This window comes from Carassius gibelio, chromosome B14 (assembly GCF_023724105.1).
Source record: "Carassius gibelio isolate Cgi1373 ecotype wild population from Czech Republic chromosome B14, carGib1.2-hapl.c, whole genome shotgun sequence".
Taxonomy (NCBI): domain Eukaryota; kingdom Metazoa; phylum Chordata; class Actinopteri; order Cypriniformes; family Cyprinidae; genus Carassius; species Carassius gibelio.
The window spans coordinates 5930753-6074931 of NC_068409.1; the positions used below are offsets into that span (position 1 = coordinate 5930753).

At 39.5% G+C, this 144179-nt stretch overlaps 4 protein-coding genes across 11 annotated transcripts; 2 read left to right on the forward strand and 2 right to left on the reverse strand.

Annotated features, from left to right (window-relative positions):
- Positions 1 to 5866: 5866 nt before the first annotated feature.
- Positions 5867 to 8750, reverse strand: LOC127970990 (nuclear factor 7, brain). Its single transcript, XM_052573728.1, has 6 exons — positions 8152 to 8750; positions 7725 to 7820; positions 7388 to 7618; positions 7242 to 7264; positions 7052 to 7173; positions 5867 to 6776 (listed from the first exon to the last, which is right to left on the reverse strand). The coding sequence occupies exons 1-6, from the start codon at positions 8545 to 8547 to the stop codon at positions 6232 to 6234; spliced, it is 1413 nt and encodes a 470-aa protein (XP_052429688.1). The 5' UTR covers positions 8548 to 8750; the 3' UTR covers positions 5867 to 6231.
- Position 8751: 1 nt separating this feature from the next.
- LOC127970988 (nuclear pore glycoprotein p62-like) lies at positions 8752 to 18758 on the forward strand. Of its 4 annotated transcripts, none has more exons than XM_052573723.1 (14): positions 8923 to 9068; positions 9160 to 9303; positions 9833 to 10123; positions 10607 to 10839; positions 12731 to 12805; positions 12889 to 12993; positions 16056 to 16160; positions 16288 to 16393; positions 16475 to 16619; positions 17021 to 17070; positions 17988 to 18122; positions 18194 to 18305; positions 18394 to 18460; positions 18574 to 18758. In XM_052573723.1, the coding sequence occupies exons 3-14, from the start codon at positions 9837 to 9839 to the stop codon at positions 18663 to 18665; spliced, it is 1512 nt and encodes a 503-aa protein (XP_052429683.1). In that variant the 5' UTR covers positions 8923 to 9068; positions 9160 to 9303; positions 9833 to 9836; the 3' UTR covers positions 18666 to 18758. The 4 variants fall into 4 exon arrangements, with proteins under 4 accessions (XP_052429685.1, XP_052429686.1, XP_052429683.1 ...); XM_052573724.1 differs by having other exon boundaries at positions 8990 to 9064; XM_052573725.1 differs by lacking the exon at positions 9160 to 9303 and having other exon boundaries at positions 8752 to 9068.
- A 239-nt stretch (positions 18759 to 18997) lies between these two features.
- On the forward strand, positions 18998 to 68189 carry LOC127970976 (transcriptional regulator ATRX-like). 5 transcript variants are annotated; one of them, XM_052573698.1, is made up of 37 exons: positions 19559 to 19775; positions 21076 to 21170; positions 21337 to 21386; positions 21673 to 21823; positions 22102 to 22151; positions 22257 to 22381; positions 22462 to 22578; positions 23266 to 23375; positions 23454 to 23521; positions 24275 to 26130; positions 26490 to 26507; positions 33453 to 33516; positions 33766 to 33911; positions 34219 to 34389; positions 34467 to 34593; positions 38974 to 39073; positions 39161 to 39346; positions 39423 to 39564; positions 40285 to 40394; positions 40467 to 40613; positions 41800 to 41977; positions 42177 to 42314; positions 42446 to 42621; positions 42700 to 42817; positions 44939 to 45069; positions 46099 to 46193; positions 46267 to 46406; positions 47845 to 47995; positions 48090 to 48190; positions 48997 to 49105; positions 51419 to 51596; positions 51698 to 51889; positions 61134 to 61283; positions 62985 to 63104; positions 64231 to 64326; positions 65255 to 65383; positions 67130 to 68189. In XM_052573698.1, exons 5-37 carry the CDS (start codon positions 22120 to 22122, stop codon positions 67352 to 67354), a joined length of 5946 nt encoding a protein of 1981 aa, XP_052429658.1. In that variant the 5' UTR covers positions 19559 to 19775; positions 21076 to 21170; positions 21337 to 21386; positions 21673 to 21823; positions 22102 to 22119; the 3' UTR covers positions 67355 to 68189. The 5 variants fall into 5 exon arrangements, with proteins under 5 accessions (XP_052429653.1, XP_052429654.1, XP_052429658.1 ...); XM_052573693.1 differs by lacking the exons at positions 19559 to 19775; positions 21673 to 21823 and adding an exon at positions 18998 to 19121; XM_052573695.1 differs by lacking the exon at positions 21673 to 21823.
- A 2102-nt stretch (positions 68190 to 70291) lies between these two features.
- fgf16 (fibroblast growth factor 16) lies at positions 70292 to 77473 on the reverse strand. Its single transcript, XM_052573735.1, has 3 exons — positions 76855 to 77473; positions 74106 to 74209; positions 70292 to 71814 (listed from the first exon to the last, which is right to left on the reverse strand). The coding sequence occupies exons 1-3, from the start codon at positions 77114 to 77116 to the stop codon at positions 71569 to 71571; spliced, it is 612 nt and encodes a 203-aa protein (XP_052429695.1). The 5' UTR covers positions 77117 to 77473; the 3' UTR covers positions 70292 to 71568.
- Positions 77474 to 144179: the final 66706 nt, after the last annotated feature.

Here is a 144179-nt window from a genome sequence, read left to right on the forward strand (position 1 = left end):
TTTCCGTAAAGCAAAGCAAAGATGCTTCACGAAATTCATTACAGTACCTTGTGTGTGATCTTATCATGTCCATTTTGTTATTCAGAGAACGCAGATTACTGAAGATGATTGACGGCAGCAGTGGTTTTTTAAATCTCCTTCGCAATCGGCTCCGAATTCCTCCTCTTCTTCCTCTTTCCTTTCGTTTTGTTCTCACCAGCTCACGTGGAACATTTTCAAATAGATTCTTATATTGGCCTGTTATCGATTCTTGAGTTGTCTTAAAGTTTAGCTCCAGCAACATCTCCCGAGTGTAGAGGCATGCACCCATCGTGACACCGCATGTGTTTGGGGTTTCACATGCAGTCAAACATTGCATTGTCAAACATAGTCCATAGCAACTGATCATCCAAAAAATCCAAATCAACAGTACGTTTTTCTTAGCCTTCATCTTTCCCCTACAAGTCCCTACCCGGACTTACTTGACAGTAGACAAACAAACAAACCGAAAACATATTATACTGAAATGCAGTGCAGCCGCTGAGCAGCGCACCGGAAATTTTTATGTAATTTCTAGCGTGAAATGAATATTGCGGTAATTAAATATCCACTTAGTTATCACCAAAGCTGTTTATTTTTTTTTGTTGTAGATCATTAAACCATTACTCCGCCTCAGAAGCCTGTCCGAAATCTGTTTCACGAGGTGCCTTCGGGCAAAAACGCTGCCTGCAAAGTCATTGCCTGATTAGACAGCAAGGCAGAAAGCAGAGCTCTGTGATTTGTCCTTGCAATGTCTTACCATTACATTGTCACATATCAACTTCAAAATAAACTGTTCAAATACTGTACACTAAACCATCTGCCTTCATCTTGGTTTGTGACAATGATCATATTAAAGTGTACACTCACTTTACCAGTCGCTGAAAACCCAGAAACTGTTTCAGCGGTGGACAAAGTGAAAGGACACCACTGCATCATGGCCCTGGTTCACCCCAATAGATGAGGCTTTAGGTCAGGAGCATTCAGTTACTCCTTCAGTGCTGCTTGCCTCAGTGTCCCAGGCTTCCTCCACCTGTGGTGAGCCTCTCAGTGAAGACTGAGAGCCTAACCAAGCAGACACAGGGGTAAGAAGAGGAGCTGTATTGAAATGTTCAGGAAGGAAATGGCCAGTGAAGAGGCCAGACAAAAGGCCGCAGATGAGTGGGTCAACAGACTTCTCAATCTTGAGATTCTTGTTAAGAAAAACTAAATTATAATACATTTACTTAAATTGAGATGGCTTTCTGAGCCTAAGGTCTCAATAGATTTAATTTAACTTAAATTTGTTCTAATTAATTCAATTCTTATGTCAAGTCAATTCACCTTTATTTGGTATAGCCCTTCATAAAGATCGTCAAACCAGCTTTACAGTGACAACAGAGAATAGTTTGTCAATCATGTGAGTGGAACACAACAAGTTAGTTCATTTTAGTATTCCTAAGCTGATGATGCATTTAAAAACATATAATTTATATTCTGGATATAAAATAAATTTCCAGAAACTCTTATCTACACTTTTAGACCCAACTTACTTTTAGGAGTAATGCTTTATACATCATTATACTCCTATTATTACATATATCTGAATAAATATTCTTTCCATGATGTATGTTTATTAGGATCTGACAATATTTGGCCACACATCTATTTCTGGAATCTGAGGGTGCAAAAAACATCTAATTAATGAGAAAATTGCCAAAGTTGTCCAAATGAATTCTTAGCAATGCATGTTACTAATCAAAAGTTAAGCTTTTATATATTCAGAGTAAAAAAACAAACATGCACAGACAAATCCAAATTAAACTATGCAGCTTGTGCAATACATTGATGTGTAAAGACACAAAAGGATAAAATAAAAATCTATCATTTTGACTCATACAATGTTTTTTTTGGCTTTTGCTAAAAATATACAGTATTGTTCAAAATAATAGCAGTACAATGTGACTAACCAGAATAATCAAGGTTTTTCGTATATTTTTTTATTGCTACGTGGCAAACAAGTTACCAGTAGGTTCAGTAGATTCTCAGAAAACAAACGAGACCCAGCATTCATGATATGCACGCTCTTAAGGCTGTGCAATTGGGCAATTAGTTGAATTAGTTGAAAGGGGTGTGTTCAAAAAAATAGCAGTGTGGCATTCAATCACTGAGGTCATCAATTTTGTGAAGAAACAGGTGTGAATCAGGTGGCCCCTATTTAAGGATGAAGCCAACACTTGTTGAACATGCATTTGAAAGCTGAGGAAAATGGGTCGTTCAAGACATTGTTCAGAAGAACAGCGTACTTTGATTAAAAAGTTGATTAGAGAGGGGAAAACCTATAAAGAGGTGCAAAAAATGATAGGCTGTTCAGCTAAAATGATCTCCAATGCCTTAAAATGGAGAGCAAAACCAGAGAGACGTGGAAGATAACGGAAGACAACCATCAAAATGGATAGAAGAATAACCAGAATGGCAAAGGCTCAGCCGATGATCACCTCCAGGATGATCAAAGACAGTCTGGAGTTACCTGTAAGTACTGTGACAGTTAGAAGACGTCTGTGTGAAGCTAATCTATTTTCAAGAATCCCCCGCAAAGTCCCTCTGTTAAAAAAAAGGCATGTGCAGAAGAGGTTACAATTTGCCAAAGAACACATCAACTGGCCTAAAGAGAAATGGAGGAACATTTTGTGGACTGATGAGAGTAAAATTGTTCTTTTTGGGTCCAAGGGCCACAGGCAGTTTGTGAGACGACCCCCAAACTCTGAATTCAAGCCACAGTACACAGTGAAGACAGTGAAGCATGGAGGTGCAAGCATCATGATATGGGCATGTTTCTCCTACTATGGTGTTGGGCCTATTTATCGCATACCAGGGATCATGGATCAGTTTGCATATGTTAAAATACTTGAAGAGGTCATGTTGCCCTATGCTGAAGAGGACATGCCCTTGAAATGGTTGTTTCAACAAGACAATGACCCAAAACACACTAGTAAACGGGCAAAGTCTTGGTTCCAAACCAACAAAATTAATGTTATGGAGTGGCCAGCCCAATCTCCAGACCTTAATCCAATTGAGAACTTGTGGGGTGATATCAAAAATGCTGTTTCTGAAGCAAAACCAAGAAATGTGAATGAATTGTGGAATGTTGTTAAAGAATCATGGAGTGGAATAACAGCTGAGAGGTGCCACAAGTTGGTTGACTCCATGCCACACAGATGTCAAGCAGTTTTAAAAAACTGTGGTCATACAACTAAATATTAGTTTAGTGATTCACAGGATTGCTAAATCCCAGAAAAAAAAAAAAAAATGTTTGTACAAAATAGTTTTGAGTTTGTACAGTCAAAGGTAGACACTGCTATTTTTTTGAACACACCCCTTTCAACTAATTCAACTAACTGCCCAATTGCACAGCCTTAAGAGCGTGCATATCATGAATGCTGGGTCTTGTTTGTTTTCTGACAATCTACTGAACCTACTGTTTGCCACGTAGCAATAAAAAATATACTAAAAACCTTGATTATTCTGGTTAGTCACATTGTACTGCTATTATTTTGAACAATACTGTATACCCCAGCTACTTAAGACTGGTTTTGTGGTCCAGGGTCACATTAAAGATGACAATATAATTTTAATTGGAACTCTCAGTGAATAAAACATTTGGAGATGAACCTAACAAAAGATAAATCAATACTCCTTGAAAGTAGCTATGGCCCCATTAATAAGGAGGTAAAATCTGATATTTCATGCTCCCATTAGACATATCGTCCCCTTGGAATTATAAGGTTCTATCTGCGTTCTGAGTAGTTTTGAGATATTGAGCTTTAAAGTTTTTTTGTTCCATAGACTTCTGTAGATAGAACCTTTTTGTTTTTTCAATAAAAAATCCCAAAATGTACACAACTTAAAATAAATCATCACATAATGTAAATAAATTGTCACAGAATAAGGATATGTGAATAACTCAATTTTGACAAAAATGTCAGATTGAACCTTATAATTCCAAGGGGACGAAATGTAATCGAAAATAAATATAATTAAAATGAACATTTTACCACAGATTCTTTATCGTGTTTTCAACCACTCCCTCTGGAGGTACCGCAAAAAACAATTTAATGAATAGGATGGTTTGGTTTCAAGGTTTGTCTTGAATGGTAGAAGACCTTGGGTAAAGTTTAAAAAATTGCAGTTGACAAAAGAAAAGGGAGGGAGAGCTCTACCATGTCTTCAGGATTATTATTATCCTGCAGAATTGAAACCCTTAGTATGCTGGTGTATACCAAGCTATGAATCAAGTTGGAAAACCCTAGAAGTTCACTTTAAAAGTTTAAAATCATAGTCATTTTAAGAATGAAGTCATTTACCTTTGCAATAATCATGCTGTCTAATCAGCATCTTAATATGCCACACCATCTCAGCAAAGAAGAAGTGCTCACAAACACAGATTTAGACAGATTTGTGAACAATATTTGAGAGAAATAGGCCTTTTGTGTACATAGAAAAAGTCTATAAAGTTCAGCTCCTGAAAAATGGGGGCAGAAACAAAAGTGTTGCGTTTATAATTTTGTTCAGTGTATATACTGTTCGGAAAACATGACAAACATGATGATCTAGAACATGATGCATTGTTGTGTCTTTCATAATTAAATAATTTTGGAGACAGTGGCTGTACGTTTTAATCTATTTTTTACATAAAAAAAGGTTTTTGTTTACAGTCGGTTGCATAAGACAATACTGCAAAAACAGTACTGTCAAGCTGTTACGTATTTATTGACCAACATTCATTATTTCTGTCATTTAATTTCAGAAATAATTTCTGTCATTTTAATTTCATATGTTGGTATCAATTCAGTGTTTATAATGCTAATACTTAACCTTAAAATAATTTCCACCGAAACTGACACGGAGCAAGCGTTTGGTGAAAAAAGGGAAGACTTAAACAAAGTCTGTCAAATAAACTGTTAAAAGGAGTTGATGATTTCTAGTCTAGTGATGGTATGTTATAGTTGTCATCATTCAGGCTGTATTTCAGCTTTAATGTAGGTTTTTTTTTTTTAACAAAGTAGCTGATATTTGTCATAGTGACAGCTAGAAGCTAGTGGACTGCAGAATGCTGGAAGTACAGGGCTGCTGCTGCAGTGGAACATTCTGTTGGCTTTCACTTCTTTTCACTATAAGTTCTTTGTATAATTATTAATAAAGTGTAATTACACAGTGTAGGATTGTGGGATATCAAAAGCAGTGAAGTTTACATCCATGCCTACCTTAAAATATCGATCAGATGAAGGTGTCTCAGTAGACTGGATGTGACAGGATCCCTGGACTCTCATTGGACCTCTGTCTGCTGTCTGTGGAGCCAGCATTCTTCAGCTTGATGCAGTCTAACACCTTCCTCTAAACACTCTTAAACATAAAGGTTTGTGAAGAATATTTTTCGATTATAAAGATCCTTCTGTGCAATGTAAAGGGTTCATGGACCTGAAAGGATCTTTATGGAACCATCAATGCCAACAAACAACCTTTATTGTTAAGAGTGCACTACATGAGCCTGTCCACCAGAGAGAGGTTATAACACACAGAGAGAGCCTTCGCCTGAGATTCTGGAGCCAGCTCTGCTCAGAGTTTAACTCCTGTAATCAAACAGTTATAATAATCTCCTCTAAGATCCTCTACTCAGTCAGTCCTCTACACTACAATCACATTCATATTTGAGTGTAACACCAATCACAATCAATCAAATCCAAAAATCAGTCACGATCCAGTCAACAACAGATAAACAGAACCAAAACCTGCCCTACATTTGTACTTTTTCAATACAATACAAACAATATGAAACCCATGTAAAATTGTTTTTAGAGTATCTTGAACAAACAGTTTGAGTAGATTTTTATTGATGAATGAGAAAACCTTTTCCTTTGATTACAGTGTTGAACCATAAAATGCAAAATTATGAAAACAACAGAACTAACAAATATTTCTACAAGTGTGACTGCATCATATAATAATTATTAATTATTAATAATATTAATAATATTCATCGTCTGGCTGACTATGTCTGTCATACGTGCACAAACTGACAGTCACCACTTATAAGCTATTACTAAATATTGTAGAAAAATAATTTTCTGTAAAGTTGTAAGCTTTGTAATGATTTGTATTGTAAAAAGCGCTATACAAATAAACTTGAATTGAATTGATTATTGTACCTTAATTGATCTAAAAGCAGAATGAGATTTAACTGTGATTTTCTGTTGTTACGATCAGTTTAACTGGTAAGATCCTCAGAGGAGAAGTTGTGCAGCGAGTATATAAGAAAGGAAAGACGGTCTCTGTGAAGGTTGTTGTGAATGAGCAGAGACAGATGTTAGTTTGAGGATCAGAGAAGGACACCTTTCCTCTGTCACAGTCCAGCTGAACTCTCACACGCTGCAGCTTCTCTTTAACTGTGAAGACAGTCGAGGGTTGATCTGGGGATTGTGACCAGTATTCACTGTCTCTGTACCGCACACGCCAGACATTAGACTTAAAGAAAACCGCTCCCTTCCTTTGGTTTGATGCTGTGGTTATTCCAACAGTCCAGTATGTATTGTCTCCAACCTCCACATCCCAGCAGTGTGTCCCTGAGTTAAAGCCCTCAGATCCCAGAACACACGGATACCTCTCAATCCTCTCTGGATTATCAGGAAGATTTTGACTTAAATCACTGTACGATACACTGGTCAAATCAGAAGAGAGAGTGAGGAAATAACCTGCTGTGTTTGGATCTAGAGTCACTGGAGCTGCAAAGAGAATGAAATCAGATTAGATGATGAAATATGATGGGATAAGAAATACAAACCTATTTCCATAAACACCTTGAGGAACAGACTGTGTTTTGTAGTCATTGTGAGTTTGCAGTATGATCCTATGATCTTATGAAATACAGTTCAAATTCATCACAAATTTCATAGTACTTAAAGTGATGATTAGATGTATTTTTATCAAATGTGACTCAGTCTGTCTTTGTTTCTATCTGCAGTATTTAATCGTGTACTGGTGTCAGATAGAGACTCACTGTGTTGGAGAGTTTCCTGCATCTTGCTCCAGACTCTGAAGCGCAGGTTACTCAAGTAATGTGGCACATGAATCAAAGCTCCAGAACTCATCTGTGGATCCGGCTGTGATGGGATCCGGACTCTGGAAGAACATTCAGGATCAGAACTGCACTGGACTCGAGTTCAGATCCACTGAGAGAAGAAACTTACCTTTCCATCGTGATGCTGAAGTTCTGGAAAACACAGAGTTTGAAAGACATTTTAATATCTCATCAAACACTTATAACAGGTTTCCTTTCATACAGAATTTGATCATTGGTTGAGTAAATGATTGTTGTTTTGTGTTCAGTGGTCACCTTCAGAAAGCAGGCATCGCTGTCCTTCATCATCTCCTCCGTGTCTTTGATTGTGTGTGAAAGAGCAGAGATGTGTCTGTTCATCTCCTCCAGCTTCCCCTTCATCATCTGCTGCTTCTGCTCCTCTTCCTCCCTCAGTGCAGTGATTGTAGCTTCTTCTTCATCTCTGAGAAACTGATGAAGCTTCTCAAACTCCTCTTTAATCTGACGCTCGGTGTGCTCAGCTTGAGACTGAAATCACATCACATTCACTTCAGTCAGCTCTGCATTATCACTCACTCCACTAATGTCCATCACAAACTCTGTGAATGTTTGAGTCTTTACTCGATATCCTCACCTTGATGTGTTGAACAGTTTTATCACACTTTGCTTTCATTTCTTCTTCATGTTTGAGCTTGTTTTGTAAAGATGTCAGTTCTGTATTCAGTTCCTCCTACAAGTTAAGAAGCAAATCTGTGAAACTTAAGTAGTTGATGTAAACTGTTTTTGGATTTTTTTTTTCATATGATTTGCTAAATGTATTTATATTTTGTAAAAGTCATACATTCTTGTGTCAAAACAGTATTTGATCAATAAAAATTATCCAAGCTTGGGAATGCTTAGTGAGCTTCTATTTGATCCGTGACTTAATGGATGTCAGAAGGTTAAAATCTTTGCTTTCAAGAAGGAAATGAATGAATGGGGATAAACAGAAGGTGAAGGACTAAAGACAAGTTCTGCAGTTTCTCGGAAATTCTGTGAAATATTTCAGAAATGTGTCTGACCTTGTGAGATGAGATCACTTCACCGATGGGTCTGAATGTGTGACTGACATGTTTCTCTGAGTCTCTGCACACTAAACACACCGGCTGTTTGTCCTCCAGACAGAAGAGTTTGAGTTTCTCACTGTGTAAACCGCAGATCTCCTCAGATCCTGATGAACACCTCTCGTTTCGCTCCTTTCTCAGTGAATCACACAAGTTTTTTAATGCTAGATTACGTGGAGGCAGGTCTTTTGAGGATCTTCTTCTGCAGACGGGACACTCCTGAGTTTTCTTGGTTTTCCAGAACTGTTGAAGACACTCTTTACAGAAACTGTGACTACAGGAGAGAATAACAGGATCCTTGAAGATTTCACAGCACACGGGACAAGAAAGCTCTTCCACAGATTTGGGATCCATTTCCTCTTCTCCTTCTACAATTTACTTTCACTTTCTGAACTTTACTTTGAAAAGTAAATAGGCTAACAATTCAAATCTATTTCGTGCAAAAGCTTCTCAAGAAAATCTCATTTATCGTGTCCTCCTTTGATGCACAGCACTGATTTTAGCTTTCAGTAAAGAAGAAATAATAACTAGTCATTTCCTTGTTAAAGGCTTTGAGAGGGAGGAGTTTCTGATTAGACTTTGCTCGATTTGAACACACACTGGATGCATAATTTTGTTTTAACTTTCTCCTGGACTCAGTGAACTGGAAAAATAATAATGGCTCCTATGTTTTTTTTTTTTTTAAATCTAATTATACATTAACTACATTTTCAAACAAACAAATGTATTTGATGAGGCGATTGGTTTGGACTTTCTATTTTGCTGTAAAGACCAGTTTTGATCAGGCAGTATTTTAGACAGCTGACGCAGAGGTCCTCACAGCGCATGTGACGCACACTCACACTGCGCGCGGGAGCTGCTGTGAAGTAATGTACGTAAGTTTTCATTGTGTGTGTTTGTTTTTCCCCCTCATATATTGAGTGTTTTATTTCACATTATTTATTGTATTCCGTCTGCATGACTTAGTATTATAGTAATAACACGGGCGATGTGATTGAGCAGAAGAGGACATCCAGTGAACTTAATGCGACGAACTGTCAGCTAGCTGAAGATAAACCAGAGCGGTGTTTATGAAATTCATAAGTTTTAAGAAAACCAACAATACTACCGGTAAATATTAATTTCCAAAGAAGCACATAAGCTGCTCTACTGCTTTAGTTTGTTAACAGTTGGTTGTAATCGCGTTTTATGACTGTTTTATGTAAAAGAGGCTAGTTTAGCAGCAAACGTTGGTAACGTCAGTTATTAGCTTAAACATTCAGTATGATTCATCATATTCTCAAAGCCTAGAGACAGTATTTTGTGACGTTGCGTCATGATAGCGGGCTAACTCCGTCACATGGGTTTTAAACTAATGACAGCATTGTTAGGATCAGAGTCAGGAGGAGTTTAGGCTGGACTGCACACATCTACAGTAACCTTACTGTAGTCTAATCTCTAGACACAACCACAATCTCTTTGTTTTTATCTTTAATAGAAATTTCTTTGAAATTAATTTTTTAAGTAATATAAATGTGTGTTTGTGCACTCTTAGCTACTCACTATTCTTGAAATTATGGAAAATAAATTAAACAGATTTGCAATTAAATCATGACAGTTGTTTATGGACATTACGTTGTATTTCTCTCATTGTTTGCAGCACTATGGCGTTTAACTTCGGTCAGACGGGGACGGGAGGCTTCGCCTTCGGAGCCCCTAAAACCACCGCTGCACCCCCCACAGGCTTCGGGTTGCAGAACAGCGCTCCTGCGGGGGGCGGCTTCTCTTTCGGGGCCAGCCAACCCCAGACGCAGACTTCGGGGAACCCACAGACGTCTCAGCTTGCAGGACTCCTCGCACAGCCGACGCAGAACAGTGGAAGCACACAGGGAGGATTCAGCTTCGGGGGCCAGCCTCAAAGCACCGCCCCGAGTGGAGGCTTCTCTTTCGGGTGAGGGTTTATCAGGAGCAGATTTATGGTTATCTTTGTTTTTTAATGTTAGGCTAAAATCTTGGCATGTGAGATCTGCTTAAGTGAATCATTAGGAAGACAAATTAGGAAAAAGTACACAAAACATTTGGGCAGGCACCAATATAATTAATGTTGACCATTTACAGTAGTGAAGCAATGTAGAAAGCTAGTTGAACAATACGAGTTTCAGGAAGGTGCTTTCATTCGTGCATTAGCTGTGTTCCTGATTGATTTCAGTGAACCTTAAAAATTTATAATATTTCTTTCTGTTTGTCTAATGCTCTGTCAGGGCTCTCTCTAATGAGTGCCTTTAATTGTATAAATTATGTGTAAAGATGTTGTTGTAAGGATGACTTGGCTGAGGCTCATCCGGAGTCGTTTAGATCCGTTGTATCACTGAAAGGTGACCGTGGAATAGATGTCTGTAGTATTTGAGAAGTCTGCTCCTGTCTTTGTGTCCAGTGCCTCTCTTCCGAAACTCAGCACACCTGCAGCATCTCAGCCTGCGACCACAAGTGTGACTCTGGGGGCTTCGACTGCCGGGACGGGCTTCAGTTTCGGAGGCCTCTCCACTCAGACCACTGCAGCCCAGCAGCCTCTGGGTGGGTTCAGCTTCGGGACGCCCAAAGTTCAAGCCTCCTCCGCTGCCCCGGCACAGCCCACCCCTTCGCTCTCACTCGGGGCTCAACCCACAGGTAACACTGACCATCAGCTCCTGATCTCTTAATGCACCTGCCATGTGGCCCTGCCAGACAAACTTCCTGTTTCGATTTAATATATCCACACACATTAAAAAATATATATATATTTTCACAGGATCTTTGAAATTAATTTGGAGTTTGATAGTTTGAAGGTGATTAATCACGATTGTCTTGCACATTGAGTCAGTAAAGCCGGTTCTGTGATCAGTAGTAAATCTCCATCACCTGCTTTCAGATGGAGCAGCATTTACTACACAAGCTAAGCAAAATCACTCGTAATCACAGACGATATAATCGCAGGACTATGAAATCGACAAAATCGTTCGCGATAATAACATCAGTTTGTGTATCTTCTCATTGAACTAAGGCTCTGTGTTGTAAATGCTGCTCCATCTGCGAGCATGTGAGAATACCACATTTAATAACATGTATTTACTCCAAAATTACTTCATAACATCAATCTAGTGTTTAAAATAAACCCTTCTGTGAGATGATGTGACTTCTTACACAGAATAATTAAGGCACACAATATTTCATTGTATTCTAAGCAGTGATAATAGCATTTCATTATATGTGCTTTATTATGATGAAAATGAAAATAAGAACTCCGATAAACCACATATTGTTGTAGTCGTGTGTTTATTAGTCACGATGAATCAATGAAATATTCAGGTGCAGCGATAGGGATTTCCTAGGTTTCTTTTTCGGGGTATACTTGGATTTTCTGGTGTTCAGATGGAGATTTACTGCTGATCACAGAACCGTGCTTCACTGAAAGATATGCTTGACAATCACAGCTTCTGTCGAATCGCAATTTATTGCCATTGCGATTCAATTTTGATTAATTGTGAAGCCCTAGAGTTTGATATACACACTGCATCACATTGTGTCACACTGGTCCTTTTAGAAGGAAATATGCAAAAATGCTTTTTTTTTGTTTGTTTATTAATGGGGCTGGAATATCAATATGTATCTCGCAATATATTTTTTTCAGTAACTGTGATATGATTTTTAAACGCATTTCATTAATAAGCCATCTCCAGCGACAATCTTTTGTTGTTGCTCTTTTACTCAGAGCACTACATACTAGGATTCTTTTTTTCTTTCTTTTAAAATAGATTAATGATGTTATTTTATTTAGCACGGATGCTTTAAATTGATAAAGTGATAAGTCATTTATAATGTAACAAAAGATTTCTATTTCAGATAAATGCTATTCTTCTGAACTCTATTCATCAAAGAAACCTGAAAAAAATTATACTCTGCTGTTTTCAACAATGAAGTTTTTTGAGCAGCAAAACTAAATATTAAATGATTTCTGAAGGATTGTGTGACTGGAGTAATGATGCTGAAAATATAGCTTTGAAATCACAGGAATAAATAGTATTTGAAATAGGTTATTTTAAATGGTAAAAATATTTCAGAATGTTACTGTTTTTGCTGTACTTAGGATCAAATAAATGCAGGCTTGGTGAGCAGAAGATAAGTTTATGAACTGTAAGATTTTAATGTTTTTAAATAATTATGACTAGTAGTGGATATCAGCCTATAGTTTGAAGTTAAATATATTAATATTAATTAGGTGAGTCTGAGACTATTCTTTAATTGTTTGTATGAAGGCTTAATACAAATAGAAGGTGAATATTAATTTGTTTGTGCCGTTTTTTAATTATATGGTTTTATATTCACTATTAAAGGTGTCAGACTTGGCAAGTTAATTTTTCATGAGTTTGTATTCTTGGCTGTGTTTACAAGGCTTTTTAAAATAGTGTTCATATCAATATCAGAATTATATTGTATCGATGGAAATTAAGTAATATGTCATGATATTAATTTAGCCCATATCGTCCAGCCTTTTTTATTAATTTTTGTTGTTGGTTTTTAGGGCTGACTCTTGGAGCTCCTACTATTGCCTCCACAGCCTCAACAACTGCAATTAACTTTGGATTTAAAACTTCAGGTACAGTATGTAATCTGTAGTGTGGCTGTTCTAATACTAGACAGACTGGTGAATGTAAAACATCTTCTGTTGTTGTTGTTTAGCCACCCCAGCTCCCATCAGCTCAGCACAGAGTCAGTCCCTGACCGCTCCAGTGTCCTCTCTGTTTGCTGCTCCTATAGCCTCAACACCAGCCACAGGATTCACATGTGAGTTACACTTCTTATAGTTCAGTCACGCTTTTGTCTGGTGCCCAAAACTGTATTAACCCTCGGATGGTGAACCCTGGGGCCTGGTCCAAACACAGATCATGGATCAACTGTGATCAGATGAAGGCCTAATCTGTGTTCTTGCAATCAGTGAATGAAACAGTGAGTGTACCTAACGTGTATGAAGACATCTTCTGGGAGAATATGAGGCTTTGGTTCATGATGTCAAGCTTTAGAGCAGCTAGATGATGTAACAAGACAAGGACCCAAAGCACACAAGTGATACCAGCTAAATAATGAGTCATAAGGCTAACCTAGAAAGGGCTGTGCTATCAAGCCCAGGAATAATGATACAATTAGAGGGATGGTAAATAATTTTATTAGCAGCTACAGAAATCATTCAGTAGAGGTTTTGCTGCTAAAGGATGATCTAAAAATGACAGAATTCACTTACTTCCTATACCTTGGGTTTCAAAGATTGCCCAGTGTATTTGATACAAAATTCAAAAGCTTGTTTGAGTTTTTTGTTAGGTTTTATAAATAAAGATAGATCATACTTTTGAGTATTCAATGCGTACATCCAGATATTTTTGAAGGGTTCACAAACTTATTCTTGCCACTGACTGTGTATGTAATAACAACAAAATTTTTGCCCTCTCTTTACATAATATGTGTCCCTGGAGCACAAAAGCAGTCATCAGTAGCACAGGTATATTTGTAGCAATAGCCAAAGATGCTCTGCATGGGTCAAAATTATTGATTTGACTTTTGTGCCAAAAACATTAGGATATTAAGTAAAGATCATGTCCCATGAAGATATTTTGTAAATTTCCTAACATAAATATATCAAAACTTAATTTTTGATTAGTAATATGCATTGCTAAGAATTGATTTGAACAACTTTAAAGATGATTTTCTCAATATTTAGATTCCTTTTTTTTTTTTTTTTTGTCAAATAGTTGTATCTTGGCCAAATATTGTCCTAACAAACCATACATCAATGGAAAGATTATTCTGCTTTCAGATGATGTATAAAGCACAAACATCTAATTGACCCTTACGACTGGTTCTGTGCTCCAGGGTCATATACAGGTGCTGGTCATATAATTAGAATATCATCAAACAGTTGATTTCAGAAAGTGAAACTTGTATATTATATTTATTCATTACACACAGACTGATATCTCATATGTTTTATTTCTTTTAATTTTGATGGTTATGACTCACAACTAAGGAAAATCCCAAATTCAGTATCAGAAAATTAGAATATTGTGAAAAGGTTCAATATTGAAGACATCTGGTACCAAACTCTAATCAGCTAATTAACTCAAAACACCTGCAAAGCCTTTAAATGGTCTCTCAGTATAGTTTTGTAGGCTACACAATCATGGCGAAGACTGCTGACTTCACAGTTGTCCAAAAGACGACCATTGACACATTGCACAAGGAGGGCAAGACACAAAAGGTCATTGCAAAAGAGGCTGGCTGTATATAAGTGTATAAGCAATAGGGATAACAGCAACCCAGAGAGGATTGTGAAACAAAACCCATTCAAAAATGTGGGGAAGATTCACAAAGAGTGGACTGCAGCTGGAGTCAGTGATTCAAGAACCACTACACACAGACGTATGAAAGACATGAGTTTCAGCTTCACATTCCTTGTGTCAAGACACTCTTGAACAACAGACAGCGTCAGAAGCGTCTCGCTTCAGAAAGGACTGGACTGCTGCTGAGTGGTCCACAGTTATGTTCTCTGATGAAAGTAAATTTAGCATTTCCTTTGGAAACACGGGTCCCAGAGTCTGGAGGAAGAGAGGAGAGGCACACAATCCACGTTGCTTGAAGTCCAGTGTAAAGTTTCCACAGTCAGTGATGGTTTGGGGTGCCATGTCATCTGCTGGTGTTGGTCCACTGTGTTTTCTGAGGTCCAAGGTCAATGCAGCCGTATACCAGGAAGTTTTAGAGCACTTCATGCTTCCTGCTGCTGACCAACTTTATGGAGATGCAGATTTCATTTTCCAACAGGACTTGGCACCTGCACACAGTGCCATAGCTACCAGTACCTGGTTTAAGGACCATGGTATCCCTGTTCTTAATTGGCCAACAAACTCGCCTGACCTTAACCCCATAGAAAATCTATGGGGTATTGTGAAGAGGAAGATGAGATATGCCAGACCCAAGAATGAAGAAGAGCTGAAGGCCACTATCAGAGCAACCTGGTCTCTCATAACACCTGAGCAGTGCCACAGACTGATCGACTCCATGCCACGCCGCATTACTGCAGTAATTCAGGCAAAAGGAGCCCCAACTAAGTATTAAGTGCTGTACATCATCATACTTTTTATTCTAATAGTTTTTAGTTGGCCAAGATTTCTAAAAATACTTTCTTTGTATTGGTCTCAAGTTATATTCTATTTTTCTGAGATACTGAATTTGGGATTTTCTTTAGTTGTTAGTTATAAGCATCAACATTAAAAGTAATAAACATTTGAAATATATCAGTCTGTGTGTAATGAATGAATATTATAAAGTTTCCCTTTTTGGATTTAACTAATGAAATCAACTTTTTGATGATATTCTAATTATATGACCAGCACCTGTAGATATATATAGAAAGTTTGTTCAAAGTTATGTTGTCTAATTTAGGCAAGCTTGATTTCTTTTGGCTGCAGTGCATCACTTTTTCTACTTTGAATGTGAGCATTGTTTTAAAGGTTGCTCACACCAAGCTAAAAGAAAAAAACCTGCTTTTGCTACATCAGAGGTATTTACAGAGATATTTTTATCAGACATTATCACACAATGTCTAATGAAACAAAACACCACAAGAATAAAAAAAATCCATTTTATTCTATTTTTGTACCAATAGTATTATATTTTTTCCAAGTCAAACTTTTTGTAATCCCAACAATACAGAATTTAATGAATGCCCTATCCATAACAAGCAAACAAATGACAAAGCATCAAGTTTTAGGTCAAGGACATTTACTTTAGTAGGTTAATTGGCCAGAAGGTGTAGGACAGTGCTAAAGAGATCCTCATGGGTTTTCTCTTTCTGTCAGTGGGCTCGTCGATGGCCTCGGTGGCTCCTGTGATGAGTTCAGCATCCATCGCTCCCACAAGCCTGTCTCTGAAACCTCTAGGAACCACTCCTGCTATGAGCACAGGTGCCCTCTCTTATTCCCACACACTGCCTTTGCTCATCAATACACACTGAGCAAATAATCAGTGCCACCATATCATCTTCCTCACAATTGTTTGTATGGTTTGAGCCTGTGTTTGTGTATTTTGTAGCCGCTGCTACCACTGCAGCCACTGGCTTTTCTCTGGCACTGAAGACCGCAGCATCCACTGCACCATCCACCATCACATCCACCTCCTCCACCATCCTCACAACCAGGTACAAAGCTGTTGGGAGGTTTGTGTGTGTTGTTTTTCTTCTGGTGAGTTGCATATCCAAATTCTTGTTGTCTTCCATCAGCACTGCTCCAGTGATGTCATACGCTCAGCTGGAGGCTTTGATTAACAAGTGGAGCTCAGAACTAGAAGACCAAGAGCGACACTTTCTTCAGCAGGCCACTCAGGTCAACGCCTGGGACCGCATGCTGGTGGAGAACGGAGAGAAGGTGGAGCAATGCAATCATCTTTTAGCACACTGCTGCCACATACACAGTCTTTGCAACTGGTGCAAAATGTATATACACATCCCATTCTGAATTATAACTTTTCAAATAGAAATTAATAGGTATTAGAAAAGCAGGAATCAGTGATTTGGTGGGACAGCATTCTTGCAATGCACCTGTTTCGGAGAAGAGAATGTATTCAACTTTTTAAACCTCAACTTTAATACTAATGTGTTCACCCACGGACAAGGCTGCTTATAACCTGACACTTTCCCATTTTGAGTTATGATTATACAGCGTGGTTAGATTCACTTAGAAACCTGGATCTAGTGTTGATGGCACACTGACTGAAACCATATTGCAACAGGTTTCCAGTGATGAGTGTTCTCTGTGTTTTCTTTTAGATAACTGCTTTACATAAAGATATGGAAAAAGTGAAACTGGACCAGCGAAGGTAATCAGTGCTTTAATTCATTTAAAAAGTTGTATTATACTGAAAAACATTCAAAGTAATTCACACAACTGTAATTTATCGGTGGAGGAGCATTAAAGGGATAGTTCACCCAAAAACCCCTCCTTGTGTCATTCCAATACAAATGAAGATATTTTTGATGAAATCTGAAGGCTTTCTAACCCTCCATAGACTGCCAATCTTGGTCAAACCTTAGTTTTACGTAGCTGTGAGAATACTTTTTGTGTGGAAAGTAAACAAAAAAGAGGCATGTATTCAATATCACTTCTCTGAGTCAGTCTAGCGCCATTATGGAGAGTATCCTGATGAACGTGCTGCGCCTTGTTTACGAGCAGAGGAATCCATGCGCATGAGTCGTGATGCTCTCCATAATGGCACCAGAGTGATGCTATTTCATATTTGTGACCCTGGAGCAAAATAGACAACAATACATTGTCAAAATGATCAGTTTTTCTTTTGTGCCAAAAATCATTAGGATATTAAGTAAAGATAATGTTCCATGAAGATACTTTGTAAATTTCCTACTGTAAATATATCAAAATGTAATTTCTGATTAGTAACATGCATGTCTAAGAACTTCATTTGGACAACTTTAAAGATGATTTTCTCTATTTCGATTGTTTAATTTTTTTCTCAGATTCCAGATTTTCAAATAGTTATATCTCGGCCAAATATTGTCTGATCCTAACAGATTATTTATTAAACTTCATAAGATGTGTAAAACTCAGTTTCAGAAAAAATGACCCTTATGACCTTATGGCTGACTGTACATTATTCTGCAGTTCACAGCAGCTACTAAATGGTTTAGTGGAGAGTTGACCCAGTCGCAATCACAGATATCACCAAGCATGCTTTATATTAAACCGTGTGCTTCTCATATGTTTGTGCTCGTACCCCAGGTTGGATCAGGAACTGGACTTCATCCTGTCCCAGCAGAAAGAGCTGGAGGACCTTCTGGGTCCATTAGAGGAGTCTGTGAAGGAGCAGAGCGGAACCATTTACATGCAGAACGCAGATGAAGAGCGAGAGAGGACGTAAGAACTCCAGCGACTCCTATTTCCCTCGTATGATGTCATTGAGTATCTGAATGAGCTTGTTTATCCAGGTACAAGTTGGCAGAAAATGTAGATGCCCAGCTCAAGAGAATGTCCCAAGATCTGAAAGAGATTATTGAGCACCTCAACACCTCCAGCGGTCCTGCTGACACCGCTGACCCGGTATGCAAAACATGCTCTCAAAAAAAAAAAAAGCTCTTAATGAATCGTTGTGTGATCTGTAATAAGAATGACTGATTTGTTTTTTTAGCTTCAGCAGATCTGCAGAATCCTCAATGCACATATGGACTCCCTGCAGTGGGTAGAGCAGAACTCTGGTTGGTATATGTTTGGCTTTACATGCTTTTACTCACTAAAAAAATAAACTTTCAATCCCTGAAATGCTTTATGAGTGTTAGCTTGTATTCTTATCATATACTTTTCTGTGCAGTGTTACTCGGGAGGCGAGTGGAGGAGGTCTCAAAGCTGTGTGAAAGCCGCAGCAAGGAACAAGAGAAGGGCTTTCGTCTGAACTTCCAGTGATCATGCATTGTTTTTTCCCCATTTTTCTCTCAGTCAGTTATAAATGAATGCCATTGTATTTGCTTCAAAATAAAATTATTTCCTTCTACTCCATTTCCGTTTAATTTGTAGCACTTTGTTCCCTTTTTTTTTGTTCTCTTGATTGCTATTTATCAAATTATCACCGTTTAGTGATCAAGAAATTCAGGTATAAAACCAGACTTGATTTTTAAAGATGTAAAATGAAGAATACACCTGCAAAAGGGGAGTTTCTCTTCCTGGTTGGTTTACACTTAAGGGGTAAATCGAGCCAATCAGCTGCATGGAGCTCCATCATAGCAACATGGATCCTGGCATTGTTTAATATCAAGCAATCTTAGTCTGCGTCTAAGAGGGAATCTACAGAAATAAAAGTCATACTATTTTAGAGGAGGTCGCAGGTTTAAAGGGGGACGAGATGACCACCGACATCTGCAGGTATGTGCAGCAGTGAGAGTGAACAGACAGCATCCTCCCTCCACATGCATGAAGTCTGTCTGCAGCGTGAACCACGAGTATGTCTGAAGTGCAAAGCCTGTATTGTGATGCGTGGATACCAGAGCAGGGGCGTGGATGCTCGGCTCATTCATAACATTAGAAGTAATAACATGCATGGCGTGATTTTGCACAATAACCATAACACGTGCCGGTACAGCAAGCATGGGTCCGGGATTCATCATTAAACTCATGCCCTAATTTATCCAATGCTGCACATTCTTTGCATTGAATGCATGCATGCATTATTCATGTTTTTTTCCTGTGTGTTTTAAAATGCATTCAATGACCACGCGGAGAGGACGCGGACTGTGGTATTTAAAATGAATTGCGCCCAGTGCATGCATGCATATTCGCGTTCAGTGCATTCAGAGCGCGCGCGCTGACTTGAGTCTCGCGTGCGCCATTTTAGCGCGTCTCCAGCCATCCGGCAAGATGGCGCTCTCGCTTTGTCTGTCCTGATCGGCATAAAACACTACTTACTTGTACTACACACCTGAGAATCCCGCGGATCGAATGAAAAAAAACCTTTCCTCGCACTGCCAAACAGGTGACGTCCCAGAGATCCGCGCGCGACACGAGCTCAGAGATCTTAAGGTAACTGTTAGATGTAGGGATGCAGCCGGGTAATGCGTGCATGCATTTGTGCACTTCACATCTAACACTGTGAATGGTTAGGAGGCGTCATAAAGGTATTTCATGGGGATTGCTATCATAACAAAGTGCCCTGCTTTTGTTTTGCAACTATTTTCATTATTCACGTTATTGTGCATCCCCAGCAGCTAACTGTAATGTTAGGTGCATTGGTCATATGGTAGAACTAGGCCTTTCTCCACCAAATTTTTTTTGCACATCATCGAAATGGGCGTTTTGGCTTAGAATTGTGTAGATTTAGGAGATCTGAGTGCTGTGTTTGCGTCTCTGTGGTGTTTTCCTCTTAAATCAGCCTTAGTATTGAAAGGAAACCAGTGGAGAACAATCTGTGTCAAACATTCACGAACAGCGATCTGTAGTGACATGACTATTTTTCCCTCCTCTTGTCTTATTTATGCAGCGAGTTCGGTTTGTGTCATTTCCTATCTTTTAACAGCAGCACCGGTCTGATCGGTTTGTTTATGTTCACTGTTATCAGTGCGTGTCTTCCGTCTGTTACCGGCGTCGATGACGTCACATGTCAATCAAACAGCGAACGCTGCGCGTGAAATTAATTTACCCCGAAACTCTCACAGGCTGAATCAGACTCTTCACGCTGGATTGTCATTGCATGCATTTATGTGTATTTATTCCTAAATTACGTATTTCTGCACTTACTTCTCTGCGCGTTATTGTTTGCCGTTTTTGTAGCATGACTTTAATTTGGGAAAAAAAAAATTCTCGGTTGACACATTTTATAATTCTTTAGACAGAGTTTAAATCCTGTTGGAGGTGTTGTCATTTTGGTATTTGTCGTATTACGACGTTTCTTTATAAATATTATCGTGGTAAACCGTAACATAGTGTGTCTGCCAAAGTAACGTTAGCTTGTGATAACCTTGTTGTTGTTGTTTTTAATTCAGTTAACTCTTTTTAAGATAATTTTAAGCCAGATACAGTTTGAGTTCTTTATCGAAAATACATTTTAAAAACGTAATAATAATTTGTTATAAAAAAAAAAAATAGCCACAGAAGCTGTCATGAAACAAACAATAGGTTGTGATAACTTGGTATTAGCCTTAATATAGTTTTTTCTTTGTATGTGTGTAATAATAGTAATATTTTGAAAGCTTCTTATTCTGAAAAGCCATATTCAGTTCAGTTTTACAGTAACAGTAAGAGCGCTCTCTGTGGTAAACAGTGTTGAAGGTGGGCCATTGATATCTTACATCTTTACACACACACACACTGCTGTTTGTTTCAGGTCCAGGAAGTTAAATACATTGGTGACTAAACTTCATGAGTTCTTGGGTCATTCTCCGGACGACGAAAGCATCGATTCTCAAGACATCTCCAATGGTGAGGATCCCTACTGTCAGCTTTCACAAAGCTAAATATAATAAAAATATCTATGTATAAATGATGTTAAAATATGTAAATGTTTTCTTAATTCCTAGTAATTAATTGCATGTTTTATTTGCAAAAAAACAGCATCTTGTGAGTTTGTGTGCTTGTTATATTGCAGGTAAAATGGCTGCGAGTGACTCCAGCATCCCAGAAGAGAGAATGAGTGAGGTACGTCTACACCGTCTGTTTCTGCTCATTATCTCTAGTTTACTAAAACACTGTGTTCTCTCCGGCTGTCTACAGCGTAAGGTCATTTCACTCCTCTCACATGCACTCTGAAGTTAAACCAAAGCAATACATGAAGTGACATGTAAACTGAAATGGCTAATTGTACTCAACTGTACAGTTTTTGTAAAGTCGCACACAGATCCTAGATCCATTTCTCTGAGATTAGCACACATGAAGGATGATCTAGTGCATGAATAAAGACTCATGTTCACGCTTTGATTTTCAGTTTGTTGGACTGATGCTTCAAAAGTTTCTTCAGGAAGTTTATAAAAGAAAAAGGAAGTTAAATTGACACCCAGAACATCCATTTTATTCCATACCCTGAAAGCTTATCACAGCCATATTTATGATTTCTATATTTGGGTTAAACTTTTCAGGTAGGTGGACAAGTTTTTTTTGTTTTTGCCAAAGAGATGCTTCTGTGAGCTTTGTGCTTGATTTATACAAAACTACTGTAAGACTAATGATGCAGATTGAGCTGGAAAAATATAAAATTAAATTAAAATGCATGCATTTAGCAGACGCTGTTATCCAAAGTGACTTGCAGTGCATTCAGGCTAACACTTGAACATTTGTTTGAGCTGGAAATATGTGGATTTATCATCACTGGAAATGAGATTAAATGTGTTTTTCTCTCTCTTTCTCTTTTCTCCAGCCGGGTTGCTCCTCAGAAATGACCAAAGCCTCATCTTCACGCTCAAAGAGGTGAGTTGGGCTGCAGATGTTGTAGTTTGACGCTGTGCTCTAAGGATTGTAGGGTGTTGTGGGAAGATCATGTTAACCCCTTTCCCCCTCTGTTGTTAATGGAAGAAAACCATCATTTGTGACCAAGCACACTGCTGTAGATGAGTCTGAATGTGTGAGTGAGAGCGCAGGAGAACCTGTCCCAGATGACGGCATGCAGAGCAGTCTGGATATCAGCACGCTGCCTCAAGGTTAGTGTGTGGAGCTGCTGAAGTCTTCAGAGGCGTCTGGTTTGAGAGGCGCACTGACTCCCCTCCTTCACCATTCACAGGTACAGTGGTGGTCAAGCCAGAACCGGTCGCTGACGAAGCTAAAGATGAGTTCCGCGGTCCAGAGTTTCGTAGCAGAGGAAGTAAAGTGAAAGAGGATGGTACTCGGAAACGTCCCGGTGAGTGGGTTTGAGTATTAAAGACTAGTGAAGTATCTCACATCCATTTATCTGTCACATAACTGCTGCACTGGGTCAAATGGTTCTGTTTTATGTTGTTTTCAATGGTCAAAGGGTTAATGTGCTGAAATTCCATTTGTTTTTTCTTCCCAAAATGGCAAACTAATGCAATTTTACAAACTTAAGTGTAATTTTATTGCAACCTATTTGGCCAGAAGAGATTAAATGCAGTTCCTAAGTTAAAAAATTAAGTTTGGTCACCATAATGAAACGGACCCATTTTCACATTTATCTATTTTATTTTATTTTCAATATTTGCATCAAAATTCCCTTATTTGAATGGCTAAATGTTTGGTCTCAGAAATCACCATTAGGTCTAATACTGTGGATCCAAACTATCAGCCTAATGCAGAATAATATAATATATATATGTTCTCTTCTCTCTGACCTAAAATATGTCTAAAAGTCACATTTTGGAGGCATTTCTTTCATGAGCCCCAGTTTGCGAATGTTATATATTTGATATTTTTATATCAATATGGTGCAAGATTATCATGTTTAAATCAATGCGGTGAACAAGTTAGGTTTGGAGCATGATTGAGAGGAACCGCTCAAATATGAAAGAGTTTTAGAGCTGCAGCATGATTGTTTTATTATTATCATCATCTATTTTTTAATGTCTTGCAGACGAGCAGCTCAAGGAGATTCTTAATTGCACAGCATGTGGACAGCAAGTCAATCACTTTCAGAGAGATTCTGTCTTTCAACATCCCGCATTACACGTCCTTATCTGCAAGGTAGAAACCAGATTAACTTCTTACAGCCAATTACACGCTTGTATCTCTCTCATTAACATGCATGCCTTTTTCTTACAGTCATGTTTCAAATATTATATGAGCGACGATATCAGCAAGGATGAAGATGGAATGGATGAGCAATGCAGGTTGGTTATTTAAACACTCTAGCTGTGACGAAACAAAATATATTAGCAGTCAGTGCCAGAGGTGTTTCATATTTCCCAATACCAGTTTTAATGCCACAGCAAACACCATTATCCTGATGAATGCACTGCAGTATAAAGTTAAATTAAGTGAAAACATTGTTGTGCAACTTTAAGGGTTCTCAGGTTAATCTGTAAATGGGTCAAAGCCAAAAAATAGTTCTTTTATATATTTTAACACGCCCAGGTCCGAGTAAGTATGTTTTTTTTTTTTTTTTTTATCTAAATGTGACCCTGGACCACAAAACAAGTGTCTTAAGTGTCAGTTTTTCTAAATTGAGATTTATACATCATCTGAAAGCTGAATAAATCATCTCTCCATTGATGTGTGGTTTGTTAGGAGGACAATATTTGGTCGAGATACAACTATTTGAAAATATAAGTGTAATAAATACGTAAATATAAGTGACTCTGAATGTCAATGAAGCATTATTTAGCCCAATGTTGACATTTTATTCTCTCAAAACTGATTTGAAATCTTAAATGGAGACTTCCTAAAAATATATCATTAAAAAAAACAATCTCTCCATGTTTTGAATGCTGCTCGGATGTCTTTATTTGGACTGGAGCCATTCTCATATTACATCTTACAACTCTTGCTGGCTACTAATAGTGTCTTTCACAATCAAATGAGCTATTATGTTACCCAAATTCATCCAAAATAAAGATGTAATGGGTGTTTTATGTCTTGTTTAGGTGGTGCGCAGAGGGCGGTAATCTGATGTGCTGTGACTACTGCAGCAATGCCTTCTGCAAAAAGTGCGTTTTGAGGAACCTGGGACGAAAAGAGCTGTCTGAGATCATGAATGAAGAAAGCAAATGGCACTGCTATGTGTGCCGCCCAGAGCCGCTGCAGGACTTTGTTAAAACCTGTGAGAAAGTCTTGCTCAATCTGGAATCGTCTTATAGAAAGCCCAAGGGAGACGGTGACAAGACGAAGCGTGACGATCGTAAACACAAGCACAGCAAGCGAGAAAAAACTGCTGTTAATGGACAGGATTACGCCTCAGACGGAGCGGGACCGTTATCCTTTTCCTGTAAGACCTTAACGGTTCCGAAAGAGCTTGTGAAGAAGACCAAAAAACTAATCGAGACCACAAACGGTTTGAATCGTACTTTTGTACAATTCCTCCAGCACACTTCAAAAGGCAGTGAAGTCAGCGCTGTGAGTTATAGACACTTAAAGGCCTTCAAATCAGTTTTGGCCGATCTGAAAAAGGCCCACTCGGCTTTGGAGGAATCACTCGAAGAAGAATTTGAATCGAAAGGCCTCAAGTTTCAAAACGGAGAGGAACAAAGACCAGCACAGACCGATCATACGGTTGTTAACTCGCACCACGCTGACCCTGCTCCTGTCAGAGAAGATGGATTGGATTGCACCAAGGACCAGAATCCTGTGGTAGAGGAGGATGAAAACCAGCAGGAGAGTAACTCAGCTGATGTTGAAATGAAGGAGAGCCTTCCACCCTCTCCAGAAGAACCTCAGGACCAGTCTGAAGAAAGTGAAGCTCAAGAGCAAGAAATACCAGATAACCCTGACTTTGAGGACCGCTCGGTGCCAGCAGGTGAAGCGTCTCTTGATAAAGACATCGTGTCTGTTCCAACGTCTGTCCCAGAGGAGCTCTTTGAGATGGTCGAGAGTCTCGCAGTGAAGAAAGAAGACCGTGACAATGGCAACTCGAACGCTACCAGTAATTGGAAATCAACGTCCAATGCTGAGGTTGTGGAATCCAATAACAGCCTTACAAAACTGGGAAGAAAGCTCGTTGTCAAACTAACACCTGTTCCTCTTAAAATCACCATAAAACGAGATAAGAGCAAAGAACAGTCACCTTCTGAAGACCTGCCAAAGGAGGCTAAAGATAGCCGACGCTCCTCCAGGATGAAGACCACACCGCTGCGTAAGTCACCAGAGGCGAAGAGCAAACGCAAATCGAGGTCGTCAACAGCTAAAGAAGAGCCCAGCGCCGCAGTGAAGGAGCCGTGTGATTCAGACTCAGATGAAGTCCCTGAAGTCCTGCAGACGGCGGCCTTGAAGGCCAGCTCGGATGAGAGCCAACCCCAGGACGCTTCTGGAAAAGGAACCAAAAAGAAGGTAGCTTCCCGCTCTTCTGAGAGAACGAAGCCAAAGCGTAAACTCGACATGGTCTCCTCGGATTCAGAACAGAGCGGCAAGTCATCAGCGGCGAACAAACGGAGGGCCAAAAAAAAGAAGGACGCAGAATCAGACTCCTCCAACCACAACTCTGATCTTGAGAAACAGATGAAAAACCTGTCCAAGATCGAGACTGGGAAAAAAACATCCAGAGGTGTCAAAAAGGAAGAGAGTGAGTCTAGTAAAGAGGGCAAGAAAGGCCCTAAAAGGTCGTTCGAGAGGAAACGGAGGTCACAGAGAGAAAAGGCTAAAACCAAGGAGGAGTTGTCCTCGAGTGATGAAGAGCAGGAGGAAGAGGAGCAGGCTGCTAACTCAGACGAAGACAGCGATCAGCAGAAGATTAAACCAATTCTTGAGTCCGTGATGGCTAGTATTGATGGTTTCCATCAGTCATCAGGTCAGTCGAAAAAAAGGGTAAAGTGAGATCAGTTTTACGGCAGGAAGTATAAGCTGCCTATTGATCATTGATTGCTTTCAAATTGGGGGAAAGAAAATCTTAGAAGAAAATCTACGAAATTACTTCTTGTCCCCGTAAAATGTTGCCTGTTGGCTGTTTTATTAGCGTCGGTTTCCAAACTGGTGACGCTAGACCACATAAGAATTCTGAATGGAAATTATTAAATACTAGAAATTCTTAAATGTACAAAACTTCTAATATGTTTTTGAAGAGGGTAAATGAGGATCATTATGAAATGTGTGTGTGTTTTACATCGGTGTGTAAGTCACATTTTTTTATTACATTTTTATTACATTCAGAAATAAGGTCAAATACAGGTAAGAATTTATTTTTATTACCCATCACTCCACAATAAATCATCTACATTTTAATGCTATTAAGAACTGAAATGCAAAATAAGTTTAAAACAACCAAACTCTAGTGCCATTTATTAAAAATAAGCAACATTGACGCTACTGGCATTTTGGTAATGCATTGTACAAATCCACTTCCTCACTCATTTGACACCAATCCAGATGTGTTTGTTGCATGCTTGTTGTTATTTCCATTATATATAATGCAAGTTTATGCATGTTTCAGATGATAAAGAAAAGTGACTTACATCAGGAAAATGTGTTATATTTTGGGAAGATTATTTTGGAAATGTAATGGGTTCTAGATTACAAGTTACCCTATTCAAAATGCAATAAGATGTGTAACTATTTCAATCACTTTATTCAAGGATTGTAACTGATTACATTGGATTAATTTCTAGTGAATGTTTTGATACTGATACTGTTATGATACTGTTTTTGAAATCAAATCTTTGCAGAGTTTGACAGGAAACTCAACCCTAATGATGCCAAAAAACAGTTCATCTTAAACAAATAAAGCATATAAACCCAAATAGGAAATAAAACAGTTATTAAATAAGCATGTGTCCTATTCTGTGTCCTAAACTCCTGAAACATTGATGTCTCATATTTTAGAGTAGTCAATGAAATTTGGGAGAGAAATCAGTTAAACCTGTTAGTGTGTATGTGTGTCTGATGTAAAATTTTTGTAATCGATGACATTTTCATAAGTAACTGTAATTTTTCACTTGTTTTTTTTTTCACAATAACTATAACAGTAACAGATTACGGTAACATTTTTGTAATTTAATTATTTAACACCATACATGTTACCAATTATTCCCCAACACTGGTAATATATGAGGATTTTGCAACACAATAGTAAATAATTTACATGAACCACTGACTTGCAGAGTGTTGCCTGCTTCAGTCGTTTTCATTCAGAGCTCAGATATTTTGGATCTGCTTTCCTGTTTTTTTTTTTTTTCTAGTGTCCTGGTGTTTAGTCTCCAGCTGATTTCAGCATCAGCTCTGGGCAGAACTGTGTACTCACTGCCACTTTTGGAGACCGGCACCAAGTGGCTCTACTTTTAAAAAGACTGCCTAAATGAAAATAAACTGCTCGTGCCCTGCTCACGCTATATGTGAAGTGAAACAGACCAAGACACAAAGATCACTGAACTGAGACATTAGTCCATATATTGCTCCACACACAAAAAATTGTAATGTAGAGTAGACTATCTTGAGAGGGAGAAAAAAAAAGTGATTTAAAAGGTGGAATATAATGTAACTTGTATAACACACTGAACATAAGGGCTACCCTTGAGCAAAGAGTGGCCTAGTCTACTACAGTTGTGTCTAAAATTTTTGGCAGTGACATCAATTTTGTGTTTTGCAAAGTTTGCTGATTTAGAATTTGTAGAGTATTTTTTCATGTTTCAGTGGTATACTGAAAGTGTTTAAAAATAATATATACATATACAGGTGCTGGTCATATAATCAGAATATCATCCAAAAGATGATTAATTTCAGTAATTCTATTCAAAAAGTTAAACTTGTATATTATATTCATTCTTTACACACAGACTGATATATTTCACATTTTTATTTGTTTTAATTTTGATGATTATTACTGACAACTAAGGAAAATCCCAAATTCAGTATCTCAGAAAATTAGAATATAACTTGAGACCAATACAAAGAAAGTTTTTTTTTTTTTAATCTTGGCCAACTGAAAATTATAAAAATGAAGTATGATCATGTACAGCATTTAATACTTAGTTGTGGCTCCCTTTGCCTGAATTACTGCAGTAGTGTGGCGTGGCATGGAGTGGATCAGTCTGTGGCACTGCTCAGGTGTTATGAGAGACCAGGTTGCTCTGATAGTGGCCTTCAGCTTTTCTGCTTTTGCACCGTTTCCACCGCAGGAACGTTACCCAGGAACTAGGGACTTTGGCCTGGTACTCGGTGTGTTTCCACCGCAGGATAAATAAAGTTCCGGGTAAAAAACAAATGCCCCTCAGAAAGTCCCTGCTGGTGAGGTGGTACTTTTTCAAAGTTCCGGAACTTTCGGGGGCGGGACTTGGGCACTAAACATCCTGATTGGTTGAGTTCACGCAGCATTGGTTGAGTTCAACCACCATTTATTCGGATCATTTTCAAAATATTACTGTTATTGTCTCATGAAATGTCATTTTAAAAGTATTTCAGGGGAGAATGTAGTTGTTTAAAAATCAAATCTGTAGTTTATTTAAAAAGACAGCGGGTCTCATTCATGAAACATTCGTAAATATACGAGTAAATATCTGAGTGATTTGCGCGTAAAGAGAACTTCCCGAAAACTCTTCTCCTGATTCACAAAAACTTCGTAAACGTCAGATGTGATAGTGAAATGTGTGTGTGTGTTAATGAATTCCAATCAGTCGTAAATGGGACGCGCGTGCACGCTCACTCTCAATTACCATGAATCACACCCATTAAATCCGACTGACAACTATATATGAGCATCATATTATGACACCAAACGAAGGATTTCAACATGTCTTCTCAAAAGCGACTGAAAAAGAAACATTTCTCAGCTGCAAAAATTGAAGTTTTATTATCAGAAGTTCATTCAAAACGCCACATTTAATTTTCAAGCGTACTAGTGACGTATGAGGTCCTAAAAAGAAGTTTGGAAGCATATTACAGATCCTATTACTGGCTCTCATAATAAAAGTTAAAAGAAAAACCTTATGTAATTAATATATATAATATTTTTTCAAAATGCTGTGTAAATATGTACCCGATTAAGGTGAATTAAAATGCAGCCGTATTAATGAGCAAAACGTTCAGACGTTAAAAGCACTATTTACGCGTGGCTGGGAGCAGGTGTAGATTTCTTTCGTTTTAATGAATCCGAAAATTTACGCCAAAACCACTTTACACGCGATTTACACAAAAATTCGTTCTGCTCGTGTTTCATGAATGAGACCCAGAGCCTTTAAAATGCATTTTAAAATGTGTTTCGCCGATCTCGGAGACGGTGAGCTCCACGCTATCAGCAGGAGCTCAGTCCTCATGTATCTGCTTAGAGCACTCTCAACTCGGCTAGACCTTCTGATATGTGCTGCTGGCTCTGACGTCTCTTTAGTGGTTAAACATAAGATATAATTCATTTTGGGTAAATCTAACAGGTTGTCTTTGGTCTGTATTCAATTTATCTATATGTTAAAATTAAAATAAAAAAGGCAAATTTATATAATATTTAGTTTCATTGTAATGGCTGCATATACACATTTCCCTGAACTAAGTACATTTCTGCAGCTGTTATTATGTTTAAATGAAAACGAAAGGAGGCAGTGGTATTTGATATCCTATTTCGTTTTTATTGTAAATGAACAGTGAGAAAAATAGCCGAGGCGAGCTGACTGAAGTACAAATGTTCCTGGTACAAATGTTCCGGGTAATTTCGGTGGAAACATGGCAATTGTTGGGTCTGACATATCGCATCTTCCTCTTCATAATAACCCATCGATTTTCTATGGGGTTAAGGTCAGGCGAGTTTGCTGGCCAATTAAGAACAGGGATACCATGGTCCTTAAACCAGGTACTGGTAGCGTTGGCACTGTGTGCAGGTGCCAAGTCCTGTTGGAAAATGAAATCTGCATCTCCATAAAGTTGGTTAGCAGCAGGAAGCATGAAGTGCTCTAAAACTTCCTGGTATACGGCTGCATTGACCTTGGTCCTCAGAAAACACAGTGGACCAACACCAGCAGATGACATGGCACCCCAAACCATCACTGACTGTGGAAACTTTACACTGCACCTCAAGCAACGTGGATTGTGTGCCTCTCCTCTCTTTCTCCAGACTCTGGGACCCTGATATCCAAAGGAAATGCAAAATTTGCAAAACATAACTTTGGACCACTCAGCAGCAGTCCAGTCCTTTCTGAAGCAAGAAGCTTCTGACGCTGTCTGTTGTTCAAGAGTGGCTTGACACAAGGAATGCGAAGCTGAAACCCATGTCTTGCATACGTCTGTGTGTAGTGGTTCTTGAAGCACTGACTCCAGCTGCAGTCCACTCTTTGTGAATCTCCCCCACATTTCTGAATGGGTTTTGTTTCACAATCCTCTCCAGGGTGTGGTTATCTCTATTGCTTGTACACTTTTTTTCTACCACATCTTTTCCTTCCCTTCACCTCTCTTTTAATGTTCTTGGACACAGAGCTCTGTGAACAGCCAGCCTCTTTTGCAATGATCTTTTGTGTCTTACCCTCTTTGTGCAAGGTGTCAAAGGTCATCTTTTGGACAACTGTCAAGTCAACAGTCTTCCCCATGATTGTGTAGTCTACAGAACTAGACTGAGAGACCATTCGCTAGTTAGAGTTTGGCACCAGGTGTCTTCAATATTGAACCATTTCACAATATTTAAATTTTCTGAGATACTGAATTTGGGATATTCATTAGTTGTCAGTAATATACATAAAAATATATCAGTCTGTCTGTAATGAATAAATATAATATGCAAGTTTCACTTTTTGAATGGAATTTTTTGATGATATTCTAATATGACCAGCACCTGTATATGAGTCCGTATTTACAGTGTTGACTCTTTTTCTTCATAATCTGTGCAATTCGCTCTGGTGTATGTTGTATATTCACTTCTGGACCAAATCCTGACTGATGGCGATCCATTCTTGCCTTATTAGTTCTTGGAGTTGATCACAATTTGTGGGCTTCTGCTTGTCCAAGCACCTTCTTGGGACTGACCACAAGTTCTCTATGGGACTGAGATCCGGGGAGTTGCATGGCCACAGATCCAAAGTTTCATGTAATGATATTCGAGCCAATTCTTTGACATGGTGCTCGATCATGCTGGAAAATGCACAGATCATCACCAAATTGCTCATGGATTATTGTAAGAAGTCGCTCTTGGAGGACGTTTCTTTATTCATGGCAGTGTTTTTGGGCAGAATTATGAGAGGGCCCACTCCCTTAGTTGAAAAGCAACCCTATGCATGGATGGTCCCAGGATGCTTCACTGTTGGCACAACACAGGACTAAGGACAAAGGTAGCATTCACCTTTTCTTCTCCAAACAATCGAATTTCCTGATGTCCCAAGCAGTCGGAAGGGAGCTTCTTCAGAGAAAATAACTTTGCACCAGTCTTCAGCTGTCCAAGCCTTGTATGTCCTGCAGAATTTCAGTCTGTCCTTGATGTTTTCTTGGAGAGATATGGCTTCTTTGGTGCCCTTCTTGACACTAGGCTGTTGTCCAGAAGTCTTGGCCTCACTGTGTGTGTAGATGCTCTCACACCAACCTGCTGCCGATCCTGAGCAAGCTCTGTACTGCTGGAGACACGACTACAGCTGACTCCTCAGGAGGAGATTTTCCTGGTGCTTGCTGGACACTCTGGGACGTCCTGAAGACTTCTTCACTGCAGTCAAACCTCTCCTTAAAGTTCTTGATGATCCGGTAAATGGTCCTTTCAGATGCAATATTCTTTGTAGCAATTTCTTTGCATATGAAGCCATTTTGATGCAGTGATGGGGGCTGCACATGTTTCTTTGGAGGTTACCATTGCTAACAAGAACACAGTGATTGGAAGCACCTTTTCCAACCTTTTAACACAGTCTGCTCTTACAGTCTACAGTCTACTCTGACTAGTACTCATTCACACTTTCACATGTGCTGCTGATATGATTAGTCAATTAATGTTTGCTGGTCATTTTGTCTCAGGATTAATAGTTAATTTTTTGGTCAATGCAGAAACTTTTAGCAATTATTTCAAATGCATCTGATCACTACACAATAATCTTGAATGGACACAACAGCTTGAGGTGCAAACTTTGCAAAACAAGATTTATGTCAATGGCAAAACTTTTGGCCTGTATTAGTCGTTCATTATTATATCAGTTTAATCATATTGGCATCATGTCTGCTGCTCCGCGCTTTCAGAAGAGCACATTTATCTTCTGCATTAACTGAAAGCTATATTTGATATTACATTTCCAGAAAAATTATTGGCAAGCGTTAAACGCGCTATACAATGTGATGTGCCTTACCGAAGTCTAATGAGCAGAAACTTTTTAAAATCGAATTTGTTAAATAAACATAATTCGACATGTGTTAAGTAGAATTTGGAATGCATGTAAAAAAAAAATATTATATTAAAGTTAAAAGTATCTGTCCAACAACGTTTTTATTCTTTACTACTGCAAAGGATGCAACTATAGTATTTAAAAGTGAACGAAAGGGAGGAAATGTTTATAATCTCGTGCAACGATGAGAGGGATGTGAGTGAAGGTTTGGCAAAAGAAAAGCGATTCCATGTGCAGTGAAATAACTCATGGGATAAATTTGCGGAAAAAGACCAGATCGTCATTTATATGGCTTACATTTACTCTCATTTGACATGAATCTAGATGTTTCCATGCTTGTTATTTAACACTTAATTACTAAACTATTGTTTCTTTTGTAAACAAAACAGTACTAATTCTGTGTCATACTATTCACCTAAAACAGAATTTGCCAAAAAATAAAAATAATAATAATAATACAGCTCAATCAGGAGGCCAGCTGTCAGGATGAATGGACACAGCCCTTCCATTGGCTACATTATAGAAAAAACTAATAGTTAACTGTGTAGCATCAGTGTTAAGGATGTGTCAGATACAGACTGCAGGACTTCTCTATATCCTATAGAGTGGTTTTGTCTGTATTTATTTTTTCTCTGCAACAAACCGACTAATTAAATTTTGGTCGACTGAGTCTTTTCTTTATAATTCTTGAGAGGTGTGAAGATTTGGGAAAAGAAAGAAGATGATTACTGAGTGTCTTAGATCATTAGGTTCATCATCAGTGTTGTATAAACTAGCGTTTTGGGTAAAACTGATTGAATTTCACAGCTTATACGTTTTTGTTTTCTTCTTCTTCTTGTTTATGAAGGTGATGAAATTGAATTGAAGGCTGAGTCGTCTCAGGTGGATGATGACGATGATCCAGAGAATAGGTATGATTCACATACTGTGAATTGTTTTTCTGTCTCTTTAATCTCAGCAAGATTTTCCCTTTCTGTGGGTCTTCCAAACATTTGAATCTCATAAAGCCTCGTAGCTTCACCCTCATACGTCTTGTTTCTGATTCTGAAAATCAAAGTAGTTCCCTTCATGAAAATGTCTTTGGATGGACGTCGTTCACAAGGTAAAGAGGATTTCATTCTGGACGTTTGGCCTAATCTTGTTCCTGTTTCTTCTAAAAGAATTGCCAAGAGGATGCTTCTGGCGCAGATCAAAGCCAACTATTCGTCTGGAGCTGACAGCTCATCTGATGATGAAAACGCAGACAAAGAGGACGGCAATTCACCAAAGAAAGGAAAAGATGATGCTAAGAAGCAAGACGAAAGTGGTGAGAGTTGGTTTAGACAGGGCTGGCCGATGTCAAACCTAATTTTTTGGCTGAATTTCACTAGTTAGATGTTTAATTACTCATTGGTGCATTGCTAGACGAGAGCTTTAATGAACAATTTTTGTGAAAACTTGAAATTCAACCAAAATCAAATTTTTTTACATTTTGTTGTTGTTATCCCGTGTGCACTCCGACTCATTCTGACAGCACGGGTCACATAACTTACCAGCCGGCCCACAGTTCAGCTGTAATCCAGGTTAATGCAGATGTGTTCTTGTCACGTGTAATGCATTGATGTTTCCCGCAGAAAACGAGGAAGAGGATGAGACTTCTGACTCGGGCTCAGATGTTGAGGTGAAGAAAGGTGGACGCAGACACCGTTTGCTGAGTAAGAAGTTGACTCTAAGCGAGGGAGACTCTGATGACGAGACTACAGTCAAAAACAAGAAAGACACCAAAAAGAGAAGCAGGCAGAAAGGTCAGTGTCCAGTCCGAATGAAGCCTGCGTGCGTGACTCTCCTGAATGAGCTGAAGGGTTGATGTGTGTTTGTGCAGTGGGCAGCGATGACTCTGGAGACTCGGACTTTGAGCAGTCGCGCTCGAGCTCCAGCGATGCATCAGCGCTCAGTGAGGATGTGAGTGAAGACGGCGATGAAGACAAGGGCAACAAACGCAAAACACGGTAAGGACAGCAGCAGTTTGAGTTCTCCAATGCTGAAAGCATAGTGGCCTGCAAAACTGGCTGGCATGATTACACTTAGAGCATGCACAGCTTTTATCAGCTGGACAGATTTTAACAATTAATTGCAACTGTTTTTATATACATTTATGTATATGCATAGTTGTATATCTACACAATGCTTTTTATGTGCAGTTATGTCTGGTTTAGACTGTAAGCACCAGATCCAATTTTAATCAGATTTTTGCAAATCTGTTCAAATCGAATTCCCTTCAAACCGTTTCAGCTCTGATCGTATTTCGTGTAGCTTTTTTACATTTTCACAGCACTTAAACACGTCAGACGTTTTTGTAGAAAGTTTTGTGTTGTTGCGAAGTGCAGGTAAATAAAAACACAATATACTGCTAGTATAAACTCTTTGAGTTTTGAAACCAGCAAGGAATAAACTCGCACATTTCTGTTGCTGCTTCATAAGACGAAATATAATCCAGCGCGACGGTATAATGTTGTGATGTCGTAAGACAACATCTATGCAGTTTCTATTGCTGTTATTGTAGTATTAGTGTAGGGATAGCACAACAAAACTGCCCCTGTCACTTAGGACAGTAAATTCAGATTTCATCAGTTGTGATACACAGTTTAGACAGTCAGTAATCTAGATCGGCTTATAATTGGATATGATTTGGGCTTAGTCTGACTTTAGACAGGCCAACAATACAGCAACGAAGAGCGTTCAGAGAAACCACTGATTCTAGCACCTGATGAGTCCTACACATCTGTTCATACAGAATGTGCTTCTGCATTGAAAAACATGAGATATGGCAGTGGAATGGGGAAAACACAAAGTTATGAGATGCCAGTTGAACAGTTAAAGGGAAGTTCACCCAAAAATTTAAATTCTGTCATTACTCACCCTTAAGGTGCTGCAAACCTGTAAGACCTTTGTTCGTCTTCAGAAGACAAATTAAGATATTTCACCTATATTTGCTTGAAATACCCTATATATATATATATATATATATATATATATATATATATACACACACAGTGGGGATCGAAGGTTTGGGCACCCTTTGCAGAATCTGTGAAAATATGAGTAATTTTCAAAAAATAAGAGAGATCATACTAAATGGATGTTATTTTTTATTTAGTACTGTCCTGAGTAAGATATTGTTCATAAAAGATATTAACATTTAGTCCACGAGACAAAAAAATGCTGAAATTATTAAAATAACCCCATTCAAAAGTTTGTGAACCCTTGGTTCTTAGTACTGTGTTCTGTTACCTGATGATCCTCGACTGTCTTTCTGTTTTGTGATGGTTGTGCATGAGTCCCTTGTTTGTTCTGAACAGTTAAACTGAGCAGCGTTCTTCAGAAAAATCTTTAAAAAGATTCAAACATTCACTGATGCTCCAGAAGGAAACAAGATGCATTAAGAGCTGGGGGTGAAAACTTTTGAACATGATGAAGATGGCAAAATTTGTCTTATTTTGTTGAAATATAATTTTTTTCCATTTAGTTCTGCCCTTCGTAAGCAACAGAAGATACTTGTATGTTTCCCGGTACACAAATTAAGTACAATTTACCTTGATCTCCAAAAGTTTTCACCCCCAAGCTCTTAATGCATCTTGTTTCCTTCTGGAGCATCAGTGAATGTTTGAATCTTTTTAAATAGTTGTGTTTGAGTCCCTCAAATGTCCTCAGTCTGATAAGATGCGTCTCAAAATCATAAAGTCACTGCTGGAAAGTGTTCAAATCTGCAAAGATGCTGGAAAACTGAAGAATCTGCAGGAGCTTAAAGATTTTTCTGAAGAACGCTGCTCAGTTTAACTGTTCAGAACAAACAAGGGACTCATGCACAACCATCACAAAACAGAAAGACAGTCCTGGATCACCAGGTAACAGAACACAGTACTAAGAACCAAGGGTTCCCAAACTTTTGAGTAGGGTTATTTTAATAATTTCAGCATTTTTTTTGTCTTGTGGACTAAATGTTAATATCTTTTATGTACAATATCTTACTCAGGACAGTACTAAATAAAAAATAACATGCATTTAGTATGATCTCTCTTATTTTTTGAAAATTACTCATATTTTCACTGATTCTGCAAGGGGTGCCCAAACTTTCGAGCCCCACTGTATATATATATATATATATGTATTTAAATAATCATCACATTTGCATGTTCATTGGTTCTCTGATGTGATTACATGACATGCAGGTACACAATTTTCTTTTAGTTAGTTCTTTATTTTGATTGACTTTTAAATGATTAATTAAAAGGGGTCATGTAATGTGATTTCCATTTTTCCTTTCTCTTTGGAGTGTTACAAGCTCTTGGTGCATAAAGAAGATTTGTAAAGTCGCAAATCCAAAGAGATATTCTTTATAAATGTTTAGACTGGTCCATGCTCCTAAACTTATCAGAACAATGAGCTTTGTAAAAATGAATGCGTTTCAGTTCATATTTGACTTTAGCTGCTTTGCTCAGCTCTTGTTGCACTGCTGCAGGTCAACACACTGGTACAGTATGTTCACATCAGTCACCTGACTCTAATTCAGCTGCAACAACGAGGAGCTCAGTATTTCTGCAGAGCATCACGAGGGAAATCTGTTACAATCACTAGACAGTTAATCAGTGAATGGATATGACTCCCAACCCTGACCTTGATACAGTCTCTGTGTGTTCACAGCGATCTACGCTTGCTTTTCTCTTTAGGAGCACTTGTGCTCATAACTTCTTGTGCTTCTTAACTTCATGAGCACAGTCAAAAATTTAGGAGCAGCTTCTAATCAGTAATCAGATTTAAAAAGAAGCAAGAAGCTAAAGAAAAAAAAAATTGCACACAATAGCCTAATCCACTTTGAAGCTTTGAAGAGGTCAGAATGCTCTCAATAGTGCAGCGGTAGAAGTTTGACATGATGTTAGAGGAGATGCCAAACCTCTTCAGTCTCCGCAGGAAGTAGAGACGCTGACGGGCTGTTCTCACTATGGTCTCTGAGTGAAGGCTCCAGGAAAGATCCTCAGAGATGTGAATGCCAAGGAACTTGTAGCTCTGAACTGTCTCTGCTATCTCTCCATTGATGTGAATGGGAACGTGAGCCTCTCTCTGTTACTTCCTGTAGTCCACAGTCATCTCCTTGGTCTTTCTGACGTTTAGAGAGAGATTGTTATCAGCACACCATGCTGTGAGTGCATTAACCTCATCTCTGAAGGATGTCTCATCCCCATTAGTGATGAGTCCTAGGATAATAGTATCGGTGAAATGTGGCTGCTGTCGCATCATCCAGGTGGATGCTGTACACTGGTGGTGGATGAGGAGATACCCCCTGACTATGTAAAGCCCTTTGAGTGCCTAGAAAAGCACTATATAAATGTAAGGAATTATTATTATGAAATTATTACATTACTCAACACTGCAAAAACACTTAAGAAGCTCTGAGTGCGATCACAAGTATGATGATGATCGAGTCAGTCACACTGGTGCTCCCAAATATTGTTTCATATTCGCACACAGTAGTTTTCAGTCGCAAATGCATTTTCAGTATTGATAATAATCATAAATGTGAAGCATATGCACATGAAAATATTGCAGTTAGCACCTATAAACACCATATAAATGGAAACTGCCTAATGTCACCGAGTGAAATCTCGATCCAGGAAGTGCTGTGCATGCTTCAGGAAGCTGATGGAGGCCATATACTGCATCTTTGCTTTAATAATATCACTGAATATGATCCAGATAAAAATAAGAATTTTCTCAGCTTTTTTTATCAAAATGTAGCTTTTTTTATGAAACCTACTTACATTTAAGTATTTATGTATATATATATATATTAAAAAGAATCACTGAATACAAAATATAATTGATGTATATAATTATATATATAAAGAGGAGGGTCTGATCTTTATTTGGATGCATTGCATGTTCAGATATTCATACAACATGGGGGCATGACATTTTAGTGAAAATGGACTAAAAATCCTTAAAAATGCTGGCGGTGGCTGGCAACTGTTTTCAAAACCGCTGATGGGGAAAGAGTTAAAGTGTCATTTTTAGCAGTTTGTAAAGCCCACCGACCAGTTCATTTTAATCTTTAATATTATAATAATGTAGTACCAACTGACTCTCATGTATGTTGATAGATCTGTTTTGCTCAAAAATATTTGGCATGTACTGTACCTGATATATTCCCAAAATAATCAAAGTTGATCGTGTAATCAAAATTGAATCACAAGCTTGTGAAGGACAATCGAAGTGTGATATTTGTATCAAAACACAGCCCTAATTATTACTGCTCATGGTTTATTAATGTACTTTTACACTGACTCAATCACTCCTCAATGGGGAAATGAAAGAAGTTGTGTCGACACTTGCAGGTCGTCCAATAAAGCTGCCAAGGACCGAGAGAGAAGTTACAAGAAAGAGAAGAAGAAGCGCCGTCGCATTAAGGTTCAAGACTCCTCGTCCAGTGGCAAGGTACAGTAACGCACTCATCTGTTTCGGCTCAGAGAAGACATAAACCAGCGATGCCTCATGAGAAGGGTTTGTTCTTCTGCTCCACAGAGCGGAGGAGAAGAGGATGGAGAAGATGAAGGAGATGAGAAAGGAACGCCCAAAAATCGCAAGAAGATCCGCAAGATCATCAAAGATGACAAACTGCGGACGGAGACCCGTGATGCTCTGAAGGAGGAAGAGGAGAGGAGGAAGCGCATTGCTGAGAGAGAGCGGCTGAGGGAGAAACTACGAGAGGTACAGACCCAGGATCCAGATGTTTTGGGCTCAAACTCTTCTGCTGTATCAGGGAAACTCACGTCTTTGTTTTCAGACTATCGTGGTGGAGGAGTCATCGCAGGTCACGTGTCCCATCACCACGAAGCTGGTGCTGGACGAGGACGAGGAGACCAAGGAACCGTTAGTGCAGGTTCACAGGAACCTGGTGACCAAACTCAAACCCCATCAGGTGGACGGTGAGTCTACTCACTATCAGAAAAACTATTATGCATGACATTTTGTATTATTATTATTATTATTTATAGTGTCCCTATTATTGGTAACGAAAGGTTTCATATATTGGTTTTGGTAATACCCGTCAACAGACTGACATGCATGCAAGGTCAAAAACCAAAATTTATCCAAAATGATTTGTTTAACGATAATTTTTTCTAGATCTCTCCTTTGCGTGATGCTAATCTTTGGTGATTGGTCATTGGATAATGCATGTAAAGCCTGATAAAGCAGTGTTTGTGAGCACAGTGCTGCTTTGTGTAAGGTGTTAATGGGAAACAGCTATTTTTACCACAAAGCAGCACCTAGTGGCTAAGAATGAATTTGCATTGACCAATCTGAAAAGACCAACAAGTGGGCGGGTAATATGCTAATGGTTCATGTCGAGGTCAATAGAGAAATTTGTGTTTCACAGACGTACCTTCAATTGTTTTCCAAATTGCTATTTTAATCCTGTCCGAATCTGCCTTGTCTGTGTTTCTCGGCAGACTCTGTGATCCTCTGAGAAAACGATACGAACCCATCCGAATGCAAATGTCTGTGATTGTCGACAATATTTTTCACGTCTTTCTAATTTTTCATGCATTTATTTAGGTGATCATAGCGATGTCCTTTTATGAATGGAGGACAGATGGGTAAAGGCCCACTAAGTGATGGTTTTGTGTGTTTTTGTCTGTGTGCAGGAGTGCAGTTCATGTGGGACTGCTGCTGTGAGTCTGTGAAGAAGGTGGAGAAGTCTTCTGGCTCCGGCTGTATTCTGGCCCACTGCATGGGGCTGGGAAAAACCCTCCAGGTAACTCAAACTAACATGACAATTATATACAGGAGGATAGTGTTTGACTGCTGTTCTCCTGTGGTCCTGCAGGTGGTGACGTTTCTCCACACTTTGCTGCTGTGTGAGAAGCTGAACTTCAGCACTGCTCTGGTGGTGTGTCCTCTCAACACGGTGCTCAACTGGCTCAACGAGTTTGAGAAGTGGCAAGAGGGCCTGAAGGACGAGGAGAGTTTAGAGGTACAGTGACACCTAGAGCTCCCCATTATTATCCACAAAGGTGCATTCGAAAACGTTTTTATTACAAATAAAGACATTCATTTTGAAGTGATCATTATTGCAGGTAATATGTGTATTTTAGAGGAGTAAAATGAGGGGGGGGGGGGTGTCATACTTGCATACTGTGCCATTATCATTCATTATTGCATCATGTGCACTTTTCTAATTTAATTATAAATTAAACCTTTTTAATAAATGCAAGTTTTGGTACTTTTACTCTTAAACATATGTAACCATAAAACCATAAGGCTCAATAAAAAAATACAAAAAATCAATTTAAACTTAAAATAAGCTTCCCATTGATGTATGCTAGCAACATGCTAGTCGCATGCTAATCATGCTAGAAACATGCTAACAACATGCTAATCATGCTTAAATCATGCTAGCAACATGCTAATCATGCTAGCAAAATGCTAGTTGCATGCTAGTCATTCTAGAAACGCGTTAACAACATGCTAGCAACATGCTAATCATGCTAGAAACATGTTAGCGACATGCTAGCAACATGCTAATCATGCTAGAAACATGCTAATCATGCTAGAAACATGCTAGCAACATGCTAATCGCATGCTAATCATGCTAGAAACATCTTAACAACATGCTAGCAACATGCTAATCATGCTAGAAACATGCTAGCAACATGCTAGTCGCATGCTAATCATGCTAGATACATGTGTGACCCTGTACCACAAAACCAAAAGGCTCAATTAAAAAAAAATGAATTTAAACTTAAAATAATCTTTCTATTGATGTATGTTTTGTTAGGATAGAACAATACTTGGCTGAGATACAACTATTTGAAAATCTGTAATCTGAGGGTGCAAAACAAAAGTTTTCTAAAAACTTTTAGAAAATCACCTTTAAAGTTGTCCAAATTAAGTTCTTAGCAATACATATTACTAATCAAAAATGAAGTTTTGATATATTTACAGTAGGAAAATACTTTACTTAATATCCTAATGATTTTTGGGCAATTTTGACCCATACAATATATTGTTGGCTATTGCTACAAATACACCTGTGCTACTTATGACTGCTTTTGTGCTCCAGGGACACAGATATGTAAAAGAAAACCAAGGAGCACATTTCTTCTGAGTTGTGGACATTAATCTGACTGTGTGTGTGTGTGTGTGTGTGTGTGTTTCAGGTGCAGGAGCTGGCCACGGTGAAGAGGCCTCAGGAGAGAGCATACGCTTTACAGCGCTGGCAGGAGGATGGCGGCGTCATGATCATAGGCTACGAGATGTACCGCAACCTCACGCAAGGACGAAACATCAAGAGCAAGAAGCTGAAGGAAATCTTTCAGAAAACTCTAGTCGATCCAGGTGAAGTTTCTGCAGTAGGAAAGCGCTTGGTGAACATGAGCATCAGCTGGTCAAAAGACTGTGATTCCTGTCAAATCTGTCACGTCATTTTTGTCTGTACAGTTTAAAGTGTAATTTTCTAGATGAGGAAATCTGTTGTGTGTGAGAGCACTGCACACATTCAGATGATGGACTGAATGGATGATGTTTTGATGCACAGGTCCAGATTTTGTCATCTGTGACGAGGGTCACGTGCTGAAGAACGAAGCGTCTGCTGTCTCCAAAGCCATGAACTCCATCCAGACTCGTCGGAGAGTGGTGCTGACAGGAACGCCTCTGCAGAACAACCTGATCGAGTGTACATCACATCATTACTGCTGCTGCTTTCATTCATTTGTGTATTTATATCTGTAGTGGCTGGCAATCTAAGAGTTTAGTATGTGGAAAGCATCACGACGAGGGAGTGAAAGTGCCATCTTCTCCCCTCAGATCACTGTATGGTGAACTTCATCAAGGAGAACCTGCTGGGATCAGTGAAGGAGTTCAGAAACCGCTTCATCAACCCCATCCAGAACGGCCAGTGCGCCGACTCCACGCTCACTGACGTCCGAGTCATGAAGAAGCGCGCGCACATCCTCTACGAGATGCTGGCGGGCTGCGTCCAGGTAAGCCAGAAGACCACAGCCAGTGTGTTCAGTGCTAGCTCATAATGAACAGACCTGTAAAAGTGTTGTCTTCCGCAGAGAAGAGACTACACCGCGCTCACCAAATTCCTGCCACCGAAACACGAGTATGTGTTAGCGATACGGTTAACACCCATTCAGTGCAAGCTTTACCGCTACTACCTGGATCACTTCACAGGTACATTATACTCACTTCAGTGTGTTTAGCATTGCTCTGTTAAAGAGAACTTGATTATTTTCGTTATATACAGTGGTGGCCAAAATGATTATAAGATTAGTATTCTCAACCGGCTGAAAAAATGCTTTCAACTCCGTTATTTCTCTCTTTTGCTTTAGTGATCAGACAAAACAAAATTCTGCTTTCAGACAAAAATCACACTGGATTATTTTCAATTAATGGCTAAATGAGTGTTTGGAAATGTAAACTGATAATTCCTACTGAAATACTACAGCAAAAGAGAGAAATAACTGACTTAAAACCATTTTTTAGCTGCTGGAAATGCTACCGTTCTAATAATTTTGGCCACCTATGAATACAGACATTAAATGTATTAAAATACATCTATTTTCTGCCTGATGTGAACTATTCCTGAGTGAAGCTGAACATGAAGTGAAATGCTCTGTCATGTTGAGTTTTAATGGTGAAACATGCAGTCTCTCAGCTGAGGGTTTGAGTCTCCGGAGGTGAAAGCAGACTCTCGTTCTGTCACAGAAGTGGTTAGGGGTGTTGTAGCTCGGGTCGGGGTCGGAGAGGATGAGTGGCAGCTGGCTCCAGGCCGATCTCAAACTCTTCCCACGTCCTCATCTAATGAAGAGCTTTGGGAGAGTTTCCCAGCCCGAGGCTCATTACAACGGCTTTCCTCTGAGCTCGCTGCTGTTGTGTCTGTGGGTGCAGACCCCCAGAGACCACCAACCAGACACTGTCTCTGCCTTAATGCCTGCGCTTTTGTCCTGGTGGCCTGCTTTACCCAAACCCTGATCCAATTTCATGCTGCATTGAGGTGAACTCGCATTCAGCATTTTAGACCGTGTTGAAGCTGCTGTTTTTATTCATATACCATCCCAGCTTTGTATGCAGCGATGACTATACCCTGGCCCTGTTTATAACTGCTTTTAGGATGTGTAAATATGTTTAGAAAAAATGTATAAATAGCATACCATTGATAGTTTTGAAAAAGAAGCTTTTCAAAGGAATGTGGTTCCTACAAACACTACAGTATTAGTCCCTAATGATGTGCATTGCTAGAATTAATTTATGTGCAACATGTGATGCATCCAAAAACATGCATTCTGACTCCACTTAAGTTTGCATTAGTTTAATTTAAGAGGTCACACCAGCATCTATTAGTCACATGTCTTCACATGACTTCGCAGGTCAGAGCTGAATTGGATTTTGGGAAAGCAGCAATATTCATATGAGCTTGCATTTCCTGTCGCACACATTTAAATGAATGGAAGTCAGTGTGTAACGATCGGCCTTTTAATAAAACAGGGTCAGATTATACTGTGTGAGAGCTTGGAGTGTTTAAAAAGATGAGACGGACAACAATTTAGAAGTGAAAATCAGATATGTATCTACAATATTCACAACTATAACACCTAGGCTGTTTAAAGCACAGGCTTTCAGTTCCATACCATAAAACTGTCATATAAATACATACACATATAAATGCAAATGTTGTCTTTATCTTGAAACACTAGCTTATAGATAAAGTAAAGACTAGCATAATCATACTAGCAGCAAAAAACAGACACAACATTACAGTACAGTATTACAGTAGCATTCAGCATTCAGATTGGGATTGTATATCTTGCACTGTGTTTTCATTCTGGGTGCCATGATGCTCAAATGGTGACCAATCAGAGCTCAAGATAACACACTTACTGTTTAGAGTTAATAGATTTCACACTATCATCGCTTTCAGGATGGATTATCACTGTTGCTCAGGAACGATCTCTTCAGGCGCTGTGCAGTATTCAGTCCTAGTGTTTCTTTATGAACATAGCCAGTCGTTTGTCTTGAAAATCTGCTCGGTGTACTGCGAGAATGACACACAGTGGTTTTGAGATGTTTGTAGCAAAGCCTTCCTCGTAGTTGTTTTTCAGAGGAGGATTTAGTTGCTTTGCTTCTCTAAGCATCAGTGTGTATCCCGGCAGTGCTGAGAGCGTGTTTACCTGCTCACCTAATCCTCGGGGCTAATCTCAGTTCAGGATTTGGGGCGCTGCGGTGCGCTGTGTTCTGGCACGCTGGGGTAGAAACCGTGCCAGCGGCGGGCGCTAAACGTCTCTCTCTGAACAGGTGTGGGATCTGCTTTGGAGAGTGGACGAGGCCGCGCCGGGACCAAACTCTTCCAGGATTTCCAGATGCTCAGCAGAATCTGGACCCATCCGTGGTGCCTCCAGCTGGACTATATCAGTAAAGAAAACAAGGTGAGGGATTCAAGACCTCTCTGAAAACACAATTTACATGAGGGGGAAGTTTCCCTGAAGTCATCGCTTTCTGTGCACATACGGGACACCAGACCCCAAAAAAAGACTAGGGAGCCAAATGATGTTCTTTACTTGCCAAAGAAGCACTTTTGTACACGCTCAGGTTCACATTATCTATCCCAAGTTTATTATGTTAAGCTCTAGAAAACCAGACAATCCGTTAGATTTACAGCATTTAAAACGATTGTTCACCCAAACATGAAAATACTGTCCAGAAGACTTTGGTTAACCTCAGAAATACAGACGAATCCTCCGTCCCTCTATTCAAATGCCAGGTAACTAAACTGGTCATAAATCTGCCCTAAACGAATCCATCTGAAAAGAAAAACCTAATCTTGTTCATCTAAATAATGATTGACAAACACACACATTACAGGAGCTCAAGTGTGCATGTGTGATGCACCAGAACTATTGAGGTTTGTTCTAGCTTATGTGATTTGCTAAATGTACGGGTGTTTAAAAACATAATTAAACCTGTTTATCATATTAAGCTCTTCGCAAGACTTTTTTGACCCTTTTATCTGATGTTCTAAACTTTGGTTATATAGACTTTCAGTGGAGGTTTCATTAAAAGTATCGGTGACACTATTTATTTAGTGTCACCTATTGAGTTATTTAGACCTATTCTCACTATTAACCAATTGCTTATTAGAATGTATATTACTAGCAATATTGGCTGTTTATTAACACATGCCTTATTTGCATGTCCGTATTCTAGATCCTTTAATCCACCCCATACCTAAACGTGACCGCTACCTTACAAACTCTTAATTAACAGCCATTTGGAAGTTTACTGATGCAGAAGTCATAGTTATTGGTGAATATCTGTTCCCTAATCTAAAGTGTTGCCAAAATATCTTGTGTTTTGAGAATGAACTAAAGTCCTACAGGTTTGGAAGAGATCAGGTTGATTAATTTGGCTGAACAATTGCTGTAACTTGCTGTTTTTGTCTCTCTCTCTCTCCACAGGGATACTTCGACGAGGACAGTATGGAGGAGTTCATAGCCTCAGAGACAGAGGAGTCCTCCATGAGTTTGACCTCTGAAGATGAGAAGCCCAAAAGGTTTGAGATAACTCTTTTTTGGTAGGCGTCCTGTTTGCTGCCTGTATAATGAGCGATCTGGTTCCCCGTACAGAAAGAAGAAGCGAGGCAAAGGGAAAGAGCAGAGCTCAGACAAGTCCGACAGCGATGACCTGGAAGTGATTAAGGAGTGGAACACCAGTTCTCGTGGAGGAAACCCTGAGGGGCGCAACAGAGCAGAGCCTGTGGAGGAGGGTATGACCAAATCATCTCCTCAGATAGCAGTTCAGCAGTGCTGTTGGTACTAATAATGGTTAAAGGGATAGTTAAAGGGACAGTTCACCTGAAAATACAATCATCTTTCTGGACACTCAAGTTGTTCCAAACCTGTGTGGAAGCAGATATTTTGAAGAATATTGGGAATCAAAAAAATTGACAGAAGTCGGCCGATATATTTTATTTGACAGCTGATGCTGACATCATGAAAATTAAGGTGGCCGATATAATTGTATTTTTTTTAATTCATATTAAATTTGAAAATGGATAAAAAAAAATAATGTGTTAAACATACTTATACTGTAGATGACAACTTATTTTTTTACATACAAATAAATATTTGATACAAATATAATTAAAAAGGAAGTAAACACTGTAACCAACAGGGCATTCAGTATTTTTAAATAAAAAGCCAAGGTAACACTCATTTCACATGAATATGACAGTAGACAAATGCATAACGCTTGAAATCACGAGTTTAAAGCTGAACAACGATCGTGATCATGCTGGATACATATACACACTTCACAAGATCTCACAGCTGGATTCCACTAAGTTTGCAAGGTTTGTGAAATTAAATGTTCATTAGTCATTCAAAAATTTGCTTAAATTATATAAATGCGTATTAGCTGAATGCTGACGGCAAACGAGTACGTATTATAATATTTGCCTTTCTATTGCTAATAATATAAAAGCAATCGTTATAATACTTTTTGTATACATTAATTCCTATGATTCACAGTTCTTTCTGATTATTGGACAGACTTCTATCTGTATTAGACAGAACTGTTAACGACTAACAGTGAACAAGAGAGGCATTCTCAGCGCCGTCAAAATAAAAGTCCTGCCTCGAACACATCGCTCAAACAGGACATATCAGCCGATGCCGATTTTTAAAAAAGACCAAATATTGTCCAATATATCGGTCGACCACTAGTTGACAATAGCCATTGACTTCTATAATATTTTTTAATACTTTGGAAGCCAGCAACTGTTCTTCAAAATATCTTCTTTTGTGTTCGGCACAAGAAAGAATGTCTGAATTTGAGTAAATTATGACATTGTTGTGTGGACTTTCCTTTACACAGAAAAACATTTGCATAAAAAAAGATTTGTTTTATTGACCAATACTGATGACCAAGGTTAGCTTTTTACAGTTGGTTTTATAACAGTTCACATATTCTACAAATTAACTTACTTTACACACTATTTACACGATTTAATATTTCACATTAAAATTTTTTTTTTTTTTAATTATTATTCATTAGAATGGTGTTGGTGGATTTTGGACTTGACGCTAGATGCAATAAAACAACTTTTTTTGTTGAACATTTGGATCTGAGATCCCTGCATTGCACGTCTTCTGCAGAAATGGCCACAGTGTATATCAGTGTATATCTGTGATGTTTTCCCTTAGTTCGGGCGTCGAACTCAGGTCCTGGCAGCCCATCACCTGACTGGTACAAAGAGTTTGTGGCCGAGGCAGATTCTGAAATACTGGAGCATTCTGGGAAAATGGTGCTTCTTTTTGAGATCCTCCGCATGGCTGAAGAATTGGAAGAAAAAGTGTGAGTTGAGTTTTGTCAGAGTAGCATCTCCTAATCGAGGGTCTTCCATGTCATACGGTCATGTGTGTGACGGTCAGGTGTGCTGTGTGCTCAGGTTGGTGTTCAGCCAGTCTCTCATTTCTCTGGACCTCATTGAAGATTTCCTGGAGTTGGCAGGCAAAGCCAAAGAGGAAGGGAAGCTTTCGCCGTACAAAGGTCAGGCACTTTCAGCAAAGTTTTTCCTCAGCCTTAATCACGGTGCTTTGTTTGATTTTCTGTGCTAGAGATTTCTGCCTCTCAAAGTATGTACTTAATATATTCTCTTTCAAATAATTACTGGATATTGTATTCCTTGTATTGTGCAGTGCATCATTTTAAATTCTTACTATGTTAGCATGACTTGTTCCGCATCTTATACGACTTTCTCTTTTGTCTGTCTTGACTTCATGTGGTTTGTATGGTGGCCCATGTTGTGAGTGTTTTGTTGAATGTTTACGGCCAGTCTTGTAGTTTTTATTTGAATTATATTTGCTGTAAATGTAACATTAATTTCATCAAATAAGCGAGCACTGATCCACTGAGTGCACGCTGTGGTTACATGCAGAAACTCATCTGATATTTGTGCGCACATCTGACACAGATCTGGGTTAAGTGCCCGCAGAAACACATAAATATGTGCATGTAAACATAAAGCCTCTGGAATAAGGTCACGGTCCTAATTAAACCCTCGCAGCTGTTTTTACTTTCATTTTGAAAATGATTAGGCCTTTTTTATTTTGCAAAAGAAATGTTAGCTTAAGGCCTTGCAATTTGTAATGAAAAGATCACAGAGGAATAATTGGAAACATATTGAAATGTTAGTTATGAACACGAGTGTGGGAGGCCACAATATTAATTGCTGAACATGAGTTCTTTGGGCTTTGCCACCTATGTAGGGTACATGCTTTCCCCTGAGCTCTCCATGTACAGCAAACCCGACCAGGACTGACAGCTGCATTAAATATTTGATTGTTTTTCTCAAGGTGAGGGCAAGTGGTTCAGAAACATTGACTACTATCGTCTAGATGGTTCAACGAATGCCATGACCAGGAAGAAATGGGCAGAGGAGTTCAATGACACCAGTAATGTTCGGTAAAGACACTTTTCCCTTTAGAGTGCAGGCTCCAGACTCATTCTTCTCACCAGTCACTCGTTTGTGACTAACTTTCTCAGTTGGTCGCAGGAGCACGTCATTTGTGACCCTGGAGCAAATGTCTTAAAGGGGTAGTTCACCTAAAAAAGAAAATTAGGCTGTGTTTTACTCACCCCCAAGTCATCCTAGGTGTTTATGACTTTCTTCTTTCAGACAAATCCAGTCTGAGTTATATTAAAAATTGTCTGTGATCTTTCAAGCTCTATCATTGCACTCAGCAGGTGTTGCACTGCATCTAGTGTTGTCAAAAGACCCGGTACTTCGGTACCAAGTCGGTACTAAAAAAATAAAAATGTGACGGTAGCAGGTTTCTTTAAGTACCGGTGGCACCGAGGACCCGGTCAACCCGGTTCTTGATGCACACAGCACTATGATTTCCGCGAAGCAGAAAACGCAGATGGAATCTCAAAATCCAGTCTTGATAATGAAACTTACATTTTAATATGAACAGTCACGGAATTTGTCAAAGTTTGCATAAATTAGTCAAATCAAATCTCCATATGGACCATTATCTGTAAATGTTAAGCCGCAAAAGTTGGTTGAAGTCTGAATCCGGCATGTTCTTCACGTCTCTGAGTGAATGAATGAATGGTTTGTTTACTACATAGACTGAACCGTGTGACGCTTGCAATAATTTCAGCATCTGCCGTCTAAATGAGGACATAAATACATAAACAACATCACCAGAACTGTTCTGAGTCACTTCACAAGCATTTTACCATTTCATTTGAGTAAAACCAGTGTCAATTTAAAGGTATTCACGGCAACCCGTCAACATAAAAGTTCATTTTTACATAAAGGCAATGTGCTAGAAATATTACTATTATTTAGTAGAATGTATGTGATACTGCTACTACTGCTGAAAAAATTTATAAAACTTAATTTTTTTTAAAGAAATAAATCACACAATATTTCTTCTATGTTTTAATTTTCATAGCAAATCCCCCTTTATTTACCAAAAAATAAAATGTGTTTAAATTTCATAAATTAAAAGACAAATTAAATTTGGGTGAAACTTGTTTACTCTTTTTCATAATTATATAACTTGTAGAAAAACCTTTAACACAATTGTAAATAATATAAAGAATGTGAAAATGTTTTTTTTTTTTTTTTAATTTTTATTTTTGTGCGTATTTTTGTGTTTTGCTTTGGTACCGAAATTGTTACGAGAACCGTGGATTTTCACTGGTATCGGCACCGAATACTGAAATTTTGGTACCGTGACCACACTAACTGCATCAGTCCAAAAGAAGTTTATTAAAAAGCACCCATCCATAAAAAATGTGTCTCACACGGCTCTTTGGGTGAACAAAGGCCTCCAGTAGCTATTCGATGCCTTTTTCTTCGAAAAAATATCCATATTTAAAACGTAGTAATCACTTTAATGTAGCTTGCGGCAACAGTACACAGAAGTAGTTCTGGGGGAATGACGTATGGAGGTCAGCACTGTGCATGCTTAAATTGATTATTACGTTTTGAATGTAGTTATTTTTCTTACAAAAATGCATATAAGTAGCTACAGGAGGTCTTTGTTCACCCCCCGGAGCCTTGTGAGAGACTTTTTTTTTAATGGAAGTGCAATTCTTATTTCATTTTTTTGGGACTGAAGCAGTGCAACACCCGCTGACTGCAATGATTGTGCTTGAAAGATCAAAGATGATTTTTAATATAACTCTGACTGGATTTGTCTGAAAGAAGAAAGTCATAAACACCTAGGATGACTTCGGGTGAGTAAAACATAGCCTAATTTTAATTTATGTGTAAACTAACCCTTTAAGTCGCTGAGGTATATTTGTTGTAATAGCCAAAAATACATTGTATGGGTCAAAATTATAGATTTTTCCTTTTTTTTTTTTTTTTTTTTTTTTTTTTTAAATCAGTATATTATTTGTGATTTGAATTTAGTAAACGGGAGTTCCTCTGTTGATATGTTTTAAGCCTCTGGCTTCAGATACTTTTGATTTTGATTTCACAATCTTGTTTTAAAAGAAAAGATAATTGTCTGTTTTGCTTACATCTATACACCTTTAATGTTTTACGGCTAAAACAAAATATGGATTCATGTTATTCTTAATTAAAAAGCACAACAACAATAAAATGGTAAGATAGCCAACAGAATTGGCAGCACTTATGAGCTGAACTACGCCAGTGTGACCACACACAAAATTTAGTTGCACAGGCAGAAAAAAATGGTCTCAAAATATGACCATTTGGTTTTCCATGAAAGCACTTGTGTTCTTGTTCTTCTCAAGGGGTCGATTGTTCCTCATCTCAACCAGAGCTGGTTCTCTTGGGATCAACTTGGTAGCTGCAAACAGGGTCATTATTTTCGACGCCTCATGGAACCCATCCTACGACATTCAGAGTATTTTCAGAGTCTATCGCTTTGGCCAAGTCAGGACTGTGTTTGTCTACAGGTTTTTGGCTCAGGTGAGAAATGTAGTTTTATTTGTTGTGTATGTAATACAGGTTTATTAATAGATCGGGCAGATCAGATCTGTAATGTTTTTTGACATGATTCTTTCCTATAGGGAACCATGGAGGAGAAGATCTATGACCGGCAGGTCGCCAAACAGTCGCTGTCCTTCAGAGTTGTGGACCAGCAGCAGATTGAACGCCACTTTACCATGAACGAACTGACGGAGCTCTACGCGTTTGAGCCTGACCAGCTGGACGACCCCTCTGAGAAGAAGAGCAAGCGGGCCACTCCCATGCTGCCCAAGGTGAAAACACCTGCTTTTCTCCGTTTGGTCTGTCAGCAGATATCATATTAGTGTTCTGTTTCAATTTGTCAAACGAAATCAAATTTATTTGTGTAGCACTGTTCACAATTCACGTTCTTTTAAAACCAGCTTTACAGATAAAACAAAGTTCATTTTGACAAGATTTAAATCTTCGTATGTCTTATATTTGCATTAAGCAGATTAGATCTGGGCGAGAATATAGTCATAGAGTCTGGATGTGCTATGTAGTGCATCGATTACCTGCGTTCATGAAGAATATTCGATCACACTTTATTTTAAGGTCCGATTCTCACTATTAACAAACAATTAACTATGATTTTTGCCTCAAACTCCCAGTTTGCTTCTTTTTAATCAATAGTTAATAAGGTAGTTGTTAAATTTAGGCATTGGTTAGGATTAGGGATGTGAATATGCTCATGAAGAATATGTGCTTTATAAGTACTAATAAACAGCCAATATGTTAATTATAGGCATGCTAATAAACAACTAGTTAATAATTATGAATTGGTCCGTATACTTAAGTGCTATCTTGGGCCCTATAATACACCCGGTGCAATGCAACACAAGATGAAGCGCAAGTGTGTTTGCTAGTTTCAGTCTGGCGCCATTCGCATTTTCCCATCCAGCACCACATCGTTTAATTAACAAATGCATTTGAGCTCATTTGTGCGCCCATTGGCGTGCTGGTCTAAAAAAGAGGTGTGTTCAGGTGCATTGCTATTTTAAGGAGCTGAAAATAGACTGCGCTATAGACCAACTCAAACCTGGTCTAAAGTCAGGCGCAATGTTTTTAGTTTTTTAATGTTTTTTAAACACAGGGACGCACAGCAGCACAAAAACATGCCAAATATAAAAAAATGTAAGGATTGCAATGCATAAAATTTTTTTTGTAGGCTAATTAAATATAAAAATGCCTACATGTCATAATGGATAGTCATCGCATGTATCAGAATATCTATTTGCTCGCACACGAGCAGCTCTGTCTCATCTCGGAGACGGGTTCAGTCTTTGCACTTGCCAAATTCCGCCGTGTAAATAGCCAATTCATCATGGCACGAGCTCATCTGGCTCTTAAAGGGAATGGAAGATTAGACTCTGATTGGTTTGTTGCACATTACACCCAAATAACACCCATTACTCATTAAGAGAATAGGGACAACCCATTTTGGCCATTCGCCCGGGTGCGCCAACCGTTTTTCCATTGTTAAAATAGCAAAAGTGGATTTGGGCAACTGCGCTGTGCACTTTACACTTTGCGTTTAGATCGTTAAAATAGGGCCCCTTATATTTATATTAAAGACCCTGGAGCACAAAAGCAGTAGTCAGTATCACAGGTATATTTGTAGCAATAGCCATCAATACATTCTATGGGTCAAAATTATAGATTTTTCTTTTATGCCAAAAATCATTAGGATATTAAGTAAAGATCAAAATATTAAAAAGTCCAAAGATCAAAAGACCAAATATTGTGCTATTCTAACAAACCATAGATCAATGGAAAGCTTATTTATTCAGATTTCAGATGATGCAAAAATCCTAATTTAGAAAAATTGATCCTTATGACTGGTTTTGTGGTCCAGGGTCACATATAGTACATCAGTACAGTACAGTTTGTTTACAAATCACTGGGTGATAATATAATTTAAGTCTGTTACTGTCTTTTACCGTTATTGTAACACCAAAAATGCTTAAAGAAATCATTACAAGAATGATTTTTATCTGAACATCTCTCTCCAAAACACCTTTGTGTTTCAATTACTGTGCTTCTATTGGGTCTTAATTAGTCTGCTGTAGAAGCATCACACTGTGGTCCAGTTACCTTATATTTAATTGCATTGGTGATTGATCAGGCATTGTCACCTTAAGCACTTAAGTGATCCAAGACTGCCCGTAATGAAAGAAATCTTAAAAATCAAGACTGCAGAAACCCTGCTAAAGTTAGCTGCTCCTGGCCTGTGTTCTGTGCACGTTAACTTTTGATGTGCACCAGGATTGACACACTGTTATTTACTCATGCGCCTGGTTTCCAAAGCATTCAGTCTTCCTGGAGGGATTGGAGGAACAGTGCTCAACTCTCATCTTAATAGTTCTGTCCCCTTCATCTCCGAGTCTATCTAAGCACAGGTGTGCAGTCACAGGAGAGAACCCCTGAAGATTTTACAAGACCACATTGGCCTTCAAGTGTGTGTCCAATCTTTCTCAACAGCACGCAGCTGCACACTGCGACCTCCGTGACCCTTGTTTACTGATGAGTTTTATTCTGCAGAACCAATGATGCCGGGATCCTTTAATTTGAAGGCAGAGCATCCAGTACACATCCAACAAACGTGTCCAAAGTGCACAGCTGTGCAGATATTTGTCTTGTGTACCACAGAAGGTTTATATTGGGGAAGACAGAGCCCCCCACATCTCTATGCTTAAAAATCCTCAATGTTTTATCATGAGCTGCTTATATGAAGTTTGAGAAACTTGTTCTTGATCAAGCTTTTATTCGGAGATGTCGCCCTACCTTTGTATGCAGCAGATGACCACATTTGGCCATATGTGCACCAGAATGTAGCAAGTCAGCTGTTATGGATGGAATCTGCTGCCTGTAATCGTCTGAAGATGAGTCAGTCATCCCTCGAAGCCTGCAGTCATATCTCTATCTCTCACAGTACCCTCGCCAAGTTTATGATACACAGGAAATATTTCTCAACCTGGCAGAGCTCTGCCTATCGCTCTTTTCCTCACTTTGTATAATCTGTCGGCATCTTGATATTTTCTTTTTCCTTATAAAACCAAATGAATATGACAATTGCACTTGTTTTGTAAACACAAAAGTTTTTTGGACAGATTACTTAGATTTGTTGAACTATTAGCTAACATAAATAACATAGCTAGTCTTCAATACCCCCCACCCCCCCAAAAAAAAAAATATACACCCCTAAATGTTTCCAGTTGAAGTTGTGCAACAAAGTCGTCATACGTTTGAAAATATCCAATGTATTGTAGGAAAGATATTAGTGGTGTCAAATTATATGTTTTATATGCAGTGCCAGTTTGATCATCAAACAAATTTTAATAATACACAAAGATAATGCAAGTAAATACAAAATGCAGTTTTTGAATGACCATTTTATTTATTAAGAGGGAAAAGCTGTCCAAACTTACCTGGCCCTATTTGAAAAATGAATTGCCCACTGTTAAATCATGATAAAACTGTGATTAACCACATTATTTTAGATAGCGGAGTTAAAATACAATATTCAAACACAGGCCTGATGACCTCCAGACCTGTTGAATCAAGAAATCACTTAAATAAAACCTGTCTGACAAAGTGAAGCATGCTTAAAAAGCAACACATCATGCCACAATCTAAAGAAATACAAGACCAGATGAGGAACAATATAGTTGACATGTATCAGTCTGACTGGGGTTATAAAGCCATTTTTTAAGACTTTGGTTCTCCAGCAAACCACGGTCCGAGCCATTATCCACAAATGGAGAAAACTTGGAACAATGGTGAACCTTCCCAGGAGTGATCGCCCTACCAAAATTACTCCAATAGCACAACAACGACTCATCCAGGAGGTCATAAAAGAACACAGAACAACATCTAATGAACTGTAAAAATGGCATGCATGGGAGAGTTCCAAGGAAAAAGCCATTGCTGACCAAAAAAAAGACAAAGGCTTGTCTCACATTTGCCAAAAAAATTAATTGATTATCTCCAACATTTTAGGGCAAATATTCTGTGGACTGATTTTACAAAAGTTTAACTTTTTGGAAGGTGCGTGTCCTGTTAAATCTGGCGTAAAACCAACACAGCATTTCATAAAGAGAGCATCATACCAACAGTCAAACATGGTTGTAGTGTGATGGTCTGGGGCTGCTTTTTTATTTTATTTCATTTTATCTCTTAAATATATACTTGTTTGATTTAAATTATCCATGCATTTATATTGATGTATTATTTAAATCAAATATTCACATGTCTGTGTGTGTATTTATGTACAGTATACATATACACAGTAGATCAAGACTTGTACTGTACTGTATGGTAAGACCTATTTTGTTCCCCATTTTTGCAAAGTGTGCACTGTTTATGTGATCTTGTTCATGTGCTTAAATATTATATGTAAAAATTAAAATGAAACCTGATAGTTAAGTAAAAATTTACTTAAAAGCCTCCAAGATATAGGCTATAAGCGATTCTCGTTGTAACCGTACGCTATTAACTTTCTGATCTGGCAATAGCAGCTATTCCCACCAGTCCTCCTGATTCTTTCCCTGGTGTTTCTGGGAAGACTCAGCCCCTCTCAGTCTAAAGCACATCCTGCTTCTCAACCTGTGTGCCGCTGCAGCTCACCCAAACATCATGCCATCGTGAAGGCCATCTGTTACGCTGATTCACTGCTTTGTCTCTGAAGTTTTCAAAGGAACACTGTAAACCTCCCCTGACCTGATGAACAGTCATTATTCCAAAACCCTTTTAGGGTGTTCTTGTGCTTTTCAGAGAAACTAATTGGAGACAAAGGAAGCTAGCGGACTTCCACTCTAATGACAAAGAAGAGTGGTGTAGCTCAGACATGAGAGCCACCCAGCTTGGGTTCTGGCCCTGCCTGGGGCTCTTCAGAGGCCCATTATAGAGCTGAGACCTGGGCAGGCTTGAGTGACACGGTCGGGTCGGTGTGTACACTTCCTGACAGTGGTCCATCGGTGGGAAAGTGGTAATTTGCTTTCGCTCCGGCTCCCCTGCCGACTGGGCCTCGCTGAGCAAAGGAACAGATTTTAGTTGCTGTAATTAGGTGCAGGAACTGGTCTTAATAATCCCCCAGATGTTCTTTAAATGAGTGATTGCCTTCAACCCTCCATTTTCAGATATTTGCCCCAACTTGGATGAAAGAGCTGAGGGTGTGAACTGAAGTTCGTCGAAGGAGTTCTCACCTAACGTAGTCTGTTTAGTAAATGGTAGAAAAGATGATAGTTGAGGCAGGCCTGATGGGACACCTGACATCCAGCCCTGTGCCAAACATCAAGAGCTGTGCAGACACAGACTTTTTATATCAGGGCACTGAGGTTATGCATATAATTTGCTTGCAGCTGTAGAGTACGTTTTGCCTGGCTAAGGTTAGGTATTACAAATATCTCAATCCTTCACATTCCTTGAGTCTCTTGCCCCGGCCCGGACCCCTTGGTTTCCTTGGTTTGTGCACCTGCATGTCAAACGTAGTGTCTTGTGTAATCTGAGGGAAGCATTAAGCTCTTCATTTTGTAGCAGATTTTTGTTTACCGGGATGGTTATGAAGGCGCAGTTGCATTTTTATTATCAAAACAAGACTTCTAAAGTCAGTCTTTTGAAAAAACAAATTCTTCCACACTTTTCCGAAGCTCATGTATCTTTAGCTTTTTTATGGCTTTAGTCTGTCACACTTCCATTTTCCCACTCTTCACACCCTGAGCACACGGCAGATGTTTATGGCCGTGGTAATGAGTGAAATAAAGTTAAGTTTGCAAATATGGATTGCATTTAATATGAGGTGGTGGGATCAGAAACCTTAAGATGCAATTGAGCGGAAATAGCTGTAAATGTGCTGAAAATGATTCAGTAGGAAGCCAAATGCCAAGAAAAAAGACCTTGTACCTTTGAAATGGATTGTGTTTTTCACACCATTGGAGTTCATCTGGGAACGTGTCTTAAGTAAATTGGCTTTGTTTGCCAAGTCGTAAATGTATGTAGTTGAGCAGAGCTCTTAAAGTTTATTTTGATGCAATGATGTTTGTCACTGTTTTAGCTTTTTAATTTAGGATAACTTGCAATAATTCTTATTGCTATCCGATTTTAATTGATAGCTTTTTAAGGTCTTTAAAAAATATATAATGCAGAGAGATTGAGCAGTAAATAATGTGTTAAGTGCCACTGTTCAGGCGAAACTTGAAGTCCAAAAAAATAAATAAAATTGGCATAAACTATTGCACACAGAGATGGCCAATATATGGCTAATTGTGCACCATTTCAGTGGTACATGATGCATTCTCAGCTTTGATGTAAGTGGCGCTACGAAAGGTTGATTTTCTTGAACGATTATTTTGTAATGAACAATTCTGTAAACTGCCAAGAAACAACCTCTTGTGAAAGTAATATTCGTGTACAGTTCTTGGTGAATGTCACTGGGAATGTCTGATTTCAGTAATTGGTGCACCTCCTAACATTGTCCAGTGTAAATACCTAAAAAAATGTGGCATCATTCCTCGGTAGAGCACAGTGTATCGTTCACATCATAAATACATTTTCAAAGCTAGTGGGGAAATGCAAACTAAACGTTCAAAACCCAAGGAAAATGGATGCAAGTTTACTCAAGCTTAACAGAGATGTTTATGGAGGTCTACAAATGCTTGTGATATTCCAAGATGTGAAAGAGTGTGGTCTTTAGACATGGGCTGATAGACGGTCCCTCACCTGGGCCAGTATTTATCCTTGCAGCAGTCTGGCTCATGCACCTCCATGCTTTGATCAGAAACAAAATATTTCCTCCCCGTTTGACTTCCTGTGGGATCCCCACTCCCCATTTCCCTAAGAATTTTTTTTTTTAAATCTGCAGTCTGCTGATTTCCCCAATCCCCCACCCAGCCTATTCCACATCCATGCATGGAGTAAAACGATATCCTTTTCCTAAGCCGTCATTATGCATGGGGTAAGCTCACAGTATGACAGTGCCGGAGTTCTTGTTACCGTCATTAGTGCCTTTGGTCGAGATGCACATGTAGGGCAGGTTACTGAGACAGACGAGACCACCCGCGGAGCTCAGCCTGGAGATTAATCAGGAATCCCAGCATTCCCTGCTCCCCTGGACGGCGTCACTGTCATTTGACCCAGCGGCTCTGAGACCCACTCAAAATTGCCCGATGTTCAGATAAGCTCAGGTCGGCCCTCTCATGATGGCGAGTGTTTGAAATGTGCTCAAACAACAGCTTCATCATTGAATTGTCTTTTGCTCCAGAGAGGTGGCTCACACTTCACTTGGCCCTCGTCTTTTGCACACTTTCAACAAGAGATCATCTTTTCCATGCAGTCTTTTTCACGGTTGTGATGCAGAAGGGGTTCCTCACATGACAGCATCAAGCCATGTTTTAATTTAGCCTCTCAGCTAGAAATAACTATCACTCAGGGAATAGGCCAGGCCTGGCGTGATTGTGCTTGCTTTCGCCACATGTTTTTATTTTGCAGCTATCGAGGCCACTTACTGAAAAGCCTTGATGTGGACGGATCTGTAGCTGCGCTCTCCATTACACTCTGCTGTAATGCAGAAGGCATGGCTCTGTTTTTGGTACCTGTCTTACTGATGTTATCTTTATTTCTTGAAACAACCTTGATCTGGTTAATCATGATGGGCTCTTTTGGAGGACGATTGAGGTTTGCTCACTTTCTTCCTCAGATTCTGTTTATCCAAACTTTTCTGTAGCAATTTAGTAAGCAGTCCTAAATTTAGAAACCTGAGGCTTTTCTTTTTGAACGTTGTGATGATTATGATTAATTTTGTTTTTGTCTTATTCTGTTTATTGTCTCTACTAATTCGGGCGATGACGTAACTATCACACGTTTATGTTCATGTGGTGGGGATCCAGCAGATGTTTCGAGATCTTGAAGGCATTTTAATGTAAAGCGCAGGCAAGACAAAGAAAAGCAAACAATAGCTGTAGAGTAATTTTAAACCATGTTTGTACGAGGCCTGGATGTGAATTGCGCACTGCTCAGGTGTTGTTTTCAATAACAGAGTAGTCATGGATACTAAAGTTGCATGAAAGCCTCAGAAGTTATTTTAAATATGAACACTTGGTTGGAGGCTGTCTTTTTGTTTTGTTTTTTAGATTTGCGGCACAAAATAACTGCTAATTGGCTATTTTATTAATTTATTTGTTCTGAGATAAAAGAGCTCATGTCATGAAAGCATGCTGTAACTTTTTGGTACTCAAAACTTGTTCAGAAACACAGTTTCTTTAGACCAAACTGTAAAAAGGACACATTAACAATCTGTCTAACTTCTTGATGTCAAATGTATAACTACATCCACGTGTGACACTAAAAATAATAGGTAGTCAGAATCTGGCCACCGTGAGATGACAATGAAAAAGATTTTTCTTTATTTTATTGTTTTAAAGTCACAATGAAATGGAGCTAGTGAAGCATCTTTATCTCTCTGTTGTGACACATTCGAGTGTAACATATTATATAGTGTATTAAAAAAAGATAGAAAAGAAAAGTAGTGTGGTACTTGGTTCTGTGCATCTGTTGGTGAAGAACATGAGCTTGCAGTCTTAGGTTAATCAGGCTACATTTTTGGAGAAATTAATCTGCATGACCATATTTTAGATCCCTTAATCCCACCACATACCTAAATTTAAAGGGGTCATATGATGCCATTTCAAATTTTCCTTTCTCTTTGGAGTGTTACAAGCTGTTCATGCATAGATGAGATCGAGAAAAGATTGAGCGGCCATATTGAGCATTGCATTGCAATTCAAAACTACACGAGTGACACGTCTTGGGTATTCTATAGTATTTGTTATAATCAGTAACTATGTCCCCACTGGATGCAACAAATGCTTCGTTTGTAATGGGTTTTATTGGTGTTGCATCATTGTGCCGGGACACACGGCATCACAGTATATTAAGACATGTAACATCTCCGGCAGACGCTTGAGATAGTGAGTGAATCACAATGCACTGGATCGCTGGCCAATTAGTGCACACCTCGCTTTTCAGACTGATGGATTTTGTAAAAACCTACGTGTTTCAGAATACGGGGCATTGAGGAGCAACAATTATGTACATTATGTGGAAAATATTTTTTTTTAACCTTAAACCACTTAAACACATTGCTTTAGATCAAATACACAACATAATGTTCTTTTTAGCAGCGTCCTTACTAAAGAAGCAAATTAGGAGTTTACTAAGATAAAAGTTAATAGTTGGTTAATAATGAAAATTGGTCCCCAAGCTAAAGTGTGACTAAACTAAAAATTAAATAACAAAATTTATGATGTAACTTTTTTGTACTCTTTTTAATTAAGCCAGAGCAACGTTTTTTTTTTTTTTTTTTCTTTTGTTTCTGTTTGATGAGACAAATTTTTTTTTGCTTAATAATTATTTTGGTAATGGTGATTATTAGTGCAGTTCATCTGTGTGTGTTTTCATGTGGGATGCTGACCCATCTTTCTTTGACTCTTTCTCCCATCCCAGGATCCTTTCCTGGCAGAACTCCTTCACAGTTACAAAGATCATATCGTCGGCTACCACGAGCACGACTCTTTGCTGGACCACAAGGAGGAAGAGGCACTGAGTGAGGAAGATCGCAAGGCGGCCTGGGCCGAATACGAGGCCGAAAAGAAGGTGTGTACCCACACAAGCCCTTTACTATTATATACATGTAAAGATAACAGTATTTTCTAAACCCTGCATATCAGTTAGTAAATAAAATGTTAGAGTTAAGCCATATTTCAGATGGTTTTTTAAATATTTTTTATATTTCAATAAAAAGATATTGTCTGTTTGCATCTGGCCATTACTGGTGGCTCTTGGTGTGGTTGATGGTTATATTTTTAGTGATGCACCACAGCTGTCAAATAATATTGTGAAGTGATATCATCATCAGAAATGAATCCACACTTTAAGGAACACCATGAGAAAGGTCTAACTGTATTCATATGTGCTTACATAAAATTCCTGGAAAGATTAGAGCCTCTTTGCCCCCCAGCTCAGTCACTCGTTAAGTGGAGTTTTTTGGGAGAGGAGAGAATTGTTGCCTTGTGGGACTGCAGTTGAATTTAATTTTGCAATCACATGATATCTACACCGATTATCTGTGAAAAAATTCTGCAATCAACTTTCTCATTAATCAACTTCTTTCAGTAAACTGAATCACAAACATTGTCCGTCTGACATCATTGCAAAAAGATCTACAGTTAAATAAAAGCACAGACTGACCCCTTTTCTTGAACACTTCAGTAAAAATTAAAGTGAACATGGAAAATATCACTATAACTTTAGTCCCCAATACAGGAGCAGTGGTTATATACCAGCTGGGACTCACTCAGTTGTTATTCTGAGTATTGAGACATGGGATTAGATTTGTATGTGTGTGTAATTCATACCATATTGATTTAGTTTCTGTGCTAAATGTAATCTGTTTCCTAAATTTCATGTTATTTTTTGGCAAGATGTTTTACATATTATGTTTAAATCAAAGTAATTTCATCAGTGAATCACTAGGCCATAGCTTATATATGCAACGAAAAGAATTCACCTGCTTTTGATCATCTTGCTACAGTCATTTGTGTATGTTAAGATTGAAGAGCTTTGTCTAATTTGGTTGCTTTAAATCATTAACCATGTCAGAGCCATTAAAGTGGATTTTAAGCAGTCACTTGCAGTGATTAGAGAGCCCTATCAAGTTCTGCTCAAGATATAGTTGAAAACAGCCATACAGCAAGCGTCACATTTTGAAACCAGATTAAAAGAGGGTCTGTTTAGATTGTCCCACGGTCTGCGGCACAGCTGTGATCCACGCCGGCATCTCTGCCGCACACCTGCTCAAGGCAGGTCTGAACACCGGACACTCAGCTGTGGAGTGTGTTTACGAGCTGCGTGCACCAAAGACCCAATTAGAGGGTGGCCGCATCTGCCTCGGTAGCTCATTTACACACAAACACAGCCGTCCTGCTGACCTTCAGTTCTGTTTAGAGCCGTAAGACAAACACAGCTTGGGCAGGACCCTAACAGAGGTTCACATGGATGCACATCAGGATTTTTTGGATCCTCCAGCGATATGTTGGCCAGGAATTATCGTTCGACGAATGTCTTTGCCAGACAAATCATGTCAAAGTTGCAAATGGAGTGGAAAATAAAGTCCAAAAAGCAATGCTTTGATTACCCTGCAGCAAGTGCTAGTGTGATGGAAGGCTGACTCATCTGTCAGACCGAACCTGATTTGAAGATTATTTATAATTGGGATCTTTCTGTGTGACCTCATCTCGTAAAATGTAGCTTCTCTGTTTCTTTCCAACTGATGGACCCACTTGTCTGTTGTTTCAGGGGCTGTCCATGCGTTTCAACCAGCCGTCCTATTCTCAGATGGGCATGGGAGCAGGACCAAACTCTTACTTCCCCTTCAACGTGGCTGCTTTGGCCTCCATGAGCAACCAACAGTTGGAGGCAAGTAATGAGCTCCACATGCTCTTTTCACATTCCTTCAGCCAGCAGCTAATTGTGACATGCGTCCTCGGGCACCAACATTTGGCTTTTGCCCTGCCAGCTGCTGTTTACTAGGGGTGGGGGAAAATATTGATTCACGTAACTATGCAGACTTTTAAAAAAAATCGATTGGTTTGTCTCAGAATCGATTTATGTTTAATTATTTTACTTTTCCTAAGAGGTGGTGAGGAGAAGTTACCGCTTTTACTCCATCAAAGGGCGACATGTATAAGTGTATTCGACTTTAAGCAGCAAAGCACAGACCAATCAGAGTACTGCGAGAGCATTTCGAAAGCATGCAGAGCCGTCTGCTCTCTATATCTCTTGTGCTGCTTTGATGTTATACAACAATCTGCATTATGGTGCATTCAAGTCATATCAGACACTTGAGTTGAATGCACATGAATGCCACCACAATGTCGTTATTACAAAAGGGAAACTTTCAAAATTTTGTTTAAGTGTAGAGTTTCTGATATGTGTCTGATGCAGTGAACACAGCCAAGGACTTTAGATATGCAGCTTCTGTGTTGACAGTGTTGACAGATAGTTTCTAAACTATAATATATAATAATAATAAAAATTTGTTTTGTAATGTACAATAAAACTATATAAATAACATATACAAAATTGTATATTATTGTATAGTTACCATAAAATATATAATGATCACCTTCATAAATTCCTAGTGTTCCTGTAGCTCAAGTGGTAGAGCATTGCTTTATCAAGCACAATGTTGTGAGTTTGATTCCCCGGGAGCACATCGTAGGTAAAAATAGATAGCCTGAATGCACTGTAAGTTGCTTTGGATAAAAGCGTCTGCTAAATGCATAAATGTAATTTAATTTAATTTTTAATTTATAAATTGAATTAAAAAAAACACAATTAAAGAGAAAACACAATTCTACACATTCTGTATTCACCGTTTTGTAGATGTAAAGTTTAACAAATTGTTACATTTTATGTCGAAAGTGAACTTGAACAAATTTGTGTGAAAATAGCAAATTTATAAATGTTTTCTTGCTAGGTTGGTTTCATCTCGTCCAGTATTTTCTGTCCTCTCACAGTTTTTTCTCTCTGTGTGTTCAAGGATTTGATTAACCAGGGCCGGCAGAAAGCGATGGAAGCTGCTAACGCTCTGAAGTCAGTGCCCAGGGAACCCCTGGAGGATATCATCGGGCAGGTGGTGAGTGATGTTGGCTTTCATCAGAAAGGCACTAATATACTCTTTACACAGATGTTTTTCACCCTTCGCTTAGGGGTGAAAACAAGTTTTTTAAATGCATGAGCAACAATTTACTGTTAGTGAATATCCCAAAGAGATACATATGTAAATTTTACTTGCTTTCCTCTCTGTATACAAATAAACACAACAAATTGACAGCGGTGAGAAAACAGCAGTTAAGAAAGCATCTGATCATGGCAATGAGGATAAGTTTGCACAGCTCTGCAATTCAGCACTCCAGACAGGTCATGATTATTTATACAGTAGTCAACATTTAAAGTGGATCAAAACCTTTTATCAAAATTATGCTAAAACCTAAAACAAAATGTGACTCTTTCAGTTAGAATTACAGCTGCAGTTTTCTGCTATAAAGCAGTTCTCCAGTGTGTTAATGTTTTAACTCGCGTCTGACCTCACCAGACTGAACAGAAGAAATGAATAGCAGACATTTTCCAAGTCAAGGAACATCTATCTGTTAAAAGAAGGGGTTTAACAGCAGGAGCAAACACTTCTTGAAACTCCCATTGTCCCATACATTTAATGCTACAGACATGAATGAAACTCTGGCTGGGTGATAAAATGACCAAAATCTATTGAGTCATATTTGGAGACCAGAATAATATAGAGACTTGAAGATGGGCTCTGTTGACTGGACAACCACATACAACACATTCATACCCTAGTGTCATGGAGCAAGCTTTATTTTTTATTTTTATATGCACTACTGAAGCTGTAGTTTTTGCCTATAGTTTGCTGTGTCATCAGTATTAAGCTGCACTGTTGGACTACGTTCTTCTGAAAAACAGATAATTGTGTGTGTGTGTGATGATCGTGTAAGTGTTTGTTTGTTGAGGTCTACAGGATGTAACAGGTGTGTTGTTTTTGGCAGTGGAAGGAGAACCCGAGTTTACCCGAGGCTCAGGTTCACTCCATGGCTCTTGGGAGGCAGGCCGGCTACGAGATGGAAATGAAACACAGGGAGGCTGTTTACCGTGATGTCCTCGGCAAGCAACAAACTGTACGTTTGCTCATCTAGCACTAATTCTGTGACACCTTATGTTCTATCTGTGTTTAGGTGACATTCACTTTTTTTAACTATACCAATTGAAAAGGGATTTTTATATCCGGAGACCCTGTTGCACTTCTTTATTCTCCATCTGTCAAAAATAGTTTTATGTGATGTGTGAATTAATTGAGGGTCTCTTAAAAAGTCTTAAATTCTGTTTTATCAAGTGCATAAAAAGTTAAAATAAGGCATTATGTTGTTATTTAAGTTAAAAAGGCTGATAAATGTTAGTGCATCATGCTTCAGTGTACAAACTCAACACTGTTCCACGTTCTACAGACTCATCGATTCAGAGCAGTTCAAAATCAATGGAAACTGTGCATGTATGCCAGACGATTGCTTATGATCTCCTGCTGATTAATTATGGCATGTTTGCTTCATGGTGTTTATACTGTAATATGTTGTAGATGGTCGTAAGAGTACGCATTTAACAATAATACAATAAACTACATCTGGAATCTAAAAATACAACATTTAATACTAGTAACAGCAAAATTGTATTTTTTTATTTATTGGGTTTTTATATCATCAGCAAAATACGATGTCCATTAACCTCTAATTTGTAATAGCAATATTTTTGTGTTGCAGTTGTTACTTTATTATGTTGTGATTTCATCCAAATGTACTTTGTGATTTGAGGGTGGGTGATATGGCAAAAGATTACAGTCTCGATTCATTATTATTCATTTATTTATTTCAGAACGTTTTGACCAATTTGCAATGTCTTTTTTTTTGTAAATGTAACTACAACATGATTCAAGTAGCTTTTTCTAGTTAAATTAAATTCTGTTCCAAGTGCAGCACACATGAAGTTGTCAGCATGATAAATGTTTCATGAACATGTAAGTATTAAACAAATCACTTGTTAAATATCTTGGCAGAAAACTACTACAGAACTACAGCTACATCTTGTACAAACTTGTCTTATACATATTATAAGTTAAAAATAGTAGAGGAAAAGGCTGTAAGCTCATTCAATTTCAAAATGACTGAAGGTATAACTCCTGTCGACTATTATTAAAGGGTTAGTTCATCCGAGAATGAAAATTTGTCCATCTTCTACTCACTCTCGAAGCATCCTAGGTGTATGTGACTTTCTTCATTCAGAATAATCCGGTCGAAGTTATAAATTGCCATTGGTTAGTGAGGTGTACAAAAACAAAACAAAAAACAAGCCGTGTGAGGGACATTTTATTACAGATTTGAGCACTTTATTTCACGTCTTCTGAACTGTTGACAACAAACACCCGCTTACCCCCGTTGAGAAGAGCAAGGACTGTTTTTAATGTAACTTCGATTGGATTATTCTGAAAGAAGTAAGTCACATACACCTAGGATGCTTTGAGGTTGAGTAAAAGATAGACACATTTTTATTCTCAGGTTAACTAACCCTTTAACAATAAATGTTGTGTAAAAACAATGAGCAACTGCTTTCAGCCGGACACCATGATGCAAACATGATATATCAGACTTACAGTAGTAGTTCAGGTTTTTTAATCGCTTGCGCTGCTTGTAAACACGGACACGTTTGACTGTTGACATTGGATATCAAAACACATTCTTCTATGTAATCAAAGAATGTGGTGCTTTGCGGACGAGTTATGTAGTAACACCACTTCTGTTGGAGACCCTGATATTGCATGACTTTTTGAAGCCATATAAGAGGAAATTAACATCTGATCTCCGTCTGTTCTCCAGCTGATGATGTACGTGCAGAAGGTGATCGCCAACCGTAAGGTGCAGGAGCAGCAGATGGCCATGGCAAGGCAGGGTATGCTGCTCAACCAGCTGGCCATGCAGAACGGTCTTACTGGCCCCATAAATCAGATGGATCTGCTGGGGTTGTACCAGCAGCTCGGGGCGCTCCAGGGCCTCCCCTCCTCACAGCTGGGCAAGAACCCGGGCCCGTCTAAGGGCCTGTAGATGTCTCCGACCCCTCGGTGTACAGACAGCTGGACTGATACAGCCAGAACACCTACTTGAGCTCATCGGTAACGACAGGGCATCCTGGGACTTTGTTAAAGGGGTTTTCGGCAGTGCAGTTTGTCATTTTGTGTATATAGCCTTAATGTTATTCAAGTTCTTTTTTGTTTTGTTTTCTCTCTCACGTATTTAAGATTGAAGATATGCTCCCCAAATGCTTTTAGGCATTGCAGGTATCTTTCCCCTTGAATAAGGGCTGTGCATATATAAATAATTATATTGCAAGTAAAACAGCGTGATTGTGGAGGGACCATAGGGTTTCTGTTCTAGAGCCCCCGTAAATAGTATCTGCGCTAATAGTGGATTGTCATTGGTACTGTGCTCCAGAGAGACTGCAGCGGACACCTTAAATGTAACATCAAGTCAAATGGCCTTATATCAAGCAGCTAGATCTCTTCTAATGTTTTAAAACCCCTTTTTTCTAATCTGCTTTTAGGTATTTAAACTCGCTGTTGCTAATCACGCTATGGAATGTCTGTGTTGTTTAAACTGCTTGCTGAATTCCTCTGGACTTTTGTAACATCAGATTTCTCGTTGTAGTGTTGCCTAGCATATTGTTGTGAGAACTGTTCATAATTTCTTTTTCTGTTGTTTATTTCTTTCTGTTTCTTTTCCCCACTTGCGTCGGGATTCAGAAATGTAGAGGAACCTTTTCCCCTCCTGAAAAGGTTCTAATGTTAGCGTATACACCAACAATTCTGCCATTAATATGAACTGCTACTTAGTATTTAATATCACGTTTAAATAAAGTGACCAAAAGGATGAGTTACTTGCAGGTTTTGCTTGTGTGTGTTGTTTTTTTGTTTAGTTTTTTGCACGATTACTGGCAAATATTATGATATATGCAATTACATGTCCTACATCCTAAAAAAGACCACTAGGGAATTAACTAATTATTATAAATTTCCTTTTTTTTTTTCTTTTCTTTTTTTTTTTAAAAGTTGAATATAAATTATTCTATTTATGCTTAGTTTTTTTTTTTAGAGATTTTGTCAAGAAGAAATTGCGCTTTGCAATTGCTAATGGATCCACTGAACAAAAGTAATGGAATAGTCATGAAAGTTCTTAAATATTTGTAACATTTGAACCTTTTGTATGAACGTTTATATTATCCGTTACAAAACCTTGAGTTTCATCAGTTTTGAGAATTATCAAGAATTCCATGTTGTTCCATTTGCTCTCAGACGGTTCTGCGAGATGCATTGCTTATAGTAGCATGTGCCATGGGTTCTTGGAAGTTTTAATGCTATATGGGAACTCTATATGTAAGTATGAAATTTACTTGTTAGAAGGCATCTATTGTTCGAGAAATTCCCCCTTTCTTTTTATTTCAGCTTAACACACATATTTAGAACTCTAGACAGTGGTTTTACTTACTACTTTTTTGGATGGATACATACTAGCTAGTCGTTTCTTATGCATGTGTAAATGTGCCACTCCCTTCCCATGATGCAGCAGTGCAGTTGACAGTCAGATGAGGTCACCAGAAGACAAGATAAACTTTTTCCCCTGGATTAAGCCAATACTAGTGAGTACTCAAACAGCTATTCATTATTATTGGTAAATGAACTAGACTATTTGAGATCCATGACAGCTCTGAGAATCTCTCTCTTCTCCTCTTTCATCTGGTGTGTCGTTTCTACTGCTTGCTATTATTTTCATTTCTTTAGCTGCCAGGTTATTTTCCCCCTCTTTTCCATTCGCCCCCTCAAGCCCTAGTCACCCCCACCCCCCCATCGAGGGGAGCTTGCGTTCACAGCTTGCAGAAAGCTGCCAAAAGAGAAACATTACAACTATTGCAGATGTTGAAATGTTGATCCCATCCTTGGTATGTCCAGATTACCCGTCAGCTAGCTTTGCAGCATTGGGCAGCTGTTGCCCCATCTATCCTCCAATGTTCAAACCTGCTTCCGTTCTCATGGACATGCACTATGCACTTCATATCTGAAAGTGTACGAGCGTGTTGGCTGCAATGCTTAGCTATTGATCATCTGAGCAGGAACGAGCCAAGTATGTTGTCAGGCATCGGTGGTGGGTGGGGTCGTGAATGTTTGTAAATCTAGATTGTTTTGTTCATTTCAAGTTGACTGAAACCGTATAGAAGTCCATTCAAGGCAACACCAGTGCTGGTCCTAATCTTCATTCACTCACCAAGGGAGTTTTGTGTTGCTGTGATTTACAATGGATCGGATTCACAAAAAAACTCATTAATAATAGTTCTGCATATGTTATCACTAGTATATAGGTAAATAATGTTGTGCTGCAGGCTTTTCAACAGGTTTGACACATTCTCTCGTATTGTTTCGCTTTCTGTAGGGCGTTGATTTATGCCTCTACAGACTGCTTAGGGAGAACTTTCCCACAGGTTCCCCCAGCCAAGAGCTGTCTTTTTACATCATCAGCTAACATCCACGTCTCTGGAGAGCTGGATTATTCTGTGAATGCTGCTGTGATGTTCTGGAATTTACGCTGCACTTAGATAAACAACATTTCATAGATTGATTGACCCCTTACATGAAGATTCTCTGAAAGAGGATATCAGATGTGCTCTACTTTGAAGGCAATATGAAGTCAGAATTCACTCTAGCTTCCAAAAACAAAAATGTTTGTTTTTGTAATCTTTCATCAAAACCTAACTTGATCTGCCTCAGAAGAATATTTTCTTTGAATACCCTGTTTTACTTGCAAATACGGTACATTCTATTATAGATAGATAATATCATGCTTTGCTGATGCCATATCATATTGACTTAAATAACTAGTGCTCTCACAGCATTTTGTGTTCTTGTGTTGTTAAGCAAAGATGACCATTCATTCCATGACAGTACCTTGATAAACCATCATAAAAGTTGTGTGTGCAGTCAAACTCAGATCAGCTCAGTGTTTCTCAGATTTTAATTGGTACAGAGAATCCTTGCAAATATGGTCACCAACAATAAACAATAGCAGGACAATTTTATTGTCAGTCATTCAGGTCAAATGGTTAAGCCCTTCTGTATAATTTCAGTAGAATCTACAGTTCCAATAACTTCAAGTTCATTACAAAATAGAGCCTTTGAAATAAATAAATAGATTTATATATAGATTTATAGTTATTCTTTATATGTAGAAAATAAATATATTGTACATCTTATAAATAGGTGTGTCCATATTTACACATCTTTCACTTTCATTTTAATAATGTTCCTGACAACCTGAACATTATAAGTCACTCTTAGTCAAATGACCAAAGCCTCTACCGAACCCTTCAGCAAGCACCATGCGTTTCCCCCGCTTGCTTTGAAAGTGATTTTAAGTAATCACTTCTCTACTGCTGATAAGCTTTTTCTACCACATTTTTTAATGTTTGAACTATCCTGAACCTTCAAAGGAAGCAGGCAGAAGACACACAGAAGATCATCTGTCTAGGCCCTTCTAGGAAAAGGGTTTGTTTCCATTATTATTACAAATGTTATAATTGGTACTTTTGCCATTCAAAATTGGTATTGTTTCAGTAGAGGCTGGTCATTGTTCTTCAAGCATCTTTCTCCTTTTAAGTGCCCTTAAAGGTATATTTAATTTAAAAAGCTCTTGCTTTGCATTTGTCCTACAGGAAGGTCAGGGAATACTAACCGTTTCCATCTTCTTGGTAAGTGCTGCATCATGACCTTTCAACATGAGTTTGGCCCCAGGGTCACTAGACTTGGCATGTTGGGTTTTATCTCAACAGCCAAAGGCAGTTTTACTTCCTATGCTCAAGTGACAAGTTACTCAATTTAGGTTTAGACCCTATTTTTTTCCAGTGAGAATATGGCCAAAATGTGGTCCGCCTTACAAAAAGTGTCTGAAGAAAGGGTGATTGCATGACACATGTCATAAGGCCCTGAAGTCAACACCTCTTCCTCAAGACATCTTTTGGCACCAGCTTTGGATGCAGGAATGTTCCCTCTTCTCTGTGGTTTAAAACCCATTAAGGAGAGGAAACGGAGCCATCCAGGACACACACGTACTGTTTATCTCAATCACCATTGGAGAGGGCCTCCTCGTTTTGGACCAGAACCCAAATATAAACAGCTGTGAGGCGAGAGAAGTAGGGTCTTGTATTTCTTAATGTTCTTCAGCGTCCGTCTTTCCCATCCAGCACCTCTACTGCGCAACTCTGACGGATGCTCTGGTCACCTATGCTGGAACAAGTCTCTGTAAGCTTGGGGTATCTTCTCTATCTCAACGGGTCTGGGCAGGAAGTGAGTCAACTTCTGGTGTTTTTTAGTCCTGCCGCCTTCTCGAGGCGAGCCGTCCTTGTTCAGAGCCACATAATAGTATCTTCCAGTGTCCGCATGCTTGTAGAGTGTGGATGCATATGTGTTGTACCAGTTCTCCTCAAATTGCTCACGGAAAACACACTCTGCTGTCAGCTTCTTCTGCAAGGCAGCCAGAAAGAGACAAAAAAAATGTTTTTGTTATCTGGAGACAATAGTGCTCACTACACATCATCATGATCATAACAACATCAGAAAGTTGCAGGTAAGATTATTGGAAAGATCTTGTGTCCTACTATTATAGATAAGCTTCACCTATACCCTCAGAGGGGAACCTGCCTACAGAGTTTAGCTTCAATCCCAATTAAATACACCTAAACCAACCAATTAAGGTCTTCAGGATTACTAGGAACATCCAGACAGATGTGCTGGAACAAGGTCAAGCAAAACTCTGCAAGAATTTGGCCCTCCAAGAGAAGTATTAGGCCCTCCTGATCTACACAAACCATTTAAGACAATATGGGGGTGCCCAGACTTCAATCTGATTGACCACTGACCTATGGATTTTGGCTCTAACTTTCCTCAACTCACTAGCCTGGATGTTTCTAGTATGACTAGCAAGACCTTGATTAGCCAGCTCAGGTGTGTTTAATTGGGCCTAAAGCTAAAATATGCAGTATGGTAGCCTTCCAGAAACAGGATTGGAAATCCTGGTGTAAAATATGAATCAAACTGCTTTCCTGCCCTGACCCAGAAAAGTCCCAACCAAAATGATGTATTCTCAAGCTAGTAAACTTCCCTCTGTCCATCAAGAGTCCAGTTAAGTGCATTTGACCACATGTTTAAGAACTAACATGCACCTCCCATTTCCAAACCTCCAGATGCACTGGAAAGCATGAGGGTGTGAAGACGTGGTACTATTTCTTTCTCACAGTGCAGTTTAACCTCGTCACCATCGCAAAATGTGTGGAGTGGAAACAATCTTGAGGCCAGACAGCAGGTGCTCGCTGCACCAGAGACGGGAAAGTCATTACGGGCAAGCTTTACAGTTTACACCCAAAATCATTCTTCAAAACTGTTAACATTTTGTCTGCTTCACCCATGATGCAACAAGCTCTCTCGCACAAACACAGCAGCTTGAGAGAGTCTGTGTGGGCTGCTACTACTGCACCATTGACAGAGCTTCATGAGCGATGGCTTCGGGTTAAGCAGGTGAACATTCGCTGGCTGACTACACTGCTGAGAACAATAGAAGACACTGGGATCACTACATCATGTTTCCTGCCAGAGAACAGTCATTCAGTGGACCAGGTTCAAGTCTTTGTGTCAAGATGATACATTTAAAATTAGTGTTTAAGATAAAGTCGACTTTAAAAGTTCTGTTAAATTGTTTAAACTGTTGGCCAAGCAAATAGAGTAAGACAGAAAAAAAAAAGTTATCAACTAAAAGTTTCAGAAAACATTCATTTAAAACTACTGGAATTCCTCTCCAGGAGCTGTGAGATTACTTTTGGTTTCTATGCTGTTTCAATTAGGTAGTGTGCTGTTTGGATTAAACACTGCTCCATGCACAGGATTTACTTGAAGCCAGTGATGGCAAACTACTTTGATCTTCATGCAACAGAAATGGATCTTTTAAGTCTGTGCAGTGAACCTAGATGTCTTCAGGTGATTTGCAGTTCTGACCTGTGTTTACAGTCCGTTTTAATGGGATGTAATCTCAGTCATCTCTCCTTGCTTTAAATAGGTTTGGTTTAACTCAGGATCCACAGAAACTTATGGGGGCCCCCGCTTATTGTCTGTGGAAATCTGATAGCTTGTTTCTCCTGTAAGCATGGCAAAGTCTGCAGAGGGGGAGGCCAGGCGCATTTTCCTATATATGGTTCTCTATGTTAGCATGCAAAAAGTCAAATCCCGCTACATGCTTTTATCTCCTGGTATCACTTACAATTAGCACTGCAGTGGAGAAAAGCATGTTCCTAGTGTAGCACACAGATATGCAAGAAACCAAGAGCACTCAGCTCGTATATCCACGATATGTGGGTGTGTATACGTTACACGCTTCATGTGTCCCTGGGAAATATGTAAATATTTTAAGTATGGAGCGAAAAGAAGAGGCAGTTTTTCTTCTCTGAGATTGAGCGTTCTGTCTGAGAGGTTGTTCTTGTGTGGAAATTTACAAAGATAAAAACAAGGTGAGCCACGCACAGACCTCGCTGATCAGAGGTCAGGGCTTGCAGCAGTGGAAACACGGCATGTTTTGTCTGGTGAAGTGTTTTCTTTTTTGTACATCTACATCATATGGGGAGCAGACTATGAGCTGGTGGGTGGGTTGTCGTTTGCTCCTCATTCCAGCTCTGACTGCATTCCTATTGGAACACTTCATAGAGCAGAACTTTATATTGGTGGATATTGTTTGGAGTGTGTGTGAGCACCACAGGGGTTTGACTTACCGACCCATAGAGTTCACCTTTCTCATTCATCCCCAGATAAAGACCAGCGTCCACGCCTCGTATGCTCACCAGCCCGACGGCCAGACTGATAAACTCCAGAATACCTGCCACACAACAGCACTTGTCAGACAATGACTAGACACCATTACAATTGCAGCGCTGCTGTACATCAACAATGCTGTATAATGGAAGTAAGATGTTTTATCTTGCCCCCTTCCCAGCTGAATGAAACAATTTAAATTAGCCAAAGGTAGGTCAACGGTTGTAGATATGTTAAGCAGATCTAGCTGGTGTTTTGGCCAACTGGTCTTTCAGTTTCATAAGCTGATAAATACCCAAAATCACACCAGCCTATCCAACCTGGCCAGACTACAAGCTGAAGCTATGCAACCACCCTTGGCTGGTTTGTGCTTTTGTTGTTTTCCACCAGGAATGCTCATAACCCAGAGCATTTCTTATCATGAAAGTATTTGTCAGTGGCCATTATACCTATATTTTGTTGTCTTTGTTCTATATAAAGTGTTTATTTTGTGAATTTAGTATATGAAAAAAAAAATCTCACCTGTGCCCTTACAAGTAAGCATTCAGCAGTCTAGCATTTAAAAATGTGCCACAATATAACCTAAAGGATAGGAAGTTAAAGTCTTCTTACTAACACTTTGATTATAAGAGTGCATATGAACACAAAGCTGATAATCTCTGATATCTAGGGTTAAGCTTAATGTTGCTCCTCTTGTACTCTCTTTTGAAGTACTTTTAGACATATATACAAATCAGTATTGTGTAAGGTATATGCATTTGTGTCAGTTTTCAGGACACGAGCCCAATCTTGGCTGAAACCAGCTGTTCACACGCTCTTGATTAAAGACTAAAGCAAAAACCACACCTTTGTGGCCTTTTACCACCACCTGGACCAAGTATGTGGTGATTTGGATGGCAAATGACGACACAGAAAACTCTGATACTGGGTTAAACTGAAGCAAATTTCATATGCGTTTAATCAAAGACACTGCCAGCTTGCAACATTACCGACAAAAGGCTCTGATTTGCCAGAAGGATGCCAGAAACATGACCGCGGACCACCCAATCCAGTAAAGCAGCTTGTCTCTGACTAAAAACAAGCATTACCACTGGATTCCACAGTGGTCATGCTTTAATTTAGAGCTATTTCTGTTTTCTAAGTGAAGGCTGCACCTGCACAATGATTACGGATCAGAGCAATGCAAAAAATCCTCGTGTCTGGGCTCTGCTATCATTTGTTTATCATTGTAATACCAAGCACTGCTTGACTGATTTATTAGTGCTGTAATTAGTAGTGTCTGTGCCTGTGTCGGCTGGGGTCCTTTGAACATGTTTTCAGAGAAAAACCTCATGCTGTGAGCTTGTTTTCCACTGCAGAGAAGCACCTGCGTCCCTCGACCCTGCGCTGGAGTTCGCCGAGGGCAATTTGAGTGTAAGACTGAGAAATGTGCTGCTCTTGCCTAATGGGTGGATTGAAATACAGTGGTACCAAAATGTATCTGCATGCCTAAACCGCTCTGAATGTCATTGAATTATATAGCAAAACATTGAAGCAAGTGTTATCTGTGCTCAAACGCTCGAACATTTCAAAGTCATTTTGCTGTGGTATTAGTTGGTGCTGTGGTGATTATTTTAGTTTCTTAAACGGAATTATTGTATTTATTTATTTGACACAATATTGTTTTATTATTTCAAATCTAACAAGCCTTTTCTTTTTATTATCTTTTAATGCTGTGTGCTAAAAGGGTTATTGTGCGTTGGGTTATTTTATGAAATGCAAGTCCTTGAGACGCCTGTATATGGTGTGAAGTATATTCCATAAGACATGGGAGGCACAGCCCCCAAACCATAATCAAAGCTTTAAAGAAAGGTTCCTGCTTCTTGTACCCCCTAAATGCAGATCAGCTTCACTTGAATTTTAACCCTAGATGTACAGTACTGAATTCTGCCCAAGTTATGCACACAAGTTTTGTCTCGACTCATGACAACTGGATCTGGCGAACTGAACATTTATATACTGTATATATAATATTGGAGAAGCAGTCGGTTGCATATAACAGTTTTCTCTATAGTTTTTTTCAAGTGAACAAAGTTAATCAGCATGTCACATACACACACACTGACTCACAGCAAACTGAACTGATTGGGTTGAATCCACATTTTGGACACCATAAACAGGTGCATTTTATATATTTTGTATGCATATACGTAATTACAACCATATTTTGGGAACAAATTTGTACTCAGACGGTATGATAATAAGTTGTATGTATGTATATTTGTGTGTGTGTGTGTGTGTGTGTGTGTATTAATGCATAAAGTTTTAGGTAGGTTAGTATTAGTAGTAGGCTATATAAAAACAGTGTAAGGCTGTGCAATGTCCCACTTACATGGTAAAGTAAACGTGTGAGTAAATATCAGCGTTATTTATTCTGTCCAGTAAACACTTTGAAGTGTCCTGACCTTGACACTTACTTGTTAATTCAAACTTCCCTGCCCTTGATACTAATATGAAGGCGCTAATCACATTGTAAACCTACGTATATTAAGTTATCTTGAGATGGCACAATGCAGTTTATAAATATGCTATTTTTCCAAACACACAAGATAAGGCATCCGCTCCACCGAATAATGACCAGGTGTGCTAAACGCGTCTGTGATGCCCAAAACCGCTGATTGCTGGATGGCTGGATTGACGAACGAATGAAAGCTTGGCTAGAGCTCTTACCGAATCTGCTGTGGTCCTGTCTGGTTCCGTGCACCGTCCCGTTGGGAAATATCTCCAGCTGGAAGCCGGTGCGGCAGTAGAGCTGTCTCCTGCGCAGGATGCCCTTCAGGTGGCCAAAATCCGTGAGCGACCCGCGCTGCAGTCTGCCCTCAATCAGACCCAATCTCTCATTCAAACCATCCGTCAGAGGCACATTCCCTAATGCTGGAAACGCCTGCAAATCCAGATCGATGCTCCCGAGAAATCCAGCCACCTCTGCCATGGCGAGCAAACTTTGCGTGTTCAGAGAGCGGAGAGGAGAGAGACGCTCGTTTCATCCGTGATCAGACTGAACGAGTCATTTATATAGACATCCATATCCTCCCCGAGCCACGCCTGGATGACATCCCTGCTGCTTCACCTTCAGCATGTCAACGCAGAGCTTCTGCTCCAGCTTTCAGACCTGATGCTGCTGTCTGTGGAGGATGGTTAAGTCAAAGCACTAGTGAGTCTGATGTGTGCGTGTGCGTAAAATAGCGCGCGACCGGCAGTCACTGACAAAGTACCGGAGCTACGCAGTGCGTAGGCTATAGCTCTCCTGACTGTGTCTGTGTTTTATTGCTGTAATCGCAGTCTCTCTCCCCGCTCTGCTGAGAGTCACTAGAGGAGTTTAGGGCTGCGTCTCAAACTCTAATGAGCTGCCTGCCTCCCTAGACTGCATTTCTTTTGGGTCTCACTGGCACTTGCAGCGACTTAACGCAATGAACGGCGTGTCAGGTGCGTGCAGTAACCTGTAACGGTGAGATACATACCTTGGTTTGTGCAACATTTTTGGGGAGGGCAGGTGGTTGCAGCAGTCCGGGCATCACAACATTTAAAACCCAGTGAAATGCCTATCTAGACTACATACATGAGTGGGCACTATGGGCACTTTGTGAGTTAGCAGCATTTTATCCAACTGTAACTCTAAATTTATATAATTTAGATAATTTGTAATGGAAATTAATGAAGTCTTAAAATAAGATGATATAAATATAATTTGTTCCTTTATATCTGCCACTATGTCTTAGTAAGATATTCAAATACTTGGTTTTATTGTGTGCTTTACATGTAAAGCAGAGCAACACACTGATTGAGATGTTAAAGGTAAAGCTTAGTGTGTTTTAGTCCAGTAAATGTTCATCTTGAAATTTCACTAACAATTTAAAAGTTATTCTTACAATTGACAATCATTAAAGATTGTCTAGCAAAATGACACATGAAGCACAATCTGAAAGGTGGAGGTTTATAAAATTAGACTAAAAGGCTTTCTATTTGCTAAAAAGTCTGTACTATAAATCAGATGACATGTATTAGATTGTATGCAACTGGTTTTGATCATACCAAATATGATATGGTTTAGGGTTAATAACTTAAAAATACTGTAAGCTGATAACCTACTCTAGATTTTGGGTCATCATAAGCATGTGCAGCATTTTCGGGCATCATATATTTGTGCATACCAATATTTGGAAATGAAAGGCTGTTGTTAATGAGTCTGTTGTATTTTGGGGGATCATCCAAAAACAGCACACATCTAAAATCGCTGTCTATAATTAGCCACATCAGTGGATTTTGAAGTCGCTGCATGCAAGTGATGCTGTCTAGGTAGAGAGTAGGGAGTTCTGTAGGTATTGAGACACATTCTCAGTCTGAGGTTTTCATACATTTCCTTTCTCCTCCTCCCCTGTGTAAGCAGGTGTTTCCTCCTCCTCTCCAGACCAGCTGTTGGATATCTACTGCAGAAATTAAAGGAGCAAAGAAATACAAAAGGTTGATGATGTTCTTTATTAAAGCTGAGTGGTACAGGGAATGCATGGCAGACGGAATTTCATAAAATGTGAAATGTATGCGTCACACAAAATAGGAATGAGATATACACCAGATGACCACAAACTTCATATGAGTTCTCCTGTAGGAAATGATGCATGCTGAATGCTGCCAGAGGCGACAGCAAACCATGTGCACCTCACAAATCAAGAGCAGGGTTGCATCTATAAAACAGATCTCTGATGTGTCCGACACACTCATAAAGATATGGCTTGTCAAATATCTGCTCTGTGTTTAATGTCTGAATATTTAAAGGTCAGTGTTGTTCTTATTAGTAGCTCAGTGTTTTCTTCACAAAATAAAGACTATTGATCAATATGAGTTATGTCTTTTGATACTCAGATAGAATGATAGAATGCTATTAATGTACGGCATATTTGTTGTGATATTGTGTGTGTGTTTATTGGAAACCCGTGCAATCAGATACATTTAGTGTTTCTATCTCTCTCTGATTATTAGAATATAAAAGTCAATATTATTTGTATATTTTTATTCACCTAAAAAAATGTTGTAGAATGTTTGCCAACCAATCAGAATCAAGCATTCAACGGCCCCATAGTATAAGCCCTATCATGTGATGCATGTGCATTTTTTTTTTTTTTTTTTTTTTTGTATGGAACCCAGATTCTTTATACGTTTCTCATTGTTTTAGACTCATTTGCCATCTGAATCAAAATACCCCCCCAATTCTCAGGTATCCTGACTGAAAGTGTAATGGAGAATGTCTTTTTAAGTTCAAGCATTAGCTCATCAGAAACTGGTTTTCAGAAGTGAGAGAGAGCTGTAGTTGATCTTCAGCCCCAGAGGGAGTGATAACTGAAGGTGGTCTATGTGAGTGCAGTGCTGCCTCATGCTCTGAGCATTCACATGCACACCTTATCCAGTCATCTGCACAGGAACCGCTTGCGAGAACTCAGCGGGTTGCATTCTCGGTGTTAGCTGTAAAAATTAGAACTCGTGAAATTTAGATTCTTTTTTTTTTTTTGTTTCCGTTTAAAAAAAAAAAAAATCTAAGGACATCTGTTGCTGGTCAGCTATATTTTATAGTTGACATGTTTGATTTATGAGTGAGTGTAGAAAATGTTCCCATATGCTCCGGGGACATATAGGGAAGATAACGACCTCAAGATCATGCCTCATGCTCCAGCGCCTCTCTCACTCTTCACGGAGAATAAAGTCTTGCGAGTTAATCAAATTTGAGCCATGATTTGGTGTTAGTATCTTATTTAGCCAGTATTTATATTTTCATTCCTGCAGATTCTTGGCCTAGCTCTCTTAAAGGTTGCACCATGATGCTCCACCAGCTTATGTTATACTTTTATTTGTATGGCATGTTAGGTATAAATCATTTGCTTGTCTCTTCAGGTATGCCAGAACTAGTTCAACACCTTTCAGAAGTGACCAAGGCTTTACCATGTATTCAGGAGTTTAAACTGAGAACCAGACGAGTCCTCTGCTTAATCGGACCTGTGTTGCAGTATAGAATTAAACCATGTTTCCGGATCTGGTTTCTCCCAAGGCTACATTTTCTGCCACTGATGTATATTTGGTTCCTTGCCACTGTCACCTTTGGCTTGCTTTGTATGGGACGCTTGACTGATTGCTACTGTCACTACCGGGAGCAGAAAGGGTCCGATTGACGTCTCTTTTAATTATGCCCTGACTGCAAGTGGCTAATCTCTCCACAGCCGCTGGTAATCTAGTATCGTTCATCTTGAACAAACCTAGTCTCTCATTAATGTGCATATGACTGTTAGCGGAAGTTAGAGAAAATGGTTTATAACAAAAGTATTGGGACATCCCAATTTAATGAATAGGTTTTACTACTTTTGTAATTTCCATGAGAACAAATCTTAATTTTAAAACATACAATGACATTCTAGGGAACTGTGTACTTCAAATTTTATAGCAACAGTTTGGGCAGGACCCTTGCTATGCTAGCGTGTCAATGCCTTTGCGTATAAGGCAAGACATTATTGATTCAGTCAGTGTGGAAGAACTTGACTGGTCTGCAGAAAGCATCTGCCAAAAACTCTTCACCAAACACCGACTTGTACATACACTATATGGACAAAAGTATTCGGATACCCCCTTCTTTAGGACAGAAAAACATAATTCATGTATTCAAAAACTATATTTTCATCTCTGTTGCAATAGTTTTGGAAGTGTCTAAAATGACTGTACCCAGACTAAAGTCACTCCTGCTAATTAGAAGGTGGTGTCCCAGTTCTTTTGTCCAAATAATGTGTGTAGGCATAAGGGTTCTTGGTTTTAACAGGTCTTGCTCTTTGTGTTTGGAGGTCTGGTTGGAGTTTCGGTCTGAGCTTTAGGGGCTCTGCTGTTGGTCTGGTTCTGTCTTTTTGAGGTTTGCTGACTCCAACTCTGGGCTGGTGATGTCACATCAGGCTCTTCATAAAGCGTTTAAATCAGACAAAGCGAAAGCACCTCTGTTCCCGTGTATATCATCTGTTCTTATTTTACTCTTGTGTCCAGCGCTGCGCAGAAAAATGATCCGTGCAGCGAGCTGTTTGCAGAGCTGGATTCTGTGTTATTTTTTTCCATCACTGAGACATAACAGGCTGGGTCTCTTCTTTCATGCAGGTGGTCCTCCAACTTCAGTCAAGGGCGAGAGGCACGCAGAGCCGGAGCTGAGAGAAGACATGGACAGATGCATGCGAATTTAGGTAATGGTGTTGTGTTTCAGCTTTAGCTTGGGTTGGCCATCCCTAGTAAAGATAGTGTTAATTAATTTGTTTGCTTTGCCTTATGCTCTAACGAATGGGGCTCTCCAGGCCTTGAGGAGCCATCAGTGGGTGAGGAATGTCGTCTAAAACCAACATTTGTTATACAAATTAGTTTCATATGCTCCAGGTACAGGGCTGAGGGGGGAAAACCACCACCCCCATATTGCTGCCCCTCGACCACCGTTACAACTCGTGCTACTTTATCCACTTGAGTCTTTTTAGATTCTGTAGCCACTTGGCAGTTTGGGTTTGTATGTTAATTTTTGCGGTCTGCCGCATTTTCTTTCAATGTCAAGACCAATTTAGGCAAATTAACTTCCACTGAACCAGACAGTGAAGTTGATTTTGGTTTGATCGGCAGATTTAAGTGATCAACAGACTCCTAGACTGATGACTTTGTGATCATGATGTATTTCATTGTGAGGTCTGCATTTTCCATGGCGTGCAAACACCTCGCATCACGGAATGTTCAATATTCATGGAATGACTGGTAAAACAGATAAATTCACAGAGGTGAGAAACGATCGGCTGGATCGCTTTCAAAGTTTCCCTACACAGCTTTCCTGGAAACGCTAAACGTGTCCTTTAAAGCAACGCCGGCCAGTGTGTGACTCTGTTACTCCAGAGCTGCTTATTTTTGATGCGACCATCTCTATGCATGCTCATGTGCAGCCGACTCATTCCAAGCAAGAGTGTTTTTCTTGCTCAAACACAGAGCAGAAATGTGCCGTCAAACAGATGTTAGGAGCCTTTTGTAGAGTCCTGGCACACGTCCAGACTCTACCTATCTTCACAACTATTTACATGGTAATCCAGCTGGTTACTCCCTCTGTTTCTCTCTCTCTCTCTCTCTCTGTATCTGTTTGCCTTATTCAGGCTCTTTCATCAATTGGAATGCATTTCTGTTTTAAAACTGTCAAAGATCACATCAAACTCTATCAAACTATCCGTATGTCATCCACTAATTAGCACTAGGCCCAGACAGAACCTTTATTTAGTCTCATGTGGTTCGAAACCTACATGCTGCCACTTTTTCTGTGGAACACAAAAGAAGAACTTTTCAAGAATCTTCACACTTGTTGAGACAAACAGACTAAACTTTATGAACTTAAGGGTTAGTTCCCAAAATGAAAATTCTTTCATCATTCACTCAACCTTATGTCATTCCATACTCATAAGACTTTCAATCAATCATCATTTCATTCAATCAAAAAATCTATTAATATTTTATAAATTAATGAATATAGTTCTACTATTCCACCAGTTCAATCCACCAAAAAAAAAAAAAGAAAATAAAATATATATATATATATTTAGAGTACATTACATGCAAGAACCTCATTTGTTCTCACTCATCAATCAAGCTTGTTTGACCTCCCGTTTACAGTTCTTTTCTCTATTTATATGCATTGATTAATGTTTGATGTTAATAATAAAAGCCTAAATTAAATCTGTTCATCATATAGAGTGATCATTTTCTTTTTACAAACTCTTTTGAAATGTTTTGTTGGAATTGGTTTTCAGTGAAGGGACAGAAATCTTGGACATTAATGAAATCAAAGACTTTTCTGTCTTGTAGGTCTAGTGGCCAAACACCATTGACACCAGATCTGATGTGATGCGTTTGATTTGAGAGCTGCATTTGATGAACAGATTACCTTTTATTTTGATTCTGTTCCTCCTAGAGAACTATCAAATAATTCATTTTTGATCACTTTGACCTGTTTATGTAAGCAAAAGAGCTTCAAATATCTTGCATAAAAAAATGATGATATTCTGACAGAATGTTTAATTCATTTGCATGACAAAATATTCCATTAACAAACAAATGTTGATATGGAGAACATTATCACAGGTTGTAGGCCTGGTAATTAGTGATCTCTGAATCAATATTGATTAATATAATCAGAAATATTTTTCACTTTTTTGTGAAAAAATAAATAAAAGAAAATTGATGTGCATGAGTGAGTGACTCAAACCTGCCCAGGAAATACTTAATACATACTTATTAACAGTATACTATCTAGAGACGTTTGAAACAAACAAATAAGCAAGCAAACAAACAAATAAATCCATCACTATTCTTGAACTAGCATTTATTTTTGTTTTCTTATGCGAGCAAGAATATGCTACAAACCACATACCGTACTTCTCTAGACATTTGGCCCTGTTGCTATAGCATGCACGTGAAATACAGTGTCATTTTCTTCAATCAAAGTAAACTGGGCATATTTAGTGAAATTACAGGTAATCCCGTCTGCTTTATGCACACGCTCTACCTTACATGGGCTCAACCTGCCTGACACTTGACTCTCAAACACTAGAGGGTGCAAATTATCTCAAGACTTGTACAAAAATAAATCAAATTCTCAAGCTGCCCAAAAATCACGAACTGTCAGCGTTTGACAAATAGAGACACATTAGTTAATTCCACTTGAATGTTCAGTGTGGTTCAGGGTGATGTAAGCCAGTTTTTTTTTTTTTTTTCATGTTGCCTTTTATTTTTAGAGATTTCAATGTTCCACAATACTGACACAGAGCCAAGGTCAATGTGCGGCGCCCTGCCTCTGCTTGGATGACTTCTCTTTCAGCATTTTTAACCGCTGTCTGCAACCTGACTTGGGCAGCTGTTGCTTCATCTCTTGTTGATCTAAGTAGATGCCTCAACAGGATGTTGGCTCCTTATCTGAGCCAAACGCACATTTCTGTTGAGTTTAAACCCTTAATATAAATGTTTATTAGTGTTATTGCTATGACAAGCATCACTAATGCTAGTTCTGATCATTCTACTTCTTTTATTGATTTTCTAAGCAATAAGACTTCAATCTGGTGCTATCAAGGTTCCTATAATGCCCGTATAAGTATATCACATCCTAAAAAAGTCAAAACCGCTTAGCCCAAGAAAACCCTTCGGTCAAAACCCATCATGGTGGCAAGTTTTATATAGGCCAGGGCTGCGTATCTCTGAAGCATCATGTGCTAAGTTGATTGTAAAGGCCTGTTATGTCCCTCCACTACCTGTGGTGGCTCTGTTTCCTCTATTAATGTTTGGCTGCTTGGCAATATGTTTTCATGTGTTATTGTGTCCAGGTGTGATCGTTAACAAGTGGGCGGAGAGACACCCTTTAGAATCGGAGGCACTCCATGGAGAGGAGAGAGACTTGAGTTCTGGCATCCACGCTTGTTGTTGATCTTCCTGCACTTGTTTTTGTCCCATTGTAGTTAGTCTTCCTCTTATTTTTCTGTTTTGTCAGGGGAGTCTGCCACTTTATTATTTTATTTTCTTTATTTTTGGTGGTATCCTTAGTCGGTATGTTTCGGGGGTTGTGGTAGACTGTGCATGTCCTCATGAACTTAATGTTTAATGTACACCGGGTAGGGGATCCACTGAAGACTAGTGAGGTTAAGTTTAGTTTTCTTTGGGATTGGTAAGTAGGGGTTGGGGTGTAACAGTGAATCTCCCAGTCTTCTGGTACTCGCTTATTTTGTCTGTCATTTTAGTGTTGAAATAGTGCAATGCATGAAGTAGTGTTTAAGCAGGTGGAAGTCTAGTTAGACTTTTGTTGGTTGCTGTGATTTTTGGGGTTCTAGCCCATTCATGAGTCTAACTTTTCCTCAACTTGTCAGAATTGTGGCTTGGTTGTGTTATGTTAAAATCTTGTGGTCATTTTTAGGGGCTTTATAATATAATATAATATAATATAATATAATATGATATAATATGATATAACATAATATAATATAATATAATATAATATAATATAATATAATATAATATAATATAATATATGGTGGTGTAGCAGCCTGTAGTGTTTTGTTTATTTTGTATTGTTATATTAGTCATGTCTATAGCCCAGGAGTTTGCTGAAAACCTTTCTTTAGAGGTATTTAATAATCTTAAAGAACAACTTTTGGAATTGGCTACTTATAAATTTAAATTGCCCAAAAGAAGTATGGACTTTGTTAATTCAGCCAGTTTTAACTGGTAGGGTACAGGTGTATTCTTCACTTTCACTTGAGCAAAGTAAAGACTACGATGTAGTTAAGGCCGCTATTCTTTGTTACCAACTAGTCCCAGAAGCTTATCAACAGAGCTTTTCGACTTGTATCGAGTTTGCATGAGAAAAAGAGGCTTTGTGTGATCGATGGTGTTCGTCAAGTGAGGTAGACAGCCAGGCAAAGTTGCGAGTTTTGATTCTTGTGGAGGGGTTTAAAAACTGCTTGCCCGACATTGTAGCTACTTACCTTAATGAACAAAATCAATACTCTGCATGAAGCTGCTGTCCTGGCAGATGAATTTGTTTTGACCCACCGTATCTTTAAAGACAAATATAAGCTTGTAGGTTCATCTCTAAAGCCCAGTTATTCTGCGGCCAATTCTTCCAGTAGTCCAGAGCAGGCTTGTTTTTATTGTAAGAAGCCTGGGCACTTGGTGGCAGCCTGTCCAGTGCTGAAAAAAAACAAGCTGCGAAAGCCTTTGGGTTGATTAAATAGTCTCCAAATTTTTGCTTCACCCTGTCGTGAATTTTCAAGTAATGTGAAGACTGGCTATGAACCTTTCTTTAGTGACGGTTTTGTCTTGTCTGATATTCTCATTCTCGTACGCATTTTGCGTGACACTGGTGCTGCACAATCATTCATTTTAAAAATGAGTTTTGCCTTTTTCTGAAACAACAAAAAATGGCAGTGTATTAGTTCGGGGCTTTGAGATGGGCTTTACTGTTGTTCCACTTCACCAAATCATGTTCAAATCTAGTGTAGTCACTGGCCGCGTTGCGGTTGGTGTTCGTGAATCTCTGCCCATTCCTGTCTTCCGTCTTCCGAGTCATCGGCCATTGATCTATCTGGGCTTGATAAGAAAATAAATAAAATAATGATGGAGTCTGCATGCTTGTCACGCACAAAATTGATTGCTGCTCAAAAAGCAGATGTGTCAGTCTATTTATTCCGGTCTGCCTCACCTGATATTAACATTGATAAAGAACCACAATGTTTTTTTTCTTTCAGGACTGTGTTTTAATGAGGAAAGGTAAGCCTTACAATGTTCCAGACCATGGTAACTCTATTTATCAGATTGTGATGCCTGTTGAGTACAGAGATAAAATTTTGAGTGTAGCTCATAACTGTGTAGCTGGTCGTATGGGGGTTGCTAAAACACTAAACCGTGTTAGTCAACATATTAACTGGCCAGGATTGAAGCAGGATGTAGTTAGTTTCTGTAAGGTCTGTCAGGTGGTTGGCAAACCCAACCAGAAAATCCCTCCAGCTCCTCTATATCTCATTCCTGTGTTGGCCCCACCATTTGATCATGTCATTGTTGATATTGTAGGTCCACTCATGTGCTCCACGAGTGGATATAAATATCTTTTAACAATGATGTGTGCAGCTACTCGTTTTCCGGAGGCAATTACTCTGCGAAAAAATTCCGCCAAAGTGGTGTTAAAGCTGCAAAAAATGTTCTCCATGTTTGGTCTGTCAAAAATCATTCAGACTGATCGTGGATCGAATTTCATGTTTCATGTGTTAACCCATGTTTTGAAACAGCTTAGCATACAACATAATGTTTCCAGTGCCTATCATCCTGAAAGCCAGGGGGCACTTGAACGGTGTCATCAAACGCTGAAGGGCATGTTGCGTGCATATTGCCTTGAGACTGGTAAGGATTGGGCAGATGCAGTTCCCTGGCTGCTGTTTGCCTGTAGAGAGGTGAGACAGGAGTCACTTGGCTTTAGTCCCGCTGATCTTGTTTTTGCACATACTCCACCAGGTCCATTGGCTGTATTGAAAGATCAGTTTTTAAATGATCTCCCTGCAAAAGACATTCTGAGCTATGTCTTACATTCTCGTTCTCGTTTACACAGAGCACGTGAGTTAGCCCATGAAAATCTTGAAAGAGCACAAGACAAGATGAAAAACTGGTATGACCGTAAGACCACAGATCGACACTTTGAAGTGGGCGATAAAGTACTTGTTCCTTTCCATTCCTGGATCTGCTTTACAAGCTTGTTTTACTGGCCCATATCTGGTAGTGCATAAAGTGTCTGACTGCGATTATGTAATTGCCACTCCAGACTGACGGCAGCAGAAGCGTCTTTGTCACATTAATATGTTGAAGCCTTATTTTGAGCGTGCTTCTGCATGCCTAGGTTCATCTCCAGTTGAGCTGGAGTTTGATTCGTCGAGGTCTATGAGTGATAAATCTATGCTGTTGTCTATTGGGGTGGAAGAGAGTGATGAAACTGAAAGTAATCCATCTGGTGCTCTAATTGAGGGTTGTCTTAACAACACTGAAATGTTCTGTTTTAGCTGATCACCTCCCACACCTCACAGACTTTGAGACATGGACGTTGTCCATCAATTTCCAGAGTTGTTTAATGATGTTCCAAAAGAAACTCACGTTATTGAGCATGACATTGATGTGGGAACAACAACACCTATAAAGCAACATCCATACAGGGTAAATCCTTTTAAACGTGCTGTGTTAAAGAACATGCTTTTAAAAACATTGCAGAACCTAGCCTGAGTCCATGGAGTTCTCCATGTCTCTTGGTTGCATAACCTGATGGTACGCTTCGGTTTTGTACTGATTATCGGCGTGTTAACTCAGTTACTAGACCTGATTGTTACCCGTTGCCCAGGTTGGATGATTGTTTTGATCAGGTGGGTTCTGCAGTTTTTGTTAGTAAATTTGACTTGCTGAAAGGCTATTGGCAGATTCCCCTCACCAGTCGTGCAAGAGAAATATCTGCATTTGTTACCCCCGCCGACTTCCTAAATTACCACGTTATGACTTTTGGAGTTGACCAAGATGGAGTTGAGAACGTACATCATCCGATTTGATACTTCTCCAAGAAGTTTAATCAACATCAACGGTGGTACTCCACCATTGAAAAGGAGACGCTGCCCCTTGTTCTTGCTGTCCAACACTTTGAAGTGTATCTGGGTGCTTCAGGTACAACGATCGTTTATAGTGAGAACTGGCCCCCCAACTGAGCCTGGTTTCTCCCAAGGTTTGTCTCCTTTCTGTCACTGATAGAGTTTCGGTTCCTTGCCGCTGTCGCCTCTGGCTTGCTTAGTTGGGGTCACTTCATCTACAGGGATATTGTTGACTTGATTGCAAATAAATGCACAGACACTATTTAACTGAACAGAGATGACATCACTGAATTCACTGATGAACTGCCTTTAAATATCATTTTTGCATTATTGACACACTGTTTTCCTAATGAATGTTGTTCAGTTGCTTTGACGCAATGTATTTTGTTTAAAGCGCTATATAAATAAAAGTGACTTGACTTGACTATAGTGATCATGACCCCCTGAAGTTCCTAAGTTGCATGAGAAACGCCAATCAACGTCTGATGCGGTGGAGTTTGATCTTACAACCTTTTAACATTGAGGTCAAGCATATCCATGGTACTGATAACATCATGGCAGATACCTTATCTAAAGTACCTTAGTCCAGTATTTCTGTTTACAGTTATCTCTATTGGTGGGGTGTTTGTGTCTGGAATTATGTGTCTTATTTATATTATGATTATGGAAACTGGAGTCACCATTTTGTTGTGGGGGTGTGTTACGTCCCTCCACTACCTGTGGTGGCTCTGTTTCCTCTATTAATGTTTGGCTGCTTGGCAATATGTTTTCATGTGTTATTGTGTCCAGGTGTGATCGTTAACAAGTGGGCGGAGAGACTGGCAATCGGAGGCACTTCATGGAGAGGAGAGAGACTTGAGTTCTGGCATCCACGCTTGTTGTTGATCTTCCTGCACATGATTTTGTCCCATTGTAGTTAGTCTTCCTCTTATTTTTCTGTTTTGTTTCTAATTTACTCAGTTGATTAATAAATCCCCTAGATAAACAAGACCAACTGACTTTGCGGTCGTTTTATGTTGTGATCAGTGTGCCTGATCATAACAAGGCCATTAGTGCCAATGTGTCACGGTTTACGCTGCCGGAAGAAACACGGAGCCGAGGATAAACAAAATAAGGCTTTTAATATATACAACTCATGGAGCACAGCGATAGACACACGTAAGTGAGTGAGTTAGTCACAAGTGAGGAGACCCGACAAAACAGAACTGAAAGGACAAGGCTTATGTACAAAAGGATAATTGGGGAAACACAGGTGGATGGAATAACTAAATTAACAGGGACATGGAACACATGAGGAAGAGAATAGACACACCTGGGAATTAATCAAACCAAACACGGAAGACAGAAACTGGGTCACAGGGGCAAAAACACTAAATGAGTCCAGGTGTGTGACAGTACTCCCCCCTCCCTGTAGGTGCGTCCTCGCACCGTAGAAACAACCAAGGGAGGCGTGTGTGGGAACTTGGGAGGAGGTTCCGGTGGAGGACGTACTCCCAGGAGGGGGCCAGCAGACAGGAACCACGGAGGAAGGAGCCAGGGAGGAGACAGGAGCAGGAGGAGCCAGATGGTCCACCAGAGACCAGCCAGGACGGAGATCCAAGGTGGAGTCGACGGCGGGAGGAGCCATGGTGAAGGAGGGGTCGACGACACCAGGGGGCCGACAGGCGGAGACTGCACCGGTGGGTGAGGAGCCCAAGATGGAGCAGCACAGCCGCAGAGCCAGGGTGACGTCGAGGTTCCGGAGGGCCTAGGTGGAGCAGAAGGCTCAGGCGACCAAGGTGGAGGCGGGGTCCTGGCAGACCGCTGTGGAGCCGGAGTGACCGAGGATGGAGGTGGAACCGGAGGGAAGGAGGAGCCTGACAGAGCCGGAGGGATGGAAAGACGAGGTGGAACCGGAGGAGTGGAGTCCCGAGGCGGCGGATGGTCGACGACTGACCAAGGTGGAGCCGGAGGGACGAGGGAGCCCGGTGGAGCAGGTGGGATGACAGGCCACGGTGGAGACGAGGGAGCTAAGAGCCAAGGCAGAGCCGCTGGGTCGAAGGACCGAGGAGGAGTCCAGGGCTCGGAGGCTGGAGGCGGAGACAGGGCCTTAACGCGCCAAGGCGGAGCTGGAGACTGGCAGTCCAGCGGCGAACCATCACGCCCCGATGGCGCGGACTGAGGGTGAGCTGCGGGACTGACTGGCACCAGCAGGGATGGCGAGGAACTGGCTGGTCTAGGAGGAGGAGAGAGGAGAAGGATGGCAGGAAGGACAGGAGGATCAGGGTTGGACAGAACCAGCGAAAGTGGAGCAGAGGGACCAGCAGGTCCTGGAGGAGGTGGGAGAGGGAGGCCGGGAGGGAACACAGGAGATACAGAAGATTCAGAGCTGGGCGGAACCAGCCGACACACAGAAGATTCAGAGCTGGGCGGAACCAGCGGAGACACAGAAGATTCAGAGCTGGGCGGAACCAGCGGAGAGACAGAAGATTCAGGGCTGGGCGGAACCAGCGGAGAGACAGAAGATCCAGGGCTGGGCGGAACCAGCGGAGAGACAGAAGATTCAGGGCTTGGCGGGACCAGCGGTGACACAGAAGATTCAGAGCTGGGTGGAACCAGCGGTGACACAGAAGATTCAGAGCTGGGCGGAACCAGCGGTGACACAGAAGATTCAGAGCTGGGCGGAACCAGCGGAGAAACAGAAAACTCAGGGCTGGGCGGAACCAGCAGAGAAACAGAAAATTCAGGGCTGGGCGGAACCAGCGGAGAAACAGAAAACTCAGGGCTGGGCGGAACCAGCGGAGAAACAGAAAACTCAGGGCTGGGCGGAACCAGCGGAGAAACAGAAAATTCATGGCCGGATGGAACCAGCGGAAATGGAGCAGAGGAAATGACTGGAGGAGGTAGGAGTGGGAGACTGAGAGGGTATACAGGGGAGTCAGGGCTGGACGGAACCAGCGGAGAAACAGGAATATTAGGGATTACCTCCATAGACCAGTCCATCAGATCCAGAACTTGCTCCATATGACCTTCAGAGACTGCATACCGCTCACCCTCAGTCGCAGGAGTGTGGGCAGGGCTTTCCTCCACGCCCTCGATCTCCACGAGGACTCCCACGATGCACGGTGTTGCCGGCTCACACACCTGGTCAGTCGCGCTCTCGAGATCCTGTTCCCTGTCAGTGGATGGCTCGGGCTCTGCGGCTGCGGTGGACTCTGGCTCCGCGCGGCGTGATGGTGGCTGGCTGGTCTCTGGGTCGGGAGTGGGACTGGCGAGATCCTCTATCGGGCAGACGGTGAAAGGTGAGCCATTTCTCGCCAGAGTCCACTCCACGAATGCGGCGAAATCCTCCCGAGGACCATCTTCGGGCGACAACGCTCTGCACTTGGAGTTCAGGCTGGTGTTGTAGAAGGTGCAGAGCGCGTCGTCCGGGTAGCTGGTGGCATTAGCTAATAGAAGAAACTGTCTGGTATGGTCCTCGAGAGAACGTCCTTCCTGCTTCAGCAGGAGGATGAGGAATTCGGGACGATAGAGGGGATCCATAGAAACTAAGAAAAGAAAAGACTGTGAAAAAACGAAAGCAAAACGGAGGGAAAAACACGCAGTTTTAAACTTTCTTTTTTAGGTCGGGTCTTCTGTCACGGTTTACGCTGCCGGAAGAAACACGGAGCTGAGGATAAACAAAATAAGGCTTTTCATATATACAACTCATGGAGCACAGCGATAGACACACGTAAGTGAGTGAGTTAGTCACAAGTGAGGAGACCCGACAAAACAGAACTGAAAGGACAAGGCTTATGTACAAAAGGATAATTGGGGAAACACAGGTGGATGGAATAACTAAATTAACAGGGACATGGAACACATGAGGAAGAGAATAGACACACCTGGGAATTAATCAAACCAAACACGGAAGACAGAAACTGGGTCACAGGGGCAAAAACACTAAATGAGTCCAGGTGTGTGACACAATGTTTCTACAATCTACTTAAACATTCAATGGTTTGGAAGATGCAGCCCAAAGTCAGTCGTATATTCTCCTGAAAATATATAAATCAAGTTCTTCCATCGCTATGCATGCCTGGGAGTTTGTTTGATTGGTTCAGTTGTGTTCCCCATGTGTGAAGAGTTGAAGAAGTAAAGCATGAATTGTTAAGTACGATAAAGTATGAAGTAAGTAAAGTACGATATTCACAACTTCCTGGTCTACTGTTAAACACTACTACATCTATAGCCATGGTTAGACTGGGAGCAAAATCAGATTTTTTGCATATCTGTATATTATCATAGTGTTCCTGTAGCTTAATTGGTAGAGCATAGCGTTATCAAGCGCAATGATGGGGGCTCGATTCCCTGAGAACACAGGATAGGTAAAAATTGATAGCCTGAATGCACTGTGAGTCGCCTTGGATAAAAGTGTCTGCTAAATGCATACATTTAATTTTAATTTCATTTAATTATCCAGATGGATTTTTTCAAAAACCATTCAACCCATATTTGGAGGTGGTCTGAAATGCAATTTCAAATGGATTTTAACTGATGCATCTGGCTGCTCAGAATTTAGTTGATGCTCAAATCAGATTTCAAAATGTATTTCATTGTGTATTCCATTATTGTTGTGTCACATTTAGATTTCTCTTAATGTGACACAACAATAATGGAAATGGCAGAAATTTCCATTCAGTACTTAAATACAGAACATCACAATATATACCAGTCTCCTCTCTTATTGTGCGCCAGGAGTTCTGCACTTTGACTCGGCAGAGATTGAGATGATGCATCTTCATTTTTCTTGCATCTGTTTTAAAAGCCTCATCAAAAACATGGGTACACTTGCCATAACTAAAGCAATCCATGCAGATAAGTTGGTTATGTCTGGACATGTCTGACTTTATAACTTGCAATTAATAATGCAGACAGCCTGCAAGAAAAGATCTGATTTGAGAAAAAAATCTGAAGTGCTGCAGTCTGAACATAGCCTATGAAACATGACACATACAAATGTATTTTTGCCTGATGGTCAAGAATTTTTATACAGTAAATATATTCAACGAGAGTGAATCTTTCCTGACTATAGTGCTGTACCAATGCTTTTTGATAATGCTCAACATCAAAAACAGTCATTACTTCAGAGTTTGCCGTGGCATGCCATTGCTCTGTGTTAAGAGATTTTACAAGTGAGGCTCTTATGTAAGTCTAAACATTTCCCTACTTTGTACCTTTTCTAATTGACGGATATTAAAGTGAAGTGTTAATACATCGCTATTTAGATGAAAAGGTTTTGCGCTTTTAAAGGCAGGTGGTGGATATTAAAGGTTGCTCCTTATGTAATGGATGCTTCGGATCATTGCAGCAGGTGTCAGGATGTCAAATGGTGAGCAGAAAGGAGGCGGTGTTACGATTGTTCGCATAGTGCTAGTAGTTCTTGTTAATAGATGCAAGAGAGAACTGAGAACTCATACCCCGTTGTGTTAAATAAGAAGAAAACATTTCTTGTAACTGCAATAGACTTCTTTGTTTTTATGAGGCAGGATATTAGTAAGAGATTTTAAACAGATAGAAACTTGTCTGGAGTATGTTCTTTATGAATCCCATGCTTCCACATAAAAACCTGAGCATGGCAGGGCAACCACAGGTGCAGTCCATCACACTGACTATGAACATGAACCACTAATGTTTCAAAAACCACAAAATGTCACAACACATTTTGTCTTCATTTTCAACTCGAGGTCTATTATATAATTTAAAATGTGTTCAAAATGAGAATTCTTTTGCATGCAGACATACTTAGAGCACTTTCAGTTCGAAGTCATATGAACTGATGTTACACATTACAGTTCAATCTCTGCAGCTTGTCTGAGTGTATTAGACACTAGTCTCATATAAGGTCAAACAGTCACAGATGGCATCCATGTGATAGTTTCAGCATGAGAAATGCTGCAATAATAAGGTTAATCAGGTGAAAATATAATGGAAGTTTCAGTGTCTTTAGTTTGCTGGGTTACCGTCTTTAGGACATAACCTTGTTTCTCAGACTAGTTGTCTAACAAGGGCTCAAAGCTGTGATGTAATCATGGATTGTAGTCCTTTCTGGCAGATCTTGCACCTTCCTCTCCCTGTTCAGTGGAATAAAATGACTCTTTAAAAAAAAATTAAAAGCCAGAGAAACCTGTCAGCCAGATGTTTTTGCTGTAAGAAAAAGTGTATAGTGAGGTAAGCGATTTGACCAAAAAAAAATGTTCATACAGTGATAAATGTCCCAGTTTATTCACTTGTGTTCTTTCAGAAACACCACATTAATTAAATGTCTGTTTTCACCTAATTTGTGATCTAAAGCAAGCACCTCATAGTTATCTGAAGTACATATGTAGTTAATTAATATTATTCAGTTTTTAAATGTAAAATTGCATTGTAACAAGGACACTAAAATAAAGTGTAACCAAATGGTCTCACTTTAGTTTGGTGACTAATTCTCACTATTAACTAACTATTAACTATGACTTTTGTCTCCATAAACTCTCAGTTTGCTGCTTATTAACAGTTAGTAAGGTAGTTGTATTGGTATGAGGTAGGATTAAGGGATCTAAAATATGGTCATGCAGAATATAGCATTAATATATGCTTTATAAGTAATAATATACAGCCATATGCTAGTAACATACGTGCTAATAAACAACTACAGTAGATAATAGTGAGAATTTGTCTTAACCACAAAACATGTTTGAAACTTTGTATTGCTAACACTTCCCCTTTTATTGCCTCTAAAGATGTATCACTGGTTCTGTTCTGCATTTGTAAGATGTATTGGATAAAAGCATCTGCTCAATTATTAAATGCAAATGTGTAACGGATAATGTAACAGACAATGTCATCTAGTGGAAAGATGCAACTTTGCCACACAAAATCAAGTTCTTGATGTTGGATTTACTGAAAGACTACTGCAAATGTTGATTAAAATATACATGTGTATAGTTGTTAGCCTTCTTTCCATGAATATGATGAAACTGATAATAAAATAATAAAATATAATAAAATAATACAATTTGATAAAATTGACTCATTGCAGAAATTGTATAACATTTTTCTAGATCACGAGTGTCCCCTTTCCCCTAAAATATACATGCCATCTGCGTCCAACTTTTACAAATGAATCCATGTTTCACAACAATCACACAAACCCCTGTAGTGTACCTCCAGAGAACCAGGAACTTGGATAGGTATTCTGAGATCATGTTCTGTCTGCCAGTTGAAAGCTCTACAGTACTTTGAAATTATAGGGTTGGAGGGCTCCCAGTGCATTATGGTGGAGGTGCACCCATCTGTACCAGGAAATGCCGGGAGACGTCTAGACTCTGTAGGACCAGACTGGATCAAGGGGCACCTGCCAGCACTCCTAACACAGGTCCAGGGTGATGATACACTGTGCTTGTCCAATCATCTTCAATAAGTTGTTGACTTGCAGCATTGCATAGGCATCAAACCTTAACTGTGCATTCAGCTTATGGAAATTGATACAGACACATAGTATCCTATCCTTTTTTGGGACACTGACCAAGGGTCTGCTCCACTCACTTATGGTGGGTGTTGGGTAAGTTCAGTCTGCTCAGGCTAGGGGTGTGCCAGTACCAGTATCGTACCGAATGGTTCACGGGCAAATTCCAAATTCCACCTTTTCTGCTTGTGATGTGTCCTCTGTGCTAACCTTTCTGCTGGATAAGTTGTGTAAGTTGTGGCTGCCATCACGGTGAATAACGTTCTCGTGGCTGGCCAGTCTTTAAATGACTGAAGGGGAGCTCGTTTACTGAGTCAACCTCGTTCTCATACTGTGCCAACACTGGACTTTTCCACAGTCCTTTAGTTGGCCAAATTCCTGCCCCTGATGTTTAAGACTGCCCTTCTGCCCTTAAGACTGATATTTAAGACTGTTATAAGACAGCAATATGGCTGCCCACTGCTCCAGGTGTGTGTGTGTTCACTACTGTGTGTGTTCACTTGGGTTAAATTCAGAGCACAAATTCAGAGTATTGGTCACCATACTTGTCCACATGTCGCTTCACTTCACTTCTGGCTTTAGAATCGGTCAATTGAGTGGGTAATTTACAAGCCTTGTCAGTCAGTGCCTGAAGTGCTTTCCACTCTGTTCAGAGCACAAGTCATCACTCTCCTGGTTCTTCTTAACCCAGAGGATCAGTAGGGTACCTACATTTCTTTGTCTAGTTTGGGGTCTTAGAATATATGCAGAGTCCTCTAGCCACTTTCAGCATTCAGAGCAGTTCTTTGTATGATAGGGCTGCCAGCTATGAAACAGAGACTATCCCACTAGATAGTTAATTATATAGCATTAGTTAATGCTTCAGTGGGCATACAGGGTCCTATTGGAGTGGGGGCCCACTCCACCTGGGGTTGGTCCAATGGAGTTTCTGTTGGTGACATCTTTGCAGCTACTGGCTCGACTTTGCTGTCAACCTTCACCAGGTTTTGTAGCTTGGACATCCCTGCCCTTGAGGCATGGATTTTTCTGCCTAATTTACCTAATCCACTGCAAAAGTGGTCTTATGTAGACTCCAGTCTGGTGGCTTTGGTCTCATGATTGGCTCATGCTTTTTAGGACCCCTAATTTTGGTTTCTACACTTGCTTATAGTACGGCACTATTGGATGTGTTCCCAATAGTCGTAGTGTAGCAGGAGAGACCACTTATTAGGGAATACATTACTAACGTAACCTCAATTCCCTGAGTTAAGGCAATAAGCGTTACGTAACCTGCAATGATATAAGGCTGCAAATGTGTCAATGACTGTCACTATCAGTTGAAAGATTCTGATGAAAGAGCACTCAGAGCTGATATATATAGCTATTGGCTCTGTCCGATTTGGTGGGCTGAAGATCATTTGTTCATGCAGCTATACGAACGTGAACAAATAAGCATCTCGGATGCAATGCTCATTGCCATTTCTCAAGGGGCATCATGTTTTCTGTTTTTCTGTTAATTAGGTTCAAAGTTTATACAAATGACAAGAAATACTATTGATTATGCCATCAAATATAGTATAAAAATAAAGTAATGAGTCTGTTTCGAAAATGTAAGATTTAGAAAGTACAGATATTGTTTGCAATAAAATGTATGGAGTGAAAGTAAAAAGTCATCTTAAAAAAAATTAATAGTGAAGCAAAGCACTAATACCAGAAAAAGTTTCTTAAAGGGTTAATCCACACAAAAATGAAAATTCTGTCATTAATTACCCTCATGTTGTTTCAAACCCGTAAGACATTCATTCATTTTCAGAACACAAATTAAGATATTTTTTGATGGAATCTGAGAGCTCTCTGACCCTCTATAGACAGCAATGTAACTGTCTATGCAGTTGGCTTGATGCAGCTGACACAGAACAGCATACATTTACGGATATTCTCCAAAATGGCACCAGGGTGACGCGGAGGAGACAAACTGTTGAATAAAGTGTTTTGTTTTATTATTATAATTTTTTTTTTGCACACAAAAAGTATTCTTGTAGCTTCACATAATTGCAGATGAGTTCATGATGTCAAATGAAATATTTTACAAATTTCCTTGCTACATTTTTGGACTTGGGATCCTTTCAGTCATGTTGCTGTCTATGCATGGTCAGACAGCTCTCAGATTCCATCAAAAATATCTTAATGTGTGTTCTGAAGATGAACAAAGGTTTTACATGATTGAAATGACATGGAGGTAGGAAATTAATGACAGAATTTTCATTTTTGGGTGAACTAACCCTTTAAGGACATATTTTTCGATATACTTGTAAGGCTTTCACTAAATAAATTCATCCATTAACTGAAAAGAAAACAAACAAACAAAAAATCTAGGTTTCAAAATGTTGATTCTAGCACACATACTTTTTTTGTAAGCACCATTCTGTTCAGACAACCCAAACATATATTTCCAAATATGTCCAGTATATACAGTTGTAACGTATGACTTGATTACATATGTAAAATGCTGTACATAAATGGGAGCTCTCTGACATACAGTGTTTTTGGTGGAGCTACATAATGGGTTTCTGCCCATGCACGGTTCACTGTAAATGGTGTAAAGGTTCCCCTAGGAGCCTCTAGGGCCAGAGTTGAAAATGCCACAGTCATTCGTCACCAGTGGAAGTTCAGTTTACAAGCCAGTGGAATGAGAGCATCTTGGCTGACTGCAGAATCAGGCTGGGACAATAGACTCACACCCTTCAGCTCACCACAGTCCCTCTAGCACACATCTCAGATGAACACTCCCCAAAAACATCTTTCATGCCAGTGGATGAGGGTAGATTCTCCACCATTGTCCAAATGACCATAAAAAATTGATTTAAAATGCCCATGCTGATACATGCATTTACAATTATTTGTTCTGCATTGGATGTGTTTATTTGTATTTCTCTAACTCAAGAGGGGAATGTGTCATGTGCAAATGAATTACTTCCTCTGAGTGGGGTCATGATGTGAGGGAGTAAGTATTGTGAAAGGCCGTCTACTCCTGCTTGAAGTGCTGAGAGTTGGGTGGTCTGTCCTTCAGCACTACTTTAAGAGGGGGAGATGTACGGCCCGTATCACTTTCAAAGAGTGAAACTCTAAGCCCTGCTGCCTCTTTCTAGTCCTTAGATTTTGACAAAAGCACCTGTTGTTTGACTCTGATGGATTGACTGCCTTGTTTCAAGACCACTAACAAAAAGATTAGGATATTTTTTTTCATAAACGCTTGTGATAACAAGGATGGTGGTGCATGCATTGTCAATAATGTCTTAATAAGCTTGAGATTTACTAGGCTAAGACTAAAGCTGCATTCCTCAGTGTCAGTCACTGGATGCTGAACATCACAGAGGAGATGCTATTTGACACTTGATTATTTTTAACTATAATATTACTAAAGGCGATTTTCAATGCTGACAGAACTCAAGCACAGCATAGTATTGAATATATAGCACGTGACAGGATGGCCTTTTGACAACAACAGTAATCAAAATGTTAGATAACTTTAACTCATAACTGGACTGATGTATTTTAATACTAAAATTTAAAGAGCCACACAGATGGGAAATCAAAAATTACCTGGATTACAGTGTATGATGTAGCTGTCCATCAGTGTAAACAATGTGCAAAGTAATTAAACCAAAAAGTACACAATTTATAAAGTTATTGGCTTCTAAAGTAAGGAGTTGACTCTGAATCGCTGAAACAAGTCGTTATAGATTTCAAATCTTTTTTCCATCTCTATGTACGTCACTAGAAACACTTTGCATAATAATCTCCGCCTATCGTCTGGTGAGAAACGGAACTCTGACCTGCCCCACCAGACGCTCTGGTTGGTGTGATAGCATCATGTCAAGGAGACAGTGTGTTTTTAATTGTAAAGGCAAGTTTGTTTTATTTTCACTGCCAAAGAATGAAGATCAGAAGAACCAATGGCTAAAATTCATTTTTACCACAATACCAGAGCAGTACAACAAATCCCTTTTGTTCTGTTCACAACATTTCACTGATGACTGCTTTTCTAATCTCGGTGAGTACAAGGCGGGATTTTCAAAGGTTTGGCCATAAAAGAGGGTTCATTACCAACTTATTTAGACCAACGAGCATCTCCGAATCACAACGCGAAGTATGATTATGAAGTTATGTGTCTATTTTCTCCCGAGCGTCTTATCAGTATGTGTGCTGTCTGCAGCCTGTCTGCGCTGATCTTCATTTACAAACACGTCATTAAAATGAAGTGTAACTCCGTGAATACTCAACGAAGAGACATGAGAGAGATATCTATAGAAAGTTTGACATGTCTACTTTAAAACTAAACAAGTGCTGCCGAAAATATTCTGTGATAAAGTAATCCAATATGAAAACAACGCGATGTCTGTTTTTCATGTCTCCCTTCATTATATCTAATGTGACCACGCCCCCGCGCTGAACGTGCTATTCAAATTCAAAATGAAGCGCACGGCTTGAATTCACCCACACAGAAGAAAAAGCAGCGAGACTGTTCAAGTTTTTATTTTACTGTTTGCTTCGCGGTGAGAGGAATAAGACATAATTCACCCCAAACAGATGCTAACGCATTGTTTACCGTGGAGGTGTGTGTGGAACAACCAATCAAAACTATGTCAGTTGACCAATCAGAACACAGTATGCTACCGAAAGGTGGGGTTTAAGGAAACTGAATCTTTTGAACAGCTTCGCGCGAACCGTTTGGGGATCTCTAAGAATTGAGGTAATTTTAAAATTATATTTTTACAAATTGACAATGTTTTTTAACCTTGGATGAATTTAAACCTAATGTACAGGACTTATAAACAGTGATAGGAAGCTTAGAATTTTCATCTTACTGGCTCTTTAAGATAGATTCAAGTAGGCTTGTTCTCAGAATTGTACCATGCCATATTAAACAATGCCCTGGTGCTATGACTTGATATGGATATGCATTATACACAGGATATAAAAGAAACAGGATACTGTCACAGTATTTATTACATTTATGACAGAGTTGGCACCAATTGTCAAACATATGAAACCCTCTACAAGTCCCCAAGACTTTATCCCGGCATGGTTCTTGAAACAGGTTTTTAATGCTTTTGGCCCCTGTTAATAAACAATTGCCCGATGACAGGCCTGGTGCCATTGTGCAGCCAGTATTAAAGAGAAAAGGTTTGGACCCCACTGATCTATAAAATTTCAGACCAATCTGGAAGCCTTTTCTTTCCTAGGTTCTGGAGAAGGTCGTTTTTATTCAAATACAATCATTTTTAGAAAATAATGACATTTTGACAAGTTTTTTTCAATCTGGCTTTGGGGCAAAACATATCACAGAACCTGAACTATTAAGGGTTCAAAATTATAACCCATTAAATGCTGATTCTGGAACCTCGTCAATCCTAATGTTATTGGACCTGTGTGTGCAGCCATTGGTGTTCATAATATTTTGGTTTATTGGCTGGAATACATATGGGAATTTGTGGGATAGGTCTTAAATGGTTGTATCTAGCAGATAGAATTTCCACTGTAAAATTGGGCGAATGTATGTCAGCGTCAGCTCCAAGAAAGAGTCCCTCAAGACTATATTCTTGTCCCCTTCTGTTCTTGCTGTAGCTTCTTCCTTTGAGAACTTTACTTAGAAAACAGGGCATTTCATCTTTATGCCTATGATACACAGATTTATCTGCCACTTCAAAAAGAAAATGGTTCTGGTTTGAGCTTGCTTTCAAACTACTTAACTGACATCAAGGACTGGATTGCATTAAACAAAAAACAAAAACAAAAAAAAAACAAAAGATTATGTTTTTGGTCCAGTCAGCAATCAAACTATTATAAATTCTAATCTTGTCTCCCTTGCCAAGCATAATAAAAAAGTGGTGTAAAATCTAGGTGTACTTTTTGACAAAACTTGACAAGCAAATGATTTTGGTTCATATCTCAGAAGATTCTTTAGTTTTATCAGATTCCTAAAATAAAAATAAATCTTTAGGCTTCTCTCTGAAAACAGCTGAGCTCCTGGAGGTCTGAGTTGCGAGCACAAACCGATTGCCAACAAACACAGACATTTGATGCAGTTTTATTTACCACGACTGGGATCTTTTATCACTGGGACTGCTCTATCTTTCAGTACCAAATGATCAGCATCCAACTGGGCCTTATATGTGTGAATATATCCTCTATCATATTCTACAACAAAAACAATCAGAGTGCCTTATTATCACTAGTTTTATTTTGATTTCCTTAGTCTGCTATTTAGCTTATAGCCTGTTAGCATCGCCAGCATGGTTGGTGAAAAACCCCCAGGTATTGCTAATACTCTATTCAGTATTCACACACATTACCATTACTTTACTCACTGTCACTTGCTTTAATGGCGGATGTATGTCTACCTTTGAGTTCAGCTGAGGACACGGAATGCAGCTCGTGCTGGAGGCCATGTAGAAGCAGATTCGGGACCTGGAGGTGAGGTAGGCCCAGCTGAGCGGAGAGCCGCGCTGGAAACCTCCCAGGTTGATGCTCACGAGTCCAGGGTAAGTATATAGCACGCTGCTAGCAGTCCCACCACCTCTAGTCTGTGTGTTTCACTGAACAGGCCTGGTGCACCCAGGACGCAATCTTCCCAGATGTCCTTCACTCCAGTGCAGAGACACCAAAGACGCTGGGTTCATCCACAGTGGAGGACGTGAGCCAGGCACCAGGCGATGACTTTTCCCCCTCGAGTCTTTAAGATCTCTACCCGGAACTGTTTCCCTCCCCCCGGAGACGGAGCATGATGCTGTGATTGTCGGAGACTCCATCTTCCGACACGTCCATGCTACGTTAGCCGAAGGTAAAGTGCATACTCACCATTTTCCTGGTGCTCATGTTCTCAATATTTCTGTGCAGATACTCGTGATCCTGAAGGCCGACGAGAGCACCAGAGCAGTTGTGATTCATGCCGGGGGTTAACATTACCATGCTGCGGCAAATGGAGACACTGAATAGGGACTTCAGGAGCCAGATAACCTGCGGCGACGATCATCGTGTCAGGACCACTCCCCACATATCGATGCGGACATGAAAGGTACAGTAGACATTTTGCTTTAAATGAATGGTTATTATCATGGTGTAAAGGACATAAACTGATCTTTGTTAATAATTGGAATCTTTTCTGGGAGAGTCCTAGGCTTTTTCGCACAGATGGCCTGCCCCCCAGCAGAGTCGGAGTGGAGCTGCCCCTGACAACATCTCCAGGACGCTTCGCTCCATATGACTAGTAAGCCAATTCTCAAATAACTGCTATGATGGCTTTTGTTCTACCCTCTTAAATTATAGAAGTACTTACACTGTCCAATGTATTAAGACTGTGTCTGTTCCCCGAATAGTGAGGTCAAAATATAAATTGAATGTAGGATCTAGGAAAAAAATCTTATCATGATGACATACTATACCTGGCAAATGTCATGACTTTCACTTTCAGATATGCAAAATAAATATTTTGTATCTCTTGCCCTAGCTACTGTGTATAGACCACCAAGGCAGTATACAGAATTCCTAAAATAATTGCTAAAAGAATGCTATTGCTATTAAAGGGTTAGTTCACCCAAATAGCAAAATTATGTCATTAATAACTTACCCTCATGTTGTTCCAAACCCGTAAGGCTTCTGTTTATCTTTGGAACACAGTTTAAGATATTCTAGATTTAGTCCGAGAGCTCTCAGTCCCTCCATTGAAACTCTTTGAACGGTGAACTGTCCATGTTCGGAAAGGTAAGAAAAACAATAATCAAAGTAGTCCATGTGACATCAGAGGGTCAGTTAGAATTTTTTGAAGCATCAAAAATACATTTTGGTCCAAAAATAGAAAAACTACGACTTTATTCAGGATTGTCTTCTCTTCCGTGTCTGTTTTGAGAGAGAGTTCAAAACAAAGCAGTTTGTGACTTTTTTGATGTGGCTGACACTCCCTCAGAGTTAAAACAAACCAATATCCCGGAGTAATTCATGTACTCAAACAGTACACTGACTGAACTGCTGTGAAGAGAGAACTGAAGATGAACACCGAGCCGAGCCAGATAACGAACAATAGACTGACTCATTCTTAAGTCATTTGTGGATTAATGCGTATTTGAGACGCGAACCTTTTAAAATGATTCAGTTCGATTTGGTGAACTGGTTCAAAAAGATCTGGTTATATTGAAATAATCGTTTGTGACCGGATATCACAAACTGCTTTGTTTTGTAAGTAAGTAAACTTTATTTATATAGCACCTATCACAGACAAAATCACAAAGTGCTTTACATATAGCAAACTAACAAACTTAAAAATGAGAAACATCATACAAAACATAAAACATAATAGCTCAGTCAACTTAAAGCTTGACTGAATAGAAGTGTCTTTAGCTGTTTTTTAAAAGAATCAACAGAATCGACAACACGCAGAGACAGTGGCAGGGCATTCCACAGTTTGGGAGCAACTGCTTAAAAGGAGCGGTCTCCCCGAGTTTTAAGGTGGGTTTTAGGGACAATCAGGGGATTTTGACATGAGGAACGAAGAGTATGGAAAGAAGAATAAGGGGTAAGCATGTCTGTGATAAATTGGGGGGTCTGTCCATGTAATGAATTTGAATTTGAATTTATTTTTATTTGATCAGGGACAATGCACAGAAAAAACATTAGTCTAAAAAAGAAGAGATGTCATGTGCCAGGTTATAGCAAAAAATGCTAATTTCCACCCGCAGTCCCTGGACAGGTAGATGTTATTGCAGGTAGATGCACTTCTGTAACGGTGGCACGCCCTAGTGACCTTTTGGAAACAGTATCTATTTCATAGTTCGGGCGCCAGACAGGATTTTGGCCTGTCACCAATTAAATATCAAAATCCCGTGATAACCCAGGGAGATTTTTTTAAAAACCACAGTTACTCAAAAACTACATGGGTTGCTTGTACGGTAGTTAATAGAAGACAAACAACAACTTGCAGTTCGAAAGAATTCATTGATATATATTTGTCCCTTCTTTATACACAATTCTGGACACAAATCAAAAACCCCATATAATCAGGAGGAAAGGAACAAAAACGAACAATAATAAACAAAAAAAAAAAAACAAACAAAAAAATAATAATGATAATAATACATAGAAAAACAACAATTGTAAACGACAAGGTTTTTCATACAGGCATAATTAAATGAACTTAATGAACTTAAAAAAAATAAAATAAAAATTATATACACCTGGCTATGCGTTCTATAATAGACTAACTGAGACTTGTCATGGCACTTGTATTCTGTTGTTGTTCTCTTGTTGACCTGACTGCTTCTATTGTTCTCATTTGTAAGTCGCTTTGGATAAAAGCGTCTGCTAAATGATTAAATGTAAATGTAAATGTAAACTTAGACATCCCAGTAAACAAGATCAGCAGATCGAGGCTTTCTCCTCCAAACAAAAACACTCATCAGCGGTCCAGCGAGAAAAAAAAAAACAAACAAAAAAAACACAGGATTAGTATATATTTTTTCTCTTGAACCACCAAAGTCATAGATATACTGAAAGGGAAATTAAATGAAAGTCAGTAATATAAATACATCGGTCACTCTAAGCGACCCGCGAATGGGTGGAGGAAGTGCGTGCGATGAAGTGCGTTAGTGTGTGTGTGCGCGTGTGTGCAATATCGCTGACCATGTCTGGCAGGGAAAAGATCCTTGGGAGGCAGCGTTTTCTCCGGATTAGCAAAACCCAACGGAATGACGATCTTGTGAGTTCCTTCAGCAGTTCGTTACACTCTTTGCAGCCTGGTGAATCTTTATTTCCGCACTCTCACTGACCCAATACAGCGTGCGTCTCACTCCCGCCAATCAACTCCTTTGTTTGGTTTGCTCACCTGCCACATGGTGTTCGCGTTTACCATTTTCCCCCCTTTTTCCAAGCGATTTTCCCTTTTTATAATTTTGCCTTAATTGTTCCACATCCCGATATGGGCACGGAAGGGGCAGATTTTCTTTACATCGCCACACTCCCCCCCACTGGGACAAACAACCCATGGTTGGCAAAACAACTAATATTTGAGTTTCTCTTAGAAGCCCAAAAACTCCTCATCTTCATCAGAGGACTGTTCGAAAATCTTAATGATTTTTCTTTTTTCAATTAGCTCTAACTCTTCCGTTGTTGGATAGCACGGTTTCAAATTACAAACGTGCGCTGTTCTGACATCCTCCCCAGTTGTTTCCAGTGCGATCTGGTAATTCAGCGGTCCCAATTTTCTCAGCACTCGGTAAGGACCTTTCCACTTGGGGGCTAGTTTTGCACTGAAATGTTGTTGTGCCTTGGACTGTGGAAAATTCCGTAACCAGATCCTGTCCTTTTCTTTAAAGAACACGTCTCGTCTGTTTTTGTTGTAACTTCTCAGCTGTCGTTTTTTGGCTTTTTTACAGCATTCTTCAGCTTGTGATTTTAACTGGGCTAGTTGATTTACCACATCATAGGATGGATTTGATGGTGAGAGATTTTTACCCTGAAGTATCTTGTCCATGGGGCCTTGTAATTTTCTTCCTAGCTGGAGCTCCGCAGGGGACATGCCAGTGCTTTCTTGTAACGGCTGAGTTAAGAGCAAAACGAAGCTCAGGTAAATACTGATCCCATTTTTTATGGTTTTCATCCACATAGGAGGCAATAATGCATTTCAAAGTGCGGTTAACTCTCTCCGTCATATTGGTTTGTGGGTGATAGGCAGTTGTTAATTTGGGGGTAACACTCCATTTCTCACACAGTTCTTTGAATATGGAAGAGACAAACTGAGTTCCCCGGTCAGACAAGATGAAGTCCGGTACTCCATATCGGGTGAGGATTTCCGTTCGGAGAATCGTTGCTATGGTGCTCGCAATTGCAGTGCGCATTGGAAAGAGCTCAACCCATCGAGAGAAATAATCCACAAAAACTAGAAGGTATTCATGTCTGCGAGTACTACTTTGCAAAGGTCCCATTATGTCCACTCCTACCATCTTGTTGAGTTGCGACACTGTAATTGGTTGTAGTTTGCCAGCTGGTTTCTGATTTTCATATTTAAGCTTTTGACATTTTTCACAACACTTGACATGGTGTTTTACATCGGTCCACATTCCAGGCCAAAAAACAACATGATGCAATCGTTTGTAGGTCTTGAATATGCCACCATGACCGCTTAGAGGATTGGAGTGGTAGTATTGAAGGACAGATAGAATGAGACTGCGAGGGAGGTACACTCTGTAGTGGACTTGGTCCTTTGTTAGGTAAGTCTTGTGATAAAGTTTGTCTTCGACTACCTCATACTTGTCTTTCCATGTGCTGTTGTCTTGTGCCAAGGCTTTGAGCAATTTTACGATTTCAGAATCCTTGTGTTGCTCTTCCCAGATGGTTGCAGCAGTGACTGGCAATTCATCAGTGTCCGTCTGGCTGGAGTATAGGTTACATCCTGGTATGCTGGGAACTCTAGAAAGAGCATCAGGTGCCACATTAAGTTTCCCTTTCCTGTATTCAATGATGAAATCGAACTTTTGCAACCTTAAGGCCCATCTGACGAGGCGACTGGTGGACTTTGGGGAGCTCATAACCCACTGGAGAGCCATGTGGTCTGTAACTACGGTGAACATGCGATACTCCAAGTAATGCTGCCACTTTTCAAGTGCCCATATGACTGCAAGACACTCTTTCTCTGTTGCGGTGTAATTTCTTTCAGCCTTATTCAGTGCTCTACTTGCATAAGCAATAACTACTTCCATTCCCTGGTCCTTCCTTTGTGTTAGCACAGCTCCAAGACCTGTGTTGCTGGCATCAGTGTGCACCATGAAGGGTAACTGGAGGTTTGGATGACTCAGGATGGGAGGTGAAGTAAGATGGGTTTTTAATTGTTCAAAGGCTTCTTGACATTGTGGTGTCCAGTGAAACGAGTGCCCTTTTTTCTTTAGCGCATTTATGGGTTCAGCAATTTGAGAAAAATTAGGAACAAAGCGGTGGTACCAACCGGCTAGTCCCAGGAAGCGCTGGACCTCTTTGATGTCTCGTGGCACAGGGTAAGATTTGATGGCCTCAACTTTGCTTGCGTCTGCAGTAATACCATTTATGCTAACAACATGACCCAAGAATGTAATCTCCTTAAGGCAAAACTTGCTCTTTTTCAGGTTGATAGTCAGTCCAGCCTCCTGAAGCTTAAGAAGGACTGATTGGAGATCGTTGAAGTGCTGAGCCAATGATGGTGAATAGATGATAATATCGTCAATGTAGACAAAGCATATTTTTCCTCTCAATTTTCCCAGTACAGTCTCCATTAGCCTCTGGAATGTGGCGGGGGCATTTTTCAGACCAAAAGGCATTACATTAAAGTGGTACAGTCCTGAAGGTGTAATAAATGCAGTTTTATGCTTACTTTGGGCTTCCATGGCCACCTGCCAGTAGCCACTATTTAGGTCGATGGTTGTGAAGAAGTTTTTTTTTGAGGGGGGGTAAAAATAAGAAAAAAAAAAGTACAAAAGGGACCGAGTACAATTTCCACAGTCACAGTTTAACACTTTCCACAATTTTTTTTTTTTTTTTTTTTTTTAAACACACTCAAAATGATCAGAGTACTCCCTGATCAGAAACACCCACAATTTTCAAGATTAAAGTTTAAACGAGAATTGTTCTAATGCATGTGACACATTTTCAAGTTCCAGGGAAATATTCAGGTTCAGATCAATGTAAATGCTCGAGTTCAAGTCGTTCAAGTCCCTGTTCGGGCGCCACTTCTGTAACGGCATGGAGTGAGTTTGAGACTTTTTTTTTGTCCGCTTTTCTTTCTGAAGATTATGAAGACGAGCTGGCTGAGAGAGTATGTACTAGATTGCAAGGAGGAAAAGAAACCATAAGAGACTTTGCTTTCACATATAGAGCACTCTGCAAAAGATGGAAGCCCACTTTGACCGAAGTAGAAATAGTTAAAATGATTCTTAAAAACATAAAGCCTTACCTAGCCAGTCAGTTACGCTAACGTGTAAGCACCGTGGAAGAGCTGGTAAAGCTAGGACACCAACTGGAGAAAGACCATGAGCTGCAGTTGCAATATGAAATGTGCATGGGCCGAAAACTACAATCTGAAGTGTCACAAAAAACCACCAGTAACAAGCAACCTGAAAAACCACAAGTTCAATGCTGGAGATGTAAAGGAAACCACTCACCTGGTTACTGTCCAAATTATGCCTCCCTAACCACAAACCAATCCGCAAAACAACACCAGTCCAATCCACGCCCGTTTCAGCCTCATAAACCTGGAGGTCAAGCCACAAACAATTTTATCACGGCCACAACAAACCAAACATCAAATTCTAAGAATTTACGGAAAACACCCTCTAAACCAGCCCCTGTCCCTCCTGCTATCATTCCTCAACAGCTTATCGTTCCAGTTAGTATTGGCAGCTGGTATGGAAAGGCCATTCTAGATACAGGTGCAAGCTATACCATGATCCACGAAAGCCTGTGGAGAAAGCTCTTCTTGCCAGGAGAACTCAAGCCTTGGTCACTTGGTCCACTGTACCTAGCAAATGGTGAAGCAGAAGTCCCATTAGGATGGGTTCAGTTGCAAATCAATATGCATGACCAAACTTTTACTCTACCTGTTGCTATCCTGTCCCCCCAAGCACTTGCATACGCTGTGATTCTCGGGTTGGATTTCATTTACTTCAGTGGCTTACAAATAAATGTCATTGATAGAAAATATTCATTCAAGATTACTCCACAAGAGGAGTATCCTTTTCAACCTGGTAATGCCAGTGTACCTGAAGTTCCTTACTGCATACCTAGCCCTTCAGGCCAGCAACCAGAGCAGCCTCCGAGGACACTTAACCCATCCCTCTCACTATTAAGTTCTATTCCTCCACCCCAACCTGCATTCATAGCGGCATCTGTTGAAGCAAATGTACAAACACTAATCGACACAGCAGTAAGTGAAGCACATCTATCTCCCCTTGACAAACAAAAGTTAAAGACCATCTTAGAGACCAATACCCAAGTGTGTGTTGTACAACCTGGACGTACTGATGTTCTGAAACACTGTATTTATACTAACCATCAGGTCCCTATCAAACAGCGTCCTTACTGCATTTCACCTGCCAAGCAGTTTGTTGTAAAAGAGCAGCTTGAAGAAATGGTGAAAGCAGGAATTGTGGAACCATCACACTCTGGCTGGGCATCGCCTGTCGTGTTGGTCCCCAAAAAAGATGGCAGCCTTAGATTTTGTGTTGATTACCGAAAACTAAATGCAGTAACTGAGAACGATGCTTACCCAATTCCAAATATAACTGAGATACTCGAATCACTCTCCGGTTCAGCAATTTTCCCAGTACAGTCTCCATTAGCCTCTGGAATGTGGCGGGGGCATTTTTCAGACCAAAAGGCATTACATTAAAGTGGTACAGTCCTGAAGGTGTAATAAATGCAGTTTTATGCTTACTTTGGGCTTCCATGGCCACCTGCCAGTAGCCACTATTTAGGTCGATGGTTGTGAAGATTGCTGAACCGGAGAGTGATTCGAGTATCTCAGTTATATTTGGAATTGGGTAAGCATCGTTCTCAGTTACTTCATTTAGTTTTCGGTAATCAACAAAAAATCTAAGGCTGCCATCTTTTTTGGGGACCAACACGACAGGCGATGCCCAGCCAGAGTGTGATGGTTCCACAATTCCTGCTTTCACCATTTCTTCAAGCTGCTCTTTTACAACAAACTGCTTGGCAGGTGACATGCGGTAAGGACGCTGTTTGATAGGGACCTGATGGTTAGTATAAATACAGTGTTTCAGAACATCAGTACATCCAGGTTGTACAACACACACTTGGGTATTGGTCTCTAAGATGGTCTTTAACTTTTGTTTGTCAAGGGGAGATAGATGTGCTTCACTTACTGCTGTGTCGATTAGCGTTTGTACATTTGCTTCAACAGATGCCGCTATGAATGCAGGTTGGGGTGGAGGAATAGAACCTACGTACAAAAGTTCATAAAACATATACAGAACAATACATAAAATCATTACTTTACTCACATCATAAAAACACACTCCACTTCAGGAATCTATCACTCACTCACTCACTTACTCACTCACTCAGAATTTACATCGTTCATATCACAGTCAATTCAGTGCGTACAGGTTTGCTTTAATAATAACCACTGTTTGGACAGGTGTGTAAATGTACTATAGTTTGTGCATGAGATAATTTCATTTGGAAGAATATTCCAATGGTTCGCTGCTTTATAAAAGAATGATTGTTGACCGTATGTGGTTCTATGTTTTGGAACACTGCACTCTCCTCTGACTGTCGACCGTGTGGCTCTAGAAATTCTCTCCGAATTTAATGTGACAAATTTTCTCAAGGGGGGAGCAGCAATGTTGTGGATAATTTTAAATAAAGCAGAAATTTGATTATATTTAATGAGGTTTTCAAAACTCAAAATGTTATATTTACTTTGTACTTTACAGTGATGGTACTGGCGAGGCTTTTTATCATGGATTTTTATGGCCCTTTTATATAATGATTCAAGTAATTTTAACGATGTTTTACACGCCTGAGACCAACTAGACATGCAATACAGAAGATGTGGGACAATCATAGTGTTGAGGTATATATTTGAGGCTTCCGTAGTTAATGAATTTCTAATATGTTTATAGTTCATCAAATTAAATTTCAATTTATTACTAAGATTTTTTATGTAACTTTTAAAACCAAGGTTCGAATCGAGTATTAGACCTAAATATTTAGTTTCATTTACATTTTTAATTGTTTGTTACTTGTAATTTACGTTTATTTGAAAAAAAATATTGAGACCGTTTTATCAACGTTTAAGGTCACACAAGACATATGTAACCATTGTGCAACTTTTTGCATCTCTTTTGATAATTTGTCAGCAACCTCCAGCTCATTTTCCCCAGAAGTGAAGATAACCGTATCATCAGCGTACATGATTATATCAACGTCCGAACACACTGTAGGGAGGTCATTTATATAGATGCTAAAAAGCAAGGGTCCCAAAATAGACCCTTGCGGCACTCCCATCGAAGTGGCTCTGAACACAGATTGGATGTTATTCACTTGCACACACTGATGTCGGTCGCTCAAATAAGATCTTATCCAATTTTGGGTAATGCTCTATGTAATGCTCTAAAGGTTAAAACTAAAATTTTATAATTAATTCTAAATGGGCTTCTCTGGGTCTGTTCGGTTCACCTCTTACTTGAGTGATATATGTTTTTGTGTGTCTATGAATAACATTCTGTCAGAAATGACCCCGCTGTCATATGGAGTCAGGGATCGGTTTTGGGTCCTATTTTGTTTTTATTGTATATTAGCCCGCTTGGTGAAATTCTTCGAAATTTTAATAATGTGATTTATTACTTTTATGCTGATGACATTCAGTTGTACTGCTCATTCAAAGAGTCAGAGTTAGGTAAATTAACTGATTTATTGGAATGCCTGTCAAATTAAACAACACCTCTGTTCCTTAGACTCATCCATCCAGTTGAGCCTAAGAAACCTGGGTGTTTTGTTGGACCAATCGTTGTCTCTGGATGGTCATTCTAGACAGTTGGTCAGAAACTGTTTTTATCATTTGAGAAATATTTCTAAATTGAGAAAAATATTGCCCAAAGCTACCATGGAGATGATCATTCATGCTTTTATTTCTTCAAGGTTAGATAACTGTAATTCTCTTTTTACTTGTTTTAATAATGTTTCTCTGAACCGTCTTCAATTGGTGCAAAACGCAGCAGCCAGGCTTTTAACAGGAACCAACAGAAGGGCACACATTACTCCGATTTTATTCACTCTCCACTGGCTTCCGGTAAAATTTAGAATTAATTATAAAAACATTTTGAACTCTCTCTCACAACAGACACGGAAGACAAGACAATGCTGAATAAAGTTGTAGTTTTTGCTATTTAATGTATGTACATACATTTGGACCAAAATGTATTTTCGAATGCTTCAAAAAATTCTAACTGACCCTCTGATATCACATGGACTACTTTGATGATGTTTTTCTTACCTTTCTGGACATGGACAGTAGACCGTACACACAGCTTCAATGGAGGGACTGAGAGCTTTCGGACTAAATCTAAAATATGGAACTGTGTTCCAAAGATAAACAGAGGTCTTACGGGTTTGGAACAACATGAGGGTAAGTTATTAATGACATAATTTTGCTATTTGGGTGAACTAACCCTTTAAGAAACCACCTAGATCCTAGTGAACTGGCAAATTATGTGCCCATTTCAAATCTTCCATTTATGTTTTAAATTTTGAAATAGTTGTGGCTGCTCAATTGTGCTTGTACCTGCAAACAAGTTATCTGTATGAAGAATTTCAGGTTTCAGGCCCACCATAGAACAGAAACTAAACTTGTTAAAATTACAAATTACTTGCTTCTTGCAGCAGATCAAGGCTGCATCTCATTGCTAGTTTTACTTGATCTTAGTCCTGCGTTCGACACCATAGATCATGACATACTCTAGATAGATTACAAAACTATACAGGTATTCAAGGACAGGCTTTAAGATGGTTCAGATCCTACATGTCCAATCGTTACAAATTTATTTAAATTGTTTGTCATCTCATTTATCACCAGTAAAATATGGAGTGCCACAAGGATCTGTCCTAGGTCCTCTGCTATTTTCAATATACATGTTGCCCCTTGGTAATATTATTAGAAAATATGGGGTTAGTTTCCACTGTTATGCTGATGATACTCAACTATATATCTCAACGAGACCAGATGAAACTTCTAAATTATCTAAGCCAACAGAGTGTGTTAAAAATTTTAAAGATTGGATGACCAATAATTTTCTCCTATTAAATTTGAATAAGACAAAGATATTACTTATTATAAAAAAAAAAAAAAATATATATATATATATATATATATATATATATATATATATATATATATATATATATATATATATATATAAACAAAAAAACAGTACACAGAATCTACTAGACTACAGTTTGCAACTAGACAGATGTACTGTTACTTCCTCTACAGTCAAAAATCTGAGTCTTAAATTAGACCGAAACTTGTCTTTTGAAAACCATATTTCCCATGTTACAAAAACAGCATTTTTCCATCTTAGAAACATTGCCAAGCTACTAAATATGCTACCTGTTTCTGATGCAGAAAAGCTAGTTCATGCATTCATAACTTCTACACTGGACTATTGTAATGCACTTCTAGGTGGTTGTCCAGCATCTTCAATAAACAAGCTACAGGTAGTCCAAAATGCAGCGGCTAGAGTCCTTACCAGGTCAAGAAAATATGATCATATTATCTGGATCCAGAACACTTGAGAAGAGACGATGCCAACCCCTCAGAGGACATCAGATGATGCTAACCCTGAAACAACATACAGAACTAACAAATATTGCTACTTACTATGCAATCACATAATAATTCTTGTTAATAGTGTTCATCTTCTGGTTGACTATGTCTTGTATTAATTTATGCACATAAACTGATAGTCACCACTTAATAAGCTACTACTAAATATTGTAGAAATGTAATTTTCTGCAAAGTTGCTTTGTAATGATTTTTATCGTAAAAAGCGCTAAACAAATAAACTTGAATTGAATTGAACATATACACAGGCAATGTCACTATTTCTTCTTTCCGCTAGAATTACGTAGATGATTTGACCATACTGTACTGTACTGACCCGTACTGCCTGGTGGAAACAAGCTATTATACAAACCCGGGAGTGTATTTGACACAAAAACAGTCAGTCAAACTTACAAATCACTTTTTTTTGGCCTTGTTATAATTAATATTATTATTATTATTATATATATATTTTTATTTAACATTTTCTTTTTTTTTTCTTTTTGAGAATAGGCCAATAACTCACATTCTGATTCACAGTCTTAAGGAAGATGTAAACCAGTACCCAGCACTGATGTATTTTCACATCTACTGTAAATGTAAATTTTTAAAATATTATGAAACTCTGTTTAGCTACTTTAAAACAGCGTGTACTGTTAAAAGTGTTATACAGATTAATTTACTTAACAGAGTAGCAGACAGGACTCAAAAACATAAGGCAGTTAAAGGGGTCATATGATTGTGCTAAAATAACATTATTTTATGTATGTGATGTAATGTTTAAGGTTAAAGAAACAAACAAACAAAAAATTACTTTCCACATAGCGTACATTACTGTTGCTCCTCTCTACCAACACTTCCGAAACAAGTTTTTTTACAAATATCATCGTTCTGAAAAGTGCGGTGTGTTCTGATTGGCCAGCTATCCATGGCGTTGGGATTGATGAAATGCCTCAAGCATGTGACGTATATGTTATGCCCCTTACCGTGTTTGGAAACACACAGCGTCTCCACAACATGGCTGTGGTGGCAACAATACTTCAGTGAGAATAAAATTTGGGTGGGGTTATGCAAATCTTCCAACATATTAATGTAGATGTTTTAGGAAGGCATGGACAAGTCTTTACTTTTATTAATTAATACAAGTTTTGTAGTATCATAAAGAATATCTCATTGGCTTTGAGACTTTCTTTGCAACTTTATTGATTTTATATATGCACAAACAGCTTGTAACATTCCAAAGGCAAAGGAAAACATGTAATTGCATCATATGACCCCTTTAAAGTTGCAATATCAATGTCAGATTATCTGTCCCCTAAATCTAATTTCAAATAAATAAATAAACAAAGAATAATCAGCAATATGCACCAGACCTCTTAAATGGCAAAGGTCGTGCTTCCAAGACAAACTAGACTGTCACTTTCAACAGCATCTCTGAGTCTGTCCTAAAGATGACCAGTAAATCAGATTTTCCATCAACCAAACAGACACAATGGACAAATCCAAAGGAAAGATGACCCCTGCTATGATAAATTCAGCTTTCATTGGGGTCATCTGACATCAAGGGCACTGGGTTATGTAATAGTTCTCCCTCACACTCCTGCTATAAAACACTGCACAATTAAGAGTGACTATCCCAGCCGAGGATAGACAGGATTCTCTTTTGGCTCTGTTTGTCCAGTAACTGAGGGTAACACAATCGGCTGCGGCCTCCCCTCACTACGGATGATTTGCAAATAACAGAGAATGGCCTTTGTTTAACTGCCAAAGTGTTTTATAGAATCCTGGAGAAAATTTAATTCCCATGTTTGAGGTGATGTTTATAAAACTCAGATAAAGATGCAATAAGAGATAAGATGCTTCTAGTGAACCAGGGAACTGCAAGGAATGTTGCCTCAGTTTTCTTGGACACACGTTAAATACTGTCTGCTCTCACAAAATGCTAAATGTTTTTGTATATTTACTCATTTTTGTCAGTCTGAATGAATACAATCTGATTTTAAACTCTGAAAGTTCTGTTTGCAGTATATGAAGTAGCAATCCAATTTACACTTTCACTTATATGTACATTACATGTATTCTGAAAAAAAAAAAAAAAAAAAAACTTCAAAATGCACTGTTTCTGTGTTCAGAACTGGAGAAAGCATCCATGATAATTCCATCAGTTACAGTGAGTATAATTGTCTCTTTTGTCTTGATGATATAGCTAAAAGAATGCTGACTTGTATATTTATTCTCATCCACTGTCAATTTATAAAACCTGAGGTGTAAATAAGTATACACATATATGTGATGCAATTTTTGAGTCCCATTGAGAAAACAGTTATATTCAAATAGTTATATTCAAATACTAATATTTTCTTTCATACTTTTTTCAGTCTGATTGAGCACAGGTGAAACTTTTCATTTCACAGTTGAGACTGATTTATCTTCAGCACGATCCAGTGTTATTACAAGTTCAAACATGCATTAGCATTGCGTATTTGCGCTTTCATTTTTCATCTTGTCAGATTGCGTGTGAAATAAAATATGTGGCGATCTCTACATCAAAAATGTGCACTCTTTCCGGTGTTGACTGTTGAAACATCACATGATGTCTGTTGACTGTAGAGTTAGCCTATTTTTAAACAAACAAACAAAAAAATGCAGCGATTAATCAACTACGATGAAAGGTTATTTTAACATAATTTGCCAAGCAATGATGTGTTTTATAATTAATATTCCATTTGCTTTTTGTCTGGTTTATTATTGCATGAATGCAGCATATTCCATTCTGCTGTCTATTAATATCTCTTTCCATGTGCATAAGGAGCGCTCATCAGTGTTTATATGCCAGCAGCAAGCTTTCATGTGGCCAAACCAGCAGTTTTTAAATGTTGTCGTCTATTATATGACTCATGTTCAGTTGAACTAACCCCCTCCCCCCTTTTTTTGTGGAGCCGTTGTCATTTTTCCACCTGTTAGCATTTTTTTCTTCATCTGTTCATTCCATTTCATTTGGTTCTGAGAAACGCAGACCTGTTTTTAGAAGATGTTGGAAAAGGGATCTAGTAAAGTTCACCTCACTTTAGTTCTATGCAGGGCAAGTGGAAAGTCTTGTTTTGCTGTCATATTTGGTATGCAACAATTTGTCAGACTCTCATGCCACAGGAAAGTATAACACAAATAAAAAAACACAAAGCAGGATTCTCTAATGCTCTTCACCCTTCCTAAGTTCACCAGCTCCGCCAAAAAAGTGCTGAAAATCATCCACTCCTGCTGCTCATAGCTGCGGCTTCACAGCTGTTTCAGAAAGGTGCTATAAATTAATAGGCCTGTGTTACAAAGTACACAATGGGAGCTGCCAGCCACCCCGCGAGAACGCCGACAGCCAGCTCTAACTCTCACTTTTGCAAAGCTCACTGACCTGATGGATGAAAAGGAGGAATGTTTATCATGGCCACACATGTATTTTTAGTAGGAGTGTGCTTTTGTCAGCTCGCGAGATTGTTAATGATGTCCCCGTCTCCACTGAAAGAGCAGCAGATTTAGTGCACTGCAGACGGTCACCACAAAACATCAGCCAAGCATGGCAGTGGCTCTCCAGGAGCACTGTGCTGTAAGTGCCTCTGACTGTGTGCTTGGTACAGTCATTTATATCAACCTCAGATTTATCGCTTTCATTTTCTTTCTGATATTTAATAGCTGGGTTTAGGATCAATGACAAGACATTTTTACTGGTCCATATCTAATATTTTGTCACAGTTTGATGACCACTTACTATTAACTAACTATAACTGTGACTTTTCCCTGAATAAACTCCTAATTTGCTGCTTATTAATTGTTCGGTAGTTGTTAAGTTTATGTATGGGGAATGGTTAAGGGATATATAGTATGGTCATGCAGAATAAGATATTAATATGTTATTAGTAGGTACTAATAAACAGCCAATATGCTAGTAATAATTACTTAAAAGTAAGAATTGGTACTTCAACTGTCGCTGAATATTTTTGTCCTTACATATAATGGCTGGAATACACTTCTTTTATGTTGAATATGCTTTTCATATCTGAATTAAAATAATATATATATATATATATATATATATATATATATATATATATATATATATATATATATATATATATATATATATATATATATATATATATATGTGTGTGTGTGTGTGTGTGTGTGTGTGTGTGCGTGTGTGTGTGTGTGTGTGTGTGTGTGTGTGTGTTTTGATCCTATAATATTTATATAAAAGCATATGCATGTACATCACAGATAAGTTTATAGTTTCATCTTCTTGTACAAATATACAATGCTGTACAGTAATTAACCATTTAGCACACATTTAAATGATGTCAGATACACAATAATACAGGTCGAGGGCACAATGGTGAGAAGTTCCTAACCATTCAGGTTTCCAGCACTGAGCATGAGCCATGACACCACAGCACCCCAGTTCTCTAAATAGCATTGCTTTCTCTTTAATACCATGGCTCTTTCTTATTTTCTTCTTTCTGAAGTGTATCGCAAATTTACACGACTAATGAGTGACTAACTGGAGTGAGCTGGATTGTCCTCAGTAGTCTGGGAAACAACTGTATTTCTGCAGATCCACGAATGAGCTCACTTTTCCCAGCTGTATCATCTGCGAATGGTCTGGTGCAGCTTTGCAGAGGAAAATTTCTTTGAGTGCCCATAGCAGGTGTCCATCTGAACTGTTCACCTTGAGCTAACATCACTCAGTTTGACTAGGCTCCTCTCTAATGGAGCCAACACTACCATGGATACTTCAATAGTAGACTGTTAATGCAAGAGTTTTTCTTTGAATTTGCATCCATGTCATTAATGGATTCAAGGAACAGAGTTAGAAAACACAGTTCTGTGTCATTCCACTAAATCACATCAGCCTAATCAACAGCATCTAACATCTGATAGGAATATTCTCCAGGTCTTGTCTATGGATGAGTGACACCATTAGTTTGTGGTTTGTGGTCTGTCAGAAGTCTAGGACTGCCTATGCCAAAATATTTCTTAAAATGTTCCCGGGCCCACACATGTGCAAGACGCTCTGTCTTGTGTTTGTGCATACCTTGTCTACACATCTGTCAATAGTCTGGAGTAGTGTGAAACAGGCGGCTGTTATTCTGCTGTTACTGCTTGCATCAGCTGACAACGTGAACAGTGTCTTAGTACAAAATGATGAGTGACTGACTCTTCTTCAATACCTGTTATTTTAGAGGTGAATGTATAATAATTTACATTTAGTCATTTAAAGGCCCGGTGCCAGAGGGTGGGCCGGGGTGGCTTGGCCCCCCAACGGACATCCCTGTGCCCCAACTTTAGACCGAGGTGGACGGTCAGACTTGAGTTTAGTGTGTATTATAGTCTTACTCATACAACTGCCTGCTGTTGAATCTGCTTGCTTATAGATGTAAAAGCTGCTCACAACAACAAAATAGATTTGGCAAACAATCCAGTGTATCTTCTTCTTTGGAAAGTATCAAATAATTTTGCAATGCATTTTCGCAGATGTGAGCAATGTAGCCAATCACAGACATGTTTCTTAGGTTGGAATCCACACAATCACCACGCCAGTCACCGTTTTTTCAGTGATGGGTTCTATCATGCTCATAACTTTTTTTTCTAACAAAGATATTTAAAAGTTTGACTGTGTGGTCATGTTAATTGTATCTTTATTTATTTATTTATTTTATTTTTGGAACTTTGTTAGATTGTGATGAATGAGTGACTGAATGAGTTTTTAATAAATTTGGTTCTAGTGAACTCTAGCATACAATGTTTTATTCAGAATTAAAATAAAACTCAGATGCTCGGACTGAGTTGGGCAGGTCATTCCACCAGGAGGGAACAATTAATGAAAGTCTGTGAATGTGATTTTGTGCCTCTTTGGGATGGCACAACAATGTGTCATTCACTTGCAGAACGCAAGCTTCTAGAGGGCACATAACACTGAAGTAATGAATTGAGGTAAAAGGGTGCTGAGCCAGTAGTGGTTTTGTAGGCAAACATTAATGCCTTGAATTTAATACTGGCAGCTACTGGTAGCCAGTACAAATTGATGAACAGAGGTGTGATGTGCATTCTTTTCGGCTCATTAAAGAATAATCTTGCAGCAGCATTTTGGATTAATTGTAGAGGTTTGATATAACTGGCTGGAAGACCTGCCAACAGAGCATTGCAATAGTCCAGCCTGGACAGAACAAGAGCTTGAACAAGGAGTTGTGAAGCATGTTCTAAAAGAAACAACCTGTCCTCCAACCAATACGCTTGTATAGGTCGTTTTTTCAAATACCTGAAATACGACCCATCAGAGCGTATACTACAATTGCGCCCATATCGGCAAAAGTTCTTTTTCATATTAATATTTTGTACTCTTTTATTTGCCCTCTGGTTTGCGTTTTGTGTAGCTCAGTTAGTAGATTATTGCGATATAACTTTATATGTAATCATGCTATCATGGGTTCGATCCCAGGGAACGGACGTGCATGAAAATGTATTTGCTCAATAAATCATAATTTAGCATGATTTCTGTGAGGGTTAGGTTTAGGCTTGGGGTTAGGTGTGGTCATTCGAACGAATAAGCGACCTAGTAAAACATGTAGGAAATACTGTGAGATCGGTGTAAAACGCCCATACATTGCATTTAAATAAACGTGCGTTTTGATTGGTAATGATGTTGTACATCAATTCATGACACTAGAGGGTGCTTAACTTTAAAAAGTAAATATAAGTCGTAATAAATGCTTGCACAAACGACCTATATGGTTGTTTTTTGTTGGAGACAGGCTCGAAAGAAAGGGCCTGATCTTCCTAATGTTGTATAAAGCAAATCTACATGATTTGGCAGCTTTAGCAATGTGGTCTGAGAAATTTGGCTTATCATCAATCATAACTCCATGGTTTTTAACTTTTTTTTGAAGTAGTTATGGTTAATGAGCATAAATGGATGGTGAAATTTTGATAAAGTGATGAGTTTGTTGAAACCACAAGCAGTTCTGTCTTAGCCGGGTTAATATGAAGGTGATGGTCTATCATCCAAAAATGAATGTCTTTTAGAATTGCTGAGATGCTAGCAGCTATCATCGGTTCATCAGGATGGAAATGAGAGGTAGAGTAGAGTGTCAATAATGTAGTAGTGCTATGAAAAGTCATGTTTCTGAAGGACAGAACCTATTGATGCCATGTAGACAGAGAAGAGAAGTGTTCCAAGAACTGAGCCCTGAGGCACCCCAGTACCTAGATGTTGTGACTTGGACACCTGACGTCTCCAAGATACCTCAAAGGACTAAGAAGTAAGATTCAAAACACTGGAGTGTGGTTCCTGAGATTCCCTTTGCCAGTAGGGTTGACAGGAGGATCTTGTGGTTAATCATGTCAAAAACAGCGGACAGATCCAGCAAGATAAGTATTAAAGATTTGGAAGTTACACAACTTCAACAACTGAGAGCAAGGCAGTTTTGGTTAAAATGTTTACTTCTGAAGCCAGATTGGTTGCTGTCCAGGAGGTTGTTCTTTGTGAGAAAGGTATAGACTTGGTTGAACACAGCTAGTTCAAGTGTTTTTTCTATGAAAGGTAGAAGGGAACCTGGTCTGTAGTTCTCTAAAAGATTTGGGTTAAGAGTGGGTTTCTTGAGAAGTGGGGTTATACAAGCCTGTCTAAATGCTGAGGGAAAACACCAGTGGGAAGGGATGTCAAGTCATGTCAAGTCACCTTTATTAATATAACGCTTTAAACAAAACAAATGGGGTTCATCTACTTGTCCTGGCCTCCGCTGTCTTTCAGGGCTGTAGAGGTCCTTTCTAGGTGCTGATCCACCATCTGGGCTGGATACATACTGGATCCGGGTGACTGCAGTGACCATCTGATCGGGATATGGTGATCTCAAAAAAGGAGAGAAACAGACTACTATTAGCATAGATGCCATTCTTCGAACAATGTAGCAAGTGCATCGGGTGTTATGGTAAGTGTTCCCGGTTCCGGATTATTTAATTGGTGCAGCCTAAAAATCCTTTAACAGACTTGGATATTAGAAGCGTATTTGTGTTATGTGTAAGCCAGGTTAAAGAGATGGGTCTTTAATCTAGATTTTAACTGCAAGAGTGTGTCTGCCTCCTGAACAATATTAGGTAGGCTATTCCAGAGTTTAGGCGCTAAATAGGAAAAGGAACTATCGCCTGCAGTTGATTTTGATATTCTAGGAGTTATCAAAAAAAAAAAAAAAAAAAAAAAATGGCCTGAAGTTAGGAAGGACATTTTAAGGAAAATATAATTACATTTTCATAATGACTTTTTTCTTCTCAAACCTTGTCTGCGGTGTAAAAACACCCCTGGCCAAATGCCCCCATAGGGCATCACTTCTCACTTTGATAATTACTGCAGTTACCATGTTCTGAACATCACATCCCCCCCCGCCCCCCCCAGATATAATCTGTCAAGGTGGTTGAATAAAAATATTTGGACTTTATTCTTAAAAATAACCTCAACACCAGCAAGCTTGTTAGCTAGGAAGTTAGCATCAGCTAACAATATTTACTCATTTTCAGTATGGGTATGAATAAACATTCATATCTGTCTACTTGGCTAGTTAATCAAAACAATATAAAAATGTATACTGTTGATAAACATTATAGAAACAGACGTCACATAGGGCATGCATAGCATTTTAATAAAACTGTTAACATTACAGCAGTGGGGAATTTGAACGTGCATGAGTTATTTCATGTAATCTGTGTCATTATTTCATGTAATCTGTGTTATTTCAATCAGTGTCTAAAACATAGAGACACTGATTGATGTGTCTACATTGTCTACATTCAAGCATTTCAGTGGGCTTAAAAAGATCACTCTTTACAGCAGATTTAGTTCACAAACAACTGAGAGTTTTGACTTAAATCTGATTTTCAGATTTAAAAGGTTAATTGAAAGCACTTTTGTTCATTCATGAATCAGAAACCACTTCTGCGTGTCTGAGCATGTGATATATTATAAGGAGTAACGATATGTTTTATGAAATGTAGTGAAGTAAAAAGTAAGATCTTACACTTTGAAATGTAGTGAAGTAAAAGTAAAAGTTACTCAAAACAAAACCACTCCAGTAAAGCACAGATACTTGAAAAATGTACTTAAGTACAGTTACAAAGTAAAGATACTATTTAAACCATGCTAATGCACTTCCATCAATGCCAACAAAGTTTTCTAGTCAAAGCAAAAAAAAAAAAAAAATTGGTCAATATTGTCGAATGCAGCACTGAGATCCAATAGCATAGATAAAACCACAATCTGTGTGTTAACAATGTGAGTGAGTGCAGGTACAATGATAGGATAAATGGCTTGAAGGAGAAGAGATGGAATAGGATCAAGTGGACAAGTAGTAGGATGATTTGAAAAGATGAGTTTAGAGACTTATGCCTCAGAGAGTGGGGCAAAGATGAAAGTGAGTGTATATTTATTGAAAGTGTAAAAATAATGTTTGTAGAGAACTTTTTAAAAATTATCTGTTTGTTCGCATTTTGGTTAAATTGATTCAGCTATTCGTGCTAATTTGGGGAGGGATCACCTGTTCTTTAACTGAAAATTGCTGATTGATTGCATTCTAAATAGCTATAAGTAACTTTGATAACTCTTTACTTAAAGTTTTTGTGTAAAATCCATTATAAAGGTACTGTATCTGTAATGAACATTGTAATGCCTTATATTTATAATTATTAGCAAAGTTAATTTTTATAAAAGGATTATAATATTTGAAGGTTTGTTTGTCATGTGTTTTAATGCATAATATTTTCTAAAGCTGTAACAATGAATATGTAAGCATTATAATATATTATAATTGTGGTTACAATTATTAATGAGATCATGCAATGCATTGTAAGGTGTATATCAAGACATAATTAACTCATTAAAACTACTACAATGCTACATATATAATGGCTTTAAGGAAAGTGTTACTGTAACTCTGCAACTACGAAGTCAGTATTAGCAGACTGTTTGGTTAGGGTAAGGTTTAGGGTTAGTAGAATAAGTTATCATGTTAGTTTCAAAGCTAATGTGTTAAATGTGTGTTTGCGGAGCATCCAAATAAAGTGTTAGTAGATATTACGCAGGCAATCTACTAATACTCGAATGACTGCGAAAGTTGACATGGAGTTGTTACTTGTCACTTATAATTAGTAGAGTGTCTAAAGTGTTACTAACATTAGCCACTTCACCTTAATCATTGCAATAAACATCATGAGGTCTACACATTTTTGTGGATAGTGCATTGTACTGGTTTGACCAATAGTAAGATAATGCATCATTAAATGACTCTGACTTTTTATGGGGTTTTTTTTCTTCTTCTTTTTTCTGGTTCTTCTGGTTCTTCTTGCTTTCTATCTCCAGCTCTGCTGAATCCATCACCATTAGCACTTTGTCCAATATGCTGATCTATTGCTGAACTGCTTCATTCAACTCATGAAGTGTCTTCATTATCAAGCTCTGAAGGATTTCTGGTGTACTCCTCCAGCTGAAACAGTATCTCCTGAATGACTTTTTAAATATGGTTATTTTTGTTCTCTCTTTACACAAAGGGATTTGTTGGAAACCACCGGCCAGATCTATTGATGTGAACATCATAACTCTTTTGAAAGAATCTCCTCTGTTGTGGGAAAAACTAACTTCTCATGTCTTACAGCCTGGTGTTATTTTTTTAGGTCAATCTTTGTTGTAATTCTGGAGTGGCCTGATGTCACTTTTATTAAAACAACCTGAACTGAAAAAGCAGCCATGTGAGCTTAATAGCCATCATCTGTAACCTTTCCATGCCTTAAGCCCATGTCTGCTCTCGCTCTCTCGCTGGTCTGGTCAGAATCGCACATACAGCTTTGTTTTCATTCCCAGATTTAGTTATCAGTTTACTTCCTCATTTCTCAGACCTTAGGTTTGTTGTATTTAGAAGTTGCGTGTGATTTGAGGCAAACTGTCTTGCTTTAGACAGCAAAATGCTGCCAATTTTATGATGCCACTCATTTGAAGTAATGCACATTGTGCTATATTAGTGCTCACAGTAAAAAAAAAAAAGTGGAGCCTTATTTGCTAACATTGTGCTTTGGCTCTGCTCGGGTGGCTTTATAGTCACATGAGCATTGCTTTCCCATGAGATATTGAAATAATTACTGAGGTTGTTTACATTATGTTACACAATAACCTCATGCCATTAGGTTGACAAATTCTTTGTAATTATAAAATGTGCATCCACATTTGACATTATAAAAAGGACAGTTCTGACTCAAAATTCTGAAAATTACCCATAAATGTACATCATTCTGTAGCAATGCACCAAAGTGCTGTACTGCTTGGCAACCCCCCAATTTATTATTATTTTTCAATAAATAATAAACACTTTTACCATGGTTAAATAATTGTGAGACACTTTTTGGAAAAAAAAACTAAAATATTATGCACACAATGTATATTTTATTATTATTATTATTATTATTATTATTATTATTATTATTATTATTATTATTATTATTATTATTATTATTATTATTATTATTATTTACCTTGTCCAACAGGGTTTTGTGCTGTAATTGGAAAGCACTTGCTTTTATATTTTCTGTATGTCATTCTCAAGCTGCAAATCTGTAAAGGTTTGTCTCATGCATCTGCAAGTTGATGGCTTTTCAAGAAAAAAATGTCACTTAATTATATTGTTTACAATGGGGCTAAACTTAATTCAATCATTTCCACCCTCATGTATATTCAAATTGTAAAACAAAGTTCTTGACATATTATCTAAGCAACCTAAGATGATGGTAAAATCAACCGTAGATGGGTCTTTGGGCAAGTGGTTATTGTTTTGAAATGGGTCCACACGTCTATTAACATCACAATGAGTCTGCAGATTTGCTCAAGGGTGATTAAGCTTCGTACTGGCGTGCAGGATCACATAAATTCATTCTGAAAGGTTCATGTTTAGAAACAGTGTTGAGTGAAGTGTGAGGTGCTGTCTGTTGGCTAGAATGGCAGATAAGGCATGAAAGATGGAGCAGATGTCCTAGCGAGCACTCAATAGATTGTGCAGGTCTGGGATTTACAGTACATGAACCCTCCCCAAACACTTCATCCTATGTTAGACTGTGGGTATATTAGTGAGATGTGGCCAATAGCAGGGTATATCCAGAATTGAGAGGGCTGGCTTGTGTGAATTAATAATTTGTCTGTGAGTCAGCCTCTGGAATGATGTTTGCCATTTGATTTGAAATTACAAGACAAGGATGTCCCATAGATTCTCGCATGATTTCTGTTATATTGGCGCTCAGTTGATGATGATATTGTCACGGTCCGCAGGTTTGTCTGCTCATTCTGTGTTGCTGCTCTGATTGTCGAGCAATCATCTGATGAGCAATCAGCGCAGCGACAGTTGCATCTTGTTCTGTGGGTCTACTTGTCTGTGTGTTTGTCTTGTCCTTCGTCAGATTGTTGTTACTGGTTCTCTGTTGTCTCGCTCTATGCATTGTCCTCCAGTTCCAGTTGTGTTGGAGTTTCCTGCCGATAGTACTAGTGTCTGGGACCTTCTGCTGCTTATTCGGGTGAGCCCAAACTCTGTCATGCATTTTTGATTCAGTGTTCAGTGTACTTCGATCTGCAGCCATCATCATTTCCCACTGAGGAATCCAAGGTGGCACTTGTCATTACGCTGCTGTCGGGACGAGCGGCGCTGTGGGGAACAGCCGTATGGGAGCAGCGACATCGTTGTCTGGATTCATTCCAAACTTTCAGTAAGGAACTCAGGAAGGTGTTTAATCACGTTGTGTCTGGCAAAGAGGCGGCCAGGGTGTTGGCAGATCTACGGCAGCACGACAGGTCGGTGTTGGACTACTCCATCCAGTTCCGGGCGCTGGCAGCGGAATGCAGCTGGAATGACAAGGCGCAGTGGGACATGTTTCTGTATGGGTTGGCAGACCGTTTCCAGGACGAAATATACACTCGGGACTTACCTGCTACATTGGATGGGTTGATTGACCTGGCCATTCGAGTGGACGCACGGCTATAGCATCGGGATTGTCGGAGACAGAGAGACCGGGTTCCAAACATGGAGAATCGTTCTACCACTCCTCCTTACGAAATGGTCGGTACCTCACTCGATCCCGAACACATGCAGGTGGGCAGAGCTCACCTCTCCCTGGAGGAGAAGGAGCATCGTCAAGCACAGGGACTGTGTCTATACTGTGGAGCAGCTGGGCATTTCACAGTAAAGTGCCCGGTAAAGTCAGGGCCCATCAGTAGCAGGGAGGTTACTGACGGGTGCCATTTCCCTGTGTGAATCCTCCCGAGAATCAACGCTCCTCCTGGTCAGACTGCAGTTGGCCACCTCTCACCATCTGTGCAATGCTCCGGTGGACTATTGGGCGGAGGGAAGCTTCATTGATCAAGGTCTGGCCCACAGACTCGGAATCCCCATCTTTCCATCACACAACCCCTCGCTGTCAACGCTCTGGGCGGTCAACTCCTGTCCTCCGTCACACACTTTACTGGACCGTTGAGTCTTGTCACGTCTGGCAACTACGTGGAAGAGATTCGCTTCCTTCTCATTGACTTGGCAGGTGCTCGAGTGGTTTTGGGGCATCCCTGGCTCACACTACATAACCCTCACATAAACTGGCGGTGAAGAACTGTGATGCATCTTGTTTGGTGTCTGCTTGTTCTTCTGTGTCTTGTTCTGTGTTGCAGGAGAAGCAGACGGACCTGTCTTAACTTTCCCAGGTTTCTTATCGACCTGAATGAAGTATTCAGTAAGTCCCGGGCTGCTTCTCTTCCTCCGCATCGTCGTTAATAGAGAAGATGCGCAAATCCACTTCATTTTCAGCGTTTTTTGTCGCATCTTCTCAGTTAACAACGGCTCTGTGAAGTAACAGCTGTTCTATGTGAAATCATGCACCTGATGGAATTAACCGCTGATTAGAGAACTGGCTTTACTGACGAGATGCGCATTAACGATCGGCCGATCATGATCGGAGCACCCCTACCTATGATTGTGCCATAGAGTTATTGCCAGGTACATCTCCGCCTAAGGGCGGGCTATACTCACTTTCCGCTACGGAAAGGGAGGCCATGGAGAAATATATTTCTGATTATCTAGCAGCAAAACTCATCTGCCCTTCCTCTTCTCCTGCAGGGGTGGGATTTTTCTATGTGGGTAAGAAGGATGGTACCCTGCATCCTTGTATTTTCTATCGAGGGCTGACCAACATCACGGTAAAGAACACTTATCCCTTGCCATTGATGTCTTCAGCCTTCGAGAGACTGCAGGGAGCCTCCTTATTCACAATCATTTGGTCGGCATCAGGGAGGGAGATGAGTGGAAGACCACTTTTTACACCCCCAGGGGGCACTTTGAATACATGGTCATGCATGTCCTTCGGCCTGTCCAACTCCCCAGCAGTATTCCAGGCACTAGTTAATGATGTGCTGAAAGACATGGTCGATCAATTTCTATATGTTTACCTGGATAACATATTGAAATATTCTTTGTCTCTCCAGGAACAGGTTCAGCATGTCAGACGAGTGCTTCAGAGGTTGTTAGAGAATGGACTTTTTGTCAAGGCGGAGAAATGCATTTTTCATGCACAGTCTGTCCCCTTTCTAGGATTTATTGTGTCATCTGAGGGGATGCGCATGGATCCTGACAAGATTCAGGCAGTGATAAATTGGCCAACTCCAGATTCCCACAAGGCCCTGCAGAGGTTTCTGTGCTTTGCCAATTTTTACCGGCGTTTCATTCGCAATTACAGCCAGCTAGCCATGCCTCTGACTGCCTTGACCTCCACCATGACAACCTTCAGGTGGCCTAGCGCAGTTGTAAGACTTCTACCCAAACTCCAGCGGGGCTCCTTCAGCCGTTGTCAGTCCCTTCGAGATCCTGGTCACACATTGCGCAAGATTTTGTCAGAGGCCTCCCTGCTTCCCAGGGTAACATGGTGGTGTGAACTGTGGTGGACAGTTTCATCCCTCTGCCCAAATTACCTTCTGCCAGAGAAACAGCGGTTACTGTCCTAGACCACGTTTTTCGTATTCATGGCCTCCCGACGGAAGTTGTCTCTGACAGGGGTCCCAAGTTCATATCCAAATTTTGGAGAGAGTTTTGTCAGTGTCTTTCCTCTGGGTTCCACCCCCAGAATAACGGTCAGACAGAGAGGGTCAACCAAGAGTTGGAGCAAGGGTTACTATGTTTAGCGTCACAGAATCCGTCCTCTTGGAGTCAGCATATATCTTGGGTTGAGTGTGCTCATAACTCATTACCAGTGTCGTCCATGGGCCTATCTCCATTTGAATGTAGTTTAGGGTACCAGCCACCAATTTTCCCCAGTCTGGAATCCAAAGTCACAGTCTCCTCTGCTCACAAAGGGTCTGCAGAGGTGCAGACACATCTGGAGAACAGCCAGGGTGACTCTCCTCCAGGTGGGGTTGCGCACCAAGGCCAAGGCCGATCATCACCGGTCAAAGCTTCCCATCTACATCATTGGTCAAAAGTGTGGCTTTCATCTACCGATATTCCACTCCGCTCCATTTGTATAAAGCTTGCTCCCAAATTCATTGACCCGTTTACCATCACCAAGATCCTTAGTCCGGTGATGGTCCGCCTGAAACTTCCTCCGGCATACCGGAGAATTCATCCCATTTTTCATGTTTCCAAAATGAAGCCCCTCATTCGTTCTGCTATTAATCTGCCTGCCCTGGTTCCCCCACCTCCGTGAATCATAGTTTGGGAACCCGCTTATTTGGTTAGTCGTATTCTGGACTCAAGGTGGAGGGGATGCGGATTCCAGTGCTTGGTGGACTGGGAGGGCTACGGTCAGGAGGAGATAAGATGGGTTCCTTCCCGGGACATATTGGATCACTCCCTTATTGATGACTACAATCGACAGGTGACGCTCCTAGAGGGTGGGGTAAAGTCATGGTTTGCAGGTTCATCTGCTCATTCTGCATTGCTGCTCTGATTGTCTATCAGCGTCAGCTATTGCTGACAATCAATCAGAGCAGCGAAATGTGCGTCTTGTTCTGTTGGTCTACTTATAGTCCTGTGTTTATCTTGTCCTTCGTCAGATCGTTGTTACTGCTTCTCTGTTGTCTCGCTCTATGCTGTGTCCTCCAGTTCCAGTTGTGTTGGAGTTTCCTGCCATTAGTGCTAGTGTCTGGGACTGTTTACTCGAGTTGGCGGAGACTCGTACCTACTGTCTGACCTTGTTTGTTCTCTTGAGCATTTAAATAAACGCCATTATTTATTCACAGCTGGATCCAGTGTTTCTGTCCCTGACAGATATCCCATTTCCTGTGAACATATGCTCTACTGAATCAAAAACACCTGCTATATCATAATCAAATGACAGATCCCATAAGAAAAGAAAATTTATTGTCTATCATTTCTCCTTGCTGGTATTCTGCATTGTGACCAAATGTAGTTTCAAATCTTTTAAGTCACAGCTTCTCTGATTTTTCTAGAGGGTTTGGTCAGAAATGTCTCGCTGTGTCTGGAACACAAAGAATGCTATCAAAAGATATACAGTATGTATGGAACTCAAAAGGAGAACTTTTCAAGAATCTCCATGCAGCTCTTTTCAACACAAATACATAGTTATCACACATATCATTAAATTTGGGCAATCTCCAAAAAAAAAAAAAAAAAAACACTATCTATGATAGTCAACAGTTCAGTTTACCTTCCATTTCAACTTTAAAATCTCATTCTCTATTCTTCAAACTCTGGCACGTGCTCACGATGAGCTGTCACTGTGTAAAAAGAGCTGCACCGTCATCAGATTCTCAAAGATGTTTTTGGTGGGGCACAGATGATCCAATTAAATCATGTCTTCAATGCCATACTTGCTCTTTTATGACCTTTATATAAGAACTTAGCTCATTTGTACATCCTTTTGTTTCTTTTCCAGCTCATGTTTTGTCACTGTCTCACCTGAGCTGACCTTCAGTCCTCCACCCAGCACATAAAATGATTTGATGAGCACAGCCATTTGCTTTCATTTACCTCAGCCGTTGTTGATGTGTCTACCAGCTTGTTTTATAGTGTCTTCAATTTCCCAGGAAACAGTAAAATCCCTTGATAACATTGCGATTGGGGAAGTTGCACATACATCAGCTGATGCAAGAAAGATGCAAGGTTCTCTGTGAGTAATAACTCGTAAGTAAAAGAATTATAAGATCAAATGACGTCTAGTAAAACACCAGTTCTGACAAAAATAAATGACTTCATCATTAGGATTTCCCCTACCTTCCATGCAGATATTAAAAGTGCATTTTGCTCTTATCAGGACTCATGCAAAGCCGATAGATGAAGAGCTTTTACGATGACTGAACTCAACCTTTTCAAAAGGTTCCACACCCTCCCCATGTTACGATCTTCTGCACATGTTGCTATTTTAACAGCACAATCAAATCAGATCCTGAACAATGATCAGTTGGGTTTTCTTGGCACGGGATTCACGTGTTGGAAACACCTGTTAATGCTAATGGTTTTCCAAAATATGATCCAATAATGCAATAATGCATCAGGAATAGATTTTAATGGCATTTGATGGAAAAAAGGATAAATATCAGCATCACTTGCACTGCGGACTTGATCTGGAAAGAATATTGAGTGTATTTTTGTAATTGTGTGTCTTGTAGTTGCTGAGATGCAAGATTATTTTTATGTTGTGATATATGTGGGACAAAGTATTCAGTATTATTCTTTGGTCCATTTTATAAGCCAATATTTGGGCTGATGGTTGAAAAAGATATGGGCCTCTATTGTTTGGTTGACATAGAAACGTGACTTTATTTATGTGACGTGAGCGTGACATGAAAGTGGTCTTTTTAGTCTTGCATGAGTCTTGAAAATCAATCCATTTCCAAGTATCTTTGATCATTGGGAAAATTCTGAACAGTCAATGGATAAATACTGTATATATATATATATATATATATATATATATATATATATATATATATATATATATATATATATATATATATATATATATATATATATATATATATATTTTTTTTTTTTTTTTTTTTTTTTTTTTTTTTCAAATGTGCTATTAGTAGTATCTCTGGAAGAATTTTCATTTATATTTTTCATACGTTTTCATACAAATGCAAAAACGCTTTTTGATCTTTTGAAACATGCCTTGATAACACATGAATTTGTTGCTAGGCATGATTTAGTGCTCATCAGTAAAGTTATTAATTTTACACAGTTTGAGGTATCATTCATGTCTGTAGCATGTTACAGTAGGTTTGCTCATATCACAGCCCCTAAAGATGTCACAAATTGCATTTATTTTTAGTAGGAGTAGTAGCAGATGCTTATAGTGTTCCCTGAGTGGTCCACTTAATGTTACACCTAAAGCAGTCATAATTTGCAAAAGATTTGAGTACACAACTTTTCAAAAAGGTTTGATTATTTATTTGATTCTTGTTTAATAATAGGCCAACAGCAAAGAGTTATTTGTATCACAGTGGATGTTCTGAGGGAGAAAGAAATTAAAGGCATGCTGGGAAAGTGTGTGTCAGCTTCAGTTTACTGCTTCCACTAGGATACAGCTTGTTATGTTCTGGCCTCTTTGCTTACTCAGTGTTTATACTGTCTCCTTAGCTTTCCAAGTCAGGCCTAATATCATCTGTCAGTGAGCCACTTGGAGGTATTCTCTCACTGTTTTATCTCTTTTGTTCTCGTTTGACAGCTGATGCTATTGAGGTTGGGAAAATATTCTTCTAGTCACTGAGTGAGAGTGTTTTGACAGTATCTTGGGCAAAGCAAGTGAAGGATTCAACTCAAGAACATCAGGGCTCTGGGTTCAAATACCTATTATGGTGAGACTATTCAATGCAGTTTGAGGTAAATAAGCCAGTTTGATCACAAGTGATCATATTATTATGTTTACAATCTAGAGGCCATATGTTGCAAATGACCTGGGCTGCGTTTTGACTGTTTGATCATAAAGACCATTAATGGCAATGGTTCAACAATCTACTTGGTCTTAGGATGTTTTTGGGAAAGCACAGAGCTGCATGTCAGCTGCATTAAAGGGGTCATGACCTGAGAAATCATATTTGCCTTAATCTTGATCTTGAACACATAAGATGTGAATAAAATGTCGTCCTCTTATTTTTTTTTTTTTAAATTTAAGCATTTCTTTAATCAATTTATTTAATCAAGCTCCAAAAACAGCTTGTCTGGATTATTGTGATGTCACAAGGGGAAAAGCACACAAGAGTGTGTGTGTTGGGGGGCTGGGGTTGTTTGTATGTGATTGTGTTGTTTCCTGCCACCCTTATGTGCATAACCTCTATGTGGATTAATTAAAGACTCTTTATGTTCATCTTCGCGCTCTCATTCTACACCGCACCTGTGAAAAATAAGCTAATATTTGTGAGCTGGGGAATTCAGTTTACTGGTCTGCATGTAAATGTGCTCATTGTCTCTTGTCTACACTGGATACAGTATACAGATGCACATTCAGTCACTGATGTACCCCATGCACTTGAGATTGCTGAGAACGAGACAAATTGAAGAGCAAAAGAACATGTATACAGCTGTTTGCATTTTTTGTACATAATTCAGATGAATCCCAGCATCAGGAACAAGTGGACAGTTTATGTTTGTTGGAGCATTTTACTGCAAAATGTTTTGTAGATTTTGTAGAAGTGCAATGTAATGGAAAGTTCACAAATTTAAGAATATAATTTGATTATGCTTTGTCTTTAAATGATGCAGCAGCCCACTTCAAACAGATAATTTCTGAGAGATCTTCAGAATTAGGGTTGGAAAATATTAAAATGGTTAAAAGAAATCCATGTCATTAAAGGAAACTGTTTTGTTTCCACTATCTAGGCAACAATAAAGAAATTTAAATCAACTTGGGATGGTAACAATTAACCTGGAATAGTACCTGTGTATGCATTAATCCACACACTGTGAGGAAGATGGTTTATGTAGCCAAACTTTCTGTAAGAATCGCAGTTGAAGAATGCAGATGCTAGTAGGATTTACTTATACAGTATAAGTGCAATTTTGGGAAGATTGCCATAAAAAATGTGTCACCAAACAACAAACTCATGCACCATAGTTGAATTTGATGTATACATAAAGATAGCCATGGAAAGTGCCTCATTCCTATTATGTAGTATTTTTTCATTCAAACCTTTATTTAACCAGGATAAAAAAAACTCCTTGAGATTAAAAATCTCTTTTACAAGAGTGTCCTGGCAAGGGGCAGCAACGTAGTTTCAAATAAATACATAGACTATAACAAGTAAGTACACTGACACACTTTCACTCATAATATTCAAACAACGTCATCATTTTTTATAAAAAAAAAAAAAAAAAAAAAAAAAAAACCTGGGTCCTAAATATATTTAAAAACAATGACAGACAGACTGGCTTTCTGCAAGGTCCTTTAAAAAGCCTTTAAAATAATTAAGTGAGACCAACTCCTTCAACTGTAGTTCCTTCTGAAGCTGATTCCATGCAGATGGTGCTGCAACATTAAAAGCTAATTTGCCAATGGTGTTTTTATATGGGGTTATTTAATGGTGTGGGGCCTTTAGACAACTTGTTGGAATACATGGCAAAAAAGCACCAACAGATAATTGGGCTTGTGGTTGCAGTAGATCTTCCAACAGGACAGTGATCCAAAGGAAAAGGGTTTAGTGACCACAGAATGAAGGTTTCCATGGACAGCATTCTCGTGACCCGAACCTCACAGAAATCCAGAGGGATGAGCTGTGCATTAGCCCTGCGATGATCTGGCCATCCAGTCTGGATTTTTCCCTTCATATGGCCTGGGACACAAGCTCCAGCATTCTGACGAGCCTACATAGGACAAACGGTTTGGAAATGTTCCCTCCAGTCATAATGTCATTATTGTCAGGGTTCTGTCACTTCAGTCTAGTGTTATTCATGGTTTTGTGACAGAGCCCTGATACTCTCCTCATGTCATTGTTTTCATGTGAGCATGCGGCTTCGAGACTGCTCGAGCCGTGCACTCTTGTCCGCTTGTCCTGTTTCTTGTTGGAGCATGGTGATCGGATCCCGGCACTCATGTTTTGCTGAGTTTCGGTTTTGTGTCGGGGACCGGCTTGCGATTGGTTAGCTGGCCATGTGCTTGTGTTTTTGTTTTGTGTGAGCACATGGCTTTTGTCTTAGTCCCTATGTGCCATGTGCTCCCGTCAATTGTCTTGACACCACCCATCTTGTTACCTGATTATTGATGATTATTGATTTTCCCCACATGTGTTCCCTCGTTACCCTCCTCATTAGCTCCCTATTTATTGTCCTTGTGTTTGCAGTCTGGTTGCTAGTTCGTCGTTGAATATTTGTCTTTGCCTGATTATTTGTCTTGCCTTGCCTTGCCAGTCCAAATTTGTCTGTTTCCCTTACGGGGTAGTTTTTGTTTGTTTATTTTATTATTACTACTATTAAAGAGCCCTTCTCTCTGCATCATTGAGTCCTCGCCTCATCCCTCTACCCAAACCCTGACAGTACGAACTAGCCAGTATGAGGACTCAGCGGAAGAAGGGTTTGCACCGTCCACCAGCCTCCACTCTCTCCAGCCCCCACTATCAACACATGCTCCAGTTTAAGACTTTGATCTCTCTCCATCAACAAGGGACTGGTGTGAGGGATTTTGCCCTGGAGTTCAGTGGTACTGCAGAGGGATTGGAGTTTAATGATGCGGCCCTCAACGACCTCTTCAATTACGACCTTGTTGAGCCTCTCAGCTGGTGGAGAATGAGGGGGCTGGACCACCTGTCATTTGGGGAATTTGTGGAGTTCGTGGCATGTTCCCCAGCTAAGGAGGCTGCAGTGCTGCCTGTGGTGCCCGTCAAAGCTGCAGTTCCCCCTGTGGTGGATGAAGGAGCTGCACTACCCCCAGAGGTGACTTGCGACACTGCAGAACCCCTAGAGGTGAACGAAGAGACTGCAGCACCTCACTCTTGTAGTCGAAGGAGGGGAAAGAAGAGAAATGGCTCTTCCCCGCCACTGCCAGAGGTGCCTGCAGTGCCCCCAGAGGAGCCTGATGAGGCTGCAGGCCCCCAGAGGTGCCTGATGAGGGTGCAGTGCCCCCAGAGGAGCCTGATGAGGCTACAGGCTCCCAGAGGTGCCTGATGAGGGTGCAGCGCCCCAGTCTCGGAGATGGAGGAGGAGAAGGAGAAAGGCTTGCTCCATCCCACATGGCCCTGAGGCCATTCAGGAGCCCCCTGCTGGCCTGGAGACCATTCCAGTCATGCCCAAGCTCCTTGCCCTGCCGGCGCCCCCCAAGCTCCTTGCCCTGCCGGGGCCCCCCAAGCTCCTTGCCCTGCCGGCGCCCCCCAAGCTCCTTGCCCTGCCGGCGCCCCCCAAGCTCCCTGCCCTGATGCCGACTCTGTCTAAGCTCCCTGCCCTGATGCCGGCTTTGCTCTTGATGAGTGCCTTGCCAGTTTTGCCCTTCCTATCTGTCGGGGTCCCTGTTTGATAGGTGGCGTCCCTTTGGAGGGGGGCTAGTGTCAGGGTTCTGTCACTTCAGTCTAGTGTTATTCATGGTTTTGTGACAGAGCCCTGATACTCTCCTCATGTCATTGTTTTCATGTGAGCGCGTGGCTTCGAGACTGCTCGAGCCATGCACTCTTGTCTGCATGTCCTGTTTCTTGTTGGAGTGTGGTGATCGGATCCCGGCACTCATGTTTTGCTGAGTTTCGGTTTCGTGTTGGGGACCAGACACTCGCGCTCCATGTTCTGTTTTATTGTGGTAACGTGTGGTCTCAAAGTGTTGTCTTGTATTGTTGCACACAGCTCGAGTTATTGGCTGTGTGCTTTCTTGTTCTATTTTGTCTTGTGCTGTCGCACGCAGCTTAGTTTTTACTGGCTGCGTGCTGTCTTGTGTGAACACGCGGTTTATGAGCTTGCTCATTAGCTGCGTGTTTGTGTCTAATCCAAGCACATGGCTTGCGATTGGTTTGCTGGCTATGTGCTTGTGTTTTTGCTTTGTGTGAGCACATGGCTTTTGTCTTAATTCCTATGTGCCATGTGCTCCCGTCAATGGTCTTGACCCCACCCATCTTATAACCTGATTATTGATGTAATTTTCCCCACGTGATCCCTCGTTACCCTCCTCATTAGCTCCCTATTTATTGTCCTTGTGTTTGCAGTCTGGTTGCTAGTTCGTCGTCGAATATTTTTCTTTGCTTATCATGCCTTGCCTTGCCTTGCCAGTCCAGATTTGTCTGTTTCCCCTACGGCGTAGTTTTTGTTTGTTTATTTTATTATTACTACTATTAAAGAGCCCTTCTCTCTGCATTATTGAGTCCTCGCCTCATCCCTCTACCCAAACCCTGACAATCATGACCTAGTGGCCTCTGGCGGCTTTCTACATCTAGGCTACATGGAAAGAAAATCTTATTATTATTGAAATCTTAAGGATTTCCAAACGAGCATACAGGACCTTGAACATTCCACCACTCAAAAAACACAATGATGGTTACATTCAACATCAAATCAAGGCAATGAGATAAACAATAATAAAAATGTCAAAAAGGCTGCTAACCCCTAGTGTGGAATATGGCCTTTTTTAAAGTGTTCTAATCACACACAAATCTGTAGCAGTCATTAAAGGGTGTATGTCAGTATAAAATCACTCAGTTCCTCTTGACCAATGCCTTCTCATCCCACACACCTGCAGTATACATTACTGAGTGGATATACAGGGACAAGAACTGTGTGTGAAAATGGCTAATCTTTCCAGACAAAGTGAGAGTGTAGTTGTGTTCAGTGCACTATTAGCTGAAAGACACAGTGATGCAGGGCTGCTGGGGACGAGACTGTATGTTCAGCTGGCTGTGCAAGATGTTTATGCACCCCCCCCCCCCCAGCTCCCTGTGTGCAAAGGAGCCCAATGCTGCTAACACTAACCCAGTACTCCCATTTCTGAGGCATATATGTACCCAGCTGCCCTGCTCATTTTCCAGAGCTCTCTTCTGGTGCTGGTAGCACACACTAGGTTAAGTCAGCTGTCTGTCTGAATGTGGACAATAAAGGGCTGAGTACTGAATGCATGTTTAAGTGCCACTCACTGGACATTTCACTTTGAATCTGCTACAATACATACAATAAGGTACATAGTATTGATGTAGTAGAAACTTTGCCACAAGGACGCTTTCATTGAGCTTGGGTTGAGCTGTGATGACTGTGCTATGTTAATTACAACATTAGTACATTAACTGTGAGTAATTGCTCTGATACTCTTCAAGTGAAATTAGAAAATGAACCGGTGTGGCCAATGCAAAGGTATTTTGAGTTTGTTTCTGTGGGTTAGAATTATCAAACGTTCTACCATTCCACTGATCCAAGATGCAGAGGCAATATGAAAGTGTTTCCTCTCTGAAACCAACTTTAATGTAAACATGCCTCATTTCAGAATCTATATGAGCAAGGCTTGAGTGGAGTGTGGAAAATGTGTTTTTATTTTGTTGAATAGGACACATCTGGATGCAAAATAACTTGTACAAGTTTTAAGACCTGGATACTAATGGAGAAACAGTGATTAACAGTATGTTTATTAAAAGTTCCATCCATGAAGAAACCTAAAGTTAAGCACTTCACCAAAGGATTTTACAGATCACTCCTTGCTGGGCTCAAACCACAGCTGCCTAACAGTTTATTAATTGTTTACACAAATCATCCCATGATAAAAACTAACTGAAATGAGTGGCAAAATAAAAGCTGATTTACCCCATCGAGACACTGTGGTAATGCAAATTAGGCATTTTCTCCAATCATTTTCCCCAGTTTCACTGAATGACCAAACGTCTCCTGGCTTAATGTCCCATCTGTGAAGCCCATCATATGAACCCATCCCATTTATTCCAGGAGTTTCCTATCTTTATGAAAAAGCCATCACTGTTCACGCTTCTTAATCCCTAGGCTTTCATTATTCCTGGGAAGTTTGCAGTCACCATAGAAATCAAAAGAACGAAACAGTAAAACAAAACAAGAAAGGGGCAATCATCACAGAAAGGAAAAAGTGGACAAAGAAAAAAGAAATACAAAGAAGGGAACAATCGGGAAAATTCTCCAAAGGTCAAAGCACTGGTTTCGAAAAAAAAAAAAAAAAAAAAGCCAGCCATGAAAGTGTCAATGTGCAGTGTGTGACGCACTGCTGAAGCTGGGTTCGCCTGCTGTAGCAAATGGGTCTCAGGGGCTCTTTTATTTCTGAAGCTTGACTGCAATTTGGAGAACGAATACAGTGGTCCCGTGCAATGATGTGCCAAAGTTGACAGCCTTCTGGAGGAGTGATACAGGGGTGGACCTATACACCCCATCCTATGAGTTGATCTCCAGAGGTGTGCATCCAAGCCGTGCTGCTTGATGTCGCCGCCGCCCATGTTGGGGGCCCATCCGAGCTGCATTTAATTGCAGCGACACTCTCTTTCCATCGACTCGGCTCAGACAGCTGATTTATTCCCAGGCAGGGTCTGGTCCCCATTGATAGACCAGTAAATGCTTTGACAAGAAAAGTGTTTCTAATGAATTGTGGCCATAGAAACCAACAAATCAAAGCAAGGAATGAAAACAAATTGGTTTTGGGGGACATCAAAAAGGATCCAAACTGCTGAGACAATTTCCCCCGATAGCTACGGTTGTTTGGCCCGTAATAAGAAACGATTTTACAGAATGGTAACGTAAAATCATAATCTGCTTATTGTGAAGTGTTAATGGGTGAAACGGAGGGCAAAAATGTGGCATGCTTATGAATCAGCCAACAGCCTTTGTTCACTTACAGACCAAAACCTCATACACCCACTGAGTGTCTAGGTGAAAAGATCCACAATTACTCTTCATTCAAATGTCAGGTTGTGAAATGCCTAACACCAGTGAGATAATGAGATAAATATGTATTCTCCATACGTTGATTCTTCCATGGTAGCACACATGTATTTTGACCCTTTTGTTTTGCGTAAAATGAAGACAGTGTTGCAGGTATATCTAAGGCTTAAGTTAGTGAAGGGAAACAATCGTTGTTTGCTGCAAAATTATTTTTTTGTTAACTTAGTAACACGTTTTTGAGTCTTCACATTAGGGGTGCTATTTTTGTAGTCAGCAGAATTTTGCAGCTTGTGTAGTGTTTCAAATTAGTCGCTTATGCAATTCCATTTGGTTATGTGTGAATTTATGCATGCTAATTAATGCTACTGAAAAACACAAGTCTTTGTGGCAAATAGTAAAATCTATATGAGTTGCTCAATGTTAGAAATTGTTACACAAGGAGACACAGACACAGAGAGTTAGAAAAATACAAGTGTTGTTTATTTAGAGAGAAGAGGTTGATGGTAATGGCAGGTAAGTAATGAAGTCAATATCACTTTAGGGAAGATGAGGAATGTAATCGTATAACTTGGGGTTCACAGGAGAGCGTGAAAGGGGGACTGAGGACACCTCAGACGAAGGGGAAACTGGGGAATCCATGGAGCTGAGAACTTGAATGGACACAGGAGGAAACACAGAAGGTAAGTATAGCATTTAGGTAAGTTCTTCAATGAATCACACAAATATCAGAGAAAGAATCCACTTCGTACATGATCCGTGACAGGCGCGTGTTATTAGAACTCAGGTGATGGTGTTCGCTGTGATTGGGACGAGGCTGAGACTGGCTGGTCTGTGACAGAAATATTATAATTCCATACTGGTAATTCAACTCAAATTGTGAAAGTTGTGTATTAAATAAATTCAATGCACACAGACTAAAGAAAGTCTCTGGTTATTTTAATTGTGATGATTTTGGCTCACATTTAACTAAAAACCCACCAATTCACTATCTAAACAAATTAGAAATACTTCATAAAATCAATTTAAAAAAATGTAAAAAAACGTTTTTAGTTTAAAAATTTAGTGAATTGTTGGCCTTTTGGGAAGTACAGTATTGTTCAAAATAATAGCAGTACAATGTGACTAACCAGAATAATCAAGGTTTTTAGTATATTTTTTATTGCTACGTGGCAAACAAGTTACCAGTAGGTTCAGTAGATTGTCAGAAAACAAACAAGACCCAGCATTCATGATATGCACGCTCTTAAGGCTGTGCAATTGGGCAATTAGTTGAAAGGGGTGTGTTCAAAAAAATAGCAGTGTCTACCTTTGACTGTACAAACTCAAAACTATTTTTTTTTTCTGGGATTTAGCAATCCTGTGAATCACTAAACTAATATTTAGTTGTATGACCACAGTTTTTTAAAACTGCTTGACATCTGTGTGGCATGGAGTCAACCAACTTGTGGCACCTCTCAGCTGTTATTCCACTCCATGATTCTTTAACAACATTCCACAATTCATTCACATTTCTTGGTTTTGCTTCAGAAACAGCATTTTTGATATCACCCCACAAGTTCTCAATTGGATTAAGGTCTGGAGATTGGGCTGGCCACTCCATAACATTAATTTTGTTGGTTTGGAACCAAGACTTTGCCCGTTTACTAGTGTGTTTTGGGTCATTGTCTTGTTGAAACAACCATTTCAAGGGCATGTCCTCTTCAGCATAGGGCAACATGACCTCTTCAAGTATTTTAACATATGCAAACTGATCCATGATCCCTGGTATGCGATAAATAGGCCCAACACCATAGTAGGAGAAACATGCCCATATCATGATGCTTGCACCTCCATGCTTCACTGTCTTCACTGTGTACTGTGGCTTGAATTCAGAGTTTGGGGGTCGTCTCACAAACTGCCTGTGGCCCTTGGACCCAAAAAGAACAATTTTACTCTCATCAGTCCACAAAATGTTCCTCCATTTCTCTTTAGGCCAGTTGATGTGTTCTTTGGCAAATTGTAACCTCTTCTGCACATGCCTTTTTTTTAACAGAGGGACTTTGCGGGGGATTCTTGAAAATAGATTAGCTTCACACAGACGTCTTCTAACTGTCACAGTACTTACAGGTAACTCCAGACTGTCTTTGATCATCCTGGAGGTGATCATTGGCTGAGCCTTTGCCATTCTGGTTATTCTTCTATCCATTTTGATGGTTGTCTTCCGTTTTCTTCCACGTCTCTCTGGTTTTGCTCTCCATTTTAAGGCATTGGAGATCATTTTAGCTGAACAGCCTATCATTTTTTGCACCTCTTTATAGGTTTTCCCCTCTCTAATCAACTTTTTAATCAAAGTACGCTGTTCTTCTGAACAATGTCTTGAACGACCAATTTTCCTCAGCTTTCAAATGCATGTTCAACAAGTGTTGGCTTCATCCTTAAATAGGGGCCACCTGATTCACACCTGTTTCTTCACAAAATTGATGACCTCAGTGATTGAATGCCACACTGCTATTTTTTTGAACACACCCCTTTCAACTAATTCAACTAATTGCCCAATTGCACAGCCTTAAGAGCGTGCATATCATGAATGCTGGGTCTCATTTGTTTTCTGAGAATCTACTGAACCTACTGGTAACTTGTTTGCCACGTAGCAATAAAAAAATATACGAAAAACCTTGATTATTCTGGTTAGTCACATTGTACTGCTATTATTTTGAACAATACTGTATGTGTATTTACCGTACATGTACTCAATACTTGGTAGGGGCTCCTTTTGCTTTAATTTCTGCCTCAATTCGGCGTGGCATGGAGGTGATCAGTTTGTGGCACTGCTGAGGTGGTCTGTAAGGTTGGGTACATATGGAACTGGTATGAAACGAACTGAATCAGAAAGCAGATTTAGGTGCCTCATTTTGGTGCCTCTTAAATGCCTGAGCGATTGATTGAAATATTAGTCCTGGTTCTCAGAAATTTACACAAGAAGCATGGGTGTCGCTAGGCTTTTTTAGTGGGGCTATAGCATTTAGCTTCATAAACTGTACACAAATTCGCTATCGCCTCAGAATCAGTCCCCTTAAATTTCATATGAAAATGGCGGCAGACCTGTCCTCCTCCCCATCTTTCAGCACACTCTTCAATCCACAGACCGCGGCGGAGCAGCGTGAGCGGACTCAAACAGAAACAAAGGACACAAGGTGTGTTTATCAATAGATTGATAGAATATCTGTGCAGTTCTTTGTCATAAATACAATTTACAAAAGGTCACGAGGGAGCAATCGGTTTCCTATCTACTGTAAAGTTTTCACTCAGTTCAGCGCTCATCACACCACAGTGAAAATCTAGCCCTTAATACATATGAACGCATACTTTAATTATACTTATTTAAATATACTTAATTTAATTATATGTACTTTATACATACACTACTGTGCAAAAGTCTTAGTCTTATGCAGTCTGTTGTCAGACTGCTTGTGCATTCAACAATCTCACTAGATTATTATTAAAATTAATGGCAAAATGAATGTAAACTGATATTTCCTACTGACATACTACAGCAGAAGATATAAACATCTGGCTTAAAACCCTTTTTTGGGGTAAAATTACTAATGTGCTTAAGACTTATGCACAGTATGGTACTTTACAAATGATACTGTTGCTACTTTATCAAAAATGACCATACAGTTTTTCACTTTATCAACTGATTAAAGACAGTAGGTGCGTTTACATGGACACTTTTTGCTTCCATCGGAATGAATTCATTCTGATTGACGAATCCGAACATAGTGTTTACATGATTGGATTTACTCTTTTGACATGCACACGCTGCATGAATATACACAGTTTCCTGCTGCTGTTTTAAAAAGCACACATATTTATCTACTTCGGGTCCTAATTAGGCGACGACCAGCACATGAACTGTTGTGCTGCTTAACTTTACCTTAGCAAAAAAAAAAAGGAGTAAAAGTGCCTCTTCCCACACCCAAAACTAGACATCTGTTGATGAGAGTCTTAATGGATTTCTCAGACATTCACTCACTCAAGGCAAAATATGGCTTTAATTTGTCTTGGAATTTTTAACTGCCCCGTAATTTATGGAGAAATTGTGCAAAACATATGAATATATATTTCAAAAATATGAAAAAAAAAAAAAAAACAGGGGACTGGTGGGACGTGGTCGTGTTCCACATCACATACACTAAATTAAAGGGGAGATT

Bases quoted from the DNA above. Each gene is read 5' to 3' on its own strand.
- LOC127970990 (XM_052573728.1), bottom strand. From the start codon at position 8,547: ATGGATCCCAAATCTGTGGAAGAGCTTTCTTGTCCCGTGTGCTGTGAA. The intron at 7,174-7,241 runs GTAAGTTTCTTC...ATGTTCTTCCAG, and splicing joins TTCAGCATCACGATGGAAAG to AGTCCGGATCCCATCACAGC. The intron at 6,777-7,051 runs GTGAGTCTCTAT...TTCTCTTTGCAG, and splicing joins GCAGGAAACTCTCCAACACA to CTCCAGTGACTCTAGATCCA.
- LOC127970988 (XM_052573725.1), top strand. From the start codon at position 9,837: ATGGCGTTTAACTTCGGTCAGACGGGGACGGGAGGCTTCGCCTTCGGA. The intron at 10,840-12,730 runs GTAACACTGACC...GTTGGTTTTTAG, and splicing joins ACTCGGGGCTCAACCCACAG to GGCTGACTCTTGGAGCTCCT. The intron at 12,994-16,055 runs GTGAGTTACACT...TCTTTCTGTCAG, and splicing joins ACCAGCCACAGGATTCACAT to TGGGCTCGTCGATGGCCTCG.
- LOC127970976 (XM_052573693.1), top strand. From the start codon at position 19,102: ATGACCACCGACATCTGCAG. The intron at 21,171-21,336 runs GTGAGGATCCCT...GTTATATTGCAG, and splicing joins TTCTCAAGACATCTCCAATG to GTAAAATGGCTGCGAGTGAC. The intron at 61,284-62,984 runs GTGTGTACCCAC...CTGTTGTTTCAG, and splicing joins AATACGAGGCCGAAAAGAAG to GGGCTGTCCATGCGTTTCAA.
- fgf16 (XM_052573735.1), bottom strand. From the start codon at position 77,116: ATGGCAGAGGTGGCTGGATTTCTCGGGAGCATCGATCTGGATTTGCAG. The intron at 74,210-76,854 runs GTAAGAGCTCTA...GTTGTGTGGCAG, and splicing joins ACAGGACCACAGCAGATTCG to GTATTCTGGAGTTTATCAGT. The intron at 71,815-74,105 runs GTAAGTCAAACC...GCTGCCTTGCAG, and splicing joins AAGGTGAACTCTATGGGTCG to AAGAAGCTGACAGCAGAGTG.